The following is a 135,289-nucleotide window of genomic DNA, read 5'->3' on the forward strand; positions in this document are numbered from 1 at the left end:
AAGGCTATAGAAGGGAATAGCCCTAGACGGCCACTAATATTACATTAAACGAGTCACGACCTGATTGCTGCATTAAAAAAAAAATCAGGCTTATTCTGCAAGTGATAATCGTTTGTGTTTCAGAGACAGGGGAGCAGGAGAGCCACACCTTAAACAAATGTCTCGTTTCGGAATGACCGTGGACACCAACCCGACCACGGCCTCCCTCCCCCAAAAAAAAACACTGATGCCTCCAAACTCAGCTATGGTAGGGGAAGCAGGAGTCATCAATGGTGATCGCGAACGTGCTCTTTTTATACTCCGTCGTTACACCACGGTCATTTCTGAGCATCTGGCCTCATTTCTGTGAAACTGAACTAGTTCTATTTTCGTCATAACGTCATGACGAAACACGTCTAGTATGCTAATTCGCTGGGACTGGTTTCTTTATTTCTACTACAAGCTTACTTTACTTATTTTAGTCGGTTGCCCTTAATTATATCATGTATTAAAGTAAAAAAAGGATTGAGATGTAGGCGAACTGTATTTCATAACAGCTGCATTATAATGACCTGGGTAAAAAAATTCTTGAAGGGTGAAAAATAAGAAGCTCAAGAGGCTCAATCTCACGTTTCCATTCGTGTTCTTCAGAAAGAAAAAGCGAGAAAATGTATCCATAATAAAAAAATTAACTTTAATTTAGTTTTTTAAAAAATGTGGTATTAATGTACATATTATACATATACATATATATATAAATATATATATTTTTTTATCTGTTAGAGAAGAAAAATACTCCCTTAAGTATACTGAGATTTCGCGGAGGACCAATAAGGTTCGTTAGGTAATGCGCAAGAACATCTTCATCTCAAAGCTAGTTTGTTACTTTCGCATTACACTCGGCGTCAAGCAAAAATTTGTACGGCTCTGGCCGAATGTCTTGGAGACGTTGTGTCCGCCAATCGCAGACTTTTCCTTTGTATTTTATGAAACGAAAATTGTTCACTCACTTATTGCAGTTGAATCGGGAGTGTTGTGTTAAACTGGCGAGAAGTTTGGTGGTCTTCGAATTGAAATCAAGCGTGCGTACTTGGCGAAAGTTTGAATTGAAAATAAGGTACATTTTTCGATTTCCATGTCGTCTGAATCCAAGTGTGTATTCATTAACATAGTGGCAACCCTTTAAGCTGAAATGATGAATAATCAGTACTGGTATAATGCGTTCGCTGTGGCATTCAGTTTGGTTTGTGTTATCCGGTCACCAACTGAGGCTCGCCCTGAAAACAATTCGTTTATGGATATGGATGAACCTAGCACGAAATCATGTCAGCCCGATCGCCTAACCGTTTACCGAGTAACGCTCAACACATTTTGGAATCACAAGAATTTCCCAAAACATTATCCTCAGTGGCGACCTCCCGCCCAATGGTCTAAACTTGTAGGTGGGTCTGTCATGTATTGATAAGCCTAGCCATTATATCGGTGCCTATAAAAAAATGATAATAAAAAATAAATAAAAATAACAAGTCGTAAGATGCACATTTCATAAAAGAGCTGCTGAATCGTGAGGTAGAACACTATAAAACAACTTAATTGCATCTGCAAAAGGAGTACTCATAAATGATTGATAGATTGAAGATTCGAATAGAATAAATAGCATTTCATCTTAAACGACAAATAGTGAACAATTTCATCGCGAAACTCTATTTCTATCACTCGTTCAATCTGCCTCACAATCTGCGAGTACATCTATCGGTGAATTGCATTAGTTAAATACTAAAAGTACTAAGAAGACAAAGGAATTTCGTAAGATTTTTTATTTCTGTGAATTCTTTAGATAAAATGCTTTATCATGAACCGTTTAATCGAAATGTGCATTGTGAAGTACCGTACCACTATAACCGGTTCACCATCAACGTTCGAGAGATCTGGCGACTTTTTTCCTTTTAAATTTTTCGGTAGCGCTAGTTGGTATGGTCTTATGGAAATTATCATAACGACATTCATACGGTAAATCTGGAACGACGACAGTTCTTGGTATTCTACATGAGATCTTAACAATGAAAATTTTACAAAAATAGAAACTAGCTTTTCCTGAAGGCAAAGGTTTTTTTTTCCCCGTTTTTATTGTATTTGGCCGTTACACGATAAATGCAACAATCTAAGGGTACGTAGTACCAGATCAAATGTCGTAAACACAAAACGGGGTCATGAATTTTTAGTAATACCCGCAAGAGAGGACAAGAGAAGACGCACTAATAAGTTGCCAACGACAGTGTTCTATTATTAGAATTTCAAGCTAAAATCATCGCAACTCTAAGATCGCTATCACTTGGCTTCATTTTGAAATTGGCACGGTTAAATTTACAGTCGCAATCGTAACTGAGTTTAGAAGCAGCGTTAAAATAAGAAATTGGGATTTATGCAATCAATCGCCGTAGGCTTGAAAATAGTGACAAAAGTTAAAAGGGAAAAAATACGAGAACGCTTACTACTGGATGCATCTGAATTTTTGCAAAGAGAAGTCCGCTTATTGCGTATATCAAGGTAAAAGCTGTATCGTATTTTCATGTTTCAGTGCCTTGGGAGGAAACCCCTTATTTAAATATGGTAGTCATTTGCGACACGTCCCACAGGCAAACAGATACAAATGATCGGTGAAAGTTAACTGGTAAAGGTTATCTTGATTCTCGTCTCTTATCTAATAGTTAAATCTGTTTAATAGGCCACAAGGTCTTGAAAACATGTATGATTATAAATTACTAATATAAACGTTTTGTGTAATGCACCCCGGCTCTTCCTCTAGCTTTCAAACAACCCATCACTCTGTAAGGCTCAAAGCGTTGGGAACCGTTAAAGCAACTCTTTACTGTGTGTCATGTCCCATACATTATGCTAGCAATACTGGCATTATTTTATCCAGAAATAGAAATAAAAAAAAAAACAAAAAAATTTTACGGGTAAAAAATGAAAGGAAAATAAGTCACAATTAACTTGGGACGATTGCGACGAAAACAAGACGCCTTGCTGTGATTATCCAAAACTTTAAGACGGAAAAGGTCACCAAAATTTAAAACTATCCAAATAAAAATTATATCATTAGATTCTTTAAGGTGACTTGTATAAGGCTGATAGAATCATCCCAATAGCGCGCTGATATATAGTTTTCATTAAAATAGTGACCGTTCCTCCGGTTTTCCTACAAATACTCCCGTGATCGGAATTCTGGTTAGCAATCAACTAACCATTTGCGTTTAGTGCAGTGATAAGTCATGTAAATACTTGATGACTCATGGGAAAGGGATATGTACGGCAAATCGAAGGATAGGTTTCCGACCACGTTAGTTGACATGTTAACTATTCAAATGTCCTACAGTTGTAAAATAAAGATTGTTTTATAATTAATGTACCTTTTTAAATTTAAAGTTTAAATGCAAATATGTTTAACACGTTCAAAAGAGTTAAGTTTAGCCAATATGGAGGACAGGTAGCAATCCTAAAACCATCTGTCCCTGAGCCGTGATCTCAACCTCAGACTTACTTCGCCTTAAAGGCGCGTTCACACCAGAGGTTTTTCGGCTAGCCGAAAGATGAAAGATGAAAACCAAAAGACGACAAAATTTCGTTTTCATCTTCGACTATTCACACTACAAATTTGTTCATCTTGGTAGATGGCGCTTATTACTTTTTTCGCTACTTAATTATTTGTGTCGTCTGCAGATTTTCTGATTTTTGTGTGTGATTATTGTGAGTTCTCTTTTTTCTTAAAATTAAAATGGAAGTAGGAATAGAAGAGAGTAATTAAGCGACTAACTTAGGCATTTTTTTCCAGAAACTATGAACAACAACACGAAACAAATCACGAGGAACACACGACTTCTTGAAAGAATGACAGCAGACAGATTTGGCATTGATGATGTTGACCTAATATCAAAAATTAATTGCGCATCAAATGGAAAGCTGTGATTGGCTGTTCAGTTTTCAGCTTTCGTTTTTCGGCTAGCTGAAACTTTTCGGCGCCGAAAAGTTTAGAAAGTTTCGTCTTTGGAAAGATGAAATTTTTTTCGTTTCAGCTCGTTTTTCAGCTCGTTTTTTTCATCTTTCATCTTTCGGCTAGCCGAAAACCTCTGGTGTGAACGCGCCTTTATTTCGTCTGCTTTTAGTTCCTTTACGTCCGGAATATCCGGAATTTTCAGCCGTGCACGCAACCAAATAGGAAAATTACAACACAAATTTAATGAAGTTGTACTTTGATTAGACGGAAATGCCAAATTAAGAAACTTCCTGCTCCCTCAGGCTTAAGACCAGGGAAAAATAATAAAAGAGGATTTGCATTTCGATTAAATTTTAAAACGTCTGTTGATTAACGACAACCTTTTCCTGAAAGACTGGCCGCTACCTACTTCATGCGTCAACTTAAAATTTAAGTTAAAAGGTTTTTTTTCTTCATGTATACAATCACTATACCCTGCAAAACTCTCAATGAAAACGAAAATGCAACATACATATCGTACAAATAAGTTTGACGGAAAAAGTGAGAATAGATTTTTAGTACCTCACGTATTGTTTCGTCTTTTTTGCGTGGATTTGATTGAAAGAACAATAAATAAAACACAAATTACAGCTAAACAGTTGTTATAACTAATCTACATGATCGTAAAAAAACTTCAAAAGATATTTGAAAAGGATTTTTTTTTTCAAAAATCTCTGTCCAACGTTATCAGCATCAGCTATCCAAGATTCGTATTATCCCTGAGAGATTTAGTTTACTAAATTACCGAAGGTTTAGGGGCCTTAAACGCAGCACAACTTACAATAGGCTCCTCCTCCAGATAGGGACCCGAAAAGGTTTATTTGAATTTTTTTCCACCAATAGGAATGAAGGAAAGCGAAAAAACAGCATTAACGATATTTTTAAGCTGAAATTAGTAGATTTAAATTATGACAAAGGTAACAAATGATAATGCACGCCATTTTATTGTCTTAATTGTTAAACTATGTGACAACTAGAATCTTTTTCTCGTATATAACAAAGTCAACAATCGGCCATTTTGTACTGTATGGGGTGCTTCAACATTTGGAAAATAGATGGCACCTTTGTACTTTTTTCTAATTAAAAATTAAAAAACTAGATGTCACTATTTCTTATGTAAACAAAATTGGAAAACAGCAACTATAACAACTAAAACTAACCTTAAATCCCGAAGGCACCCAAGGGGCTTTATGCGATAGTGTTGTTCAGTTTCTGCTTTTTTCAGATTCACTTCGTTATTTCGTTCTGTTTTTTCCTGTTTTTTAGTTTCGTTTCGTCATTCGGTTAGTTAACTAAAACGAATCGCATTTTCGTTTTTGACGTATCGTTTTCGTATTTGTTGTTTTTTCCTTAAAAAAAAAAAAAAATCTGGTGAGGCAGTACATCTTTGGAAGTGGAAGGTTTATATAAGAAAAACCATTGCCGGAACAAGAGTTCGATTTTTCGCAAAATCAAATCGGCAAAAAAGTCAGTTTAAAGCTTCTGGCGCAATAGTAAAAAAAAAAAAAAAAAAACTACGTAGGTGTCCTATGTCGCGCAAGCACCTTCCGGTAGTAAGCCGCTCACGGGTTAACCGGGGCCGAGCCACAGCTGAAAACACGGCATAATAAAAAAAAAAAAAATTGACCTCCCCCACTCCCATCCGGGTTTTACAGGCAGTAACAATTCTTTTTATTATTTTACGGTCATAGGCCGTTCACACAACAAATCGTACATATTGTACCGTCTTAATCACAAGGCCACTAGAGGACTAAAGTTGTTTGCCGAAGATGGTCGGAGTGATTATCTAGATACCCAGTCTCAAGGAGAAGGAGGAATCTACGACGAGTTCAATGCACCAGCAATATTGTCTGGAGAAGGAAAAACAGAAACAGAGTTTTTTGTTGACGGGAACCATTCAAGAGTTAGTTCATTTTTGTCTAATCCTTGGTAACTGATCAGCATCCACTTTTCTTCCCTTAACGTTTCTTTTTGAACTGGCTAATAAAGGTGTCATTGATTTCCAAACTTGTTCCATCTCCTGATTGGTTCATTGGAATTGATAGTTTAGATCTTTGCGCTAACGGCAAATGGCTGAACGGTATCAGCATTGAGGTGAGATATGAACCAACTTTATCTTAGCGTTAAACTGTGCTTTCATATGCATTTTCCATTAAAGGTTGATGTAGTAGACGCTGGCACAGACAATGGCTTTTCTTTCACTTCCCCAAACTGGCCAAGTGAACCTCAAGAAAACATCCGTCATTTGAGTAGTAACTTTCCAAATCATCCCGCATCAGCTTTCTTCTATCCAGGGGTTCGTAAGCTTCCAACCATTGCCTTGTTTCAGTTTTTTAAGGTAAAAGTTAAACAAATAGAGGATCGCACTTCTATCCCTGAAAATTATATTAATAAACACACGTTCACGTTTCTAGATTAAAGAATATGAATTGAGTAAAGTATTCCACTACAGCGACGAAACAATTTCCCAAGAAACCAAAAAGATTGAGCAGGTTTCTTCCGTTACTGAAGATGGAAACACATCTGTTTTTCATGAAAATACGACGAATCTAGCTGTTTCTGTCGTTCGCGAATCGGAAAATTTTACACGTTATTCGATCGAAAATGACACAGCAAAATCAGAACAGGAAAAAAGTAAGCATTTCACAATTTTACTACCAGATCATTTCTAAAAGAATATTAATTTTGAAGATTTATCCGTGAACAATACATCTTTACAAGACATCTTTCGGACAAATACTACAGACGGCACCACGGAAAAAAGTGCAGATGAATTTAACGGACTTGTGTCGTTACCTCTTCATTTTCCTGATACAACAACTAAATCCAAGGCAAAACCCGTCAAGGCTACTAAAGCCTTTCTTCGAAACCGTACGCTTGTATTGCTCAAACCGAAAACCTTTATAATTATTTGACTATCATTAAGGTCTACCACGGGACTGTGACGTTGGAGTGTGGTCAGCGTGGTCCCCATGCTCTAAAACTTGTGATATAGGGGTCTCTGAGAGATACCGAAAGGTAATAAACCATGCTAGACGAGGAGGACGACCGTGCCCTTCCTTGGAAGAGAAAAAATGGTGTGGATCTGCTCGCTCATGCAATCGAAGCTATTTCAACTGGTCATAGAGACAATAGAAGCAGAATGCGCTGTCAAAATGATTTTTACATTATCATTCTCTTATTTTATTAATTTCAATCAAAAACCGCATGGAAGACAAAAGTATACATAGCGTATGTTATGCATTCGGAAAAAGCCCAGGCTCGTCACAGTTGGTGTATACAATGGCTTGTGTAGTTGCTTTACAAACGTATACAATAACAGATGGAGATTTGTGAGGCAAGGAATTTTTTAGAGATTTTTAACATTCCCTTCTCTTAAACAAAAGTTATGTCTCAACAGAAAATGCATAGTATGGTCTATGAAAAATGAGTTTATTTAGAAAATTATCACTATAGAGGAGGAGAAGTCGCGACTAGTGCAGCAATTATTGTTTTATGTGCAAGGCCTGGAATATGCCTCTTCATTTCTTTCAAAATTAAAATAATGTGAGTGATTAGCTGATTACAATATTTGAAGTTGGCTTGAAATATTCTACCCTAGCAGTATTGCCAAACAGACTCGAGTTACGAGCTTTTTCGCTAAAATGCGCAATAAGACATGGTATTCAAACGGCCTACTCCACATGTGAAACAACGCCACAATGTCAAGGGTAGGGACTCCGGTATTGGCATAATTATATTTATTAGTAAATTTAAGGTATGCACGCAAATTGCTTACCTTTGTGAATCTTAAGCCAAAATCTATCTTAAATTAATTAGGTGAATCCGAGTGAATCTAAGCAAAAATTTAGCATTTTGTACACTTTGCCAAGGAGTTGTCTCGTTTCTCGTTGTCTCGTTCAAAATTTCTGAAAATGGACGAATAGGGTGGAATGTTCCACGGTGGACATACAGAGCAGACTCTTTGCCTGCCCTACGCGCCTGCTATTACTTGCTAAAACGAAACTGGATGAAAAGAGTTGAGCAACTTTGTCCTTCGTCTCAAACGATTCTACGTCGTGGAAATCTAGTCTGCGGAAGCTTTTTCTTAGTGTGTGTGTCGTTTCTTGATTTTCTAATGCAGTAAATGCCAACTGCATTTTAACTAGCGCAGTCTTTTGTCATAGAAGCTATCGCTTCCATTTTTCCTATTGAAGTAAACAGTTGCGCAAGAGATTCAAACGAGCGGCGTTCAATTGCGGAAATGGAACGGTTTTTTTCAGTTGTTTTTTAAGTAATTTTTGGTCGGAATTCCAGATTGTTTGGCACGCGAGTCGACACAGTGGCGATGGTAGGTAGCCATCGTAGGTAGCCTAGTGCTGCCCTCTTGACCCGCTGGATTGCGGTTGCCTTGTCCTGGCCCGTCCAATTGCCCATACGTGCTTTGCAAGCTGGTGGAACCTCCAAGTAGCCCATCACTGGTAACTGAAGGCGTTTAGGGGGGGTGGGGGGGTTTACCTACAGTACAATCTTGTGGACATGAAAACCTTACGTTACGGAAACCGAACACCAAGAACGTCCATCGGTTATGTCCTAAATAGGCTATTTCTAGGCTGTTCGATTGGAAGAATCGTATCTGTCAATAAGCTCTAACTTGTAGCTGCTCATTGGTGAGGTGCACGACTTTCTCATACCTCACATGGAAAAACCTGCGTGGAATTTGCATTGCTGGTCATCCAACTGTAACAGTTAAGCATTTCCGAGCATTTCAAGGTCCTATACAACTCAACAAATGTATCGAGATTTCGCAATATTGTTAAATAACCCGGAAAGTTAATGAAGTGCAATCCAAGCGTACTATTGGTGGTCGCTTTAGGATTTTCCGTCTCGGTCGCTTTGGTTTCCCCTTTTACGTAGCGGATTGTCGTTGGAGTCCCTGTAGCAAGACCAAATTTGATCACGTTTATTGTGATGGCATGACTAAAGAAGCGCGTACGAGGGAGGTGGGTTGAAATGTGATACGCAGCTCGTGTAGAGGGTGAGGTTGCCATAAAGCTAAATGCCAGGAGGTGGGTAACGTAAATCTATGAGTGGTAGTGGGGAGGACAAGTACCTGGGATCAGTCCGTACTCCTAGATTACTGTGCCGTCTGTTGCTAGTACAGCCCCCGCAAGGCCGCAACTATCGGTCGTACTCCTTCAATACACTGCAACCTGGTGTCTTAGCTTCAAGGTACCCTCTTCTTCCGAACGAGTATCCTTCCACGGTTAGGGCTCAGCCCCGATCTCAATCAAATCAGGGAGACCGCAAACCCTCACCGAACAAAAAGAATCGGGGACGTTCGTTGCGGTGATTTTTTTTCCGGAGCTGTACGGTGCTAGAATCGGTGCTATACCGAAAACACCATTCCAGCCATGAGGGTTGTCTTATTAGTGACCTTATCTCCTGACAAGTCAACCGAAATTCCATGACTAAAGCCACACTTTGTTCATGTTAGCCCCAGGGTAACTCCCACTTTCCAAATTTAGATCACGGTAAAAAGGCAAACCCCATAAATTTTTATGGAATGAAAATATCCGTTTCAGTTTTTATTTATCCTCTTAACGTATACTAAAAAAAACCTAAATATAATTTAAGCAATAATATAATGTTAATAAGGGAGCGAGACTTTAGACCCCTTCGACATAAGATCCCGGAGGGCGTCGACCGTAGACCCCCCACCTTACGACGCAAGACCCCTAACATAAAAAAAAAAGTTCTAATTTTGAATAACTCGGCAATTTAAAACCCCTAGCCCCCGACACAAGACCGCTCTTTTTTAAAATGAAATATAATCCCGACTGAAGACCCCGGGCTTAAAAATAAGTTAGTAATTTACCGACTTTAAGTCCCTGTCCGCCGGCCGACGCAATGTCCCTTTGATTTTCTCAAGGAAATCTTATCTCGACCCAAGACCCCGTTTTCCAAAATAGGTCGACAAACATCGACTCCTAGTCCTAGGCAGGAATTTTGTCTTGGTCCAATGTTGTTGCCGATTCAGAATTGGTCATCAATTCAAGATCCGAATCGCACATCGGCCAGTGTCGTTTTCAACTTGAAATGTCATGCTTTACCCGTTTCTAATATGTCAATATTGTTAAATAAAGGATCGCCGATCTTCTACCAGAAAACAAATTTTAATGTTGGCACAGCAGACATGGACTAGGTTTGGCGAATGAAGTTGGAAATTACCCGAGCCGATAAGCGATTCGGATTTGAAGCCAATAACGGCGCAAAACAACATTGGGCCAACATTAAGAATTCCAACATCCAAAATTAAACAGTCTTAAACAAAACAATAGCTTTATTCATAATAAAATGAAGGAGTGAAATAGCTAGCCGGATTTGAAGGGCTTGAATCCTAGAACAATTTACGACAACTTTATCAGTCAGACGCTTTAACAACCTAGCGATTTCTATTCAATTCCATTAATATGTTTTCCGGAGTAATTCGGAAGCTCGGTTGAAAACTTGTATTGGCTTGCCAAAAGAAAACTTGTATTTTTGTGCATGAATTTCTAAGCTTGGCCCTTTGCTATAATAGTATTGGAATTGGAATACTGATTTGTCACGCACATTCTGCAATGTTTGACTATTGGATACCCGGTATTCAACGCATCAACATTGGTTTAATATTATGATATATACATTGTTCGAACTTGACTGTCCAAGCACGGCCCAGGTTAAGAATTTACTTGGTTTTCAACAACAAAATTCCAATATATTTTCTACCACGGTTCACTCTCATATATAATTTCTATCGAATTTCTGAATGAACATCGGATTGTTGCTTCGGTAGCAAAACGCCTACAGTGATTTGCTATTACCCTAGCTGCGTTGTCATTGCCAGTGCCTCTGTTTGTAACGAAACACCTTAATTTCGAAGACGAAAAGGAATAATACGAGCTCAATGTAACTAGTGGTAATTCTTGGTAGCCTGCACCATTATCGATAACAAACAAGACGGTCAAGGAGAAATGGAAGCTTTAGGGGGTAGAAGAGAGCGGGCGTGGTTGGAACACAAAAATGTTTTTTGTTTCTTCGAGTAAAATATTTGTTAAAGTTATATTTAAAATGTATGGTTTTGTAGGTAATTATCTAAGCTACACAATTTTTTTTGGTGGGGGGGGGGGTTGACACTTTTAAACAGACGTAATATGTAAAAAAACTGGACTTCAAAGGTTTCAATTGCCAAAAGTTCGGGGCAATTGAAGCGTGGGTTTTCCCGTAAGGAAAGTCTTGTTTCAAAATGACGCCATGTCAGTATGCGGGATACGTATTTTAATGAAATGTCTACTATTATCAGAGTCGGGCGGAGCGCGCTCTGAGCTTGAGCGAAAAAGGAGCGCGCTCGCGATTTTCACTGAGCGACGAGCGCGAGCCGCTCAATTAAAAAAAACGGGATAGGGACTTTTGGGCTAGTTGCCCAAAGGACTCCAGGTTTTCCGACACTTGGACTTCTGGCACTCGACACTTGGACGACCGGTTCGCGACAGGAGGACATCTGTCTAGCGACGTTAGGACTACTGGTTCCCGACGTTTGGGCACGACAATCAATGTTGCTGAACCCAGCAAGTCCTTTACGAGATTACGACAAGTGAACTCCCGGGCCAGCGACGTTTGGACTCTTTTTCTTTCGGTAAGTATTTTAAATTCGATTGGTCTTCATATTTCATTGTAATTATTGTCTAGCTTATATTTATCTTATATTTATAGCTTGGATTTATCGGCTAGATTATAGATTCTCGTATTACTGTAATATAAAAAAATTGAATACAATTACGTGAGTTTAGAGCCACTTGCAATAATTGTGTCATTGTTTTATTTACTTTTTGGACATGTCCTTTAACGAAAACCAAAGTGTTGTTTACGAATTAGTCGAGAATTTTGTGAAATCGCAAGAATGTCTGGCCAGCGAAGGCCTGGAGTTCGTGGACGGCAAGCAGTTGTTTAAGGGGCTTCCTTGCCTGTGTTATTTTTTAAGCCTTGTGTTATTTTTTAAGTTATTATTATTTTTTTTCCTTATGTCCTGCCGAAGTGTAACCAAGCACTGTTTAAATTTACGTTTGATCGTGATTGCCATATGTGAATCTACCCAGAAAAATTGTACAACCGTGAACGAAGAATTTTGTATTTATGTTGTTTAATACATTAACATTTGAACTACAATCTGTTTGTGTTCTGAAGTCTGACTGGAACAAACATGGTTACCCATGTTTGTTCCATTTCAGAATACAAGAAGGGTCAGAAGTCTGACTGGAACAAACATGGTTACCCATGTTCGTTCCATTTCAGAATACAAGAAGGGTCAAAAGTCTGACTGGAACAAACATGGTTACCCATGTTCGTTCCATTTAAAAATGCAAGAAGGGAAAGAAGTCTGACTGGAACAAACATGGTTACCCATGTTCGTTCCATTTCAGAGTACAATATTTACATAATTGTAATTAAACTTTTCTTCTATAATAAAAATAAATAAGTTATCCAGTCGATAAATGTAAGCACAAATATCTATACAATAATCATAGTCAATTAAAAATACCTATGTTCTTAACGATCCTTCAGCTGCAACAAATAAGCAAATCCGTGCGTCACTGGATTGGGAGTCCTTTTGTCGCTGGATGAGGAGTTCCTATGTCGTAAAGAACACTCGAAAAAAAAGAAAACAAAAACAAAAAGATTCCAAACGTCTATTACCCGGGAGTTCGAACGTCGATTGCCTGGGAGTCCACTCGTCGTTTAACTGGAAGTCTTTTCGTCGCTGAGTACTGGTCGAGTATTCTGCTAATTGGGTTCAGCAACATTTTGTTGTGTGTCCAAATGTCGGGAACCACTAGTCCTAAAGTCGATGGGCAGATGTCCTGGCGTCGTGTGCCAGATGTCCAAGTGTCGGAAACCTGCAACCAAAAGTCGTTTACCCTGGAGTCCTTTTGGTAACTCGCCCAAAAGAGTGCATGCCAAAAAAACGTGAGCTTGAGCTTGAGCGAAGACCTGCTGAGCGACTCGCTCGAACGCGAACGCCATCTATCAGTCAGCAATAAAAACATTTGGTCCAAACTTAGTGCACTATCTATGAACACAATTTTTTTTATGTGAAAAAGTACGCAACTGTACAGACGACACCCAAAATCGTCTTTTCAGCACTGCGGGACTCATTTTTGTTCCAAAACGTTCAAATTTATCTGACAGTAGTTTTGACAAACTTGTGTTTTTGAAACAAAATGGAATATCTTTTCGAAACTGGCAACTTTGCCCATCAAAAACTAGCTAATAGCTAGCAAGTTGAACTCTTTTAACTTTTTTAAGTGTAGGAATTAGGAAATTGTAATACGTATAACCTACTGTGATCGCTTTTAAGAGGAGTAAGAGGAGAAAATACGTTTTTGACAGAGATTTTTTTTTTGTGAAGATCGAGAGCGGAAAACGAGCGCGAGCACGCTCTTTTTTTTTTTTGCGAGCTAGAGCGAAAATCCGCTTACTTTGAGGCACTGAGCGGAAAACTCAGAGCGCGCTCGTGTTTCAGTGAGTGATGCCCGACTCTGACTATTATATAGAAAACTATATTCTACATTTCTAAGATACTTTAGAATTTCTGTTACTAGCTAAAAATTAAAAAATTATTTTTATGCTGCTCTAAATTAGCTTCAGAACACAGCACTTATGAAAGAAAACGGGTGCTAGTATTCAAGACTAAATTTTTATAATAACATTTTTTGCCTGTTCTGCTATGCTTCATAATTAATAGTTATTAATACCAGTAATTTTATTGTATTAATGAATTTGTTAAACCAACATTGTTAAGAAAACCACCAAAATTTTTGCAGACGATACGTAAAATCCAACAAACAGACGAAAATAGGAGATTTCGAAAGCAATATTATGCTGTTTTCAAAGGGCTGGAACACCGTTGTCAGATTGTAGGAAAGAGGACGCGCATACGAAAAGGGGGATAATTGGAACAGATTTATAGAGGAGAAGGTATGCTCACTCTGTAGGATTTGACCATAAGGCTTTGTCCGCAAGTGCTTCATATATACCGTAGAGGCGATTGGTGGTTATTTGGAGAAGTAAAACAAAACAATTTCGCGTGAGTTAAACCTTTGTATTGATGCTTACTTTTGGCAATATACGTATGGGAGACTGGAGTAAGCCGGGACGGTTCTCGTTTTCCTCTATATCCTCCCTATATCCTCTATATCTCCCAAACTAACCATTAAATTAATTTATTATTTTGTTTTTATGTATTCCATACTGTAATGTACCCCCCATATTTTTTATATAATTTAATAATAAACCATTTTCCCATATAAGACCTTTAAAGTTTTCTTAGATTTGTGGGAGGTGCCTATTTTGAGGGGTAAGTGAGGACACTAGGGTGGGTGGTGAGGGACGTCCTCCGTTTTCGCCTTAAAATTCATTAAAAAAATTTGTGAAAATTGAAATAGCGTCCCACTGCATAGACTCTATAAGTTAATAAATGTTTAAATTTGATTATTGCGTTAATACAAATTTTTTCTTATATGATAAAAAAAAACCTTATTACAAGATAGGTGGGGGTTGGGCTTATTGTAATCGATTAATATGCTGAATAATCGATTACTTGTTATCATTGTAAGGAACAGTAATGGCGTCATGAGCTCGGTGATGAGTGATGGGCTTGAAGGCCAAACCCGCCCACTAATGTCCCATTTTAGTCAAAAACAGCTGTCCCGATTTCCCGATAAAGACTATTTTTTTAAAACGTTAATATTATCTACAGTAATTGATCGAAAATTATAATTTTTGTTTTGAATGATAAAAAAATGATTAAGCTTCATTTCCATATTAAATTTACATGCCATTTGCGATTATTTTTTTCTAGAAACATTGAATGGCAGAGACAAAATTAACTAAAAAAAAACGTTTTTTTAGTTTTGTTAATAAATGATACAGTTATTGACAAAACTCAACCAAATTTCATGCCAAAGTAGATTGTATGTATCTAAATAACATACTAAAAAAAATTTAATTTTATTAAAATCTACTATTTTCCCCGCCACTGTCCCTCTTGACCCGGTGTCCCGGCATACTCCAGTCTCCCCTTCGTACTTTTGGCAATATACGTATGGGAGACTGGGTTCTTGACAGTTTTTTTCCTTATATCCCCTTATCCTCTTATTCCATCTTAATTACTATTACTATCGGGTCCTTTCTTTGGATAGGTGTACATTACGTCATATTGATTTCGTATGCAATATAATCAGAACATGTTGCAGTATTATATATGGTAGTGACTCTTCGTGTTCACAAAAAAACACATTCAAGAATTTCAATTTGCATAATTCTGACATTACAGTTTTGTAGCAATTAGATACGTAAAAAATTGCACATCTCATTTATTGGTTTCCATCACATACACATTGGTTGTTAATATAAGTTTTCTTTTTCTTTGCTTTCGTAAAAAATTAAATCTGCCATGGCATGATTTGCATTCTCTCTGACATGCAATTGCAATTGCAATTCGATTTTTCAGGTGTGTTCGTTTTTTCCATTCCAGTTGGTAATCGCATTCTGTTGAAAAACATCTAAATAACAAATTTCAAATTCCAGAATGTAATTCCATTTCTACTTTACGTCTGTGGGAAAGCACTAATTTCCAAAATGGCACATACTTCAATGGGATGTCCTTGACCTCTGTTACTATCCTCAATTTGGATTGATAATGGTTGAAGCACACGCTCTTTGATAGGTTTTACATTTTCACTTAACTTTAAATCAATTTTACTGCGAAAGGATTCATGACAAGTCCTTATATTTATTTATATATTTATATGTTATTTATATTATATTCTTGTAGTGCAAAGGAAACATAAGTTTTACTGCATGTTCATAATTTGAAATGAAGGCAATGATGGAGCTTAGAGAAGACGTAAAGGACCGGCTGGCCATGGTACAGCAACTTCAGAAGACGCAGTACGATGCCAGAGTCAGTGCAGCACCAGTGTACGAACCCGGAGACCTAGTGTTAATTTTTCAACCGCAGCGTAAGAAGGGGCTCGCGGAAAAAATACTGCATCAATACGTGGGGCCCTACCAAGTGATCAGGCAGGTCACTGAGTTGAGCTACGAACTTCGGAAACCAAGTGGGAAAAAAACTTTTGTGGTGCATGTGTCGCAAATGAAGAAATTGGTTGTGGAATCGGACGAGGAGTCCGATAGTGACGAAGAAGTTGAGAAACTAGAGCATGCCGACACCGACTTGGATGTCGAGCGTGCCGACAGAGACTCGGGTGTCGCGCGTGACGACACTGGCTCGGAAGAAGCACGTGACGAAACTGAACAGGGTGTGGCGTGTGCCGAAACCGACACGGGTGAGACGCCTGAGGCCGACACTGGGGTGACACCCGACACCAGCACTGCTGCGGCAGCTGTGGAGCCGCCAGCCAGGAGAAGAAAGGGGAGAATGAAGCGCCCGCCATTGAAGCCGATAGCCGAAATGGACGAAGGCCTACAAGACGGAAAGGATTCCGCGGTCCCAGCAGCAACGGAATCATCGGCGGGTCGTTCGACCAGGAAGAAACGGGCACCCGGTTGGACGAAGAACATGCTGTTCTCCACCTTGGTCTGTGTCGTAGGCCAAATGGTCCAAGCAAATGAAATGAGAGGGAAGTACGTCGCGACCGAAGGACTGGTGTTTCATCCCGAAAGTACTTTGGCCCTGGGTGACTCGGAATGGGTAGTCATCTATGATGTGCCCACTAAGCGAGCTGAACAAGTAATTATAACTTGTCATCGCTTGGGTATACGATATGGCGGGTGCGTTTGACAAAGCAATCACGGGAAATTTCCCTTCGAAAATCACCCCGTTTTTGGAAGGTCCAGCACGTGACTTGGCGGAAATCAAGGCAAGAGCGGAGCGCCGGAGGAAGCAGAATTTCGGGAGTTGGAACGAGCTTTGAAAGGCGAAGGAACCAGGTGGAAGCGCGGGCTGTTCGACGGAGGTGGTCAGCTGCTTAACTGGCTCTTCGGGACCACTACGACAAAGGACCTGGAATCAGTGCACTCGAGACTCGAGTCATTTGACAAGAAAGGTCTGGAGGTGGTACATCTTCTCCAGGAGCAGGCGACCCTGTTAAATGTGACCATGGGGCACCTGACGGAGCATGAGACCGAAATCAGTGCTCTCATGGTGGTGGTGGGTCAGATGCGCAGAGAGCAGGCGCAGCTGAAAAAAGTCTTCAATGACAGCTGGACCCATCTTGCCAGAGAATAACTTTTCCTACAAAAGGTAACGAGGTTTGTGGAACAGGCAAATAGGGCGCTGGATTGGACGGCTGACGTCTTGCACGGCTGGCAAACCGGCTTAGCAGATGCAGCTATAGGGAGACTATCACCACTCCTTTGTTTTATAAATGTACTGGCTAAAGCGCTGAATTCGGTTCGACAAGCCTTGCCCCAAGACTGGGGACTGACACCAGCATTGCAAGGAGGAAATCGCTGGAGAGCGTACCAGGAGGCCAGGATGGAGGCGGCGCTGGTGAACGGCAACGTTCGTTTGTTCATTCATCTGCCGGTATTTGAGTTTAATTATGCCTTGCAGATTTCAGTGTGTTTCCTATGCCGGTAGCCACCAGCAAAGAGGAGTCGGTATCCCACTCGTACGCTGAATTTGCTCCATAGCTGGGGGTATCGCCAGATCGGCAGCCGTTCGTCGAGTTCAACGTCGACGAAGTCCGGAAATACGCTCAATACATGGGCAGTGTATGCCCATTCTTGAAGCCCATTGACCGAAAAGGAAGGATGAAGAGCTGCGCGGCGGCTGTCTTTCTGCAGGAGCAGGAAGGAATCCAGAGGAACTGTCAACTAGACAGTAATGTAGCAGACGGCTAATCTACCCCCTTACCCCTTTTTATGTCTGTACCCCGAGGCCCGTATATAGACCGACTAGAGGGCGTAAGCGGCCCATGGAGAGAGAGTTGGCAGACGGGGGTGTGATTGTCGTGGTGTGCGTACTGACGTACTGCGTGAACGTCATCTCGTCGGTCCTAAGGGAGTGTTGTGCTGTTTGTGCTGGCTACCCCCGCGTAAGCGTTAAAAATATTTGTGTAAACCCTAGTCATTTGTAAGTCTTATATTACTCTAGTAATAAGTAATTAGTTTAAGTCCCCTTTTCATTCGGTTTGTTCGGCTGAAACCGCTCGCCGGCCGACGAACCACAACATTTTGTGTCAGAAGTCGGGCACGGGCTATTGAATAGTTCTCATTTTTTTTTTAAATTTATTCCTTTGTTAGAGCTGCCCATGCGATATTCACGTCGTTTTTCTTTTTTTTTTGGGTGTAAAGCCCGCATGTTCCTTTCATTGACAAGCATAGTTGAGTTTTTTTATTTATTTTTTTTGTGTGTCCTGTGTGGCATTTTCGTTTTGAATTTGGCGATCAGTAATCGTCACAATTTTTTTTGTCAACGTAATCAGCCCCTGATTTCAAATTTTTTGGGGGAGAAATACGCCACAACTTTCGCTTAAACTTTCGCCACTTACTTTTCGCGCGTAAAGCCTCGTGGCCAGTCGATGCTTTGGAATAATTCGTTTCCTTTTTGTGTATGTGGCTTATGGAATCTGCGTGATAGCCGCCATTTCGTTTTTCTTTCGCGTTAATGCGCTTTTGCTCCAGTATTGAGCAGAGTTGGTATTATTTGGTTTTTTTTTGCTCCGGTATAGAGCAGAATTATTAGTGTTTTTTTTATATATCTATCCTCCTACCTTTATAAAAGCCAAAGGGGTATTTGTGGGCGGGATTTGTTTGTGTATCTGTCTGTTTGTCCGAGAATTTCATGTGTGCGCACGCTGCCATTGGTTGCATGCGAGTCACGTGATTTTTGCTGTAGCCAATCCCAACCCTGCATTCCGCAAATTAATTTACACGTCTTTTCCAACATGGCCGTCATCATACTTACATTTTTCTAAGCCGTCAACTATTACAATTCACTAATTTTGAAGCAATTGCGTGTACAATAACCAACTGTAATGGACTGTTTTTTTGCTTCCCTCAACTAAAGCCACTAATTCATTGTCTTTTTATCAGTGCCGTTTACTGCATTTCAACAAATTTCAGAGGCTGTTCCCTTTTGCATCCCTCAAACAACCACATATTCTTTGTTTTTTTTACAGCTTCATTGACTGCATTCCAATTAATTTCATAAACGGTTGCCTTTTGCACCCCTCAAACACCCACCATTGCATTTTGTCATCAACTGCTCCACTGACTGTGTTCCAACACTTTTAAGAGACCGTTCCCTTTTCCATCCCTCAAATAACCCCCATTCATTTTGTTTTCCCCAGCTCCTTTGACTGTGTTCCAACAATCTTCAGAGACCGTTCCCTTTTTCATCCCTCAAACAGCCACCAATTCATTGTGTTGTTCACAGCTTCCTTGACTGCATTCCAACACCTTTGAGGGAGCGTTCCCTTTTGCATCACTCAACAATCACACATTCTTTATGTTCTCAACAGCTCCTTTGACTGCTTTCCAGCACCCTTAAGAGACCGTTCCCATTTGCATCCCTCAAACAAGCCTCAATTCATTGTGTTTTCACCACCTCCATTCACTGTATCCAACAATCTTCAGAGACCGTTCCCTTTTGCATCCCAGAAACAACCACCTATTCTTTGGGTTTTCAACAGTTGCATTGGCTGTGTTCCAACACTTTTTAGAGACCGTTCCCTTTTGCATCACTCAAACAACCACAATTGCTTACTGTTCTCAACAGTTCCACTGACTGTGTTCCAATACTTTTAAGAGAACGGTTCCTTTTGCAACCCTCAAACAACCATTACTGCAATTTTGTTCTCATCAGCTCCACTGACTGCGTTCCAAAACTTTTAAGTGACCGTTCCCTTTTGCACCCCTCAAACAACCATCACTGCAATTTTTTTCTCAACAGCTCCACTGACTGTGTTCCAACACTTTTCAGAGACGTTACCTTTTGCACCCCTCAAACAAACACATAATCTTTTGTGTTCTGGACAGCTCCCTTGACTGCGTTCCAACAAAATTAAGAGACCGTTCCCTTTTCTTCCCTCAAACAACCAACATTATAATGTATTCCTAACAGCTCCCTTGAATGCTTTTCACCACCCTTCATAGACTGTTCCCTTTTTCATCCCTCAAATAACCACCTATTCATTGTGTTCTCATTAGCTCCATTGACTGCTTTGCAACACTCTTTAAAGACCGTTCCCTTTTGCATCCCTCACACAAACACCAATTCATTGTATTCTGATTAGCTCCATTGCCTGCATTCAATCACCTTTGAGAGACCGTTGCCTTTTGCATCCCTCAAAAAAGCCCCAATTCCTTTTGTTTTCACCAGCTACCTTGACTGTGTTCCAACAATCTTCATAGACCGTTCCCTTTGCATCCTACAAACAACTACCTATTCTTTGAGTTTTCAAAGCCCTATTGACTGTGTTCCAGCATACTTGAGAGACCGTTCCTTTTTCAGCCCTCAAACAACCACCAGATCTAAGTGCTCATCGGCTCAATTGACTGCGTTCCAACACCATTGAGAGACCGTTCCCTTTTGTATCCCTCAAACAACAACCAATGCCTTGGGTTGTCAACAGCCCCATTGTCTGCGTTCCAGAACTTTTCAGGGACCGTTCCCTTTTGCATCCCTCAAACAAGCCCCCATTCATTTTGTTTTCACCAGCCCCTTGACTTTGTTCCAACAATCTTCAGAGACCGTTCCCTTTGGCATCACTCAAACAGCCACCAATTCATTGTGTTGTTCACAGCTTCCTTGACTGCATTCCAACACCTTTGAGGGACCGTTCCCTTTTGGATCACTTAACAATCACCCATTCTTTATGTTCTCAACAGCTCCTTTGACTGCTTTCCAGCACCCTTAAGAGACCGTTCCCATTTGCATCCCTCAAACAAGCCTCAATTCATTATGTGTTCACCAGCTCCATTGACTGTATCCATCACCTTTAGGAGACCGTTCCCTTTTGCTTCCCTCAAACAACCACCAATTCCTTGGTTTCTCAACAGCCCCTTTTGCTTCATTGCAGCCCATTTCAGAGACTCTTCCCTTTTGCACCCCTAAAACAACCAACCACTTTATTTCGTTCTCAACAGCTCCTCTGACTGTGTTCCAACACTTTTAAGAGACCGTTCCCTTTTGCACCCCTAAAACAGTCACCACTGCATACTGTATTCAACAGCTCCACTGACTGCGTTCCAACACTTTTAAGAGACCGTTCCCTTTTTCAGCACTCAAACAACAGCTTTTGGATACTGTTCTCAACAGCTCTCCTGACTGCGTTCCAACACTTTTAAGAGAACGTTCCCTTTTTCACCCCTCAAACAACCACCACTGCATTTTGTTCTCAACAGCTCCCTGACTGCGTTTCAACACTTTTAAGAGACTTTCCCATTTGCAGCCTTCCAACAACCACTATTGTATACTGTTCTCAACAGCTCCACTGACTGTGTTCCAACACTTTTAAGAGACCGTTCCCTTTTTCAGCCCTCAAACAACAGCTTTTGGATACTGTTCTCAACAGCTCCACTGACAGCGTTCCAACACTTTTAAGAGACCGTTACCTTTTTCACCCCTCAAACAACCACCACTGCATTTTGTTCTCAACAGCTCCCCTGACTGCGTTTCAACACTTTTAAGAGACCGTTCCCATTTGCAGCATTCCAACAACCACTATTGTATACTGTTCTCAACAGCTTAACTGACTGTGTTTCAACACTTTTAAGAGAACGTTCCCTTTTTCACCCCTCAAACAACCATCACTGCAATTTTGTTCTCAACAGCTCCACTGAAAGCGTTCCAACAATTTTAAGAGACCGTTCCCTTTTCCACCCCTCAAACAACCACATAATCTTTGTTTTCTTAATATCTCCATGGACTGCATTCCAACAAATTTCATAGTCCGTTCCTTTTGCATCCCTCAAACAACCACTATTAATTTGTGTTCTGGCGCTCCTTTGCCTGAGTTCCACAAATTAAGGACCGTTTCTTTGTTCCTCAAACAACCAACATTACATGTATTCCTAACAGCTCCCTTGAATGCTTTTCACCACCCTTCTAGACTGTTCTTTGCATCCTCAAACAACCACCATTCTTGTAATCTGATTAGCTCCATTGACTGCATTCCAACTCCTTTGAGAGACCGTTCTTTTGCATCCTGACAACCACAATTCTTTTGTTGTTGACAGCTTTGACTGCGTTTCACACCCTTCAGGACCGTTCCTTTGCATCCTCAAACAACCACATTTCTTTGGTTTTTAAACAGCTCCATTGACTGCCTTCCAACAACCTTGGGACTTTCCCTTTTTCTCCTAAAACAAGTCCATTCTTTGTTTTCACAGCTCAATTGACTGTGTTTCACCACCCTTCAGAGACTGTTCCTTTTGCATCCCTCACCAAGACCCATTTTGTTTTTCCCAGCTCCATTGACTGCGTCCAAGAAGCTTCGAGACCTTCCTTTTGCAGCCCTAAACTACCACCTTTCTTGTGTTCTCATTAGCTCCTTGACTGCTTTGCAACATCTTTAAGACCGTTCCCTTTTGCATCCCTCCCAAACACCATTCTTGTATTCTGATTAGCACCATTGACTGCATTCCATCACCTTTGAGAGACTCTTGCCTTTTGCATTCCTCAAAAGCCACTTCCTTTTGTTTTCCAGCTACCTTGACTGTGTTCCAACAATCTTCTAGCCGTCCCCTTTTGCTCCACAAACAACTACCTATTTTTTGTTTTCAAGCCCCATTGACTGTGTTCCAGCATACTTAGGACGTTCCCTTTTTCACCCTAAACAACCACCAGTTCTGTACTAACAGCTCAATTGATTGTTCTAACACCATTGAGAGACCGTTCTTTTTATCCCTCAACAACAACCGATGCCTTGGGTTGTCAACAGCCCCATTGTCTGCGTTCCGACTTTTCAGGACCATTCCCTTTGCCCCTCAAACAACTACCACTGCTTTTATTCTAAACAACTCCACTGACTGCTTCCACACTTTTAGAGACCGTCCCTTTCTGCTCACTCAAACAACTCTAATTGCTTACTGTTCTCAACACCTCCACTGACTGCTTCAACACTTTTAGAGACCATTCCCTTTGCCCCTCAAACAACCACCACTGTTTTGTTCTCACAGCTCCATTTACTGTGTTCCAGCACTTTTCATAGACTGTTCCTTTTGCATCCTCAAACAACCACCATTCATTGAGTTCTTCAACTTCTTAACAGACCGTTCCTCTTGCATCCCTCAACAAGCACCATTCTGTTTTCTTAACATGTCTATTGACTACGTTCCAACAACCTTTAGCACCTTTCTTTTTCGTCCTCAAAGAACACCTTGTTTTTTCTTAACAGCTCATTGACTGCGTTCCAACACCATTAAGGTTGTTCCTTTGTTCCAGTGCGCGCTTCCATCGTTCGAGGGTTCCTAACTTTTGTCTGCCTGGAAAAGGTTGACTATCTGGAAAAGGTTAACCCCTAAAGGATTTGAACTGCCGCCGGTTGGCTTCTTTTTCTTTGGAATTAGCGCGGACAGGGTGCGTAAAAGGACGGACGTGGAACGGCGGGCGGGCGAGACCAGCGGATGGCGGAAACAAATAACAGGTTTGAACGACGGGCGAGGACAGCATCGTCTACTACTTCTTTAATGCGAAAGGGTATTTGTGGGGGGATTTGTTTTGTATCTGTCTGTTTGTTTTTCCGGGAACTATTGTTGTCGCTACTATTGACATTTTTTTTGCGCTCAATTGACTGCGTTCCAACACCATTAAGTGTTCCTTTTTCAGTGCGCTTGCTTCCATTGGTTCGAGGGTTCCGTAACTTTTGCTGCCTGGAAAGGTCGACTACCTGGAAAAGGTCGACTACTTGAAAAGGGTTCGAACTGCCACCAGCTGGCTTAATCTTTTCTTTCCATTCCCGGACGTGCGGGTAAAAGACGAACTGGGGAAAACAGGGCGGATCCGCGGGCGGGCGAGATCCACGGGCAGGGCGGAAACAACGGACGGTTGGAAACGACGGGCGGGACGGGCATTAGTAAGCAGAAAACTGCAGTAAGGACCGTGCATGGCCTTGGGCTTCAGTGCGTCACTGTGTTTGTTTTTCCTCATGGTTTGTTACGTGTATGAGTGGTCGCTGACATGCGTGATTAAGGGGCTTAAAATGGATTTATAAATTGTAAGTGATTGCGGCTAACCATTAATTAAGGGTACGTGATCTTGTTGGTAGGATTAAGTTTCTTTACGTGGATTCAGCGGTTAACATGGATTAAAGGGCCTTTAGTGGATTAATGTTGAAGTGACTAAGGGGCTTTACGTGATTCACAGCTTTACTGGATTGGCTTTAGTGGATTAAGGGGCTTTAGTGATTAAGGGTTTCTGTGGACAAATGGGTTTGGGGTCCGACTAATACTGACTTCCCTTTACCGTCTCGTATCTAGTACTCTATCTATAAAAATCTAAGGAAAAATGTGGGAGGAGTTTTGAGACTTTTGCGATGCAGGCATCCTGTGATTGGCTGTAAGTTGCCGCCTACTGGCTAAGGTAAATGGCGGGATGAGGCTTTTGGAAGACTAGATGCGTAAAAGGTGAACGAAATCGTGGAAATTGACAATTTTTCAGTACATGGGCATTTAGTAGGACGGATGGACGAGACAGCATGTGAGCCGACGGACAGGGGCAATATATAGGTTGACGGCCAACTAAAACGGACATTTTGGTGGGCAGTAAGTGGGTTGAGGGGCAGCGACTGTGAGGAGGATGGTAAACAGAGGCAGCGATATGGTCGACGGGCCCCCTACAGTGGTTATTTTTGCTGATCGTTTGTTGATCGACGGGCAAAGAGGGGGCAGAGAAGGGGGTCGACGGGCAAAGACTGTTAGGGATTAGATAGCCAGAGGCAATATATAAGTTGACGGACAACTTCATCGGGCATTTTTGTGGGCAGCGAGTGGGAGGACGGGCAGAGACTGTGAGTGATTCGACGGGCAAATACAGCGGAAACTTTGACCGGCAGTGATTGGGTCAACGGGCAGAGACTGTGAGTGAGTCGACGGGCAGATACAGGGATTGGGTTGACGGGCACAGACTATGAGGGGTCGGACGGGCAAAGGCAACGATATTGTCGACGGGCAACTACAGCGGGCGTTTTGGTGGACAGAGAGTGTGTTGACGGGCAGAGAGGGTGTTGATAGAAAGAGGCTGAGAGTGATGTGACGGGCAAAGGCAGCAAGTGGATCGACGGGAAGAGGCAAAGAGTGGGTTGACGGACAACTACAGCGGGCAATTTGGCCGGCAGTAAGTGGATCAACGGGCAGATACTCAGAGGGGAGAAATGAACAGAGGCAACAAAAGGATTGAGGGGACACTATACTGGGCGTTTTTAGGGATTCATTGTTGATTAACAGACAGAGAGGAGCTTGACGGCCAGAGACTGTTAGGGAGCTAATGGGAAACTACAGCGGTTTTTTTGTGGGCAGCGAGTGGGTTGACGAGCAGAAACTGTGATGGAGAGGGCGGGCAGGGGCAAGGACAGGGCAGACGGTCCACTAAAGCGGGCGTTTTAGTGGACAGAGATTGGGCCGATGGGCAGAGACTGTGAATGATTAGACGGGCAGATACAGGTAGCGATTTGACGGGCTGAGACTGTGAGGGTTTAAACGGGCAGGGCCACCGATTGGGACGACGGGCACCTACAGCGGTCGTTTTGGCAGGCAAAATAGGTTGACGTGCAGACTATGAGGGAGAGGACGGGCAACTAGGCGGACATCTTGGCGGGTAGAGACAGTGAACGGGTCGGCGGGCAAAAAATGGGAACGCAGAAAGCTTTAAACGTAGACGGACAAAAATTAAACGTTAACAGTTTGGCAGAATTAAATGGCGAAAAAAGCGTTAAAAATACGCTAGCGCCACCTATCTCCCGGCCCTGGATGGGCCTAAAGTTACAAGTATACCTAAGTAAAATCGAGAAGGGCGTAATGTGTTGAGCCCTGTCGGAAGTTCTTATGTAATTATATGCCTCCTAAACGTGGAGATTCTTCAGTACCATTTCAAATAGCAACACGTTCAAAAACCAGATCCGTAGCCACACCACTGACATCCGCAAGGGTAGTACTGCCTACCACACCCGTAACGTCACCGTCCCTGCGTGGTGGCACGAGTAGGCTAACATTTAACTTACCAGTTTCAGCAACTGCAGTGTCAAGGGTACCAAACATGGCTCTGCCACAGGATCTAGTTGATGCCCTAAGGAAACTCACGACGGCAATGGACCAAGACCGACTAGCTGCCCAAACTCAAGCAGCGCAGCTCTTGAACGCCTTAGACCAGCAACGTGCACAATCGGCAAACTTGGTACAGCAGCTCACAAACAACGCCGCGGGTGCCCTAGCAGCAGCAGTACCAACGCCTCGTGTAGCAGCTGCAGCCGTCGAGTCTATTCCGTGTTTTGAGGGTAAATTAATGGATTTCCCCCAAGATTTTGTAGATTTTGTAGATAGAGTAGCAGTGGCAGAAGGATGGACAGACGCAGAGCGTATTCAAGTTGCAGCAAGGCGTCTGTTGAAAACAGCGTTGGATTGGCATATTCACACAGGCCAACGCATGCGACCTGGGATGATTGGTCTGGAGCATTCACTACAAATTTTTCACCACGGTTACACGTTGGTGAATGGCTCAGGTTGGTAAAAGAGAGACGACAGAAAGTCGATGAATCAGGTATCGAGTACGCTTTAAATAAGCAGAAATTATTGCGTGTTGCCCCTATTCCCCTTAACGACGAGAAGATGGTAGCTTTTCTTATAGATGGTCTCGCGAATTGTCAACATGGGGCCGCCATGACAGCGAACCGACCAGACAACGTCACGGAATTTATCCAGCGGATCCGTGCATTGGAGACCCTTGGTGTTGCATCACGTGTCTTCCCCCCACCAATAGCTCCACCAGTAGCTCCAACAACAGCTCTACCAGCAGGTACACATGGAACAACGAATACACCTCCTGTTCCGGATTTAAACACCACTCTAACAGCATTTGGCAACCAGCTATTTAACCAACTGACTGCTCAGTTCAACAAGATGGCGATCGGAAGTCGTGGCGCCGGGCGCGGAGGAGGCGGAGTAAGCGGAGGTGATCGTGGTGGAGTAAGTGGAGGTGATCGTGGCGGAGGAAGCGGAGGTGATCGCGGCGGAGGAGGGTGGGTCGACTCTAGCAAACGGAAATGCTACAACTGCGGAGTGGTTGGCCACATCTCCCGCCACTGTCCAACAAAATCGGGAAAAGGTACAGCCGGAAGCTAGAAGCAGGGGCAGTGCTCACCGGCTACGCCCATCTACCCTGTCAACCCCCACTCCCGTTCGTAAAGGTATTTGTTGAGAATATTGGTGAAGTTATTGCACTTGTTGATACCGGTGCAAGTATTTCTGCTATTAGAATAAGTACGGTAGGAAAATTGCTCCCCTCCAATAGAGTTAAGTCTTTGTTAAAATTAACGGATGTTGATAATAAGAAAGTGGTAGTGGATTCTTTTTTGGCTTTAAATGTTAAATGGGACAATCGTGTTGTAGAATTAAAACAAGTTGCAGTTGTAAAATCGTGCCCATTTGCGTTGATTCTTGGATTGGATTGGATCATTAAAAGTAAAACAAATTTAATTGTAGAAAATGATAAAATCGTGTTAAAACCCAGCGACGTGTGCAAGTCCAAAGTTAAAAAAGTTCCTTTTTCCGGGAATGAAGAGATTTATTTTTTTTTTATGAGGAAGAAAATCCCTTGTTTGGTTCTGATGAGCTAATTGAATCACTTCAAAAAGAGTCTCAACCGGGGAGGCGCTCAACAGGCAAAACAGTGAAAAAAGTTCAATCAACAGTTATACCTCCCGAATCACTTTTTTTTGTACGTGCCAATATGGCAAAAAATTGTTCAGGTGTCGTAATGATCAGGCCGAATTTGTGTGCCCAGCCTGGTAGTGAATGGGTTATCCCATGTTGTGTCGTTCAAGTAGAAGCAGGAAAGCTTAAAGTCCCTGTTCTTAATATGCAAACTTCTTCTTTCAATTTACGCCGTAAAGATTTGTTAGCGTTTGTAGACAGAATCGACGCCGATTCGTAGAAAACCACCATCATTCAAGAGAATCAGCCGGATATGCCAGCCTGTGCATTTTCTCACCCTGAGGAGGCGAATGTGTGGAAGGATGCTCGTGTGGGTGAAAACTTATCAGCAGCAGAGAGAGATGCGGTGTTTCGGCTTTTAACACGACGTCGACGGTGCTTCCTACCTGCGGATGGCAATTTAGGATCTACATTCATGACGGAGCATGCCATCGACACCAGCGACGCTCGTCCAATAAGCTGCGTGCCGTACCGTGTATCTGCTGCAGAAAGGAGAATCATCACAGAGAATATAGCTGAAATGCTCAAGCAAGGCATCATTCGTCCTTCTTTTAGCCCTTGGGCTGCTCCGGTGGTATTAGTTAAAAAGAAATCAGGTGACTACAGATTCTGTGTAGACTTTCGACGTCTAAACGCGATAACAAAGAGAGATGTTTACCCTCTACCTCGTATGGATGATGTATTTGATCGTATCGCCGGTGCAAAGTTCTTCTCAAGTAAATACTTAATGTCTGGGTACTGGCAAGTACTGGTTGCAGAGGCCGACACATCCAAGACAGCTTTTGTAACTCCAGATGGCCTGTACGAATTTGTCCGTTGGCCCTTTGGATTAAACAATGCACCATCTACCTTTCAAAGGCTAATGGATCGTATGCTGGGCCGTCTCAAATGGCAGATGTGCCTTGTGTATTTAGACGATGTTCTTGTATTTGGGAAATCTTTTGAGGAGCATCAAGAGCGATTAAATTGTGTGTTAGAGGCTTTAGAAAAAGCCGGATTAACTTTAAACGTGTCAAAATGTATCTTCGCGACTAATGTTATTTTTCATTTAGGTCACATCATTAACGAAAACGGCCTACGGCCGGACCCAGCGAAATAAATTCCCTTGTCAACTTTAAAGTTAACAACATCAAGTCGCTGAGAGCATTCCTTGGTCTCGCTTCATTCACCCGTCGTTTCGTCCCGGAATTCGCGTCGTTATCTCACCCATTGCACGTCCTATTGAAAAAGAACGCTGCATGGAAATTGACCGACGCTCAAGAGGCCGCCAAAGAAAAGCTCGTGAGAAGACTAGTTTCAGCGCAAGTGCTAGCTCATTTCGATGAAAACACTGATGTGATAGTGCAAATGGACGCAAGCCTGGTAGGCCTTGGAGCTATCGTGATGCAAGACGCATGAGACGGACGCCGACCAATTGCCTACGCCAGCCGGAAGCTGAACGATGCTGAAATGAAGTACCACGCAAACGACCTGGAGTGTCTAGCAATTGTTTGGGCCTTGAAAAAATTCAGATCGTATGTTTACGGACGCCGGTTTTCTGTGTTAACGGACAGCTCAGCTGCTCGGTGGTTGTGGTCTAAGAAAGAAGTGAGTGACAAATTTGCCAGATGGATTCTTGCTCTGCAAGAATTTGATTTCGGAATCCGCCACGTTAAAGGTGTAAATAATTTAGTGGCTGATGTCCTATCTCGTAATCCTGATGAATCCTGTATTGGACCCAGTGGCTCCGAGATCGGTCATGTAGTTTGTGTTCTTGACAGTAGAAAGCCTACGGGCATGAATAGCACTGAATTGGCTAAATATATATATATATATATATATAATATATATTAAAGAGCTAATTCTCTTCTACAAACCCAGTAAAAGATTTTTGGGAGGGGGAATTAGTTTTAAAGTTATTAGATTTTATATATAGCCCATATTTCCTGAAATTTTCTCTACTAATACGGCTATGAGAATTAGTTCTTTAATATAAGACAAAAACGGAAGAGGAGAGGATTATAGATAACTAACGGCAGCGATTTTCGCTAAAGCCGTTTCCCCGTAAGCTCTGTGTTAAACACGGAAGCGGTTTTTGGGTAGTAAAAAGGGAGACGGAACTCATTTTTCGTGTGGTGTTTCATCATTTTACAAGTTAGGGAAATAAAATTTGACATGCATGTAGACCAATTAGTATTAAACAAAGTTCATTTTTTAAAATTTTAATTTTTTTGTATTTCATTAGACTAAATTTCAATACAAAAATACACATATTTTATAAATGAAATTAATCATACTAAATATTAAAATTTCGAGGGAGGGTTTTAGGAGAACATAAACAAGATTAATATTAATAAAGCTCATGTAGAAAACAAAACTTTGCAATTTGTTTTAGGTTAGATAGGCATTTTGGGCTATTCCGACTGGACTACGAGCGAATGAACAGAACAATGGCTCAAGCTCTGGCAGCATACGTCAACACGGATCATGACGATTGGGATTGTCACCTGCCTGCAGCTGTATTCGCGATAAACACAGCCCGACAAAGTACTGTCAAAATTTAGCCGTTTCAGCTCGTGTATGGCCGACTTCCCTTCACAGCATTGGAAAATCAGTTTCCGTGGCCGAAAGAGCGTCCGAAACCTTTTGAAATTTTCTTGTCCGTGTCGGAAAGCTCAGAAAAGCTGCACGTCTCAACATTGTCAAAAAAACAGGAAAAGTCAAAACGCCTGGTTGACTTGCGGCGCCGAGTAGTTCGAGATCTCCGCCCTGGTGAGCTTGTGCTCGTTAGAAGAAAGTTGAAGAAGAAAACCAAAACGAAAAAGTTCCTGCTGAAGTATGTTGGCCCATTTCAAGTAGTGAAGAAAATCTGCCCAACAACGTATTTAGTTTAAAACCTGCCAGCAAAACGTCATAAGAAACGATTTCGTCGATTTAACGATCACGTCGTTCAGATCCGAAAATTCCACCCAAGAGAAGACGTCGAGTTGGACGATTGGCTGGACGAGCCGGATGAAAACGCAATTTAGCAACCAGCCGAAGACGAAAGCGTGATAGCTGCACCACCCTTCGGTCCCGTTATTCCACCAGTCGATCTGCCGGAAGCAGTAGAAACTCCTCCCCAACCAACAAGAACGAGATCTGGAACGACCGTAACCCTCCCCAAAAGATTAAGAGATTGATGTGTGTTATGTCTTTTTTTTCTTTTTTTTTCTTTCCGTCGTGTTCATCTTTGTGATTTACGCAAATTATTGTCGATAGTTCCCATTATTTTCGTTTTTGTTTTGTTGGTAGCTAGTTGACGTAAAGCCGTATGAAAGTGTGTTTATCGTATATTTATTTTATTTTATTTATTTTTTTTGTGTTTCGATTTGATGCATTTTCATGTTTGTTTATATTCAAATCGAGTCAAGAAGGGACGAATGTAGCAGACGGCTCATCTACCCCCTTACCCCTTTTTATGTCTGTACCCCGAGGCCCGTATGTAGACCGACTAGAGGGCGTAAGCGGCCCATGGAGAGAGAGTTGGCAGACGGGGGTGTGATTGTCGTGGTGTGCGTACTGACGTACTGTGTGAACGTCATCTCGTCTCACGTGTGTGAGACCGGTCCTAAGGGAGGGCTGTGATGTTTGTGCTGGCTACCCCCGCGTAAGTGTTAAATATATTTGTGTAAACCCTAGTCATTTGTAAGTCTTATATTACTCTAGTAATAAGTAATTAGTTTAAGTCCCCTATTCGGTTTGCTCGGCTGAAACCGCTCTCCGGCCGACGAACCACAACAGTAAGAAGTGGACAGGCATTGACCTGTTCTACATTGGAGGAAGGAAGTGGGGTTACGCTGGTTAAGACAACGTAACCATAGTGCTCCAGTGCCCTGGGAAAAGGATCGGCGGAATTAGCCTACCGCAGGTGCTGCCAGCAGAGGGGGTCATAAAAATCCCACGGTTGGGTTTGGCAACCTCGGACGAATGGGTTCTGCAAGCGAGCTTCCGACAGATGATACCAATGAATGTAACGAGCGTCATCAACGAGGAAGCTGCAGGGATGCTGAGTGGTCTATTGGCACCGGTGGTCGAGCAATGGCAACCGGTGACAAAGAGCCCCATCATGGAGAAAGCGCCAGCCGCCCTAAGAACACCTACGCGTATAGACCTAGCGGGGACGAGTTCACACCTGAAAGCGGTCGAACGCCTACAACGACAATGGGAAGAAGAGGAGAATGCCAAGCGGTATCCGTTTGAATGGTTGATCGGATGCTTGTTCCCGTTGCCAATGTTCGTGTACCTGTGGATCGAGTATCGGAGGCTGAGTAGTCACGTGGACACCCTAATGTTGGCTCGTCTTGTGGAGGTGCGAGAGCCAGGAGAAGAGGATCAAGGCCAGCCTGGCCTGAATGCTGTCGCGTGATTATCGTCGTTTAACCCGGATTTGTTTTACCAAATGTTAAAGTAGAAAACATGGGGGACTCTGTTATGCCTTGTGGGGTTTGTTATCCTGTTTAGGGAACCCATGTCAGTAGGTAGGAGGGGGGATGTAGCGCCAATGTACTTTGTCGCTTTACGCCGGATGCTAAGAGATGCAAATGTGCGATGTCAATGGACTTTGCCACTCTGGCCGGATGTCAGAGGACTCAAAAGCCTGTCTATGACCGACCAGAGGGGCAGTCCAATGTAGTTATTCAGACTAGTTGTTAGTGCTGTCAGTGCTGTTACTGTGTAATGCTGTGTGTGTGTGTCGTGTAAGCTGTCTATGACTGAATACATCCCTAAAACTCAGTGAATCTGTTACAGTATTGATGAAATAAATTTATTTTTCGCTGAGCTAACTTCGGAAAATTTAATATTTACTATTCAAAAGACACAACGCGATAATCAATAACATAAAACACACAATATATTCATTATCGATCAAGATCAAACTTTTTCAAGTAAGGCATTGAGACTCTATGATTTTCAACAACTTGAAATAAAAAAGCCTGTTGTTCCTCTGTTTAGCAAATATCTTTGAAATCGGAAATCAATTTTACTCCGCGTTCTGCACAATCATTTACTACTTCTAACTGTCGAACGAAAACCCTTATTTTCTGGTAATCAGTCATCCGCTCCCAATACTTAAGCGGTAGCTGCAACCAATCTGTTTGACTAGCATGAAGTTTCATAACTTAAAAAAGCAACCACGAATTTGGGCCTATGAGTGAGTGTAAAAGAGACATTTCGTCGACGGATTTAATCGGAAATTTTTGTTTTCCCACGGTGAATTTCTTTGGTCTGGGTGTTTCCCGCAGCTTTCGAGCTAGCATCGACCTAGTAAATTCTGATAAATTTTCGTTGAAAATTGCAACAAATACTTAAAAAAAATATTGTTTCGGGTAAAATTTAATGCGGCAAAAACACTTGTTGATGCTAAGACCCTAATGTTAAAGTTACGTAAATGTCGGCCCTTTCGACACTAGGCGCAATCATGTTGGTCACTTTAACCGTTGGACTACTCTAAACACACTAAAACTACTTCCAATGTTGCCCTAATGGATTAAACACAACTACGCTTAAGTAAATGCGATAAAAACCCAAACCGAAGAACATAGAATGTTTATCAGACAACGTACAGCCGAGAACTGGGTCTAGCTCTAGATTTAAAAGACATAGCTAGACAAAGCCATCTAGTGGTTATTAGTAGAAACATAATACTAAACACTACAGGTAAAAAGACATTTGTAGTAATATCTAAATAATAAAGATGTAATGAATCGATATCTCACATTGCAGATAACCGAGAGTTCAACTTTGTCAAAGTCACTCTTGTTATTTTCACAAAACCGCCCAGGGAGTTGACCGTGAGAAAGACTTCTACTCGTGACCCCTATCAGAAACCCATCCAGCTAGTCTAGAACATTCCTCGCATAAACTACCCTTACTTGTCCCTAGGGCAAGGCCAAGAGTAGACCCTATACCACTTTCTTTTCCGTCTTCTGTCGTAGCTCAACACAATGTATTGACCGGTAGCCTAACAATCTTAGATTACAACGTAGCCACCCCCTTGTTATTGAAAAGACGCAAAGTTGACCACAAACGCTTCGCATAACCTCTAAGAAAGATACGCTCAGCCAGAAAGCCGACCCCCAAAATCTAAGAAATAGGGCTAACAAAGGAGAAACCCGCAGGTTGTTTATTCTTATTCCACCGACTAGAGAGCTGTTTTGTTCCTCTTTTTTCCAACTTAAAGACTAGAGTCCTTGTTTTGTGCCGCGTTACCTCCCAGCGTGGAACTTAGGGCAACTTACAATATGCGGTAAATACAACAATTATATTCAACTTATTTCTTCGTTAATACTATCCGCAGTCACGCGCAGAAATCACTGCACCAAATCACCGCACAGAAAAAAATTATCCCCGCACCCAATCGATGAAGAAGTTCCCCGATCAACGCGGGGCCAAGCCCCACCCATGGGTGACAATTCACAATAATTCTAATGAAACTATTTTGAAAAATTGTGCCGTTTGCGGCGTTGCCTAGTTTTCAACATCATGTTTTGTATTGTTTGACTCGACCAGTGAGGCAGTGGCCGTGAGTTGGAGAGAGCGGGAGACAGACTCGGCCGATTGGACGTTTTTGGTACTGGCTGACACAATATACGGAATGTTTCTGCTTTGAAATAAAAAACAAAAAGAATTAGGCAACCCTGCAAACGGCGCAATTTTTCAAAATAGGGTAAATTTAAAACATAAATAAAAAAATTCCCAAATTGCACTGTCATTTTGATTTTGGTCCCAAAAAATCGGGAATGAAAAGGAGCCCTAGTGGATTTACTTTTCTAGCACAACAACGAACCGATAATAAAAAACTCTCAAAATGAAAAAAAGGTGTTTTGCCCTATCATCCCTGTAGACGACCGGCCTCCTAGGCTAGCGAACCTAGCAGGGAATCCTGGAACCACTTAGTAAACACCCCCGTTTTCACGTGCAGAGAGTGATACGGCGATCGTGTACCTTTTTATTATCATGAAGGAGGAAAGGAGGAGGCGCTACTCTCATAAGGCCCTACAGACCAAAGTGACCGTATGCTGTCTTTGCCATCGGCAATATTTTGGTTCCCGTTTCTGTCACTAGATGCGGTTGGGTAGCGTGTTTTAGAAAATTTTGAGGATCAAAATAAACAGCACGAGTTTGAACATGCCTATAATAAGTACGTCACAAAGGTATATTTAGATAAGTGAACTGTTCTATAAGTAACGAACAATTCACCTTCTTGTGGTGCTAGGTTGACTGAAGATATTGCTGTTGGCACAAGATAATTCCGTGAAAATAATAATGTGTCTACGATGTCATCTGCAATATTTCTGGCATCTTTGCGGAAATCACTTTCGATAAAATGACGTGCACAAACCCGCTTTTTCACGTTCACTTTCCAATTTTCTCCCCCACTGCAGCAATCCATTTATTCTTCAGTTCCATTTCTTTGGGAAAGGTAATCAAACTATGTTTTATGGAATTTTGGTGCTTTTTACTTGGCATATACCCTGTCCTACAGCCTAAAACACAACACGACATTTTCGCGTCATCCGTTTACTGTTTTTGTGTTTTCGCTGAAAGCATGAGCAACCAGACGACACCGTAGCTATGGAAACAGAAATTGGGACCTCGATTTTTCTAGACCTGTTTACATTTCCCCATCTAGTGGCAGGGAAAAGAATGACTACATTGCCTATGGCAAAAACAGCTAGGGATCGGCCCCGATTAGCCATAATCGGGTTAACAACCCCACCCTGCCCCTGGAAAAGGCAATCGGGGCGGATCGGGGCGCCATTTCTTCAGCCGGGGTGGGGTGGGGAAAAAATCAAGGTTAACCCGCTTGCCCTGACGCCATTTGCAAAAATGGTGCCTGAATTCAAACTACGAATCTGGGTCGGGTTTTATCGGGGCAACCGGGGTGAAGTCCCCGATTTTCATCATAATAATCGATTTCGACTCGATCGATTATGTTTTTACGTCGATCGATTGATTGCAATCGGGGTTGCATCCCCGATTTGGCACCCCGATACAACCCCGATTGAGATCGGGGTTCAAAAATTTTCACCCTGAGCCCCGAACACCGAGCGCCGAATTTCGAAACCCGATTGGCAAAATGTGCCCCGATTAGGGTCAGGGCCGATCCCTAAAGACAGCATACGGTTACTATTTAGCCAGAGTAGCGCCTCCTCCATTCTTCCTTCATGCTATTATATTGTGCTTCTACAATTAAAATCGAAATATAATATAACACGGTGTGGCCAGCCATGGACTACTCTAACTTAAGGACGGGATTCTTTCCCTATCTCGCCTTGTTAAAGGGTGTCGGGTGGGCTATTTTCATGAAAAAATTTTAAAAAAATCTTTAAATGCAGCTTTAAAAGGCAATAGAGCAGTAAAACATCCTACGTTGCACGTTCTCCACAAAGGCGAAAATCTCATTTGTGTCGAAGTTGGTCTGCTGCGGAACTGCGGCTGCAACGTCTTATGGAGAAACCAACTTCTTCATGTTAAAAATTCAGTTTTCATAAATATAATTAAGATTTTCCCCCTTTTCTTCCTAGCAGTGGGTACCCTATTCATTTTTTCATTTCCCAATTTTTTTTCTAGCCCTAGTTCTATCTGGTTTATTTTTATTTAGCTATTGTTTGTGAATAGACCAAGATCGGATTCTGAGTTGCCAAGGCTGAATTCCGACCTGGGGTATTTGTCCTCTCGGGCCCTATAGGAGGGAAATGAAAAATAATATATTTAATTAAGTTGTAGTTAGTTTTATTACAAAATCTTTTGGAATCGTGTACTATACCTCTGTGCTGATATAATACAAAAAATTTTATCTCCAAAAAAGCTGTTATTTTTCCAGGAAACTTTTTGAAAGGTACTTGTTTACCTTTCCACAACACCCCCCCCCTCCCCGTATTACAACTGTAGAACAAGAAGCAGACGTTTTTCTAAGTAAATTTCTTTTTCCTTATGAATAAGTCCTTTAGTATAATCAGATAACTTAAAAAGACTAATTGTGTCAAATAACTCATTACTGACATCACAAACTACACTACTCATGACATAAAAAACGAAAACAGTTTGACACTACAGTCACTAGTCACAGTCAATCACTTTACGTCTGCTACGGTACATTGGAAACAAGTACCTTTCAAAAAGTTTCCTGGAAAAATAACAGCTTTTTTGGAGATAAAATTTTTTGTATTATATCAGCACAGAGGTATAGCACACGATTCCCAAAGATTTTGTAATAAAACTAACTACAACTTAATTAAATATATTATTTTTCATTTCCCTCCTATAGGGCCCGAGAGGACAAATACCCCAGGTCGGAATTCAGCCTTGGCAACTCAGCATCCGATCTTGGTCTATGGTTTGTTGTTCATCCCCTTGTAGCAGACGAATTTCTGGCAGCAAACGAAATTCTTCGGCTAAAAGAGACGAGCGACTTACAAACAAAAATAAAATAAAAATAAAGTAGATAGAACTGGGGCTAGAAAAAAATTGGGAAATGAAAAGATGAATAGGGTACCCACTGCTAGGAAGAAAAGGGGGAAATCTAAATTATAGTTATGAAAACTAAATTTTTTATGTGAAGAAGATGGTTTCTCCATAAGACGCTGCAGCCATGCTGCAGCCGCGCAGACCAACTTGGACACAAATGAGATTTTCGCATTTGTGGAAAACGCGCAACGCAGGATGTTTTACTGCTCTATTGTAACCAATCATTTTTTCTTTATAAACGAATCATTTAAGAAGATATTGCGATTTTAATTTTGGTAGGAGGAAGAATTGGGCGGGCCGCCGGTGCCATCTATCAACCAAAAATCGCAAGTTCTTGCTGATTGACAACTGAACTCAAAATTGTCGGGTGCCATCTATCAACTAAAATCCCATGATCTTGCTGATTGACAACTAACTTGAAATTGTAGAAAGAAAACAAGCAATGAGTTAGGATTTTTGGCTCCCAGATGGCACCGGCGGTCCGCCCAATTTCCCTATTTTCTGATAGACAATATTTAATATCTCTTTAAAGGTTAATTTTCAATATAGGGACATTTGGTAAGTCAACAATTATTTTTTAAAACTGAATTTAATAAAAATTTAAAAAAATTACATGGGTGGCATAGGAAATGTCGAAGAGTCCCATGATATGGGCACGGAGTCCGCTTCATTTCATAATAGTATTTAACATTAAAATTTCATAATATATATAGCAGCAAAATTTGACTTGTTTTTACAGGACAAGACAGATCAACCTTATTTTTGTCATGCATTGGCTGTTGTTCGATAACTGTTGCTTTTTAAAAATATGTATGCATGCAACAATTCCAATGAATAAAAATAAAAATGCGCACAGCTCTTAGCAGCTGACTATTTTATTTATTTTTTTCCTATAGGCCAAATCCATTATATTCTATTTTCTTTTATGCACAACTAAGAATTTGAATTAGACAACCGTAGCGCAGTTAAGTCGTCCTTCAGAAGGCGGCAATGTGGTACCAAACTTTGCAAAGAATGGTACCACAAGGAATTTCTTCCAAAATAACAGCATTTTTCAGGAGTTTTTAAAAACCCCTTGGAAATACCCCAAATCCTTTTAAGTTTATTACATGTTTTATTTGCATTGTTGTACCAAGAGTTTACCTAGTTAAGAAGTAACCATGTTATATAAACTGTCCTTTACTTTCATATTTTGAATAATGCAATAATGCATATGTTGACTTTTAAATACTATTTTTAGTTTGAAATTTAATATCAGATATGGGCATGGAGTCCGCAGATACCAGTCCGCAGTTTATCCTGTCCGGTCCGCACTTTCAATCGCTCCATGTACGAAAGGGTCCGCATTTTATCCCTAAGTCCACGAAAAATCTGTCAAAAATTTTGGGCCAGTCCGCAGGTGAAAGTCCGCAGTTTCTCCTGTCCGCAGTCCGCGTCCGCATTTTATCCTGGCCCGGCAACAGTGTTTCCACTTTTAGGGTTTTTACCCCGTTTCAGGGTTTTTAGACTATTTTTTTACAACTTTAGGGTTAAAAAACATTTTGGGGTTTTCCAACATTTAAGGGTTTTTTATAGGGTTTTTTTAAAATACTCGTTAAAAAATGATTAGAGTTCGCTCCTCATCCGTTAAGGTCTCATTTTAATTGGCGGTTTATCCTTTACCACCCCAATAAATGATTTCCGGGAGCTAGTTTTACTTTTCAAGTTATTTCATGAAATATAAATCCAATTTTTCCCAAATTTTCTTACTACACGTTCTAGTTTCCGCCACTGGATGGCCACTGTTGGATACATGTAAACAATATATCTTGTCTGCAGAAATAGCTTAAAATATTTTTTTGAAGAGTTACCCGATTTACCATTTATGCTGGTACTTTAACGCTAAAAGCCGCGTTACCGCGCGTCGCTGAGACCTCTCGGGAAAATTGGCTTATGTATTTGTAAAATACCGTTTAAAATAAAATTCCGGAAAACACATTATGGCCGGGTGGAAACTAGACCGTGTAAACAGAAAATTTATTGGATGAGGACCAAAACTAGACCGGCAACGATTATTAATTGCAGATTTTTTCGACCGTAACACGATTTTCGTTTACCGGATTTTAAACAGATGTGATCAAAATTCGACAGCCGCGTCGTTTTAACGGATTTTAAGTGAGCAGCTAAAAGTGCCTGTGAATTTCACACTTTTAAGGTTATGTAAACAAAATTTAGCCTGAATATAAATGAGGGAATAACTAACAAAGTTCATTTTTTCAAATTTCTATTTTCTTGTATTTTAATAGTTTTAATCGAATCACAAAAACACGCATATTTTAAAAATTAAAATAAGTACACTAAATATTAATATTTTTCGGGAGCTTTTTAACAGGGCATAGATCAAAGGGATATAAACACAGCTCATGTAAAAAACAACTTATTACAATTTGTTTGGGGTTAAAACCTAGCCCGACCGGACTATTTACTACAACCTAATATGGTACCTAATATGGTTACCTATAAAGCTATTTTAATTTTGTGTACTGGGATAGAGGGATTACCCGAGACACGTTAAACCGCACCGGCCTACCTACCTGAAAAATAGCTGATGGGTCATTACTCGGGTAGGTGCTTATCAAGCGGTTTTCTTTCGTTTAAAATACCCACTTTAAAAGATATGGCCCAGCCTTAACTTAAAATGGGTGTGCAAGTAAAGGAAAATAAATAAAACTATGATGTATTGCAAAAAACAGTCAAATAGGGTACACAGTAATGATATCGGGTTTTGGAACCGGTTCCACTACCCGAATGCCCATGAGTGGAAATTCACAATAGAGGCAATTCACATCGCGGTTTCGCGTGTCAATTGTTTCGATGTCCGCCATTTTCTCTGGTTGTTTATGTCATGTTTTGCCTTGTTTGTATTGGCTGAAAGTGTTATTTCCCAATACAAAGTGGATTTTATGAATCAGTGTTTAATTTTTTTAAATTTTTTTTTGTGTCAGTTAATTGCTACGTATCTTGGTTAGTATGTGTAGCAATTTCTGTTTCCAGATCACATTTCTTGTATTTTTTAAAAAATCTTTTCTGTAGGGCTGTCATGGGTTTTCAATATTGTTGTGCCCCGGGTTGCAAAAACAAATAACATTAGAGTTTGTAATGCACATTTTGTTCTAGGTAAGTCTCAACAAATTTATTAATAGTGAATGTGTCTATCTAATTCTTCTATTTGAAATCACACAGGAAAACCTTTTTAGTACACTGGAGAAACACACCCAGACTGGGCCCCATCCCTGAATCTTGACAAAGTGTATGTTAACGCTAAGTCAGCCATGGATAGAGAGTCAAGAAGAGTAATTTTAAATGTTCAAGAGGTAATACAAATTATGAAGTATAATTTATTTATACGTTATGACATCAAAAAGTTATATGTTATAGTAATGTTACAAATAAACAAATGAAGAGTAATAACCTTCGCTTTCATCAACAAATTTTTGTTTAAAAGACTGATTGCACAAAATGATCCAATTCCCCCATCGATAAATCTCTTGTAGGTCTCAAGGCCCTTGTAAGCCTTTAAATCTTCATGCGTGTATGGAGACTTGGAACATAGCAGGTAATTTACCAAATCAAGATTGGTTACCAGTGGCATTTTTCCTGCGATGCTAAGTCCATTGCACCAATACTCTTCGTGAATTGTAAAGGGGCAATCACAACCTACTATTAATAGTTTTGCTGCATACTTACGTTTATCTTCTGACAGCCCTACAGAAAAGATTTTTTTAAAAATACAAGAAATGTGATCTGGAAACAGAAATTGTTATACATACTAACTAAGATACGTAGCAATTAACTGACAAAAAAAAATTGAAAAAAATTAAACACTGATTCACAAAATCCACTTTGTATTGGGAAATAACACTTTCAGCCAATACAGACAACGCAAAACATGACATAAACAACCAGAGAAAATGGCGGACATCGAAACAATTGACACGCGAAACCGCGATGTGAATTGCCTCTATTATTACAGTAATTTTAATGAAATTATATCGTTGCTTAATTAAGTAATATTCTAATAAAGGAAAAAAAAATTATAAAGTTAAAAGGCATTGTATTACGGAAAAGAAACAGAAAGAAAAATAAACAATAAACATAAATAATAACAAACACAAAACAAAAAAATAACGGCTCGGGGGTTTTGTGTTTTTGCCTGACAGGGTTCAGGTCCCTGAACGAGATGGAGTTGCCACTGAATGCGTAAGGCAAGTTGCGCTAGTATAGCGAATTGAGCTGCCTGTCTCTTGCTGCAAATTGAGGCCAGGGACCTGAACCCTAACAGGAGTTGTCGTCATGTTTTGCCTGACAGCGTTCAGGCCCCTGAACGAGATGGAGTTGTGAAAAAGTGGAAGCACTGCCCGGCAAGCGCTAGCCAAGTCAACTCTGTTGTCTGTACTTCAAACGCGTTAAATAACTCGATGATTTCCGGGTTTGCGTGTATATTATTTCGAAACAAAGTATTTACTTTTTCAATTAAGAAATCGGTAACTGTAGCTGGAAACCAGGTTTCTAAGACAAGAAATTGTTGTAATATGGAGGAAGTTCTCAATCAAGACTGTGTACAAAAGGATGCGAAATCCAACAAAAGATCGTTTGAATTGAGCCATGAAGTGGAACCTGCGCAAGTTGAAGAAACAGTCAAACGAGCACGTTCTCAAAAAAAAAAGAAATTTGCACTTCTCTTAAGTTATTGCGGTCAGGGATATCTTGGAATGCAATTCAATCATGGGTTCAAAACGATTGAAGGTGAATTGTTTCAAGCATTTTTAAAACTTGGAATAATGGATGATGACTCCCTTAACACACCACAATCTATACATTTCCAAAGAGCAGCACGAACAGATAAAGGAGTATAATCTTACTTGATTTGTTGTTAAAAACTTCTTTAAGTATTTTGTTTCACAGGTATCTGCCATCCGCCAAGTCGTTTCGCTCAAAATGAGTAAGTAATATTCATCCTTTTATCAATGTTCTGTTGTGTTATCAACTAATATTTCAGGTAACAATTGCTTTTTGAAATAATATGTGATGATCAACATGAAATTCATAATATTTTTTTAATGAAAATGATCAGTGATTAACATGGAAAATGTGATAAGGCAAAATTGCATGGTGATTTTCAATGCAATTACCAGGTTAGGTAATATTCTTTTTGCAGGGATACCAGATGAAGATCTATGTAAGGAGCTAAATTCACTCCTTCCTCACTGTGTACAAGTGCTTGCTACAAGGAAGGTTACAGCAGGTTTTAATAGCAAAACTGCATGTGATTCCCGATCCTACGTGAGTGTCCTTGATAGTTTTATGGAGAAGCAATAATTTTCTTTCTAATAATTTGTCGCGTTTCGGTTATATTAGGCTTATGTGATGCCTACATTTGCCTTTGCCTCTAAGGAAGTGCCTCCCTCCCATCAGTTTCGTCTGAAGTCGGAAACTCTTGATCAAGTGAACTCCTTGCTTTCGTTTTTTAAAGGGACACGCAATTACCATAACTTCACATCAGGCAGGCCTGCGCAGGATCCTAGCTGTAAACGTTACGTAACGCACTTTTCTTGCAGCCTGCCTTTCATAGTAAAAGATGTGGAATTTGTAAAAATCACAATCAAAGGTTGTAAGCTTTTTCTTTTGACTTTCAATAATACAGTATATTAAAATATTTATTTCTCTTAGGACAGAGTTTCATGTTGCATCAGATACGTAAAATGGTTTCTACACTTTCAGATTTATCCATCAGATGAAGGACGTAAAATAATTTTTGTTTTTCATAGATAGGACTTACAATCGCTATCATGCGTGGATTCACGTCAAAAGAAATACTAGAAAAAGCATTCAAAATGGAGCGGGTTAATATTCCTACAGCGCCCAGTTTAAATCTATTGTTGGAGGAGGTAAGAAGTGAAAAAATTTGCTTTGTTTTCTATTACTCAAATTTTAAAAAATCTTAGCCCCATTATGACAGCTATAATCGCCGTTATGGGAGCGACGGAGTACACGAAGCTTTAGACTGGAGTTCCTGCGCAGTAGATGTAGATCAGTTTTACAAAAACTCAATTCTGCCAGTTATCTATGAAGGAGAGATGGATTCTCCGGATGGTGGTTCAATGAAAAATTGGCTTTTAACATCATTGCCACTTCACACCTACGAATTCCCATTAAAGCCAGAGGAAAAGTTACCGGACCTCGTCTGTGATTGACATTTCCTTAATCAGTTGACTTCAAAACGAATTTGAATGTGTAATAAATGGAAAAGCCATTATTGCTCACTAAACTACTTTATTCAGCCTTTTCCGCTATTCCTTTTCAAATTCGATGCACCAATTACCTTGATCGTAATAGCTGCGGCGAATGGAAATATTAGATATTTTGGAACACAGGTTGTCCAACTCGCCTTCCTTAAACACGTGATAAAATCTAAAGTAGGTAGGTGTATCCGTTCCAGTACTCTCTTTCGAATTCAAACTCCAAGGAACTAGAACATCGGCATGTTTAAAGTCTGTCCGATTTACGTGGACGGGTAGCACGGCTTCAGAATACGTTTCCGGTGCAGGACATATTTCTGCTCTAGACACATTACTCTTCTTTTGCAGTAAATATGTTGATTTTCTTGTTCCTATTTCTTGCTCTTTGGCCCAGACATACACCAGAGCTCGACCACCCTTACGTAGAATGCCTGCAAATATGATTAGAATTTAGTATCGTAGTTATAAAGCTGGAGATAATAAGGAAGTACGGCTAATGTCCTGGAGTGTCTGCAAACGACGGTCTTCGGTAGCCAAATGATGAATTACAGCGATACATATAGCAGCGTCAGCTATATCATCACGAAAAGGAGAAGCACGACAATCAGCGTTGACAACTTGATAGCCACGTTTCCTACAGACTTTTGGAAGGAAAATTGCAAATTTACATATTGCGACTAAACAAACCTGAAGCAATATATATTACACTAAACCATTTAGTAGTTGCTTTGATCGATCGGTTCCAATGCTGAAAAGTGACTGCGAACACGTAAGGTATTTCCCATTTCCACAGCCAATGTCTAATAGCAATGATCCAACAGGAAAACTCTTAATAAATGCTTTAACGTTGGGCCATGGTGAATGTCTAACAAATAATTACTAGTTACTCTGCAGTATATGGAAGTAATTAATCCCCTTTATACCTGGTTTCACTGAAGTGCGAAGCAATTTCATCATAAACATGAAAAACATGTTTTCTTTCAATGTTGTCAGCGGTTTTTTCTGAGAGATCAGCAGAGTCTTCTAATTGTGAATCACACCATCTGGAGAATGTGCAATCACATTTGGATGTGCGGACTTTGCGAAAAGTCAAAGACGTCCGGTTTTCTCGTCGTATAACAGTTAATCCGTTATCGGCAGCTTGAGTTACATCATATTTCCGTGGCGTTATACCGTGACTCCAGGAGTATCTGCAAAATCAACAATATTCTCAATCCGAAATGAAGAAAAACTTTATACCTTTACCTTGATTCTTGGCTAATAATCAAGCACGACCGCCTTGGTAAAACGATGCTTACTCGCCGACCATCATCATTACTCATGAAGTCCATCACAATATCAGAACAAAGGGAGATGCTAATAATTCCATCCTCAAAAGAACTATGAGTGTCAGTATGAAGAGGTATTCCTTGCCCAGGTGCATAGTGATTAACTGTCAATTGATTTGGTCTGGTGATGCCAAGTTCCACAAATTTTTTTATGATTGGCTCCATTTCTTCAGGTATAGCATTAGGCAATGGGTTTCGATCAACTTTATTGCTACCATACTTGAATTCAAATCCATAATGCTTCACTGTTCTATGTTTGAGCTGCAATGTCTGTGGATCAGACACAGTTAAATCAAGTAATTTTTCTTCTTCTTCTTCAGATATAAAGTTTTCCTTTAATTTCAGCCCACTTGGCCATACCTTTGGACTCTCTTTCAAGTCAATCATGTTTGCTGAGATGCAAGAAAAATTAAGAGTAAAAAAGTAGGAAATAAAAAGCACAAAGTTACAGAAAATTTGTTTTAAAACCATCATGGAGACTTACTGGGAAATTTTTCAAGGTAGGACAGGTACAGTACTTTTGTTTCACCTTTCAGGCAAAAACTTCCATTTAGCTTCTCATAGCTTTCTGCTGCAGCACATTCATTCTTAAAGCTGAGAATGCAATATGATTTTCTTTCAATCATTACCAAATTTTCAATTTCCCCAAAACCAATAAAAATATCAAATATTTCTTCTCTCGTAAATCCATTCAATAAACCTGCATTAATCAAGCACAGAAAACGTGACGGTGAAGAATTCCCTATACCTATAAAAGTGTTTGATACATCATTTGACACATTCGCAAAAAACTTTGCCACTTTTCTAGCTACTTTCTTTTCAGTCACTTTCTTCATTTATTATTGATGTTAGTTGTTATAATTGTATTTATTTCTAAGGGGTGCAAGTATAACTGTATAACTAGTTATGTACTACCACATACAACGAAGTAGAAGACTACTATCTTTTTTTTTTTATGACTTGGGGCTAGGGCTGTGGCCCGGGTCATGAAAACCCGGGTCAGATCCCGGGTCAAGGAAAAAAAAACCGATAAAAGGCAACCCTTTAAGAATTTTTTTTTTCGGGACGGGTTTCGGTACGGTTCAAGGGGTTCTCGGGCTAACCCGAGATGTGGCGCCATCTAGTAGTAAGACAAAGAAGCTTTTAACTCTTACGCTAAGTTACGAGTCAACAAAGCAGAATAGCTTAAAAACATAGCAATCTACAGTAACGGCCAGGAATCGGGGTATCTCTCTGCGTATTTGGGAACTTGGGTCCTCCCACCAAGTCACCAACCCACAGGCGCCTCGGGAGTCGGGACGTTTGTCTCAATATAGTGCTGCGACTGGTGACCAATTTTCAAAACAATTTTTCCACTTTCCACAATTTCTACACAAGTTTTACACAATTCTATGCCAAACAAAATCCCATATAGTTTTGAACTGCTGGAGACTATGCTAAAATGCTATTCTTTCCTACTTCAAGTTCTAGCTCATAGACCAAGATCGGATGCTGAGTTGCCAAGGCTGAATTCCGACCTGCGGTATTTGTCCTCTCGGGCCCTATAGGAGGGAAATGAAAAATAATATATTTAATTAAGTTGTAGTTAGTTTTATTACAAAATCTTTTGGAATCGTGTACTATACCTCTGTGCTGATATAATACAAAAAATTTTATCTCCAAAAAAGCTGTTATTTTTCCAGGAAACTTTTTGAAAGGTACTTGTTTACAATGTACTGTAGCAGACGTTAAGTGATTGACTGTGACTAGTGACTGTAGTGTCAAACTGTTTTCGTTTTTTATGTCATGAGTAGTGTAGTTTGTGATGTCGGTAATGAGTTATTTGACACAATTAGTCTTTTTAAGTTATCTGATTATGCTAAAGGACTTATTCATAAGGAAACAGAAATTTACTTAGAAAAACGTCTGCTTCTTGTTCTACAGTTGTAATACGGGGAGGGGGTGTTGTGGAAAGGTAAACAAGTACCTTTCAAAAAGTTTCCTGGAAAAATAACAGCTTTTTTGGAGATCAAATTTTTTGTATTATATCAGCACAGAGGTATAGTACACGATTCCAAAAGATTTTGTAATAAAACTAACTACAACTTAATTAAATATATTATTTTTCATTTCCCTCCTATAGGGCCCGAGAGGACAAATACCGCAGGTCGGAATTCAGCCTTGGCAACTCAGCATCCGATCTTGGTCTATTGTAAAAAATGTAAAGATATTGTGGATAGTGGAAAAAATCGTTTTGAAAATTGGCCACCATTCGCAGAAAACGTCCAAATGTACCTAAATCCGGTCAATCAGGCGATGCTGCTGGCAAAAAAAGAAGTTTTCCAAATATAAACGTTGTAATGGTTGAGTCTGATGACGAGACTGAAAAGAAGAGAAGAAAAGTGCATTTGACCCGACAATTACGCGGGACATGACCCGACCCGGATTGTTTTTTCTGACCCACGGGTCAAGCGGGACGGGACATTTTTTTTGCATCGTCGACCCGGTTCAAAACCCTTTAAGGAAAAAAACCCGTTAATTTTAACCCCTTAAGAAAAAACCCGTCCCATTTGGTCCGGGCCACAGCCCTACTTGGGGCTCTAAAGATGACATCTGGTGGCCAGATTTGTCTTCAGAATGTGGGCAGAGGGTAGCCGTTTAGCCCCCACCTTCTTCTTGGTTCTTCTTTGTCCTTTGTCTGTTCTGTGCTTTCTGGGAGTTAAGTAGGGTGCATGGGAACCATTTGTTTGAGCATCGTACGGAGTGTTTTGGTTTTTTTTTTTTTTTTCAGACTTCTTCTAGCATTGTTTCTGGTGTTTGGGGATGCCTTAAGGTATGTAGTGGAATAGAATGTTTGTTTGTTGTTTGTTTCTTTGTTTTGATTGTTGTCTAGATTTAGATTCTGTTAATGACCCCTGTGTTCGTTAGGTATCTAACCAGGTGGTGTTGGATCTCAAATTGGATGCTGTGACTTAATTCGAGATTGAGACCCAACACGTTTGATAGGTTGAGGCTGAGTTCCTTTGTGGTGAAATACTGAGTGAGCTCTTATCTTTCCATCTCTAGGGCGGTGCAGTGTAGGAGGACATGTTCAGTTGTTTCTGGCTCTTTGCAGTCTTGGCAAGCTTGATTCTGTTGGGGGCTCAGCCTGGCTATCTGAGCTTTTAGTCTGTTGTATCCTGTATGTGGTAGTCTGAAGAGGATACGCGAGATTTTGCTTGATTTGTGTTGATGCCACTTCAAGGGTCCGGTTTGTATTCTTTTGTGGATATTTTCTTTCTCGTCGCCTTCTTTTAATTCATTTAAATTTGCTTTTTTTATATAGTGCTTGTAAATGGCTACTTGCTCAGACCCAGAAAGTTGGTTGTTGCATGTATTGGGTGTTTCGTTCAAGAAAAATTCTTGTGAGGCCAAGATGTCAGCTCTCTCGTTTCCTGGGATACCCACATGGCTTGGATCCAGCAGATCTTGGTTCTGGTACCTGAGCTTTTTAGATTGAGTGCTGTTTGTATTATGTCTATAAAAATTTGGTGTCTACCGTTTTCAGGTGATTCCAGCGTTTTGACCACTGATAAGGAGTCTGTGAAGACGATAAGTTCTCGAATGTCTTCAGATGGGTTGTAAATTATTTCCATGGCCCTGTGGATTCCGTAGGCTTCTGCTGTGAAAATTGACGTCCATTCAGCCAACCTGCCAGTTTCTTCAATGTTAAGTGCTGGAATCACTGCTGCATAGGTAGTATTTCTTGTCTGTTTGTTAAGTAGTCAGTCTGTTTAGATCTCAATTCCATTTTTATTTTGAGCTTTGTATTCGTAGAATAGCGCTCTGGCTCTTGTCTGGTTCGATGGGGCTTCTCTTTTGCTGATTTGTAGATAGTCGATGATTATTGGTATTTCTGACCATGGCGGGGGCTCGTTGCGTTGGGCGTTAAGACCTTCTCTAAATATAGCTCAAGACCTGCCATTATTTTGTGGGCTGTTGCCAGTTTAAGGGCGGGCGTGTTGTTATCTTTCCAGTTGGTCGGGTTCCGCCTTAGGTTGTAGCACGGTTGAAACATTGGATGATTTGGCTGCTTTTCGATTCTGATTAGATATCTCCCGGCGAGCCAGGTTTTTCTTGTTGATATTGGCTGTAGGGCTAGTTCTAGGAGCATTTCCTTAATGGGTGTAGATTGTGGAGTGCCTAGTATTATCCTCATTATTCCGTCCTGTATGGCTTCAAGTTTTCTTTGCCTATTTTGACTTGATGTTCCAGCCACCATGATGCAGACTACTATCTTCTTCTATTTTTCTATAACCCTTCATAGGACATGTCTTATGCCGTTTGGTGTCGCATCGTCGCGTTTCGGACCTTTTACTGTTTTTTTTCATTTCCCTACTGATCTAATGCTTCACACACTGCATTTCTTTTTGTAACTATTTCACTTTTTAACTATGTATTAAGATTTTAATTATGTTTAGCTATTTCCAAATTTGTGTAAATTATTTCAAAATTCTAGCGTTTTCTAACACTCAACTAAAAAATAGTTTATTAACCACACTTTTTTCCATTGCCAAGAAAGCAGAAAAAGGGGTTAATAAACGATTTTTTAGTTGAATGTTAGAAAACGCTAGAATTTTGAAATAATTTGCATAAACTAGAGAATAGCTAAAAATAATAAAAATCTTGATACATAGTTAAAAGGTTAAATCGTTAAAAGAAGAAATGCAGTATGTAAAGCATTAGATCAGAAGGGAAATGAACAAAAACAGTAAAAGTTCCAAAAAGCGACGATGCGCCACCAAACTGCATAGGACGCGCATGTCTTTGCCCAATCCTCTCAGCCTTATGGAGGCAATCATAGTCTTCTACTTCGTAGTCTGTGGTACTGCAATCGTTTGGACAGCTTTAAGAACCACGATGTAAAATCGTCTGCTCACTCGCACCTATGCATGGAGTCGGGGGGGGGGGTTCTCAACTCAAAAAAATATTCGTACACCCCAATATCTTTAAGAAAAAAATACAAAAAAAAAAAATATGAAAAAATATGAAAATATAAAAAAATCTAAATATTTATAAAAATTATAAATCCGGAATAGTTATACTTAGTATATTGAAATTCTCATAGGGCGCAGTTATGATCCTGACGGAAATAGGTAAAATAGAAGATCCATACCGTAAAATCAGATTTACGCCAAAAAATTTGTTTCTTTGACAGAATTTTGATGTGGACCCAACATATGCCTTCCAACTGTAACAGGTATCGATGGCACAGGTCAACAATAACATTACATCAAAGCTTATCTCGCATTCAAGAATTGATTTTTGAAAATTTTTTGTGGTTGGGTCAGGTTTTTGGGTAAACCAGGGCGCCCCACAATCATTTTTATTGACGAACCGTCAATGTCGGTTTAGGAGTCAAAAAATTTATATTTGAAATTTTTATTCGTTATTCTTTTTTTTTTTTGTTCTTTTTTTTATTTTTTTATTTGCATAATGATTAACATTTTCTGTTATCCCGCTATTACATTTTATCGAAAGTGGTAGCTATACTGCTAAGGCAATAAGGACATGGGATAGAGAATCTGGGGTTATGAAGTTCAAGCCCCGGCACTTATTTGCTTTTATTTTACAGTGAATTAAATTTTTGGCTTCATTTGCTGAAGAAAATGTACATTTTTAATTATTTAGGGTTAATAGAGTTAGTTTTTTGGTAAGAAAGCATGAAAAATATGCAAAAAAAAAATCTAAAAAAATCTCACAAAATTTAGCAAATCTGGAAAATATGAAAAAATGTAAAAAAATATGAAAAAATGTAAAACAAAACATGAAAAAATACAAAAAGGTATGAAAAAATAGAAAAAATATGAAAAAATAGATTTTTATTTTTAAATTCGTACACCCAAATGACGAGTCGACAATCCCCCGCATGGAGTCCATGGACTAACTTAACTAAAAGAACGGGACTTTTTCCCTATCTCACTGACGTCACCGTTTTAAAGTTTGGCGGGTAGGCTTATTTCATGAAAAAATAAAAATAATTATAATACTCATTGAATAGCTAGCTAGTCCGTAATACAAAAATTTTGATGCAATGAATAAATCTTGACAAGAGCTACCTATTTCTGTAAAATGTGTAAAGAAATTTCATAAACAAAAAGTTGAGAACAAAACTTTTTCGGAGTTTTTGCGCTCAAGAGATATGCTCGACCCAATTACCATGACGAAAAAATTCGTTATTTTTCAAAATGATTTGTTATAAAAATTCTTTTACAAATTTTGCAGAAATGGATAGCCCTCATTAAAGGCTCTTCATTGACCCTAAATTTGAATATTTTGGATTTATATCTTTCCCAATAATAATTATTTAAATTGCGTGTAGGGGAGAGTGGGGCTAGTTGGCAGGAGGGCAAGTTTGCAATTCCTAATTTAAAAGAATTGTGTGAAAGAGGTTTTATTGAAATAATTCATGGTCAAAGATGTTTATCGTGCGCACATTTGTGCAAAGTTTTATCAATTTATCCCAAATAGTTTAGGAAATAGAAAATAACGAAATTTTTTGCGTCAAATCCACAATAGTTGCGTGCTTGGTATTCATCAATTTTACCCTTTCTTGGCATGCATATAATTTTTAAAAAATAATAGTTTTATAGAAAATTGTGTCCTCTATTGAACTGTAGCAATGAATTTGTTTTAATCAATTATAAAGGAGTAATAAAAATTTTTATTTGAATAAACCCCGGGTTGGGGCAAGTTGATACATTGCAACATGGGGCATGTCGGCATAGGCATTATACATGCATATGTATAGTACATGGCCTGTCAAAATGTCAGGGAATTGTAAGTCGAATTTTTGCTAGATATGACTTATGGTGAACAGTGGTATGCATTAGAGGTCAAACTTTGGCACATTTTAGGTGTTTCACTTTATACGATGTTCATCTGTGAAATGTTTGCCTGAATTATGTATATTATTTTTTTATTTTTTGCATTTAAGGCTATTTATCTTTATGTAAGTTATCACAACTTATTTCTGAGTTTCCCACTCTAAAATAACTATAGGATTTTTGTTTATTGTAATGTTATTCTAGTTTGTTTACAACATCAAAATTTCACTGAAATCCGTATTTGAAATACATGGGGCCAACTTACCCCACTACCACTGCCAACTTACCCCGTTAGTGGGGCATGTAGGCAAATTTTTTTTAGCTTTTTGAACGATGATTTCGATATGAATTCTTCAACGTAGACCAAATAAAAAAATTGCACGAGAAAGCTGGTTATCTGAGCTTTCTTTTAAAATTTTTTGGGTGTCAAAATATGAAAAATTAAAGAAACCAGAGAAGAAATTAAAAAAATTGTACCAACTAGCCCCACCCTCCCCTACTAGTCGGAGGAAGGGAAAAAAAATCGAAAACTTTGAGCCCTTCGTTCGGGCATTTTCTTTTTTTTTTATATGCTTAAGATAATTTTAGACACTTCTTTAAATAAAAAATATCACAATGTAATTTTCATATATTAATGTAAAAATTTATGCCCATAACTGATTTTTGTTGGTTAAAAAATTTTCTAAGTTGTTTAGCGATTTTTATAACAATATGAAAAAGTAGTACGATTTGTGGTTTGCTGGAAAATGAAAACAACAGAAAATGCTTCTCATGCGTGACTGCAATAGTCAACACCAATTGGATCCCGATTAGAGTTTTATTTTAGTTAGAAACTAGCAAACCGAAAAAGCTATTTTTAAGAAAGCAAAATACTCATGAAATTTGAAAGTTATTTGCGGGTGATGAAGTGGTAGCCAACTCTGAATATGTTGAGTGCGACCGACTGCGACCCCTGCCAGCCTTTGCCGTCTTTCTCACTTTGTCACGGACTTGCCGCGCTGCTAATATTCCTTTTGCATAATACGTCTAAAGCATTTGTAAATCATTTTGGAACAAATTGACAGTAGCTTTCAGTAACCTGCTGTACATTAATGATACCAATACTTTACGAAAATGTATATCAATATTAGTCTTCTTATTTTGTTCTTTTTAAATTTCAGAAGTTGTAAAAGTTTGGTTGAACGTGATGGTTTTCTCAAACCTGTTTTTAAAGGAGGCTTTAAATATGACACAACCATTCCTTTTCATGTTTTGAAGGCTTTTCCTGTATCTAGGTCTCGTCTCAAAATGTCATTATAATTCAGGAACGGCGCGGTGATTTTTATGCAGAGCGATATACCAAGTAGTCTGCCTAGCCTTGTTGAAGAAGCCAGTTTTCTGGGGTAGAGCCAAGGAAAACGCTGAGGATATTTATAGAAAAGCAGAAATAAATTGAATTGTTACCACGTGTTGGCCTACTTTCATCATACTTGGAGTCAAGACAAAATTTGGTACTATTGAAACATTTGTGTGGCGTTGGATAACCCGGGCGTGATATGCGTAGGATTGGAACGTAGTCGTATGATTGTGGCCTTAGCTTCAAAAGTCATTCTAAAGTACGCATGGACGGATCAGGTTCTGCTGCTACAAATAGCACGAATGCACAAGACCCAATAGTGTGTTGGAGACGCACAAATTGAACTATAGCAGCAATTTCGTGAATTTACAGTATTTCAAGACTAAAAACGAAAACAAAAGTATAAAAAGTGTAAATAGACAAAAAATACAAACAAGATATAAAGCTCATGGACTAGAGAATTTGACGTGTCTTGCTCGTGAAATCGATTGTGAAGTGCTCAGTTTGCTTTAAACGGAAGCGAAGCTTAGTCGTCGGTTTACTATTGAAAGTGTCTTTGCAATAACAAAATATGATTCAGATTTTCAAAGCAAGTTTTTATGCGTATCTGTTGAAGTCTCTTTTAACATTCAGTGTAGCACTTGGTAATATATCGCATTTGGGGCACTTGCGCACCCAACAGGAAGATGTGAAATTTTCTTCAGACGGCGATTTTCAACAATCATCCACCAATTGTCGCATCAGTTCAAAGGAGCTCTTAGCTGCTGCTGAATCCACGGCTCGTTCAATTCTTCAGGGAATATGTAATCCACGTAAGCATATCACATTGTCTCATATTTACGGGCATCTCGATATAACAGCCACAATGTGGATAGAGAAGATGTTGAAAACGAAAAGCATGGTGTCTCACTAACGATTGCAGTTTGTGGTAAAAACTAATTCGCGGCCATCGTAAACCTTAAACTTTGGTCAAACGCCTAGGTAATTATAGTTTTGGGGTTTGCTGGCATTGCTTGTAACAAAATTTTTGCTCAGCATTTTTAATTGTTGTAAAGTAATGGTTAGATTTTGGTTTCATTATATTTATCGAAGTAAAAATGAAACAAGTATATGTAGTTATATTAAATAAAATGGTCCATTATTTGAAATTGTCATGGGCAATTCAGGAACAACCAATTCAGCACCGATAATTCTATGATTCTATCACGAATACGATTAACACCGATAAATAATCACCAATAATGGTGGCACGGTTAGTGGCTGCCTAAAACGAAGCAGGAAATTTGCTGTTCTGCCACCACTGGCGAAAACACGTCCAGTAGATCGATAGCATTAAGTCTAAACACAGAGAAAAATGGAGTATCACACACGAGCACCACTAACCGAAGAATCGAAAAACTAACTAACTTAGGTTACTGCTCTGAGTCCTACTAATGATCGAAAGGTAAATTCTGGGTATTCTTAATGGTTGACGGTTCTAGGTAAAAGTTAACATCAGAGTCACAGTAATGGATAGGTAAGTGGAATCTGGGTAAAATAAAAAAGGAAAACTACTTCAAGGCCTTCTGAGGAATGACCCTGGCCAGGTTTCGTTCTAGTCCAGTCGGAATAGCCCAAAATGCCTATCTAACCTAAAACAAATTGCAAAGTTTTGTTTTCTACATGAGCTTTATTAATATTAATCTTGGCAATGTTCTCCTAAAACCCTCCCTCGAAATTTTAATATTTAGTATGATTAATTTCAATTATAAAATATGTGTATTTTTGTATTGTAATTTAGTCTAATGAAATACAAAAAAATAGAAATTTTAAAAAATGAACTTTGTTTGATACTAATTGGTCTACATGCATGCCAAATTTTATTTCCCTAACTTGTAAAATGATGAAACACCACACGAAAAATGAGTTCCGTCTCCCTTTTTACTACCCAAAAACCGCTTCCGTGTTTAACACAGAGCTTACGGGGAAACGGCTTTAGCGAAAATCGCTGCCGTTAGTTATCTATAATCCCCTCCTCTTCCGTTTTTGTCTTATATTAAAGAGCTAATTCTCTTCTACAAACCCAGTAAAAGATTTTTGGGAGGGGGAATTAGTTTTAAAGTTATTAGATTTTATATACAGCCCATATTTCCTGAAATTTTCTCATAGCCGTATCCGTATAGAAGTCATTTTTTAAAATTTATATTTTTTTGTATTTCATTAGACTAAATTACAATACAAAAATACACATATTTTATAATTGAAATTAATCATACTAAATATTAAAATTTCGAGGGAGGGTTTTAGGAGAACATTGCCAAGATTAATATTAATAAAGCTCATGTAGAAAACAAAACTTTGCAATTTGTTTTGGGTTAAAATGCTATTCCGACTGGACTATTCCGCAAACGACAATCTTGGGTTATTCCCCGTAGGCTATACATGCGTCACCTCTACGTTATAATCGTTACAATATTAAGTCATCGTAAATAAACATGGAACCTTTATTACTTATGAGATTCTTATAAAAGCGCCATCTCCGTATTTTCACATGAATAATAAATTAGTTGTAGGGGAGAGTGGGGCTAGTTGGCAGGAGGGCAAGTTTGCAATTCCTAATTTAGAAGAATTGTGTGAAAGAGGTTTTATTGAAATAATTCGTAGTCAAAGATGTTTATTGTGCGCACATTTGTGCAAAGTTTTATAAATTTATCCCAAATAGTTTAGGAAATAGAAAATAACGAAATTTTTTGCGTCAAATCCACAATAGTTGCGTGCTTGGTATTCATCAATTTTATCTTTTCTTGGTATGCATATAATTTTTAAAAAATATTAGTTTTATAGAAAATTGTGTCCTCTATTGAACTGTAACAATGGATTTGTTTTAATCAATTATAAAGGAGTAATAAAAATTTGTATTTGAATAAACCCCGGGTTGGGGCAAGTTGATACATTGCAAGATGGGGCATGTCGGCATAGGGGTCATTCCACGCCAAAACATCCAGAGCTCGTTGCGACATCTCACGGATTTTGATAATTTTTGGTGGGTGGGTTCTTTATAGTTAGAAAATAAGGTATGCCAAAGGATTTTATCCAAATATTATTCGTTCGGATGATATAGGGGTCCAAAGTTTCGATTTTTTCAAAAAAGTCGAAAATTGGGTATTGAGCGCAATAATTTTTAAAACCAATTTAAACAAAAGAATCAATTTTTTTTATGATTAGAATATAAAAAGGGTATAGAAAACTTAATTTTAAGACCATTGCGACTTTTATTAGAAGTTATTATCCCCCCAATGTCATCAGTTAAAAAAAATGAGTTTTTGACAAATTTCATAAGCTTTTTGAGGGTCTTAAAATCGTTGTAGGTGTATGATTTTTCTACCAAGTATAGTTCATGGTAAAGACATTTGACTGTCAAAAAATAAATAGTTTATCTTTTATACAAAAAAAGATATTAATCTTTAAAGTTAGGAAAAACCCCAATTTTGACGAAAATTGGTCTTTTTCAAAAAATTTTATCTCGAAACTATAATTTTTGTTTTATATGAAACTTATAGATACTATTGCTTATAATGTCTTCTAAAACATATAAAAAAATTAGAATGGTATTATTTTTTGTTCTCAAGATATTTTTATTTTAGTCGGTGACATTTGAAAGCGATAGAAAATTGATATTCAGGTGGAGATTAGTGACATATACAATTCGAATTCTTTAGAAATCAATTTTTTTTCTACTCTATATATTCATATAGAGTATTCATAAGCCCATTTTTTTCAAATATTATTATTTTATTTTTCAATCGTGAAGCAACCATTATAACTATTGTGTATCGGTTTCCCACACCAAGAGTCTTTTTTTTTCTCAATAGAGCAGTAAAACATCCTACGTTGCACGTTCTCCACAAATGCGAAAATCTCATTTGTGTCCAAGTTGGTCTGCTGCGGCTGCAGCGTCTTATGGAGAAACCAACTTCTTCATGTTAAAAAATAAGTTTTCATAAATATAATTAAGATTTTCCCCCTTTTCTTCCTAGCAGAGGGTACCCTATTCATTTTTTCATTTCCCAATTTTTTTTCTAGCCCTAATTCTATCTGGTTTATTTTTATTTAGCTATTGTTTGTGAATGGTTTGTTGTTCATCCCCTTGTAGCAGACGAATTTCTGGCAGCAAACGAAATTCTTCGGCTAAAAGAGACGAGCAACTTACAAACAAAAATAAAATAAAAATAAAGTAGATAGAACTGGAGCTAGAAAAAAATATTGGAAAATTAAAAGATGAATAGGGTACCCAGTTACCCACTGCTAGGAAGAAAGGGGAGAAATCTAAATTATAGTTATAAAAACTTAATTTTTAACGTGAAGAAGATGGTTTCTCCATAAGACGCTGCAGTCGTATAAAAATGCATAAATATTGTGTAAGCCAAGTTAAACATTTTGTCATCTCATCAACTATGATTCTTTTCTGATTTAAATGTCAACATTAGTTGTTGCCAGATATTTAGAATACAAAGTCGAAATAAAATCACTTTCAAATGTCACCGACTAAAATAAAAATATCTTGAGAACAAAAAATAATACCTTTCGAATTTTTTGATATGTTTTAGAAGACATAATGAGCAATACTATCTATAAGTTTCATTTAAAAAAAAATTACAGTTTCGAGATATAATTTTTTGAAAAAGACCTATTTTCGTCAAAATTGGGGTTTTTCCTAACTTTAAAGATTAATATCTTTTTTTGTATAAAAGATAAACTATTTATTTTTTGACAGTCAAATGTCTTTACCATGAACTATACTTGGTAGAAAAATCATACACCTACAACGATTTTAAGACCCTCAAAAAGCTTATGAAAGTTGTCAAAAAATCATTTTTTTAAACTGATGACGTTGGGGGGATAATAACTTCTGATAAAGGTCGCAATGGTCTTAAAATTAAGCTTTCTATACCCTTTTTATATTCTAGTCATAAAAAAAATTGATTCTTTTGTTTAAATCGGTTTTAAAAATTATTGCGCTCAATACCCAATTTTCGACTTTTTTGAAAAAATCGAAACTTTGAACCCAAATATCATCCGAACGAATAATATTTGGGTAAAATCCTTTGGCATACCTTATTTTCTAACTATAAAGAACCCACCCACCAAAAATTATCAAAATCCGTGAGATGGTCGCAACGAGCTCTGGATGTTTTGGCGTGGAATGACCCATAGGCATTATACATGCATATGTATAGTACATGGCCTGTCCAAATGTCAGGGAATTGTAAGTCGAATTTTTGCTAGATATGACTTATGGTGAACAGTGGTATGCATTAGAGGCCAAAATTTGGCACATTTTAGGTGTTTCACTTTATACGATGTTCACCTGTGAAATGTTTGCCTGAATTATGTACATTATTTTTTATTTTTTGCATTTAAGGCTATTTAATCTTTATGTAAGTTATCACAACTTATCTCTGAGTTTCCCACTCTAAAATAACTATAGGATTTTTGTTTATTGTAATTTTATTCTAGTTTGTTTACAACATCAACATTTCACTGAAATCCGTATTTGAAATACATGGGGCCAACTTACCCCACTACCACTGCCAACTTACCCCGTTAGTGGGGCATGTAGGCAATTTTTTTTTAGCTTTTTGAACGTTGATTTCGATATAAATTCTTCAACGTAGATCAAATTAAAAAATAGCACGAGAAAGCTGGTTATCTGAGCTTTCTTTTACAATTTTTTGGGTGTCAAAATATGGAAAATAAGAGAAACCAGAGAAGAAATTAAAAAAATTGTACCAACTAGCCCCACCCTCCCCTATAGTCATATTTGGAAGCTTGGAAGCAAATTCGATCGTTTGCTCGAAATTTTGCGCAAAATATTAAGATTTGAATTTGAAGTGTGAAGAAATAAGAAGCATAATTGCATTTTTGCAACGTATTTCTTGTGTGATTCAGAAGGGATGACAGCCAACAACTGAATTCAGCTTCATTTTATTTCTCGGAGAAGGTTACGGATTCCGATGCAGTCACTGGATTTTCAGTATTTTTGCATTTTCTTGTGGGTATACTCATTAAATTAGACGACAGTTAGAGCGTTCATGCTGATATTGTAGTTGTGTTGTGGTTTATATTAGGGTTAATGATCATGATAATGATTATTTGATTTTAAAAATTATTTCTTACAAAAGGCCTTCCAGGTTTTCGTAACTGCTAAAGGTTTTGATACGCAATTATGGTAAATGCTTTTTAAAATTTTTTTGCGTTGATTTTTTCATTCCCAGATAAGGATTTGCGTGTAGATTATACTTATTTTGTTACTTCGAGCTGTTTAATTCGTTTCACTTAGCCTATGAGTAGTTTGGTCTACTGGACAAATAATGAAAATTTACATATGGAACGAAAATATGTTTCGAAACTTGTGGAGGTTTTATTGAGTGTCAGGATTTGCGTTGAAAAATAATTTTCAAAATACTTTCATGTCTAGGTTTGAACCCTGATCTATACACCTTGTCTGCACACTCCGAGGGTATTAAACTAAGGGGTTTTTTAGGAGTAGATATGGTTGTAGCAAATTGTTGCAAAAGCTAACGAGCAATATTTGACTTTCGAACACTTCATCTTGCAGCTGTCAAAACATCTGCTAATTTGATACATAGCAATTAAACAATTGCTAGATAAAACTCTCTCCACCTTCAGAATGGCTCTTCTGAAAACGGATACAGGAACTCGATGCTAAAGGCGAAGGTCGGAAGTTGTAATTTAAATATTCAATTAAATATCCATCTATATTGACCAAAAAGTTAACGCCAAGCAGTGAACTCCCTTACCTGAAGGGGCCATATGCATGAGAGTGGGGGTGGTTGGAGCAATAAAACCTTATTTTTGCACCCCCCGAGTAAAAAATTTGTCAAAGAAAGATAAAAAAAAAAAATCGTTTATTTGTAGATAGTTATCTAAGCTACACAAAAATAATTATTTTATGGGGGTTTGGCACAGCTAAATAGACGTAATATGTAAACAAAAACAAAAACAAACGGGTGCTTCAAAGGTTTCAATTGCAAAGAGTTCGGGGCAATTGAAACAGGGCGTCGAGTCAGTTGAAACGTGTGTTTTACCGTAAGAAAAGTCTCGTTGTCAAATCAAAATGACGATTTCTCAGTATTTGGGTTACGCATTTAAATGAAATTTTTACTAAAAAGTAGAAAACTATATTCTACATTTTTTGAGATACTTTAGAACTTCCGGTACTAACTAATAGTCATTTCATAAATTTTTCTTTTTTTCTATTGTTCTAAATTAGCTTCAGAACACAGTCACTAATAAAAGAAAACGATTGCTAGTTTAAAGATTAAATTCTTATAATAGAATTTCTTGCATCTTCAGCTATACATCACAATTGTTACTAATGTCAGTAATTTAATTTTACAAATTAATTCGTTTAATCATCGTTGTAAAGAAAAACCCAAACATTGTTGCAGACGACAAGTATAAGCTAACCAGCAGACGAAATGTGTCAAAATAGGCGATTTTAAATTCAAAAGCTATATTTTGGCAGGGTTGTTTACGGCTGCTAAACCGTAACCGTAACCGTAACCGTAACCGTAACCAGAGGTAGTCCCTTAAGAGGCTGTACCGAAATTAAATCCGATCTAAGAGCCACCACGCGGAAGTATCTGGGACTTCTTGAGCATTACAGATACACTTTTTAATACTCCTTCCAATTTTTTAATAAGAAAAGAAGCTTTTCAACATGTACAAGTTGCCGTGCACGGCTAGTCCCCCCAACTTTATTTTTCCTGGTGATGTGGTGAGGGGAACAAACAAAGAATAGCAGAAACACTTTAGATTTTAGCGCAAAGAGCGCCACCTACGTGTCTTGATTGGGAAAGGGCCACTTGTAACAAGAAGGAAAATAGGAATTTTTAAATATTAAACACTGGTGGCGCTGGCCCCCCAATAACTATCAGCTGATCCACGGAGGAAACGGGGCGATTTGCGAAATGTGGAGTGTGTGGCTTTATTTTCTGCTGTGTACACTGGATTTCAGTTTAGAAAAAGAAATATCAAGGTACCATTTTGATTCGAAATGGAAACGAATGAGACCATAATCAATGATCAAATGAAATGAGAATGGCTAAAGAGAAATAAGAGAATTAATGTAATACAATTAACATGGCAAAAACGCTTATAACTTACCAAGAAAGCATTTTGGAATTGAATATCATTCAAAAGTTCCTTTGATGATATCGTGCGGCTAAAAATGTTTGTCACACAACCTGTCCCAAACATTAAGAACTTGAACTTAACGCTTCCAAGATTCTCCATTTTTGTGAGTTAAACAAAATGTGTCACACTTCAATTTGAAAATTCAGCTGAAGTGAATTTAAAATACAAATTCACGCAAAAATGGGTTTTTTAATACTAAACTTCACTAACTGAATTTTTTGCGCAAAAATGCGCCTTAGAATTAGCGAAATACATTAAATCGAATTTTCTATCATTTGAAAATTTAAAATGAAAAGCGTATTTTAAAAAACCCTAGAATTCAGTCGTGGGTGAAAGTATCTTTCATAGTTGCTTTTCCATCATTCTTTTACGTGTTTGTTTACTACCATAACAAATCAGCATTGCTAAAATAAAGGAATGGAGGAATTTTTTTTAGCGCCAATTTTCAATAGAACTAGGGTATGGTAGTAGACAAACCACGCTAAAATAATTTTGAAAAAAAACCAGCTGTGAAAGATACTTTCACTCAAGACTGTATGTACAGTACCGGCCCACTTATACGACCACTTGGTGCGGCGGTCGTATAAGTGGATGATCGCATAACTGGTCAAATGAATTAGTAGTAAGTAGAAGGTGATAACTGAATCTTATTATCACTTGTGTTGAAGTAAATTTTTTTATATTTGTACTAAAAACCAGTGGGAAATATTAAAGTTGTAGAATAAAATAGAAATAAGACTATTAGAAACAATATAAAATGATAAAACAAACAGAGCAAAAGAAATTTAAACATTTAGAATATGGTCACGCTACTGTTTGGCAAGTTCAAGCAAAACAGGGTCATTAATAGGAATACTTATTGCTTCAGAAGCATATTTTAACAAATTAAAACGAAATTCTGTTTTGGGATCAGACATGACATCCATATCTCCCTGACTAATTAGATGACTATCACAATGGCGGATTGAAATGGAGGTTTCTGCAACGCATGCATTAAAAAATTCATCCACTTCCGAACCTAGTAGCAAATTATCACTTGCAGCGATTTCTGGGTCATCCCTCCCGCGAGTTTCACCTGAACGTAACGCACTAGCTTGAATATGTGCACGTGAAATGGACAATGGTTTGCCCCAAAAAACCAAGTATAAACTGCATCGTCAAGTTCCTTACTTTCGAACATATTCTTCGTAACCTTGACCTAAAATTTCAAATCACCACTATCGACGCCTTTCAAAATTTCCTCTTGGTCCTTTCCAATCTGTTGCACTTGGGACTTTGAAATGCCGAACTCGATTGCAATCTTATGTTGGGATTTACCACTCTTTAACATATCAATCACCTTAAGTTTATCCGTAACAGCTGGTGGAGATCTTACTTTTTAAAAAGCGTCAAACTGGCGCTTGAAAAGCGCCAGTTTGTTTCAACTAAGAGTGTTGTTACGAGGGTCTACATTTTCTTTTGTTTTTCCCATTTTTTACGAGCAAGAGATCTCTGGTGTTCAGAAAGAGACATCAGAAAAATGACTGACGTAATTCATTTTTGTTTACAACCCCTTTTTCACATTGAAGGTCAATGACGATAAAAAAACAAAAAACATCGAAAAAGGATTAAAATAATCCAAGTGGCTGTACATTTAGCGGAAGACGAGCATGAAGAAGGGGAAACTCGTGCCAGAAAATGGTGCAAGCAAAAAGGTGGTCGTATAACTGGATTGGTCGTATGAGCAGGCGGTCTGATGAGTGGACCGGCACTGTACCTTATTTCTTATTAAAACTTTTTCAGTATGCCTAATGTTGAGCCAGGTCCAGCTGTCAGATTGTTACCACAATTCATTGCAGTCTTATTGTTATGAAGATTAGTACGTATTTTTGATGAATGTTTTAGAAGGTAAGACATAGGGGAGGGTGGGGCTAGTTGGTACAATTTTTTTAATTTCTTCTCTGGTTTCTCTTATTTTCCATATTTTGACACCCAAAAAATTGTAAAAGAAAGCTCAGATAACCAGCTTTCTCGTGCTATTTTTTAATTTGATCAACGCTGAAGAATTTATATCGAAATCAACGTTCAAAAAGCTAAAAAAAAATTGCCTACATGCCCCACTAACGGGGTAAGTTGGCAGTGGTAGTGGGGTAAGTTGGCCCCATGTATTTCAAATACGGATTTCAGTGAAATGTTGATGTTGTAAACAAACTAGAATAAAATTACAATAAACAAAAATCCTATAGTTATTTTAGAGTGGGAAACTCAGAGATAAGTTGTGATAACTTACATAAAGATTAAATAGCCTTAAATGCAAAAAATAAAAAATAATGTACATAATTCAGGCAAACATTTCACAGGTGAACACTGAACATCGTATAAAGTGAAACACCTAAAATGTGCCAAATTTTGGCCTCTAATGCATACCACTGTTCACCATAAGTCATATCTAGCAAAAATTCGACTTACAATTCCCTGACATTTGGACAGGCCATGTACTATACATATGCATGTATAATGCCTATGCCGACATGCCCCATCTTGCAATGTATCAACTTGCCCCAACCCAGGGTTTATTCAAATACAAATTTTTATTACTCCTTTATAATTGATTAAAACAAATCCATTGTTACAGTTCAATAGAGGACACAATTTTCTATAAAACTAATATTTTTTAAAAATTATATGCATACCAAGAAAAGATAAAATTGATGAATACCAAGCACGCAACTATTGTGGATTTGACGCAAAAAATTTCGTTATTTTCTATTTCCTAAACTATTTGGGGATAAATTTATAAAACTTTGCACAAATGTGCGCACAATAAACATCTTTGACTATGAATTATTTCAATAAAACCTCTTTCACACAATTCTTCTAAATTAGGAATTGCAAACTTTCCCTCCTGCCAACTAGCCCCACTCTCCCCTATATAGTTGGAATGAAAATTATTTTAGCATTTATTTACTCGCCGCTGGTTAACTCCTTAGACAGAGTTTCTCAGTAACATGTTTTGAGAGAAAATCTAACAATTCATTTTTCCGTGACGATTTTAATCAAGTTTGAATGAAATAATATCACATGTATTGTAAAAAAGACACAATTAAACTTGAAAAGTTTTTAGTGAACCACTTGGTTGATGTCAGCAAAATTTTACATTTACTAATATACCAACAATAAAAAAAAATATATGCTTAAATTTTTATAAATTTTTTCTATATTTTTTTGCCTGACTTTCCAGTCGGTTTGAGAAGCGTAGCATTTTAAAATTTAGAATATCCCGATGTTTTGCTAAAATGAGTCATTAGCGTTTAGGATTACATTGTATGGTAAACATTTTGAGTCGGCTCTTACGATTTTCAGGGAACATGAGAACCTGTATCCTCAGCCTAGATTCTACGTTTGTATACAAAAGAGCAAGCCAAGGGCAGTTTTTTTTTCTGGTTCTCAGTCGTATACCACTTCCCTGCTATCAAGGATTGATGTAATTTATGAACGTGAGTCAACAAATTTTTATTGCACCTTGTGCTTTTCGCTCTCTCACTCAATTGGGTGTCAAATTTATTTCAGAGTTTTTGCCTGTTATCAATGACATCTCTTTCAAAATGAGTATTTTCGTCTTGAGTTCAGTAGTCTTGAAGTCGTTCCTAAACTTTGGGAAAGGACTTTGCAACTCCTTGACGTGAACGTTTCATAATACCTAGTCACAACATGTGTTAAAATTCCAGTTAAAAAATCTTTTATTATTATTCACCTACCATATTCACTTACGTTCAACCTTGTTGGGAAAATGAAATATTTAAATACAGAGGAAGATGTTTTTTTTATTACAAAAAATCTTTTGCAAAACATGATGAAATTATTTTTTTTTATTTTCTTTTTTTTAGGAGAAATTGAAGATCGGCTCCACAACATAGAATCACAAATGGCAGATCAACTTAATGTCATAAAAACCATGATACTTAACATTGAAGATAAGTTGGCTCAACAAGATAGCCAATACCGACGAGCTAACCGAAAACTGCACGGTGTAGTTGCAGAATTGAGTGAATCTGTGCAGGCTTGCACAAATCTGCAATTCTCGGGTTTCCTTTCAATCAATCTTTAAAATTTTTATTTCGCATGTCACTAAAAGTACATCACAGTGATGAATCATATTAAATTTACACTTATACTGTACCTAGCCTCACGTACTTTCAAAATTTAAACAGAAAATCTGACTTAGACGTTTGATTTATTGACCATTACGGTGTACTAGGGTGTACTAACTAAAATCGATATTTTTTTTATCAGGATTTTAAAGAACGAATGAATAATAGTTGAAAATTATAAATAGTAAAGAATTTTACTTCCCGCGCACAGGATTTGAAATTCTAGGTAGATTTGTTTTGTTATTTTTAGTAATCTATCCCAGAATTAATTTTTTTCGGCAACGGCCTTCTACCAGTTGATAACTTACTAATATAGAAAACTTTGTGCAAAATATAAATACCCTACATAGTTTTCTTAATATCGCGTAAAGGGATTTTTCTCCATTTTCAAATTGTGAAAGGTACTTCTTATCAATAGGCTTTACAGTACTGCACCAGTACACATGGTTTTGACAACATTTGCGTGATTCTTTGCTCAGATTTCACATACTAAACATTGAATAATGATTTTCAATTAATTGAGCAAAAGATTCTTTCTCTTTTTTTTTTATAGAAACTGCTAGACAAGCCTCAAATAATGCTAGCCCAACAAGCTTGTGTTAAGTAATCCACAAGTAAGTTAAAAGAATGAAGCGTTTTATTAGCTTTAAACGGAAAAATTGGAAAGTGATGTACAGGTATAATGGTATGTGATCGAAAACAGTTAAGAACATACCAGCTTTTGTCGATTGACGCGTATCGATGATAACGGCACCAGCGGCGGATCACTATCAGCTCACATAATTCTTTGTAGTCTTCTCTTGGTAAAACACCTTTTTTAAATCAATTTTCGGCCCATTCTTTTACTTCATTTGTCTGCGAGACAATGAATGGATCTTGGTTGTCACAGTTCAGTATTTTATACCCTCCAGTAATTAAAGGAGCGAAGTTGTTGCAGTCTTCTTCGAACCTAGAGAAAAGCTTGTATGTTGGTCCTGATATTGCTCTTCTTTTTTCTTTTTTCTTTTTTTGGGTGGGGGGGGTGTGTCCGCTTGATGTGGCATTCCGCAATGTGTCTGCGAAAAGGATACAACATAACAGGATGCTAAAGAGCTTCTTCTAGTACTGCAACTGCTCCCTTATGCTGTCCAGTATTACTGGAAGTTATGTCAAAAACGGGCGTGGCAATATGGTCCGTTAATGTCCTTTCACAGCTTGCATAAAAGCGTCTTTCTGCGCTTCACCGTAGATGCTGAAATTGATCAAATTGACAGAATCTTGGGCGTTGGACTGACAAGAATTGCAACCCGGTCTTCTTCAACTCCTCCTTTCATAAAAAAATTTTTGAGTCCCAATGGAGAGTGGAAAATTGTGGTGGAATAGGGCTTTCCCTAACTTCACGAACGATTCTTTTAATTTCTTTAGACCTTTTCCATTCTACACTTCGAAGAGATAAAGTGAACTCGGCGAGTGATGATCCCTTCCCAGCGTTTACTGTAGAAGCTAAGATTACTAGGTGTTGTCAGCTGGATACACAGCGGCGACAAAATACTTAATTTTTTATACTTAAAAAAGGCCAGCCTACTAGATTTTTTTTCGCACTTAATTTCTATAAGATACTTAATTCTTTAAGACTACTGAAAAATTCAGTAACTTGAGGTTAATTTTTGGAAAAACGAGTTAGTCGTCCTAGGATTTGAACCATGGACCTTTAGATTCGCTGTCTTATACTCTACCGCTGCGCGACATCAGCTATTAATTATCGAACTAATTTAGCAAAAAATTGTCATAAGATAGAAAAATTGATTGAAAATTTTCGGAAAATTTTTTGATACATTTACAAACATGTGATTTTGCAGCTAACCAGCTTAAGTTTTTAATACATTGAAAAGTAATGATCGTACAAAATGTATTTCATAAAATTTAAGTGGCATATATTTCAGAAATTAAAGAAAATTAACATAAAAAAATTTTAAGCGTGGTTCAATAACCCAGAAATCCCTTAGATTAAATAACTGATTTGTAGTTATAACTAGTAACTTAGTTCAGGTAACCTGTCATGAGATGGGCTTGTTTTTACCATAAAATAGTTAGCCTTATTGCTAAATTTAAGTTTGGTTCCTTAAGATTAACACATGGTTTTGAGAACGAATAAGTTTTAGTCACCGATACTTGTGAAAAGGTGATGTAACCAAATATAGGGTTTTTGTAAATTTTCATTTCATATTAGACCTAGTCTACCTAACAATAGAGGCCATTATTTAACAGTGCAGTCGATGAATTTCATATGATTAAAATGACTGATTGTATATGTTGACTTGAAATCAAAACCTGACCGATTGGGCACTTTAAAAGATTTGCCAGTTGTTAAACCAAGGTGACATCAGTTTGCCAAATTATTGTAATAATAAGTATTAATAGCCAAAGTCCTAATATTATTGTATAATATCATTTTAAAATATTAATTAATTCTAATTTAAAGATTGTTAGTTAATCCTAATAAGCATATATACATCAGTAATTCAGTATGCTACGCAGGATACTTTAATATTTTAAATATTAAAGGTACAATAAAAAGCGATACGAGCGTAACTAATGAAATCGATTTTGCCACACGTTGCGGAGAAACCAACAACATTTTACTTTTGTTCTACAGCCCAATTGTGCACTCAATTTTAAATAACATGGACAAAATTATTTTGCGTGATAATTAAACATTTATATTTTGCACAAGTTTTTCTCTATTCGTTATCAACTGATAGAAGACCGAGCTGCCGAAAAAAAAATTCTTGAATGAATTATTAAAAATAACTGAAACAAAAATCGGCCTAGAATTTCAAATCCTGTGCGAGGAAAGTAAAATTCATCTTGAAAATTATTAACTTTGGTTATAGTTGTTTTTTACTATTATTTATTCGCCCTTGAAAAGCCTGGTAAGAAAATGTCGATTTTATTTGGTACACCCTTCGGTGTACGTAAGCGTGTACAATACGTTAGTATAAAACTAAGGAAGAATATTTTTTGGGTAGTGAAACTAAGATAGCATGCTATTCTGTAAGTAGTAGGATTAATTTAGTTGGCTAGGATGTTCCAGGATAGGAGAATTGAATGGAGAGACATTTTTAAAATTCCAAGAGAAAAAATTATATTCAAAATTACAGAAAGTAGCTTCAAGACTTTGCCGGCAAAAATGAATTCCACTACTATCGGAAAACTTTTTGTTGTTGTTTCAAAGTAATATGTTTTTATAAATGTATGCCATTCTAACCAGTGTTCTATCGAATAAGGTTTTTTCTTATTCGAAGGAAGCAAGAATAAGGATCAATTTTCAGTTATTCGAAGGATCAAAATACATAGATAGAAATAGAATAGAATAGAAATTAGGGTTAATTCAAGTTTTCGAATAGATTAACGAAAAAGGAATACGAATAAAATTTCGAATAAATGCCAATATAAGATTTCAAAATAATAATTCTTGTTCCAATTTTTTAAAAGAAAACGTAATAATTCTACAAGTAACAAAAATAAATTCTTAACAACATCGTAAAATATACAATATATTCGAAATTTATTCAAAATGTTACATTCGACCAACCGAATAAAAAACGAACCATTTTTTCCCAAGAAGATCACGAATAACGAATAGAAATCAAGTCCATTTATTCGAGATATCAAATATCTAGAATAATTTTATCCTTGGTTTAAAATCAGACATTTGATTTGTAGGAAATTATTCGACAGATCACTGATTGTAACTGTCATTAAAATATTTAGCAAGCAACTCAAACCACGTCGAGTCCTCACATGCAACAAATCACGAGAAACAAGGGCCGGCATCTCCATCACTATACAGTTCACCTCTAAAGTAAGACCAAGCAAATTCTCTAATTTCGAAAAATCGTAAACTTGAAAGTTTAACACAATCTTTCTCTACTGCCTTATGTTTTAGATGTATTCTTCCTTATTCCTAAATGCTTTACCTGATGACAATTTTTTGCAGTAAACATTGATGTTACCAAACTAAGAAAAAACGACGTTTACAAAAAATATAAGAAAGCTGGCAAGAAAGGTTCAAGAGAAGGTTCACAAAAAAGAGATGAAGTATAGCTTTATAGTTCTAACAACCACAATCCACGTTGTACAGGATACCATAATGTAGAGAAGGATGGGGGTACACTGAACAATTAAAATGATTTTTGTTTAACCAAACTCAAGAATGCCTAAGTTCGGCTAAGAAGCAAATAGTTTTATAGCTTATTACGTCAGCTAGGACTGATTTTTTGGGATGAGTTGTGTAATGTTTAATACATGGAAACAGTAAAAAAGTAGGCCCAGCACTTAAAACGATTCCATTCCCAAAATGGGATTGAGTATTCTGCTTAAAATATCCTGGGCTGTGATACAATGGTGCATGTATTCGACAAGTACAAGAACCTACAAAGAGAAGAATTTTTGCAGAGACTATTACTTATCTTTAACATTATTTTTGCCAAAATAATGTACTTTTCCAAGAACTAGAGCTGACAAGTGTATAGTATATTAGTAGTGTGTGTACTAGTAGTGACAATATCACGGACTATTATAAGTTTTTGTTTAAAATCTTCTCCTTGGTATCACTTCCGGTGGTAGCCGGTGAAATAGGACGGAAACAAAAAACAAAAAACAAAAAAAAAAAAAACTGGAAAAATAGAACTGGGAATAAAAGGACTTATTTTTTAAAATATTTAGGACAGCCCTTTGTCTCCATGGAGTTAGACTCTTAAGAGTTATACTCTTATACCTATTAGGAGGATGAGCCTCCAAACTGATAGGCAAGATGGGAGGAAAAAGTTTGAAAAAGTGTGTCGGCTTATATATAGTTAAGTCCTTCAGCGTTGAAGAAATTTCAGCGTTGATCTGTTTCTTGCTTCTAAAAGAAATGTGCAATGCTTGAAAATGAAAAAGCGTGAATCGTCCTTGCCTCTTAATAAAATAAAATAATCATACCAAGATTTAGATTTTTTAGTAGTTTTCTAGCCAAGGCATGTAATGTACTAAATAATTTAATAAAATTAAAGGCTAGGTTATTTATATGTGAAGAAAAACTAATGTATTTGTGGGAATACTAAACTGTCACTTGATGATCAATAATTATTTACATTGGTGAAATTTGGTAAATTCAATGGACTATTAACAATTTTAATAATATAAGGCACCATTTTTGAACAAACTACTACTAGAGTGAAACTGCCAATTTTGTTTGTTGTTTCATCGAACACAAGAAAAAACTTGATGCTCATTGACGTACTTCTCTCTTTACTGTTTTCTTGATGTGACTTAATTAAGAAATAGTCTTGGATTGGACGTCCCCAAGATTTTTAAAACTTGAATTAAGATTTTTTAAAAAATAGTGATCAAACGAAAGTCGAGTCAAATCCAATTTTGACGCTGAGGGTCAGACAGCTCCATTACAGCCAATCGGGGTCGAACCCCAATTATACTCTCTAAGAAATATGTCGGGAAAAAATTCCGAGATTACATTTCGGTACATTTTTACCGATATACTTGTGGGTTTTTCACAGATTTTACCGCCAAAATCTCTACAATATGATTTTTGAAAGGCTAAGAAAAATATCCGATAATCATGATAGGTTCCCTCTTTTTTATAAATATAGGGATTAACCGAAATAGTCAGGTTTAAAAAAATCAGCTTACTCATCGACAAGTTTGCTGTTATGCGATATGCGTCGCACATTTTATAGAATTACTCTATGCGATATAAATAGGTTCAGATGTACACTATTCTTCCGTTTTCCCCGAATTACGATCTTATTTTTCGTAATTGTTCCTTATTATTCGCACTTTTTAGAAGTGTTATGATTTATGCGGTGGATCTTTTAAATGACCTATGGAATAATCGACGCTTATCGATTCGTAAAAAAAATGAAATATATAAAATATTAAGATGAGAAGTTTAAATAAAAAATATTTTTGATTGAACTTTTTTTTCATAGCAATTCGCCAATATCCAGTATAGAGTAAGCGAACAATTTTGTTCTTAAAAAACAGCTACAAATTTGTCATATTATTTGGTTTTTGATTTTTTGGTGTGGTAATTTTTATATATTTCAAAAGCTTTAGTAAATGCGGTCATTTTGCACTAAAATGAATTGGTTTTTGTTAGGTTGTTGAATTTTAAATAATTTTCCAATCTTTTCCCATGTCGTAATAGGGCAAACAAAATTTTTCCCTATTGCTTGTACAGTATCCTGCACAAAAATCCGAACACTGATTTAATTTTTTAAAGCCACCTATTGGCGGGGTAGCGGGTTTTTTGTTTTTTTTAAAGGGGGAGGGTAGACGGGGTAATGGACAGGACAGGGCAGGGTTGGGTAAGTCTAGACATTTAAAAAAATGCCTTAAGGTATTACGCTTTAAGGCAAGTTACAGGTCAGGACATTTTTGCAACCCCCAGGGTGGTGTGTCTTTTTAAACGACAGTTGGAAATTTAGGGCTTGGGCTTGGTAATGTTGCTTACCGAAACAATTTAGCTTATGTTCCAGCTGCCTGTGTATGTTTACGTCGTTGTCAATGGCGTAGTTGTATCCTTTCTGAATGTGATGCTGGAGGTCGGTGTTCGAATCCAGATGAGGTGATGAATTATTGTGGTGACCTTCCGAGAAATTCTCCTTCATATATAAAACAAGTTTTCATCGAGCAATATGTGCTTTTTTTGTTTATTAAATAACTTAAAAAATAATAATTCACTTCGTTCTAAAAAAATTAATATTCCCAGCACATTCGAATGAAGAATATTATAGAGATACGAAATATTTCGCAATTCATTATCGGAAATCGAACGCTGATTTACGGCATCGCATCCAGATGCTCTACACATATGCCATCGGTATCGACATAATTGTGCAAAGGCAGCTCTCTAATTTATTTTGGGTAAGGAATATTACACAACCTAAATCCAACATTTCCAACTGTCGTTTAAAAAAAACACATCCCCCTGGGGGTTGCAAAAATGTCCCGACTTGTTACTTGCCTTAAAGCGTAATACCTTAAGGCATACAAAAAAAAAATTCTAGACTTACCCAACCCTGCACTATGTGTCCATCACCTCGTCTACCCTCCCTCTTAAAGAAAAACAAACAAAAACCCTTTACCCCGCCAATAAGTGGCTTTAAAAAATTAAATCTCTGTTCGGATTTTTGTGCAGGATACTGTACCTTAGATCACCTTTAATGCTGCTCATTTTAAAGAAGGTTATAGACAATTTTACGGGCTATCTTTACCACTAAGTAGACTTTTTAAAAATATATAGTAATCCCCAGATTTCTTTAAAAGCCATCGTAATGGTGGGTGAAAGTCAGATGAATACACTTCAGGCTTTATGTTCGACTATTTCTGCTGGTAGATTATGGTTCATTTTTCAGTATGTTGAAACTAAAATACGGTTCAAGGTTGTCATCTATCTCTCATATTTTTATTCTTCATATTTAGAACTGATAAGGTCGTTGATAGAGAAAATAGCAGAGGCTTACCGACATTCTTTAAATAAGTACTCCTCGTCCCAATCAAGTATCCGCAAGCTACTTGATGAGCGTTACCATGGTTTCCTTGACTAGTCAGTAACAGTCGATTAGTTTATTACTAATGACTAGCTAAAGTATCGTTCACACGACAGCTCTTTTCTGCGTATTGCGTACAACGTATTACGTTTTTCGTTCACGTTTTTCCTATGTAAATTTCATTTCGTTTTTTACGAACCGAAATTTACGTTAAAATCTTCGTAGTCTGTTCACACTACAGCACTCTGCAGTCTGCACTTACGTAAGTCGGTTTTTAACATTAATTTAAACTTTCACTTTCTACTCATAGATGTAGTGTTTGTCAATTTGAGTACTTGTTAATAATATCAACATCAAAGAATAGAATAGAATAGCAGAATTTAAAAGTGAGATAACAGAAGTAAACAGTGGCGAGATTTAAGGTATAAGAACAGACTATAAACAGCAATAATACTAAAAAATACAAAAGAATGAAGACAAGCATGTTAGATTTTGACTACGTAGTGCGTAAAGCCACGTTCAGACTCGCCTTTTGGCGTTTTACGTACTACGTATAACGTTTTTCCCTTGAGTTCGTAGCTGGGAACGGAGGGTGTTCGCCAACGCTCTACGTAGTACGTAATACGTAAACTCAAACGTAGTCAAAACAGTTAAAACTGAGCGTACGTAAAAATGAGATTGATCTCATTTTTACATAAGTTTTGGGTTCTACGCACTACTGTTTTACGCTTGTTACATTCTTTTGTTTTTTCAGGTTTTCTCTCCTGTTTATTCATTCTGGGATATGTCAGGTGTAGAATTGTAAATTTAATAATAAATTTTTTTTTTTTTTTTTTTAAAAAAAAAATATTAAAAAAAAAAAAAAAAAAAAAAAAACTAACAAATTCAAGTCGCCCCACAAAAAACCCCAATAAAGAAAATCAAAAAGTAAATATTATTTCATGAAATCTTTTGCAACTATTTTGGTTTATTGCTTATTTATTTTAGGTCTTCAAGAAATTGGTCAGAAGAAGAACGTTTCGTCCTCAGAACTTTTATCAATAAATATAACAAAGAGCTACAACAGGTACAAAATTTACGCAGACGCTAGAATCTCCGCAGAATCTAGCCTACTCTACTAAATTTGACAGTGTAGTCTGAACAGTCTACGAACACATTTACGTAAATATGGCTCCGTAAAAAACGCAGCGAAATTTACGACGTACAAACGTAAACTTTTAACGTTATACGTTATACGTTATACTGTAGAAAAGATGTAGTCTGAACGATACTTAAAACGTTCAAAATTTTTAAAAAAAAAAACTACGTAGTTACGTTTTCACTTCGTTTTCACTCTGTTTTGGTTTTTTGATTTACGTACCAGGGTTGTGTGTGAACACTTTGCCGTTTCGACAAACGCAATTCGTAACGAAAAAAAAAAAAAAAAAAAAAAAAATATATGTCGACTTCTTCACACTAAACGTGGCCCAAACTAATCAAGTCTTGACTAGTCGATAACCATCGACTATTTCAAGCATCGACTGGTCTAGGATTAAAGACGAATCGATAAACGTTGATTATTTCATAGATTATTTCTGAGATACGTCGCATCATCTAGATCTTAAACATACATTTCTAAAAGATGCATTTTTATTGATGCTTATGAACCGCAAACGTTTTCCTATTTCCTTCTACACTGCAATATTTAGTGCGAATTATCGTTGCTTTAAAAAATTGGCTTTATTGTTGTCTGGATTTGCTAACTGCGATAGACTAGTCTATAATAGCCGACTTCACCCATTGAAAAAGCCGCAGGTTCGATTCATCTTCATGATAGACTAGTCATGCGCGGTTATGTTGTTAGAACTCAAATAAAGGTAGGCAGTCTCAAATCTCAATTTTATTCCACCAAAGGCAAATACAACATTCCCCCATACGCCTAAAACGCATGACAGTGGTGAAAATTGCAAGCGTCTCTGGTGGGATAAAATTCTGATTTGGGACTAACTACCACGATTTTAACCAAACTATTACGGTTAATCCATAAATAAAATTTCGGGAGGACGCATATAACCTCTCTCACTCTATATAAAATAGAGTGAGGGAGGGGGGAACGTGAAACCATGAAGTACAGTATGTTAAAAAAAAAATCCGATCACCCTTTTCAAATAAAAAAATATATTCCCTATTGTCAAATAGCACAATTGCATCGAGTTTTAGGCCAAATTGAAGCACATGGTAAAATGTGGAAAAACCATGTAAGAAATTGCCATGGAAACCAGACATCCATCAGTGAGCTCGCATCCTTACATCAGTGTGTGCTGGGAATACTTGCCGTTAGGCATAGTAAAGAATTTTACAAAGTTTTCCCATTTTTTTAACTCTACTTACAGTACCCACCAAACGATTAGGTACATCCCCGTTTTTTTTGTGCATTCTTATGGCGCTACGGGTCTCAGGAAAACTTAAATATCTTTTTACTGGTAAGGACAAAATTTTTTTTTCCTTTTTCCTCTATCAGAAGAGAAAGTGATCTAAAAGTTATCTTAACATGAAAAAATTGTAGGAGTTACACCCAGGGCGCTAAAGTATCGTTCACATGATTAGGTACAGTATCCTGCACAAAAATCCGAACACTGATTTAATTTTTTAAAGCCACCAATTGGCGGGGTAGCGGGTTTTTTGTTTTTTTTTAAAGGGGGAGGGTAGACGGGGTAATGGACAGGACAGGGCAGGGTTGGGTAAGTCTAGACATTTAAAAAAATGCCTTATGGTATTACGCTTTAAAGCAAGTTACAGGTCAGGACATTTTTGCAACCCCCAGGGTGGTGTGTTTTTTTTAACGACAGTTGGAAATTTAGGGCTTGGGCTTGGTAATGTTGCTTACCGAAACAATTTAGCTTATGTTCCAGCTGCCTTTGTATGTTTACGTCGTTGTCAATGGCGTAGTTGTATCCTTTCTGAATGTGATGCTGGAGGTCGGTGTTCGAATCCAGATGAGGTGATGAATTATTGTGGTGACCTTACGAGAAATTCTCCTTCATATATAAAACAAGTTTTCATGGAGCAATATGTGCTTTTTTTGTTTATTAAATAACTTAAAAAATAATAATTCACTTCGTTCTGAAAAAATTAATATTCCCAGCACATTCGAATGAAGAATATTATAGAGATACGAAATATTTCGCAATTCATTATCGGAAATCGAACACTGATTTACGGCATCGCATCCAGATGCTCTACACATATGACATCGGTATCGAAATAATTGTGCAAAGGCAGCTCTCTAATTTATTTTGGGAAAGGAATATTACACAACCTAAATCCAACATTTCCAACTGTCGTTTTAAAAAAACACATCACCCTGGGGGTTGCAAAAATGTCCCGACTTGTTACTTGACTTAAAGCGTAATACCTTAAGGCATACAAAAAAAAATTCTAGACTTACCCAACCCTGCACTATGTGTCCATCACCTCGTCTACCCTCCCTCTTAAAGAAAAACAAACAAAAACCCTTTACCCCGCCAATAAGTGGCTTTAAAAAATTAAATCCGTGTTCAGATTTTTGTGCAGGATACTGTACACCATTTTTCTCCCCATAAACGCCATGTTAATACCGGCGTTTCCAAAAATATAAATCAAATACTTCAAAACATCCTTAAATTAATTTTTTTATGCTGAACGACGCGTTTTTCTTTACTCTATAATAAGAATATGGTGCATGTTTTTGAATTATTTGAACTAAAAAGTGCTTCCCTATCCCCCAAAGTTGTTACACTGAAATGTTTTACAGAGAAAATTAAGATTTGTGCTTGCGCCACCAGGGGCACTGAAATCAATTTCAAGTGCTCAGATTTAGTTTTCTTTAAACACAGCTAGATTATTCGTATAAAAAAATTTAAAAAAAAATTAATTTTATCATAAGAAGAATGAATTTAATCTGTTTTGATTGTTGCTGTAATGTATAACAACAACTAAAAGAATGTCTGTGAATTTGTTGTTATACATTACGGCAACAATCAAAACAGATAAAATACTTTCTTCTTATGATAAAAAAATCAATTATTTTTAATTTTATTTTTTTTAATACAAAAAATCTAGCTGTGTTTAACGAAAAAAATCTGAGCACTTGAAATTGATCCCAGCCCCCCTGGTGGCGCAAGCACAAATCATTATTTTCTCTGTAAAACATTTCAGTGTAACAACTTTGGGGTATAGGGAAGGAGTTTTTTAGTTCAAATAATTCAAAAACATGCACTATATTCTAATAGAGTAAAGAAAAACGCGTCGTTTGGCATAAAAAAATTAATTTTAGGATGTTTTGAAGTATTTGATTTATATTTTTGGAAACGCCGGTATTAACATGGCGTTTATGGGGAGATAAGTGGTGTACCTAATCATGTAAACGATACTTTAGCGCCCTGGGTGTAACTTCTACAATTTTTTCATGTTAAGATAACTTTTAGAGCACTTTTTCTCCTGATAGAGGAAAAAAAGGAAAAAAATTTAGTCCTTATCAGTAAAAAGATATTCAAGTTTTCCTAAGACCCGTAGCGCCATAAGAATGCACTAAAAAAACGGGGGTGTACCTAATCGTTTGGTGGGTACTGTATCTACGCGAGACAGAGAGTTAATTAATGGAAATCTCGTTTCTATGGCATCCAGACATTTATTTTAGGCGGATCTGCTCAGCTCCCAAAACAAAAGAATACTTTAATTATATCATTATTAAATTATAATAATATAATTTAAATTACTATTTATTAAAAATTTTTTACTGAAATAAAATAATATATAATTTCTATTTGTGAATATTAGACTTATTTATTATAATAGTAAATTATTAGACAATTTTTTGTTTTGAAATGTTTTTATTAAAAGAATACTTAATAAGTCACTACTATAATTAATATATTTAATATACATTATTAATAGAGCAGTAAAACATCCTGCATTGCGCGTTTTCCACAAATGCGAAAATCTCATTTGTGTCCAAGTTGGTCTGCTGCGGCTGCAGCGTCTTATGGAGAAACCATCTTCTTCGCGTTAAAAATTAAGTTTTCATAACTATAATTTAGATTTCCCCCTTTTCTTCCTAGCAGTGGGTACCCTATTCATCTTTTCATTTCCCAATATTTTTTTCTAGCTCCAGTTCTATCTACTTTATTTTTATTTTATTTTTGTTTGTAAGTTGCTCGTCTCTTTTAGCCGAAGAATTTCGTTTGCTGCCAGAAATTCGTCTGCTACAAGGGGATGAACAACAAACCATTCACAAACAATAGCTAAATAAAAATAAACCAGATAGAACTAGGGCTAGAAAAAAAATTGGGAAATGAAAAAATGAATAGGGTACCCTCTGCTAGGAAGAAAAGGGGGAAAATCTTAATTATATTTATGAAAACTTATTTTTTAACATGAAGAAGTTGGTTTCTCCATAAGACGCTGCAGCCGCAGCAGACCAACTTGGACACAAATGAGATTTTCGCATTTGTGGAGAACGTGCAACGTAGGATGTTTTACTGCTCTATTCCAATTGTTATTTTTTAATAAATTGTGATATTATATAATATTATTTTAATTTAATAATGATATAATTAAAGTATTATCTCGTTTTTGTTGGTTAAGCAAATCCGCCTACAACAAATGTTTGGTTGCCATAGAAACGAAACTTCCATTCCTTTTAGTCTGTCTCGCGTTGACCAGTAGAGTAGAAAATGATAAAACTTTGTAAAATTCTTGGCTATGCCTAACGGCAAGTATTCCCAGCACACACTGATGTAAGGATGCGAGCTAACTAATAGTTGTCTCGTTTCCATGGTAATTTCTTACATGGTTTTTCTACATTTTACCATGTGCTTCAATTTCTCCTAAAATTCGATGCAATTGTGCTATTTGGCAATAGGGGGCATTTTTATTTGAAAAGGGTGGTCGGATTTTTTTGGAACATACTGTACATCAGGAGTCGTAACAGGGGTAATTTTTGCATTGGAGAGCTTTAAGCTGCGCATGTTAAGCTCCCTAGATGGCGTTGTGGCTGTTTGGTCTGGAATTTGAAGGAAGAAAATAGAGCAAGTGATTGACGCGTACCCCCTCCCTATTTGTGAACGCACTCTTGCGGATTTCGCCATGTTTGTTACGAGTCCGTTTTTCCTCTGAGGAATCCTTATAGGGAAAAAAGGGGATCGCAAAAAAAAAATTGTGAAACCTTCCCAATTTACCAAAGGATACTAGCAATAATTTTGTGTTAAAGGTAAATGAACTAGCTACATTTTAATATTAAATTAAGGGTATTTAATTCTAGAAAACAGCTAAATTTTAATGTTTAACGGTATTGTTTACAATTTTCATTGTCTTAGGCCCTGGGTATGATGACACCCTTTTACAACGCAGCTCATTTTTCCTTACACATAGTGTAAACAATACCGTTAAACATTAAAATTTAGCTGTTTTCTAGAATTAAATACCCTTAGTTTAATATTAAAATGTAGCTAGTTCATTTACCTTTAACACAAAATTATTGCTAGTATCCCTTGGTAAATTGGGAAGGTTTCACTAATTTTTTGTTGCGATCCCCTTTTTTCCCTATAAGGATTCCTCAGAGGAAAAACGGACTCGTAACAAACATGGCGAAATCCGCAAGAGTGCGTTCACAAATAGGGAGGGGGTACGCGTCAATCACTTGCTCTATAAAGGGAACAAAGGTAGTCATTTTGAATTTTGTCTGCTATGTTTTTGTTCGGTGACGAAGTTCAACATTGGTCTGCTTCCTGCTATTCCTTACCTGTAAATTCCAGACCGACAACCCGCCACGCCATCTAGGGAGCTTAACATGCAGAGCTTAAGTTGTTTTGCAGGCGTTACAACTCCTAATGTACACTCGTCTCCATAAACATCCGACGTAGGGCTCGGCCCCGTGTCCCATGGGTAGGTATTTGGGCGAATAAGTAGGTCTTTTCGGCAAAAAAATTGGATCCGGTGGGTAACGGTTCCTAAGACTTTGTGCCCGCTACCTACCCGGGTACCATGTGGGTAACACAATTTCGAAAACCGTTTCCATCACCCGGGTTCAAAACCCGGTTATCCCCGATTTCCTACCCGATTACCCGAGTTTTTCCATGAACTCAAGTGACGCCCTTTGAATTTCCCGCCACAAAAAATTTGTTTTTGCTACCCTCCCTTTTAATTTCACTTGGGGCTTTGCAAGCCGCCATTTTCCAAGATGGCGGTGGGTATACCCGGTTTCCCCATCAAATCCGCCCAGCCTACCCACTTTGGCAAATAGACTACCCGGATCGCTCATGGGCAACTTTTTTTGGCGACGAACCGCGGGTAAACCGGGTTTTTGAGAACCGGGGCCGAGCCCTAATCCGACGTTACCCAAACGGCGGGAAATATTTTAATACCGCTGCAATTATTCTTGACACTGAATATCATTGAAGCAGCATGTAAAAATTCCTTTTTTGGCTCTGCCACTGCAATGATATTCAGTGTCAAGAATAATTGCAGCGGTATTAAAATATTTCCCGCCGTTTGGGTACGTCGGATATTTATGGAGACGGGTGTACTTCATGGTCAAACTAACATTCTTTCTAGTGTGTACTGTATTGCCATATTGTGGCTTTACTAGGTCAAAAAAAAACCACCACGTGAAGAATACACTAAAAAAACGAATAAATCTTTCGGAGATTGTTTCATATATATTAATGCCTTTTATGTGTTGTCAGTGGTTTGTTGTTTTATAAATATAGGTGTTTCTATTAGTAAATTGCTTCTCGGATCAACAGGTAGGGGAGAGTGGGGCTAGTTGGCAGTAGGGCAAGTTTGCAATTCCTAATTTAGAAGAATTGTGTGAAAGAGGTTTTATTGAAATAATTCATAGTCAAAGATGTTTATCGTGCGCACATTTGTGCAAAGTTTTATAAATTTATCCCAAATAGTTTAGGAAATAGAAAATAATGAAATTTTTTGCGTCAAATCCACAATAGTTGCGTGCTTGGTATTCATCAATTTTATCTTTTCTTGGTATGCATATAATTTTTAAAAAATATTAGTTTTATAGAAAATTCTGTCCTCTATTGAACTGTAACAATGGATTTGCTTTAATCAATTATAAAGGAGTAATAAAAATTTTTTTTAAAACAAACCCCGGGTTGGGGCAAGTTGATACATTGCAACATGGGGCATGTCGGCATAGGCATTATACATGCATATGTATAGTACATGGCCTGTCAAAATGTCAGGGAATTGTAAGTCGAATGTTTGCTATAGATATGACTTATGGTGAACAGTGGTATGCATTAGAGGCCACAATTTGGCACATTTTAGGTGTTTCACTTGATACGATGTTCACCTGTGAAATGTTTGCCTGAATTATGTATATTATTTTTTATTTTTTGCATTTAAGGCTATTAATCTTTATGTAAGTTATCACAACTTATTTCTGAGTTTCCCACTCTAAAATAACTATAGGATTTTTGTTTATTGTAATGTTATTCTAGTTTGTTTACAACATCAACATTTCACTGAAATCCGTATTTGAAATACATGGGGCCAACTTACCCCACTACCACTGCCAACTTACCCCGTTAGTGGGGCATGTAGGCAAATTTTTTTTAGCTTTTTGAACGTTGATTTCGATATGAATTCTTCAACGTAGATCAAATTAAAAAATAGCACGAGAAAGCTGGTTATCTGAGCTTTCTTTTACAATTTTTTGGGTGTCAAAATATGAAAAATTTAAGAAACCAGAGAAGAAATTAAAAAAATTGTACCAACTAGCCCCACCCTCCCCTACTAGCGACTCTCAGGGCTTATTGCATTACCTGTTATTTTATACGAAAGATTACTGAAATATACTAATTTTTCAGAAATGATCAAAATCAATATAGGTTTATTTTAGTTTTTACAATAATGCATCTTTGACCTTCTGTCTGTGTAGAACAATGACCATTATAGGCTGCTTGTTTGTTGTTATGTTGTTGTTGTCTACTTCTATTCTTTTATTGCATTTTACTACTTTAAAAAGTTGAAACTCTATCAGCCAATTGATTTTCAAGACAACGTTTCATGAAAAAACGTATGTAGAAAAATTTACACATAAGAAAAAGGAAAAAAAAATGCCCGACTTATTTCTACAATATGTAATTTTTCACAAAATTCAGTACTACTCGATGCCTCTTCAGATTTTTATTGGAGTTGGCGGCCACTTTAGCAATGTAAATCTATGTGCGTAAAGCTGTGTGTTATACGTTGTTACCTGTGTCTACCTTGTCCTATAATTTCCATTGCACGTCATCAACGTAACGACAGCTGAGCTCCTTCTTATATAATCCACTTCTAAATTATCCTGACAATGGCCCCAGTCTTCATCAATGTTTACCATCTAACGTAGTTCATGCAAATTTGGCATTCGTTTGAATGACAGCTTTAAAAATAATCTTTTTATGCTCCCTATCTATGAACAATGACACGTGGATAAAAAAAGTCTTTTCCATGTCTATCCTTAAACCCTCATAGAGGTGCCAACCTGAGCAAAAAAAATGTGTAAAACGAGTAAAAGTCTAAGACATTAGAAATAGAACGATTGTTTCTACTCTCTTTAAGGAGCTGAATTGTAGAAAATTTTTCCGTCGCCCTTTAGGTCTTTCTTGAGAAACATTTAAAACACAATGTTTCAGCGAGATTGGCAACGCCACTCGTCATGAGAGCACTTGATGCAAAATATTCTGGAAATTTCAAATTGAGGTTTCAGGGTTGCTATAACGTCAGAAGGCTACAATGTCTACTATCCAAGAAAGTTTCAAAGAAAAGCAATATTTTGTGAATTTTTGGTGATTTTCTTGATATCACCAATCAAGTGGAGAAAACAGTAATGTTTCATAACTTTTACATTACTGTCTTGCCTTAGAAACTGTAATCATGTATGATTTCAAAAAATAAGAATGGGAGATTTTTTTTACTAAAAGAGTATTTTAAAATTTAAGATGCAATAGCCCAAACATCCATTATCACACAAAAAAACTGAAGCATGAAAGAAGATCACACGAATTCTAGACTGATGTGGGTGCCAAAAATAACAAAAAAAAAAAGCCTGCGGTCAATCAACCTAATGAATGCGCGAAGAAAAACAGATAGCATTTCTGTTTTTTACTGATATTTTGAACTTTCGGAATAAATTCACATTAAATAGTTTGAAAAATATATTTCAAATTTCTTTATTGATTTCAAATTTTCAAAAAATGTCTTTAAAAAATTTGTAATATTACTAGACGTTTTTAAAAAACGGTTTTAAAGAAGATGATTTTTTAAAGCAGAACTACTGGTAATGGGTTGTTCCTGAACGGTGGCGTGAAAAGCACGGGAGCCGATCCTGACGAAGAAGATGTACTGAACCCTAGGCAAGACGAAATAGATCGATTTAACAGTTCAATTCATGTTGAAAGTGGGAAACGAGTATTCAGCTATTTCTGGAAGGTATTTATTTAATTTTAGACTAATTTCTTTCGCTTTTAAATAGTTCATGATATAATTTCATCGAAATGCAATTTTGGTTTCATTAAAGATTTTTGAAATCAATTGTCAACGTTTAATTTTGTTTTCAACTAAAACGTCCAGTTTTTATACGGTGGCAGTCCATAAATCATGTAATGTAAATGTTGTAGGAACAGTTTGGCTTTGTAACAGGGGGAATGGAAGGGTTGGAAAGATGTGACGCTGTTATAAAATAGACTTGTATTTTTACTGCAATCTTCTGGCAAAAAAAATTCTAAAATTTAAAAAATTTTTACTAACTCGGTAAAACAATATACGACTATTCTCCTGAGTGGCAAGTCCCAATTGACCTTTAAAATAAAAGGAATTAGACTGGTGTTTCAAAGCATATCTTTCCAAATTTTATTGATTGCAAAATTCTTTTCTACTAACATCCCTAACAGATCATTTTTCTGAAAGACATGGAAGGAAGAAGCTGACAAAAACTGCCCTTAACTGCTCCAATTAGTTTTTTTTTTGCCTAAACACAGAGGGGGTACGTACAGTACCCTCCCAAAATAATATACACTTCGCCGTTTTTCGGCCGTTTTAACACGGCCTCTTATGACGCAACGTCTCCTCGTTTTTTTACAGAATTTCCATAAGAATTATGCAATAAAAAAAAATTGGCATACTCATCGAAGTCTTTGCTTTCGTGTTATGTTTTGCGCATACATAAGTGTTAAACCCTGAATGGTATTTGTGCATTCAGATTTCCCCCTTTTCCCCGTTTTGCGCCGCCATTACTTTAGTAGGGGTTAACAAAAAAATTGTCCTTTTTTATTTCACGCATAACTTTTTTATTTGAATCGCACGAAGTTCTAGTTTTTTTCTCGCATTAAGAATAATTACTTATTCTTAATGCGATTAAAAGGTTTATTAGTATAACTGAAAAAATCTTAGCATCATTTTGTCCCTAAAAATAATGCGTTGTAGGAACACAATTTGTTTTCTAAACTCTTACATCCCAAATTTTTATACACTTGACCGTTTTTTTAACGTGGGATCTTATGGCGCTACGTCCTCCCTGTTTTTTTCTTTGCGTGTCAACCGTAAGAGCTAATTTAAATTTTTTAAATCAAAACACTTATCGATGAGGTTTCTTTCACGTAAAATGTGGCGTCTGGATGTACCTATAAAATCGTGAACGTTGTATGTGCATTCCGGGGCATAAAATTTCACCGTTTCGTCCATTTCGCGCCGTCATTATTTTGTTAGCAAAACTCGCAAGAATGGCAATTTCTTTCGTTCAAAAGTTGTTTGTTATTGATCGCGGAAACTTCTAATAATTTAGTTATTTTATTTCTTAGTTAATATATTCCCTCTGGCTTTTACTGTTTTCCACTAGCCAAATTTTTTCTCAATCCATAGAAATTATTTCATGGTGGGTGTATTTTGAATTAGACAAAAATTGTAAACAATTTGAGGAGAGTGGAGATGCCACATGCACCTTTAGTGGTTTGAATAACATTTCTAGTACATTCACCATGATATAAAGTCTTTGGATTAATCTTGCGCTTTTATTTAATTTGACTTTGGTGTAGTTAACTAAACTATATCTCAGTTTATACGCTGATTTTCAATTCTCTGAATTATGTGTATTGTTAATATTTTACATACGATATAAATTAAGCGCAACTTGTTTTCTGACGCAGGTCACTGACATGGAATACAAATTAAAGAGTTGGGGACCTCGCCGTTCTCTGCGTTCACCAAGTTTCTACATTTTTGAGTACGGTTATATGATGTACATGAGATTGTTTCCCCGACAAAACGGCCAAAATGTTTACACTCATGTTGGCTTAACTAAGGTTTGTATTTTTCCTTTTTAAAAGTTTTTTTATCGCTTTACTTTTTTTGTACCTGATTCTTTTTTAACATTACACGTAAAAAAAATAATCTTCTAAAAATTCAATTTAGAAAGGTTTCACAAACTAAAAAATTTCAGTTTTCATCTTCTTTAACATCGAAAACATCAATGTCCTGTATTTGGTTTTAATACTTTTTTTCGTTTACCAGGGAGATTACGACGAGGCATTAGAATGGCCGTTTATTTTGAAACATCGTGTATCTATTCTTGACCAAGCATCTCCTCCTTTTCAAGACATTGTTTCAAGAGTTTGGGACCCAAAGGTAATTAGTAAATCATGCAAAGCTAACTACTTGGTTTTCAAGGGCAGCATTATAGCGCATAGGGAACTTCATGCATTTATTCATATCCCAACAGAAATATCATTCAGTTTGGCGCATTAAAAATATATTTCCCAGAAATTACAATTTTTTACAATGTGTCTCCGTTGTTAGAATTATGCCTAGGAAAAAAACGTTTCTTTTAGGAAATTCTATTATTTGCCAAGGAATTTGTTATTTAAATAGAAATTTTTCTTCCTCTTTTTAAAAAACATTAATAACAATTAACCTAATAATATGAAAATATGGAATACTTGCAACTAAAGTAATACGCCTATGAAAAAATGTAAATTTTGAGTTTCGGTTGGAGCTCCATTTGTTTTTATAATACGGTAACAGCAACAAATATTAGATCAAGTCAACAAAAAAGTATTGTTCTAGATTTTGTGTTCCGGGTGGAACTGGAAACGACCAGTAACCGGGGATAACCATGAATGTGTCGGATTGGGGTTTCCCACTGAAGATCTACGAGGCCAAAGCTTTCTTCGGGAAGATTCTGTGCTAATCAAATTAACTGTATTCCTCGATTGATTTCGAAGGATTCATTTACCAATGACCCCTTTGTGTTGTAGTCGGAGATCTTCAGCTCTGAATATTTAAGCAAATTTTCTGCTATTCTTAAGGTCTTCATATCAAATACATGTATTAAAAATTGAGAGAAATTTATCAAGAATTATAAGAAAAGGATTTTAAATTTTTATGATATCTTCCACGGTGAGGTAGCTTGTTATCTTTAAATCTGCTGTGAATTTCATTCACTACATCAGTATCCATGAAATTACACTGGTAAATTCATACTCATCCATATCGGTTTAGAATTCTTTGTATCTAGATCTTCCCAAAGCAGCGCTGTAAGTGCCACTTGTTTGGAAGTTCCCAATAGATGAACCCTCACCCTTTCAGGACTCTTTTAGCTCTCGTGTAATCAAGACATTATGTCTTCTCCTCCTTCCCCTAGTGATTCAGAATTGCGCCTTTGTCCCCTGCGCTTTGCTTCTGTGGCCCGTGATCGTGCTTGTCGTGTTGTAAGAGCACCGTCTATTGATTATCGATTCATTCACCATTTCGACAACTGTTGAGCATTCGGCGGGGACTTTTATTGTTGTGTCGGAGTCAACGACTCGTCTAATTCGCAAATTGATTGTGCAAGGTTTTGCCAAGAACAAATGCAAATCTCTTTGTTATGAGTATGCTGCTTCCTCTGATGGTAATGTTGAATTGTTATTGAAATGCGAAGAAATTTGCTGGATGCAGTGGTGGTCCTCTTCAAAAACGGTATGGGAACCGCAACTTTAACGGTGAAGGCAGTCATGTGTAACGAAACGCCAAGCAAAGCCCCTTCTTGCCCTATTTTTTTTTGTTTAATTAGACTAAGACCTTATTTCTTAAATTCTCTTCTTCTAGTTCTCAGACTTTCTAGAAAATATAACAAACGGGGAGAACAAGTCTCGGCACGCCCGTTATAAATTGAAACTTTTACGATTTGTCAAAAGCCGTCCAAAACGACCTTAACCTGCCATCGCTAAAAATAGATATATTTTTTTCTGTTGGGAATTGCCCGAAACGGCCCGAAACAGCCCGGCCTATTTTTTAAAATCGTCCAAATTCGTCCGATACCGCTCGAATTTGTCCACTTATACCTTAACATTGTCCTGTATGTCCCCCACGGGATGATGACTGACATATAAAAAGCCACCACAAACTCCCAAAGGAAAGTCAGATCTACTCTGCCTGTTCCGTGTGCCAACTTAGGCCTCTGCCGCTTTCCCGCCGAGCCTGCTACCGTAACTCTTGCAAACCACAGAATAAGTACCCCTTAGGTAATCACTAAGTAGCTGTTTGACTCTTACTTTATTACGTTTATGCCTTGAAGTTATTACCCATTGGTAACATTTAAGTCTCATGAATCTTCTTTCCTCAATGTATGAACTTGTTTAAGTATTTTGCGGGTACCTGTTGCAAGTTGGTTTATAATACACGGCTTTTTAATTTATTGCGTGCGTGTTGTTTTATGCTTGCTTAGTATACATGATATTGTAAGTAAAGACGCCGCATTAAATTTAACTTTTCCGTATTGGACACAACATAACAACGTCGTGTACTCCTTTACATCTGGTGGCAGCGGTTTTCGAGCTCACTTACACTGTCGTTGTGTACTGGTGTTAAGCCTAAGACAAGACGTATACCTTTTTTTTCAACAGCCAACTAAGACTGAAAATATGTCTATCGAGTCAATGGAAATATTACCAATCTCAGCTAATGTTGCTGAACATGGCTCCTTGTTGCCCGAAAGGAAAACGAGCTTTAAAAAAAGGCCATCTCATTTTACTTTGAACACTGTATCCTTGACTCAAGTGGATAGACCTAAGACTCTTTTATCTGACACGCAGTCAAACCTAACTAGAATAACCAAAACGTCATTTATAAAAAAAATTGCTATTTTTTCCCGTCTAGAAAACCGTAATGTAATGTAACGTAATGTATAACAACAAATTCACAGACATTCTTTTAGTTGTTGTTATACATTACAGCAACAATCAAAACAGATTGAATTCATTCTTCTTATGATAAATTAAATTTCTTTAAATTTTTTTTTATACGAATAATCTAGCTGTGTTCAAAGAAAAAAAATCTGAGCACTTGAAATTGATCCCAGTGGTGGCACAAGCACAAATCATAATTTTCTCTGTAAAACATTTCAGTGTAACAACTTTGGGGTATAGGGAAGTATTTTTTTACTTCAAATAATTCAAAAACATGCACTATATCCTAATAGAGTAAAAAAAAACGCGTCGTTCGGCATAAAAAAATTTATTTAAGGATGTTTTGAAGTATTTTATTTATATTCTTGGAAACGCCGGTATTAACATGGCGTTTATTGGGAGAAAAGTGGTGTACCTAATCATGTGAACGATACTTTAGACCCCTGGGTGTAACTTCTAAAATTTTTTCATGCTAAGAAAACTTTTAGAGCACTTTCTCTTCTGATAGAGGAAAAAAGAAAAAAAAAATGTCCTTATCAGTAAAAAGATATTCAAGTTTTACTAAGACCCGTAGCGCCATAAGAATGCACTAAAAAAACGGGGGTGTACCTAATCGTTTTGTGGGTACTGTATATATAGGCAATTTTGTAAATGCTAGGAACTAAAACAAAAAATATCAGATTGTTGTATAAAAGAATTATAATATGGCACACACTTTACCGAGAAATGGTCCCCTGGGTGGATTAGAATTCTCTTGTCAGCTTATAAGCTTAGTATCTACAAATCAAGAGTTTGTTTTCATGAAGTAAATGTCAGAAATCGAGTTTAAATCAGAAACAGATGTAGACCGCTAGTATAAAATAGTATCTACATGCCAAGAGTTTGTTTCCATGAAGTAAATTTCAGAGATTGAGTTTAATTCAGAAACAGATGTAGACCGCTAATATAAAACGAGCACAACATGGTTTAGTAGGTACCGTATCCTCCACAAAAAAGAGGCACCCCCCCAGTAGCCCAAAAATAAAAATTCCAAATGAGAGCTAGATGGCATAGTTTTTAATTGAAATACAAACAAAAAAAGCATGCACTTTTTTTGTTTGTTTTGACTGAAATTGCCATGATTTCGTATTTAGCAAATTTGGAAAACGGAGAAATTGAAAAAGTCGGGGAAGGCTAACCTTTTGTTACCTATCCCCCACCCGACTTTTTCCCAATTTTCCGTTTTTCATATTTTCTCGCGACATGAAAACTTATTGGAAACCATGGCAACCATTTGAAGCTGTGTGATTTCGACGGACGGGAAAGATTCCCGAAACAAAGAAGAAGATTTTGCCCATGCACAGACCGCTTGGCAACATCTTACTGAAAAAGACGCTTATCGTAAAAATTTAGCGAATGACAAAAAGACTTCAATTATGCTTTGAAGCTAACGGCTGGTGGAAGAAAAATTAAACATATTTCATTTGTCAGTTTGTTTAATTTAAATAAATCCTCTTTTCAAAAAAAATTGTTTTAATTTTTTCTTGGATTTATTTTCGAAATGCTATAATTTTTTTCGTCTTTTAAAATCGTCTGTCACCAATAAGTTTTCATTTTGCGAGAAAATATGGAAAACGGAAAACTTGAGAAAAAAGTCGGGATGGGGGAAAGGTAACAATTCAGAGGTTAGCCTTTCCCCGACTTTTTTCTCAATTTCTCCGTTTTCCAAATTTTGCTCGCAGCAAAAAATACTGAAATCATGGCAACCGCCTCGCTTTTGCAGTCAAAACAAACAAAAAAAAAGTTGCATGCTTTTTTTTGTTTGTATTTTGCAATTAAAAACTATGCCATCTAGCGCTCATTAGGAATTTTTATTTTTTGGGCTACTGGGGGGGTGCCTCTTTTTTGTGGAGGATACTGTACGTCTCCCAGGTTTTCTCAAATAGATGAGGTTGCAATACAAGAGCAAGGTGATAGTCTAGTCATCACCTCACGTTTCTGTATCTTCCCAGAGGGAGGATTCGCCCTAGGGTATACGATACATAATTCTTCGGTGCTAAAAACATAAAGTGAAAAATATATTTCTTTTTGTGATATATCTCTAAAGTATCTCCAGGTCAAGAATTCGTTTCCCTGGAGGAAATTTCAAAATTAATTTTTTTAACAGAAACGAATGTAAACGGCAAAAAAAAAACAATAAAAAAAAACAAATGCGCTTCAAAACAAAACTATCAAAATATTGCGACAGAATCTAAATTGGGACATTAAAGAAAAAAAAAAAGTGATTAGGAAAAAAAAAGAATAAAAAAAAAATTTACGAATTAAAATAAAAAGTTAACTTCTATCGACACCGAAAAGAAACAATCTTTTCAACTTTGACCTTATTACATGGGCTAAGGCCAATAAGAATTGAAACGATGGGTAAAAGAAATGTTGCATTCAAATGCAATGGCGTTCCACTGAATGGACATGGTAAATTTAGTTGTTAAAACAGAGAGCTTTGCTTCGAAGCAATCAAAGGATGCTCAATAATTTTTACGGAAAGAGTTTCATTTCCACTTTAAAGAATCGATGGAACTTTGGACAAGCTCTACGGAAAAACTTTTTATAACGTTTAATCTTACCACAGACAATAGAAAATTCAAGCTTGAAGAATAATCTAGAGCCCAACCTTGAGTACAGGAAAAAAATTTTTGAATTAGCTAAGAATACAATTAATTGGTGAACCATCCCAAAAGATGGATGAGTCACATTCAAAGAGTTGTCTGAAAACCAAAATGGAAACAATCATACACACACACAAAATGAGACAGAGCAAATAATAATACTAAAAAATAAATAAAACTAAAACCAAACCAAAACAAAACAAAAATCAATGAGAACAAACAAAACCAAACAAAACAAAACAAAAAAATTATAATAAAAAAATAAAATAATAATAACAATAATAATAATACCATGATAGATAGTTACAAAAGAAACCGATGGAAACCAATCTAAAAGTAAAAGTATAACTGTTGCGGTGTTTTCTGGGTACACCCTACTAATACTGCACATACTCCCGAGAGTCCGTACCCCCAATGATATAGGATGCACCCGATAATCGCTGATGATATTTGCATTAAAATTATAGTTGATACGCTAACCCTAAGCTCGTCTAGCGTCTTCCCCTTCTCCTTGCTCTATATCACCCTTACTCATTCTGCCTTTACCCAACTTCCACCCCGTAAGATTTTTGTAGTACACATATCCCGGAGAAACGACCCAGGCAGCAATATGGTGCGCCCTCTATGATATTTCCCCCCCTTCTATTCATAGAGCCATCTGGTACTCCCTGGTATTGCCTCTTCCCACTCCTACGATGAACGAAAAACCAGCCTGCCATATGTCCATAATAACCCTGCGTAACACGACTGTCACGTAGACTGTTCCTCACCCCTTCATACCATATGATGCTTCCGATAAAAACAGATAAGACTCCAACAGCCATACGATTCAATAGGCTACACTATCAGCCATTCGTATACTACAACCCACCCAGCCCCACTACTTACCCCTCTGCACGCTCCCGCAAAAGCGAAACGCTTTTCTTCGTGTATACCCCCCCGATAAACGAACTCCCACCACAATCACCTCCCTTCCCCCACAATAATAAAGCCGGATACAAACAGCGTATGCAAACGTACAGTATGTTGCAAAGAAATCTGTCAAATAAGGCCATAGGATTTTTATGTTTTATTTTCAGCACATTGGCCGCAAGATGGCTTGCTTTGACAGCGACGTTTTCCGCATAGCATAGTTCTGCAGAATCTTACCTACTGCAGCAGACGGTTTTAACCAAATGTCAATTGTCAAATTGAAAACGTAAAACGTCAAAAATAAATGTTGTCCCAAGGTGTTCTTGTTAAAAGAAATTGTTAGATAGCAATACACTGTGAATTTTACAAATGTGTAAAAACTTTGAAATTAAAATTTTTATCTTTATTTCCTTTTGTATTGTTTTAGGTAATAGGAGCTGTAAAAAATAGGGAATATAAAAACATCACAATCAAGCCTCCGTGTAGTTTGCGTTTTCTGATATCTTAACAAAAGGAAATGTCTATCCACAAAAAAATCCTCAAGAGTGTAAAGATATACTTGCTACAAGTTTAAATAATCCTTTTACAATTCATACACGCTAAGGCTAGATCTGCAGTGATGCAATAATATATACACCAGATAAAGCGGAGCGGTGCTATGATGTAACTACAACCTTCCCTGCTAGCTCGCTTACATCTCAACAACGCATTCTCGCTATCCATGTTGGACGATTGGATATACACTTTGGTCATCCATCGTACGTGGAGTATCCGTCTTAATGTCATATGTCTCTACGTCGAAATGCTACGTTTATAGGATATCCAAATTGATAAAATGTGGACGTATTTGAATATCAAAATTGACCGCAGTGGATGTCGTAAGCATAAAATCCGGATGTAGCTGAGACGCTGTTTGTCCATGTTTTGGACTGCCTCCCCTACATCCATTTTAGACAAAATTTGTACATTCAAAATTCATTGAAATTGAAATAAAGAATGCCAAGAATTTAATTTAATAACCTTGGTATTTTTCAGTTAGAAATAAATACATACATACAGTCGCGGCTGTAAGTTTCTTTACATGTAGCTCAAAAACCCGCCCTTTTACTGTGTATTGGCGGATGGTATATGCCTATGGCAGAGGTTTTCTTAGATTTGTGGGAGGAGCCTATTTTGAGGGGTAAGTGAGGACACTAGGGTGGGTGGTGAGGGACGTCCTCCGTTTTCGCCTTAAAATTCATTTTAAAAATTTGTAAAAATTGAAATAGCGTCCCACTGCATAGACTCTATAAGTTAATAAATGTTTCAATTTGATTATTGTGTTAATAAAAATTTTTTCTTATATGATAAAAAAACCCTTATTACAAGATAGGTGGGGTTTGGGCTTATTGTAATCGATTAATATGCTGAATAATCGATTGCTTGTTATCATTGTAAGGAACAGTAATGGCGTCATGAGCTCGGTGATGAGTGATGGGCTTGAAGACCAAACCCGCCCACTAATGTCCCATTTTAGTCAAAAACAGCTGTCCCGATTTCCCGATAAAGACTATTTTTTTAAAACGTTAATATTATCTACAGTAATTGATCGAAAATTATAATTTTTTAACGATAAAGAAATGATTAAGCTTCCTTTCCATATTAAATTTACATGCCATTTGCGATTATTTTTTTCTAGAAACATTAAATGGCGGAGACAAAATTAACTAAAAAAACCGTTTTTTTTAGTTTTGTTAATAACTGATACAGTTATTGACAAAACTCAACCAAATTTCATGCCAAAGTAGATTGTATGTATCTAAATAACATACTAAAAAAATTCTTAATTTTATTAAAATCTACTATTTTTCCCCCTACTGTCCCTCTTGACCCGGTGTCCCGGCATACTCCAGTCTCCCCTACCAAAGTTTTTAATAGTAGGTCTTCTTTTACGTTTAGGTCTACCCTCCTTATTCACAGCTGATGCCTCATCATCTTGTGAAACTTGAGTGTCGAAGTAAGATTTGGTTTCAGCCAACTTGGCCCTAGCTTCTGTGTACGTCTCTCCGATGTTAACAAATAATATTTTATTCATATTAAGAAACTTGATGTATGAAGTTTAGTTACCACAGGTTAATTTGATGGTTCCTTGATACTTGGTCCAAGTTTTTGTAATTGGTGCTCTTTTCATGACCAAAGGCAGAGCATTCTTGGAATTAGGGTAGTAGCAGAACCCATTTGACACCCAAATATCTGGTACAACTGCGACTTGTATTTATTTCACCTTCTTGTTAAGAACCGTGACATTCACGGTTAGGTCTACAAGGTGAAACTTGCCCTGTGACAAAAAAAAAAGACCAGTATTGATCCCATATAGCACATTTCTGCCGTCGGATGTCCGAATCATGGCCGAACATCCGTTAGATATCCATGTACTCAATGGGTAGTTCCAGGGATGTCCGTCGGCTAGTCACCTTGGAAGTGCAATGGATGTGCGGAAATTATATTCTACGGACCTCCTTTCAACAGCCAAGAAGATTTTCAATTGTTTCATTTAAGGATCGGCCTCGAGCAAATCGGGGCGCTTTTTTGCAAATCGGGTTTCTCATTTCGGGCCATCGAGGCGTGGCTCAGGGTGGAAAATTCTTCTCCCCGAATTCAATTGGGGTTTGCAAATCAATTGGATTGCAATCAATCGATTCATCAATGCAAAAAACATTATCGATTGACTGTTTCACCCGATCGATCCGATAACAACCCCGATAATAGCTCGTTCTACCCGCTTGCCCAGATTTTTACTCTGAAACCGAAAGAACAGCCTTTTTTTTAAATTGCGTCGGGACAACGGGTTAATCTCAAATTTTTCCCCGCACCGCCCCGGTTGAAAAAGTGGCACCTCAATTCAACCCTGAATGCACTTTATCGGTGCGGGGCGGTTAACTCGATTAGAACTAATTGGGACCGATCACTAAGTTTCATTATTAATTGTAAAAATTTCTTTGTTTCCAAAAGGGGAGAACTTAACCATGTTCCAATTTTTCCCTTGAACTCATTTTTATTTTAAGTCCAGCATTTAATACGAAAAATTAAAAAAATTAAGGAGTAATTATCTATTTGCCGGATGGTTTATTTAAAAATTTATTACAAAAAATGAATTAAATATATGTTAGTCGTGATTTTGTTTGCACAGGCTTTCCGTTTAGCTTACGGGAACCAAGCCATTGGAAATTAACTTACAGAAAATTAATATTTTTCGGCATTTAATAATATTCAAAGCAAGTATACTTATGATAGGATTTTAATTTCAAATAATAAAAAACTACTTTAAACTTAATAAATCATGCTGAAGTTTAAAATTCAAAAAATATTTAGCATAAATTGTTTAATTGCAATTTATACACTTCAGGTTTAACCTAAGTTCGACATCATCTAGACTTCTTAAAAATCCTGTATGTGATTTGTTATCGAAAAAAACTCAAGTGTTTTACAACAATTCGATTGTACTGTTTGAAAACGATATTTTACGTATCTGTAGATTGGAACAGTGGAATAATATTCGACTGTGTTGCGGGAGACCCACGTTCTAATCCTGATATAGCCTAATATTTTTTGAAGATTAGAGGTCCAATACATGTCATATTTATAGCCAAATGAAAGCCCGTTCGGATATCCTTAGAATGTCCGACGGCGTTGTTGAGGGCGGTCAAAACCAAAAAAAATACATCCATAGGACATCCAAATCGGATATCAGGCTGTCCGGAGGATATAAAAAAAATGTACTCAACATTCGACCCCGACATCTGTCGGACATCCGACGGACTGCATTGTGTTATGTAGGATACATATACAGGAATAATTGACAACAGATTTACGTTATAAATGTATGCGGCATATCATAAAAATTACTTACACTACTTTGAGAATCCATCTTTCGAAAAATTGTGGATAAGAATAACCAGTTCAAGAATTAAGAAGATTGTAGGAAGAGCAAATCTACGAGCGAAAATGAACACGCGACCACTCGACTACTTTGAAACAATTGTCTGCTAACGCGTCTAGACGCAAACAAGTGACGGCGGTGAAACTAAGAAGCTATTTTAAGCTTTACATTCCATTTAGTTCCAAAAAAATATATAATCTTTTAAATATCTGAAATTTAAAACAAATTGGGATAATTAATTAATAATAAGAACAAAAATTCGTGTAAATAAAGACTTAAGACTATTCTCGGTTAGAGCAGCCACAATGTCAATGGCATTTCGCTCGTTCATTTCTTTTTTACGACCAGACGAAAAACTGTCCATTGAATTTTCCACGCTGTCTGGAGTAACAATGGCTGATTGCAAAGGAGATGGTCGTACTGTTCGGACTAAGAAAACACAAGTAGGATACCGTCAAACACTGAAACGTACCAAAAAATACAGAAAATAATATATTGATGGATTGCTTTGTAAGTAATTTCGATCATAAAAAGAAAAAGAAAAATAGTAGGCTATATTTAAACAATATTATTTGTTCGTAATATAGAATGGCATTTCATGGCTGAACTAATGCTGTAATACTTATTTTATTTATCTCTTTAATTATAGGGATTCAAAATTTAGATAATTTTGAAACTCATCATGAGGCAACTGGCTTCACTGTAGTGATGTGACGTTAACTTTAACGGATAACGTGAAAATTACGTTAACGGACGTTTTTTGGGTCCGTTAATTTAACGCAATAACTTAACGTTTTGAAAATTAGTAGACGTTATTTTTGACGTTATTTCCTTTTTTTTAAGCTTAAAAATACAGTGTTGTCAAAAAAATTTTATTACTCTGCTTTAAAAAAGGCTGAGTTGTGTCATGTGTGTAGTCTGCTACAAATTAGAAAAACGTGGTTTAAAAAAAATTGATAGACGTACAAACAAGTAATTTTGTTCTCTTTTTTTGTAAGAAATGACTAAATGAGTGAAACAGAAATTTCAGAAGGCGAAGAAGGTCAATTTGCCCCATTCGTTCCTGCGAGTTTGCATAAAAGAAGTCCTATTCACCACGATATTTTGCGTCCCTTGTTTTTTTAATAATTTATCATCATCTAATTATAATATTTGATTTTTTTTTGGATTCACCAAATTAAATTTGAAAATTAAATATTCTTAACTGAGAACTGCAATAAAACTAATCAAGACCGTGGTTTACATTTTCTTATACTTTTATGAACTATTTAAAAAAAAATAACGTAAAAAATAACGTGAAATTCACGTTAACGGAGCGAAAAAGTTAACGCGTTAATTAACGCGTTAACTTTTTCGCTCTTCAAAAAGTGAAGCTCCGTTAACGTATTGGATAACGCTAACGTTTCGAAAATCCACTAACGTCACATCACTACTTCACTGCCAACACCAGCACTGAGCACTTTCCTCAATTTCTAGCAAGTGTTACACAGTGATGCGAACGTCAACGGTATTTTAGTGACGTATTGAAATACGTATAAGTCATACGTAATTTTAAACTGATACTTAAAACGCCAAAAAAATTACGTCAACGAACTCACTTATTCCAATAAGTCAAACGTATGACGTTACGTCAGCAATACATCAAAACTTTTATTGACAACAGATTTACTATGCACCGAGCAAAATACCCATAACTATACACCCAGGGCCGCAGAGAGCTATTTTGGCGCCCGGGGCAGGCGTCGTCCGGCGCCCTGCCACTTTCGAGTAATACAGTTCTAAAAAAAATTGGACGAAATTTGACGATGAACCAAATAGGCTTTCATTTATTTTAGTTTGCAGTTTTCTGGGTTATTACATTTCAAGATAGCACAGTAGTCTAGTTTAACTAGTCACTTCATCCGTGCAGTATTTAGTATTAGTAAAGCACGTAAAATCCAATATTCTATGCGCATAGATCGTTATTCAGTAGATAGATCCAACAGGCATTCAAGACATCACAAATCACAATCACATATTTATGCAAGGCATATTTTGCGAGCTTTCCTCGACGCGAAATTTGAAATTACTTCGTCATACGACACGGATCTGGCCAACTCGTTTTCAATAGATAACATCATAAGGCTCGAAAGCCTTTCCTGTCCCATGGTCGCTCTAAAATAGTTCTTGATGATTTTCATTTTGCTGAATGACCTTTCTCCCTCGGCGACAGAGACTGACATCGTATTGAAAATCCGCAGAAGGATGCAGATCGATGGAAACATGGGTTCTAGCCCCTTAGAAAAGATCTGATTGAGGAGTTTCAATGAGTTGCCAGGATTAAACAGGGCCCCTTTCACGCGATCATTCACGTCGGTAGAGTAGAACTTGGCAAGCTCACGGGCTTTTCGTTCTTGAGCAACAATATCATCAGTCAATGACCATATGAAATCAAATCTAGCATAAACCTCTTTAACGACTTTGAATCTTGATCGGATTTGTTGTATAAGATGATCCAATCCAACGTTGAAAACACTCACCTCGAACTTCTTCTCTGCGCCGTCATGGAAGTAGGCTGTATTCGGAGGTTCATCATGGTGCCTTTTTGTTTTCCTTGTTCGTTTGACTTCAAAGTCCTTTTCAAAACCGAGAGATTCGGCCACCAATTTTGCTTCTGACAAAAGTTCGTTCCATGACGAACGAATGCGGCCCAAATCATCTAATAGCTGATTGATGAGGATAATTTCGTCGTCAATTGCAATTGAATTAGATTGCAAGAGACGACTGACGTCGTCCACCGCTTGAAGCGTCTTGAGCCATACAGTAAGAAGGACCACCGTATCAAAAGATTTTAACCATTTCTTTAAGGATTTGGCTTGATTGACCATTTCGCCAGTGAGGTCGAGTTTATCGACACAATAGTCAAGTGCCGTGATGATTTCTCGCGGTCTCTTAGCCAAGGGTTTGACTGCGTCGATGCGCGCTGACCATCTAGTGTCAGATAGCTTGTGAAGGGATATTCCGGTTAATTCTAGCAATATTTTCCATCTAGCAGGACTGCAACTGAAGAACACGTAAAGCGCTTGAATATTTCCGAAGAAAGTCTTCATTTCTGCGGATGATTCAGCGGCATGAACTCCAGTTAGATTTAAGCTATGAGCGCTACAGGGAACATACACTGCCATCGAGTTTTTTTTTAGAACGAGAGCCTGCGCACCAATGTAGGTACCTGCCATATTAGAGCCATTGTCATAGCCTTGTCCTCTGCAGTTTTGCAGATCTATCTTCTCTCTGGCAAGGACGTCAAAAATCAGATTAGCAATGTCGACACCCTTCTTTTTCTCCATATCTTCGACTCCTAGAAAACGCTCCCTTATTTCCCACTTCTTCTCATCCGTTTTGAAGAAAACAAAGCGAAGGACAAAAGTGATTTGCTCAGTGTGGGATTCATCCGGCGTCCCGTCAGTGATGATCGTGTAGTAGATGGATGCTTTGATTTCTTTCAAGACGGATTCTTTGACGATAGAGGCGCACTCTTTTATAAACTCGTTCTGAGATTGCCAAGAGAGGTAATGAGCCTGCATTCTCGAACCCTCCTGCTGATGACGAGCAACGTTTTCGAGATGGTGTTTAATAACATGGTGGTGCTTTGAAATCATTTGAAGCGCTCCGATAAAGTTGCCGTTTCCTTGCTCGTCAATCACGGAACTGCTTTGGCCTGTTTAATTTATGAATGAACACAAACGTATTATCGAGTTGTTAATTACATATTGTTTTAGTAGTTTCTATATTTCGTCAGTCATCTGTTATTTTCTCACCTCTGAATGCTAAGTTGCGTGAAGCTAAAAACAGTGTTACGTCTAAAATCCCTCGGAGAATTTCACGCCATTTAGCTACTTCAGCAGTAATTGCTTTTTGCAAACTCGAATCAATCCCTGTGTGGTCTGCGAGACTTGCAAGACAAGTTTTCCAATCGAGGTAATACTTCTGATGTATTTGGCTGCCCTGATGAGAAGAGACGCGATCATACAGTTTTCTCCAGTTATCTTTGATGCCACCGTTCCAACGGAAAAGGAGAGAACTCTCTGAAGCTGCTCCTTGTTTGCCGAAAACCGAACAAGGGAAGCACAAAAGTGCGGCTGATGAGGAACTCCAAACCAAAAAATCTCTTGGAACGCTTTCGCCGTTAGGTAGTTTCTGAAAAAGAATATTCTTCGGGAATTCTCTCTTCTTGCTATCTCGCGGAAAGTTGGTTGGAAGAGCTGGAGGGCCTTTCATCACGATATCATCTCTATCACTTTGCTTCAAATCACGAGGCCAATGTATCGGATCAGTTGCTATCTGGATACCTATCACGCACCATAAAAATTTTAAATTTAAATATATAGATTGACCGTTGTCGTTTTTATCTTGGACGAAATTTAATTAGGAAGTTATTGATGAGCATAGCTCCATGGGGTTGTTATTGTTATTGAATTATAGACATATTTACCACTCTCTGCTTGAAGTGCGTCAGAAATAGTTTTGTCATCATTGTCAGAATCTAACGTGACCTCACTTTCACAACTTTCGTCAGAGCCTTTCGAGGCAACCGGCTGCAATAATTGAGGTGAATCTTGAATTGATTCCTCCGATACCTGATCTCTAGACCGTTCGAGGGGATCCTACATTAAAGATTTTTCCAGACATTCATCTACAAAGTGCCACACTCTATAACTTAATTGATTACCTCATGACTGCTGGATGTGCAAGTGGACGATCTGGTTGTACCTGTTTCAGTAAAAAACCCTAAATCTCTTAGCGTACGTTTATTTTTGTTAACTTCATCCACTTTTTTCTTTGCCTTAGCACGATTTTGCGCCCCGGAAAGCTTTTTATGGCCCATCGAAGCCATGAGGACTTATTGAATAAACAGTTCAACACTAGGAAAACAAGCATGGCCTGATGGCCACCTAGTGGGCTAGTTGAGTAGTGAAGTAATTGGAAAATCGTTTTCATATCGCTTTTTTTTTCGCGCCCCCCGCTTTTTGGCGCCCCCCGCTTCTTGGCGCCCAGGGCAGCTTGCCCCTCTAGCCCCCCCCTCTCGGCGGCCCTGTATACACCAAGGGAAATTATTAAAAGAATCAAAATTTCAAGAAAACTATCAGACAGTTTGTTCCGTCAAACAGTAAAAATTAAAGCAGCTTGACTGAAAAGACGCTCCACAGGAGCACTATTTTGTATGGCAGAATTGTGTTTAATAAAAATATTTTTCATTTGGGGATACCTTTTAAGCATCTCCATGCTCACATCTTTATCAGCTAAAAAATAATCTACCTCGTTTGGTTTAATTGTTGTGCTATTTTTGGCGAAGCTTAAAAAGTCTTCGGTGGAACTGGCACTTTTTTCAGAGAGTGGTGACTCAGCATCACTTAACAACAGCTTCATAAGTAAGATCAATTTACGTTGTCTCCTTTTACACTTTGTTCCCCTTTAGTTACCCGTATTCTTATGCGTGTAGTCTCCCTTATATTTTATGGCCTAGTCTAGTAATACACTGTCATCATTGTGGGTAAAGGCCTCCGAGTTCCGTGTTAATATATATTTGTCTTAATCCGTAAAGTCATTCACCCGAGAGGGAGGATGCTTTACACATACGTCGAATAGACGGATATTAGACCAGCTGTGCTAGCAGGGTCAGGTAATGAAATAAGATAGAATTAAAACTACGGTTGCTAATTATTTTTTGTTGGAAGTTTAATCGTTAAATGTTTTTCATCTACAAGAGTGTGGTCTAATACTTTTTTCTGTTGAAACGATTAATATTTTTTATTAAAAACAGGCTTTGAATGTGTATCGAATAGTTTAACTAATGCAAATACACCCAGTTGATTACCAGATTATGTGTTTATTATTGCCTACAGTACTACATACACATCTAATACTTAGTCCAGTCGCCATACACAGCTATAACAAGCTGCAGACGGGACACCATGGACTTTGCGAGAGTTTGCCAGTAAGATGGCCGTTGACTTAGATGGTTTCAGTTATTATTGACAGCATTCCAAAGTTCTTCGTGATTTTTGGCGTGGTGGGAATCCATTTCACGCACCATTTCACTCCACAACTTTTCGATGGGATTTAAATCTGCTCCTTTTGGTGGCCAAGGCAGAAGCTGAAAGGAGACACCTTCATCTTCAAACCAGTCCCGAACGAGGAAACTCCTGTGGATTGGGGATTGATCCTGAACAAATGGAATGAATTCATCCGTTCCCAACCTAACCATGCAGATGGTAAGAGATCGTTTTCCAATATTTCTATATATTTTATAGCCGTAAGACGGCCGCTGATGCGATTTTCCCGGCACCATCAGATGAAAACCAGGCCCAAACTGGAATTGGTTGTCTCCCGCTCCGTTTAATCATCTGAGTGTGGCTAGGGTTGAACCTCGTTCCGTTAGTTCGATAAACGAAGGAACGACTACACTCGTGGGAACTATTAAGCAAACATTAAATAATGAAAGAAAAATTTAAAAAATATCCCAAATACACTATTTACCCAAAAGTTTTTTCATCACTAAATAGGACTTTTGCCCACCAATCTGCATCATTATTGATGAATTCCGTTGCGAATGGTAATCTTGCATTTTTTTGGTTCTGCATAAGGAATTTTTTTTTGGCAGGAAATCTCCCGTGAATGCCATGCATTTTTTGCATCGAGAAATCGTTCCTCGATGAATGGGCAATTTACAAATATTGTAGCGAACGGTTTCTTGTTATGCCCAAGAAATACAAGGGGAGCGTGAGAGAGAGCTTCAACGTCCGTTCTCACCCTCCGTTATAGATGTAACGGAGAGACTCGCCATCCGTCGGAAATGGTCATCTTCCAGCTTCCAATCGCTTTAGCGTTGAATGGATGGAAGATGCGAACCATTAAATACCCGAGCAGAGAGTAGAGCGTGCGGTCAGTAGAGTCAGCAGTTGTGTGTTAGTCGTGTTAGCGTTTTGTTTAAACTTGTTCGTTCCTTTCCTTAGTGTAAGCAGTTTTCCTCTGTTTGGTGTTATTCTTTGAGTGTTGTGCCTTGTGTGGTTGACCGTGTGGATCAAAATCTGAAATAAACAAGTAACTCCTGGGATCACTCGTTACATGGTGGAGATGCAGGGTACACCTGCCTGCTAGAACAAGGTAAGACAAACCGGTTGTCTCCGTGAAAGTGAAAAGTGGAGTAAGGAGCTAAGAGGCGGGTTCTGTTGAGAGGTCCTTGGGAAGTGTGACCAGCGGGTACGGTTACCCTAAATTGCTTGGGCATAGGACCACAGTCCCAGCCGAACGTCTTGCCCCTCTGTTTGCTTTCACCACCGGAAGGATCTTGTTCTGTGTAGGTTAAAAATAGGTGTACGGGGAGTATCTTGAGACCGCAGAGTCGTTGAATTTTGGTTAAGGGGGTAGATGAATTTTGGTCAATTTAGGCAGAGTAAAAGGATAAGGGGGAATTCAGCGTCACCCGTAAGGGGATTTAGGGAAGGCGAAGAGCAAGTGAGGGATTTGGGGGTAAGGCCGAAGGTTCCGACGGGGGTTTTTGTAGACGCCGGAACTCAGACCTCATCCGGGGCCGGTCCTTCAATTTCGAGTCGTGGAGCCGAATCCTTTAACCCGGTTGTAAGAGCAGGGGCAAATACCAAGGTGGTGTGTAACTACCAACGGTGGCGAGCTCAGCAGAAACCACGGGATAGTGGGATCGGAGAGCAATCGGTAGTGGAGTCGGGGAGCACCTGTGAGGAAGTAGCTGGGAGAGAACGAGCGTCGACGTACCCACTTTCTCTAGACAGCAAGTCGGCCAGTAGAGGCGAATTAGTAGAGAGTGCAATAGATAGAACCGTCGCCGAATCCCTGCAGTGGGACTCGGGCGAATTTCGTGAGATTTTGGCGGATTCGAGACACTCAGAAGAAGAGACCAGCGAAGATTTAGGTTCAAACTTCCAGGGTTGGAGAGGTTATTCATCAGAAGATTCGCCCGTAGAGACTTCTAGTGACGACGAGAAGCCAAGCAGCGAATCTTCTAGTAGCAGTGTCCTTTCCCCCTTGCCACCGTTAGCAATGGCCCAGCGGGCACCGGCGACTCAGTTAAAGTATCGGTCTCCTCCAATTTTCTACGGGAAAAAGGAGGAGGATGCGGCCGATTGGTTGGAGCGTTACGAGAGTACCGCTCAGTACAACCGTTGGGGGCCCAACGAAAAATTGGAAAATTTTGGGATGCATTTGGATGGTGCCGCACGAAAATGGTTTCTCTGCTTAGGAGCGGTCGCCGATTGGCAGGACACGCCGGCCGTAGTAGCGTCACCGGGAGTGGCAGCTGTCCCGGCGGTGCCAGGGTTGCGAACAAGATTCCTCACGGAATTTCAGGCGCAACATTACAGTCGCTATCAAGAGGCTAGGCTACGGCAGAGAAAGCAGGGGATAGAGGAGTCGGGGATAGAATACTTTTACGACGTCATCGACTTATGTCGGAAAGTAGATCCTGGTATGACGGAGGAAGCGAAGGTGGTTTATCTTTTTAGGGGATTGAAACCCACCTTATTGGAGAAAATTTGGATTGTTAGTCCAAAAACGTCCACTGAATTTCTAGCAGCCCTAAAGCTACATACTGAAGCCGCGGAGTTAGCGATTTGACCGGACTGGGCCATCAGCGTCTTGGGCGCCGCGAAGGGTGGTACAGTGCCTAGGCAAGACACGAAAGACGAACTTCGAGAACTAGTTCTCGAATTAAAAGCTGAACTCGCTGAGCTGAAGCGAGTGTCCAAATTTTCCGGGTCATCCGGCAAACGAGATAAAGCGAGGTCGCCACAAAACTCAGTCTCGTTTGCATCGCGGACGGCGGATGGGAAACCCATTTGTCATAAGTGTGGAAAAGCTGGCCATATTGCTTGCTATTGTAAGGCTGAACAAGTAAATGATAAGAAAAAAGAGCAGGTGCGTCACAGGTCGGATGGGGGAAGAGGTGATCCGCCGAAAAGCAGGAGAGAGAGTCGAAGGGATGACCGGAAAGACGGAAGAAGAGATGGGTGGCGAGGAGATGAGGGGCGAGAGAAGAGGGACGACGGGCGAGGTAATAGTCGTGAGACCCGAGAAAATGACCAGATGAACGTCGGCATGGTCTCCACGGATGAAGACGAAACCGAAGAATCCGCGGTTCTTCTTATAGACTCTTCGCGCTTAATAACAGAGGTAGTGACCTGCCAGGGGATGAACATCCGAGCTGTGATCGACACGGGTGCGGTGGTGTCAGTAGCGTCTCCTGAGTTACAACGAAAGTTACAGGCGAAACGCTCAGAATGGACGGGCCATCGGTAGTGATGGTAAATGGGCAAAAGGCGCCTCCGCTAGGTGCTATTGAGTTAGAAATCGAATACCAGGGAAAGCGAACCAGCGGTCGGGTGATAGTACTTGAGATGAAAGGCATCGAGTTGTTGTTAGGGAATGATTTCCTTAGCCAATTTAGAAAGCTACAGATCAACTATGACGCGGAACGCCCTGAGTTTTTTCTGGGGAGTCTAGCTTGAGGAGTGGTCGAAGAGCTAGAAAGCAGCTCACATCCTAGGGTAGTGACCAAAACAGGTAGAATGCTCCCTCCGATGGCAATTGTTCCGGTGGAAATTGAACCTGCAAATTTGGGGGAGGCCACCTGGATGATCGAACCCTCTGAGCATCTATCGCGTGTTAAGGGAGTTACTACCGGGAAGGTGTTGGTGGCCGCTGATCCCTTACTAGACCGTGTACTCATCGTAAATCTGGCTAATCGTCAAACGTATTTGCGGGAGGGCACGGTGTTAGGCCAGATGGAAGTCATTGATTCCTCGGTGGTACCCATCGAGGAGGCGGACCAGCCAAGGGGGGCAAGTGGGGAAAGTTCAACAGTCTTGTTAACATCCGAAGGGGTGGCATCCCGCACTGAAGATGCTATCTCCCGCGAAGTATTTAAAAAACAAGTGTCCATAGACCTCCCTGCCGTCGACACTGAGAACTTAATACGAAGAATTCGGCAACTGTTTTACGTTGAGGGATGGTGAACTAGGGATGTGCCGAAAGGCTGAGCACCGCATTAACACGGGGGCCGCCGCACCAGTGCACCAACCACCCTACAAAAGTGCATGGAAAGAAAGGGCGATAGTCCAGGAGCAGGTCGATGAAATGGAAAAAAAGGGTGTGATCGAGCCCTCAAACAGCCCTTGGGCCTCGCCAGTAGTGCTGGGGAAGAAAAAGGATGAAAGCTGGCGTTTTTGCGTTGATTATCGTCGGCTGAACGCCATCTCAGTGAAGGACGTGTACCCTTTACCGAGAATAGAAGAGACACTATCGCGTATGGGATATGCCTGTATTTTTAGTACTATCGACCTGGAGAGCGGGTACTGGCAGGTACCCCTTCATGAAGCCGACAAAGAAAAGACCGCGTTCGTTACTCCCGATGGTCTTTACCAGTTCCTGGTGATGCCGTTTGGGTTGGCCCTCAGCCCCCGGAACCTTTCAACGGATGATATATTTAGTCCTGGCCGGACTTAGGTGGTCGATCTGCCTCGTCTACCTGGACGACATCATTATCTACTCTTCGGGAGTTAGAGAACATCTAAGCCGAGTCGTCAAGTGTTGACGGCCTTACAGAATGCGGGTTTAAAGATCAAGCTAGTCAAATGCCAGTTTGGGGCCAGTGAGATCAAAGCTCTTGGTCACGTAATCGGTGGATTAGGTATCCGCCCTGATCCGGATAAGATTAACGCTGTTGTTAATTTTCCCATCCCATCTGCTTTTAATAAAGCTGACGAAAAGTTGAAATGCGTACGTAGCTTCGTGGGACTATGTTCGTATTACCGGAGGTTTATCCCTCAGTTCGCCCAGTCCGCGAAGCCACTTACGGACTTGTTTAAAAAAGGAGGTTGTTTTGCGTGGGAAGCTCCCCAGGAAGCAAGTTTTTTTGCATTGAAACAGGCTTTGGCCCGAGCAGCAATTTTAGCCTACCCCGATTTCAGTAGGCCTTTTGAAATTCACCCTGACGCTTGTGACTACGGCCTAGGGGACGTATTGCTACAACGCGTTGACAATGTGGAGAGGCCATTGGCCGATGCAAGTCGACTGTTGTCCAAAAATGAAGGTAACTATTCGATTACGGAAAAGGAGTGTTTAGCCTTGGTATGGGCAGTGAAAAAGTTTCGCAGCTACATCTGGGGCATGGAAACTCTAGTGGTAACTGACCACCACGCCCTTTGTTGGTTGTTAACAAAAAAGGACTTAGCCGGGCGCCTAGCTCGTTGGAGTCTCCAGCTCCAAGAATTCTTACTACGTATCGCGCACCGGAATGGGAGATTACACTCAGACGCGGACGCTCTCTCTCGTTACCCATCCGACGCACCGCAGGAACTAGACGAGGAATTGCAGTGTATGTTTGCTGCCCTGAGCGTCGACCTGGAAAGCAAAAGTGATTTACAGTGTGCCCAGAAGACCGAGTGGAAGCTGGTATTTGCTGAATTGGAAAAGGGAAAACCTTACCCCCAATATCGTCTTAGGGATGGGTTGCTGTGTCGTACAAAAGGAATGGAGGATGGCCTCCTCTTACGACTGTGTTTGCCCCAGTCCTTCAGAGAAGAGGTGATGCGCGCTTGTCATCACGACATTACGGCTGGACATTGGGACATTTAATGTCAAAAGGTGGTAATACTAACATTGTTGTTGCCATTGACTATGTCACAAAGTGGGCAGAGACTAAGGCTCTGCCTAGAGCGGGGGCCACCGAGGTAGACTTTTTAGTGAAGTGTGTGCTGCTACGCCACGGTGCCCCTCGCCAATTGACAACTGACCAAGGGCGCTGTTTCATGGCAGAAGTGACGCAAAAAGTGTTGCAGGCGATGGAAACTAACCATACACCGACCACCGCATACCGTCCGCAGGGCAATGGTTTGGTCGAACGGTTAAACCATACTCTGGCCGACATGCTATCCATGTACGTTAGTGCGGACCATCGAAACTGGGATAAATCCTTACCCTTCGTGACATTTGCATACAATACTAGTCGGCAGGAGAGCACAGGGAGAACTCCTTTCCATCTCGTGTATGGCAGAGAGGCCATTCTCCCCGTCGACGGAGCTTTAAGTTCAGATCCGAATCTTTTTCCCCCTCGTGGCCAAGACCCTACTGAGTGGGCCTTGGAAAGGCTACAACGAGCACGCCACGAGGTGCAAAGGCTCAGCGTCGCTGTGCACAAAAAGCAAAAGATTCGGTACGACGAAGGGTGCCGGGAGGCCCCAACTTACCTGCCGGGCGAAGAAGTATTAATTTACAAACCCGTACGGAAGGTAGGGAAATCGGAAAAGCTCCTCCATCACTGGTTGGGGCCGTATACCATTGTACGCCAAACCACCCCCAGCAATTATGAGCTTCGACGAGGGCGGTCTCCAAAATCGGAAATCGTGCATGTGGAGCGGATAAAGCCGTTCGTTGACTGTATGAGCTCAAGGCCCCCAGCACCAGTCCCTACGACTACTGGCGGCCAGTTAGAGGAGTCATCCGGAGATCCCTCACCGCAGACTCACGCTGATAACCGGGAGCAGGAGCCACCGCCGGAGGCCGAGGTGACTACCCCACGCCCAGCTGAACCACTTGTCGAAGAGGGGGGTGGAGGGCCTCGGCGTTCAGCTAGGATCCGAGCGGCAAGAAAAACACTCTCGCTGACCTTCGCTCTATTCACGTTCCTAACAGTGATTGGTGAGTTGGACCTCACGTCAGCCAAGGAAGTGGTGGCTTATCAAGGTTTGATTTTTAAATCAGAGGGTGAAGTGGCTTTCTCTGACTCCGAATGGGTGGTGGCCACCGACCTTAAGTTCGACCACCTGAAAACCATGATGACGACCTTACGCGAGTGGCTTGAGGTGAAAGTTGATACTATGGCTAATCGTTATGATGGCCCTAGAGACAAATTCAAGCTAACGCTACAACAACATGTGAAAGGGAGAGCCCTAATCGAGTTAGGGAAGCTGCGGCGTTGTAACCAACGTTTCAGTAACCCGAAAGCAGCCATCAACCTGCCATCAGCGAGACGGAAGCGAGGATTAGTCGACGGAGGTGGCAAAGTCCTCAGTTGGCTTTTCGGGGTGTCCACCCAGGAGGACCTCGAACATGTACATGGTCGCCTTGACAAATTGTCCACGGAAACTACTTCCATAGTGCACGCCTTGGAGGTCCACGCATCTCTCATCAATGAGACATTGTGGGAATCGAAAGCAGTGGCTGATGCTGTGGGTGAGCTACAGACTGCTTTCGCGCAGATCGAGAGAGAAACCTGGAAGCTAGACCAAAAAATTGTAGGAGTCGCACGAGTAATGGAGACACATTGGATAGCAATTAAGAGGGTGGAGGATGCTTTTCGGCAGGTAGAGTCCGCCCTCGCCTGGCTTGATGATGCCCTAAACAATTTTTCGGTGGGTATCGCTACTATGTCCATGGGGCGGCTTCCTGTTACTCTTTTTCCTCCATTGCAAGTGCAAACAGTGCTGAAGGAAATCAAGGCGGTTCTACCTCCAGGATGGTCGCTTAGCCCCTCCATCCAGAACGGAGATATCTGAAAGGTTTACACGGAAGCGAAGGTGGTAGTAGCGACCGTAAGTGATTACCTACGCATTTTTATACACTTACCCGTGTTCGAGTTTCCATTTAGATTTACACTGTACGAAGTTATTAGCTTGCCACATCCCATCGGCAACGCCACGCTAGGTGCTCAGTTCGAGCCCCTTCCTCCATTTCTCGCCGTGGCCAGTGATAGCCAAGCTTTTGTGGAACTGACGGTGTCAGATTCTTCCCGCTGTGTGACTTCCACTACGTCTATCTGCCCAATCAGCCGAGCAGTCAATAGAAAACACTGAGAGCCGAGTTGTGCCATGGCCCTGTTTCTCAAAGACGAGGTGCGGAGCCGCGCTCAATGGAAAACTAGGCTGTCACTCTGGAGAGGCCAGCGAACTGTTTATCTAGGTCACCGAAGGTAGGGGTACTCCACAACATAAGAGACAACGATCGCGTTCACCTGTCCACACGAGCGCGGGAGAACGAATACTGTTGTTAAAAAGGAGGCGTTTGATGTTTTCGAAGTGCCTATGTCGTGTTCGGCACACACCGACGATTGGATTTTTCAAGCTAGCTTCAGGAAAGGCATCAAGCATCCGCTCCGCAACAACACCCTACCCTCTGTGACTCAGTTGGAAAATCTGGTTCAACTTCTGCCCGAGCCGGCTGAAGAAGAAACTCCATCTTCTTTGGAGAAAAAGGTTGCGACTGCCAACAAGCCCTTACTGTCGCGTCGCGCTAAATTTCAGGGTCGCATATCACTCATGGGTGAACATTTACGCATCATCGAAGAAGAGGAAAAAGCAAGGGCGGCTATGGAGGTCGACGGCACCGTCGGGCTCCGTTATCCCTATGAACTAGTTATTGCAATAGTCGGCTTATTGCTTGGCTTAGCAGCATCGTTAGTTTTCAGCTGGCGCCGATATCACTTGTTTATTGTCAGCGTTACCCAACGCATAGTCGAACTGGAAGGTCGACTATGCGATTTCGAACTGGAAGATGTAACGGAGAGACTCGCCATCCGCCGGAAATGGTCATCTTCCAGCTTCTAATCGCTTTAGCGTTGAATGGATGGAAGATGCGAACCATTAAAAACCCAAGCAGAGACTAGAACGGGCGGTCAGTAGAGTCAGCAGTTGTGTGTTAGTCGTGTTAGCGTTTTGTTTAAACTTGTTCGTTCCTTTCCTTAGTGTAAGCAGTTTTCCTCTTTTTTGTGTTATTCTTTGAGTGTTGTGCCTTGTGTGGTTGACCGTGTGGATCAAAATCTGAAATAAACAAGTAACTCCTGGGATCACTCGTTACAATATCTATCGATGCTTAAGCTTTAACAATATATAACATAAAATTTTTTATGTTGCTGTTACCTTTTAGTTCCTGCAGGGTTGTGATTGGTTTGGCACTTATGGCCTGCAACAACATTGCATCTTGCGCTGGCGTCGTTTTACGGGTTGCTCCGGATCCTATTTTGCCCTTAACGTCAAAAGTTTCTTGGTATCGACGGATCCACTTTTTCACCGTATTCGGGTGGCATTGAATTATTTCTGCGATTTCAGGTATGCTAGTATTTTGGTTAAAAAGCGCAACTATAGCTCCTTTATCTTGGAGACATATATGTTTGCCCGGCTCCCGAAAAAACATAGCGCTTAAGGACATTTAGAGGTGCGGCTGACCTTTACAATAATTTTTAGCACTGAGCCTTTCCTCCTCCAGTTAAAAACTATGTTGTTACAAAAGCTATACCTTTTTCAGCTTACGCAGTTCGACCTAGGTCAAGGATAAATCCCTCTACGTCATAGCTACAGACTTCATGTCCCACTTCAGCCTAGTTAGCTTTTTTTTACTTTCTGTCCCATTCCAACCTGTGTAATCTTTTCTTACCTTTTCCTCTCATGATTTCGGCACGCACAAAAGTCAAGGTCTCGTGTTTCATTTCTTGTCATTTTTTTTGAAGTGTAGACACGAATTTCTCTCTTGGCATGGCATCGTAATCATTCCCAAATATAGTATCTACCACACCAAGTGATCTTGCATCCCTGCGTGATAGGCAACAATGGAATAATACTTTTTTTACTGACTTTGCTACATTCAAGTAAGGCTCTTAATTTTAAGTATTATTTTTGCGCTGAAAAGTAGTAATTCTTTTTTTTTATGTCGTTTTTCTTTAGTATCCATCAAGCCGGTCACCTATTTTTTGACAATACCCCATGTAAGGTAAAAAACCCGAAGAATTCCATTCATGTGTAGCCTTGGTTCTTATCGACTGGCGGAGTAGGATCCATTTGTCGAGTGGACAATTTACCTGGCGAGATCATCGAAGTATTCAGCGACGAATTTGGTCCGGAATTGCTGACGGAATTCAAGATTGTGAATGTTACCTACGAGGGGGGGTCAACTCCAAAAAACATTTTATTTAAGGTGGGGGTTTTTGCTGTTTTTGTCTAGTTTTTCCGCGCTATTGGTCTAATTCAAAATAAGTCCAACCAAGACAAAGCTTTTTTTCTTGATGCGAAGGTAATTTTTTTTCTCGGTTTTTTGTGTTTTACCTTTTCTACCGAAATAAATTGTTTTTTGGATTTTTGTTTTGCCGAAGGTACGAAGAACACCCGAATCACCTAAAACTTGTTGTAAAGACTAAAATAGAGGTAATGCTAAGTAACAAAATAATAAGAGAAAGCCACAGTCCTTTTGCTGCATCCATAGTAATGGTACCTAAAAAAGATGGAGAGATGCGAATGTGCATCGACTACAGAGCTTTGAACAAAATTACTGTTAAGGATAAGTACCCTCTACCTAGGATAGATGACACAATTGACGCGTTGTGTGGATCTGTCTATTTTTCAACATTGGACTTACTAAGCGGCTACTGGCAGATAGAAATAGAAGAAAGTGATAAACACAAAACAGGTTTCATTTGAGAATTTGGCCAATACGAATTTAATCGAATGCCATTTGGTTTAACAAATGCCCCCAGCACTTTTCAAAGAGCAATGAATAACATCTTGAAAACGGTATTGTATAAATTCCCATTGGTTTACCTAGATGACATCATAGTGTTCAGTAATTCAATTACTGATCATGTGACACACTTTTTTAGACTACTTAAACAAGCGGGTTTAAAAAAACTGCCAACTTTAAGCAAACTGCCCAAACAATTGCGAAGGTTTTAGTTAACAAAATATTTACTAATATGGATCTCCAGAAGTAGTTCTAACAGACCAAGGTACTAACTTTCTATCCAGCTTGATACAAGAGGTGTGTAAACTATTCAAAGTCAAACAAATAAGGACTACGGCCTATCATCCACAAACCGATGGATTGGTTGAGAGGTTCAATCGAACTCTCTGTGACATGCTAGCTTGTTATGTCTCAGACCAACCTGCTAACTGGGACAAATATCTTCCGTTCGTGACTTTCGCTTACAACACAGCAAAACAAGCTTCAAATCAAGAAACACACCATTCTTTCTATTCTTCGGACGAGAACCAATAATGCCCAATGATATCAAGATTAACAGAAGATACGAGACCTATGAAGATACCAGTATGGTGTATTCACAGCAGTGGGAAAAAGCTCAAAAACTGGCAAGAGAACATCTCTTCAAATCCCAAACAAGACAGAAAAAATACTACGACGTAACAACGAAAATTACTAAATACAACATATGTGACTACGTATTACTGAAGGCGCCACCAGCAGCAGGAAAATACATAAATCGATGGAACGGATCATTTCAAATTTCAAGAAGCTTTTCGGATATCAACTACGAGATCCAGCACACTAAAAACAAAAAACTTAAATCTGTGGTACATACCAACCGTCTCAAACTTTACATACCAAGAAAAAAAGAAACAACTAAGAAAGAAGAAATACTACAAAACCTACCAGAAAATGTTGAAGCCCAACGACGACCACTAATTCACCAACGCCGACCAGGTCGACTAAGGAAGCAGCAGCTGATATATCCTGAACATCAAACCACGCAGGAACGAAAAGGAAACAAAAGAACAAACAAACAACACAATACCCAACCTTTACCGTAACCAAATCCGAAACGATCCTATAACGAATCACCAATACAACTTACGAAGACGACATCAAAGACCAGATTACTAAACATTTTCATTTTTCACAGATGCAGACATTACTTTTCCTTCTTTGCCTCCTTCATTCACTTAACCCTACTTACCCTATCTACGCATCCATCTGCGATGGTAACAATATGAAAATACGAGGAATCCTAGAATTCGAATTGCCTTACTACTGTGACAATGAAAAACCAGAAACACAACACTTACCAAGGATACCAACTACTTACACTTTAGTAACCAAGCAAAAACCAGCAGCCACTTGGAAAAGGATAGACATGTCGACAGTGGACTAAAACAAAGAAAATAACCGGAGCGTTCTGGATCGGATCCTTCGATACAGTTTACTCCCAAGAAACAATACTAATAACTCCTTTGGAATACTGGCGGATGGTCAACGATAAAAAATGTGGTGACAATAACATGCAAACTGGACCGACGGGACTCAGTTTCACAGCCACTCCTACAGGAGAAGGTAAATGGTACGCCCTCAAGGAATACCAAACACTCAACTGTATAGTGGAACATATCACGCTTCGTCAGAAACCAGATAGCCCAATCGAAAGCCCTTTCGGATTACTAAACACCACCCAACAGGAAGGACAATTCATCCAAAATCAAAATACGATCGTGTAGGGAGAAAGAACAACCAACAGTTCATACACTCAGACGCTACTAAAGGGAAAAGCATTCCTGGAAATTCTTCGAGAACCGAAGTCGGATAACTCCAGACGCCTCTACAACACCAGTCGGAAGATCGAAATATCGTTTCTTAACAAACCAGATAAGGACATCGTACCAATAGGACATAAAGTGGTTGGAATCCCTCTAACGTACTTGACGTTTCCTGCAGAAACCACAAAAATTTTATATGAAATGTTCAAGAACACAATCGCAACATGCCTTAAAAATACCAACCTTTGTACACCCTTGTATGTGAAGACTACAGAGAACTGTACAAATCCAGACCACAACGTTCTCTTCTTCAAGAAGTTCACTTTCTTTTCGACACCCAAGTCGAAGACGAACAACTTGGGTTTCGCCTCTACAGTACTTCATACGCCTGGGGAACTCTAAGATTGGCGCATAGAAGACCAAAAATAATCAAGGAAGATGGAAAAATTGTACAAAAGGATGCAACAATATACATTACTTACGAGTCTGGAATCAGAAATCCTTTAATAACGTACAGTCAACTTTAGAAGGACGACCCTCTCCCACCAGGATCGAAATTTGAGTAGATTGTCGACCAAACAATACGCGTACAAAACACTCATATCTGCATCACGGAAACAACAAACGACTACGTATTTGCTGCAGCCTGTCCAGAGGAATCAACGAGATGGATATTAGAAAAAGAGAACAGCTACCTAATTTCCCAAGAATCAGAAATGTGTCTTACCGTAGGGGTCGACGAAACCTTAAAACTGGAACAGTGTGCTTCGGATTGGGATACCAGAAAAAACCAGCAGTAGTTTTTTTCAAACAATAAATACCAACCCGGATGTTATAGAAAATTTTCCCGACGTAACATTGCAGGATATTCAAGAGGTCCGATTAGAACAACGAAGAGCAGTTACAACCACAATTAACTCATCCATATTTGGAGGTATCTTGAAAGCAAATCACGGCAGTGGAAATATCGACTGGGACATGATCGCCTAGGGGTTGTTGAAAAATGGACAATATCCAAACGGAAAATGTGTCACACAACATGGGTTTAACAAACAACTAACCATGGAAGATTGTGACACAGATTGGACAAAATGTCAAAATGAACTAAAAACATTTATCACAAGCAACGATCCCCTGGTGCAATCACAAGAATCCGTAGGAAATTGCAGCAAAGTAACTAACAAAGGCCAAGCTTTCGAGTATACGTCTGATTTCACTATAAGACCGTTCAACACTAATGCTTGCATCAAGGCAAACACAACGATGCTTAATCTACAGGAATGCGCCAACACCAGTTCAATTTAGGGAACTTTCGAACACACAGGACAGCTCATGGCAACAGACAGAACTGGCCTACATTCACCGGCGTCATACAGAAAATGTCTCACACTAAAAGTAGGACATCTGAGTTTAGGACATTGCCACGGTTCAAGTAGAAAACAACATTTTAGCTTCGAATACCGAAACCCGCACCAAATACGGACGCTTTCAGCAGCAGCCATTATAGCGCTTCACACTCAACAATCATTGGACGGAACACATCTCCCACTTATACCACCTCTTCTCAAAAGAGAAAGTAAAGCAAACAACGAAAACTTAACCACGCCCACCACACAAAAATCTATTTCATCTTCTTCAAGCACCACAACGACAGCAAAATCGACTACAAAATTAAGAACAACAACAATTAAAACAACAATCGCCACAACGGCCATAAAAACGACCGTTAAAAGCACACCACCGACAACTAGGCCTACAACAACTACAAAGCCTACGACTACAACTACTAAGCCTACGACTACCACAACTAAGCCTACAACTACCACAACTAAGCCTACAACTACAACAAATAAGCCTACTACTACAACTGCTACGCCTACAACTACAACAACAAAGCCTACGATTACAACTACTACGCCTACAACTACAACAACAAAGCCTACAACTACAACAAATAAGCCTACAGCTTCAACTACCCTGCCTACAACTACAACAACTACCAACCTACAACTACAACTACTACGCCTACAACTACAACTACTAAGCCAACAACTACAACCACTAGGCCTACTACTGCAAGTACTGAACCTACATTGCCCTCAACTACAACTGAAACCACGTCCACTACACTATCATCAACGACAACTATGGCGACAACAACAGCAACTGAATTAATAAGCCATTCAACAACACCCCCCACAACAACTGAAAAAATAGAAGATCCTCCAGTCACGAAAGATCACACCATTACAGAAGATGCAATAATGGAAATTATTGATGACACTAAACAAACAGCCTCAGCAAGAAATACCCGAGGCAGCATCTTTAACACTAGAACAAGTACCGGAGGTACCAAGAAAAGGTGAAACAGAAAGCGGTCTACCCCAAAATATAGAAGAATTTGGTGACAAAATTAAATTTGAAATTTCAAAAATGCATGAGAAATAAAAAATAAGTATAGAAACGGAACACGAAAACAAACTTACAAAAGAAATCCGCGATGTATATTGTCAACTTTCAACGATGAAGAAAACTCAAGCCGTTATTCTGGCTCAAAGTAACGGCATTCTTGCTGCTTCAGCACTTGGGTTACCCATCTGTACGAGACTGCAAGGCTTCGGAAAAGCGATGACACTTCAACAATGTGAAACAAAACGGATTTTCATCTCCGCAAAAGAATCCAAATGTGGATTTCAACCATTCTTTACCTATGAAGATAAAAACTGCACAATTGGAGTAGATGGATGGTCTATACATCCATATTCCGATTGCTTTTGGAAAACTCATTTGGTAAATTTAAATGGATTTCATCACACCTGGGAACATAATTCAACAGACGGAGAATGGGTAAAACAAAAAGCCAACATCCACATGCCGAACTTAGACCTTATCACAGAGTTCGAAGAGTTGCACTTGAATGATTTCGACTGCAGTTTGAAGAGCCATCCAGCGCACGAAACAATGGAAATGGAGCAATTGAATATCCTAAACGATTTAGTAGGCCTAATGCAGGAATGAAATTCAAAATCAGTTTCTGACATAGTGATGTCAGAAAAACAGGATAATCAGATAGGTACCATGTTTTCATGGTTCGACACATTGAAAATTTATATTCTATCTATTATCGGATTCATTGTATTCATCGTATGCTTACGCATATTCATCATTTGCGACCCTTTAACAAGAATCGTGGAAAAAATTCGCCAAACCAGAAGATTAAGAAGATACGGAATCAATATGGAAGAAGCACACGAATTAACTTCAATGATCGCAAATTCAAACATTCAACCACCAGAAGAAATAATGGAACAACCATTCACTAGGATGACGGCCCCTACACCTCTTACCATGGAAAGACCCTCACAATCACGCCCAGCTCAACCAAGCGCACCCAAACAACGTAGTATTTACCCTATTATGGAAGAAAACTGGGAATCAGATCAAGCTCGCAAATGCACAGGAAAACACACGACGTGCACTTACGTTGTGGGTTATGGAATGGTATGGGAAGACCTTTGTAGATGCTCAACGGAAGATGAATCTAAAAACAACTAACCACAAAAAAAAATTAAAAAAAATAAACACAACTAATCAAGTTCCCATTTTTAAGGAGCACGGGTGAAAGGGGGAAAGTAGTAAATGTATTAAAAATTCAAAATATGAAACATTAAAAAAAAAAAAAGTGAATTGTCTCCGCTATACCATTAGTGTTTAAACAGCCACCAAACAATCAAGTGTTAAGTAAAAATGGAAGTTTTTAATGTAGTGAAGAAAAACAACGAAGAAACCTTAGTGATGGACAGAACAGTGAAGACGCAGTACAACATAATGAAGCAAGCGATAGTGAAAGTCAACCAGAAACGAACTACATAGTGATCGAAAGTGACATTGAAACAGAAAGTGAAACACAACGAGATGGACTTTTCAGGGATTATGGTTTTTATCCACCAACGTTCAGATTCGATCCAAATGCTACACAAAAAACAGCTCTACCTAAATGTAGTAACTGTGCAATGAAAACGCACCCAACTTTATCCGCAGCGAGAGCAGATGTCATTCACAAACGAACACAAGCCATCACACGACTACGAGATTAAGAAATTTTGTTAGAAATGATAGACGCTCCAAGGGAAGAAATAAAAAGATGTATCATCCAGAAATTGGGTCCCGCTGCATGGGATTACCACCCGAAGGCAGAATTTCTAAACCAGAAATTTAACAACAAAACACTACTTCATACAAGCGTGAAAGCGGGAAAATTGGACATAACAGATTTTTTGTTAGACTACGGAGCTGACCCAGACATAGAAGAGGATGGCCAGACCATTGCACATAGAGTGGCAGCAGAAAATAACAAGCTCTTAATCAGGATATTACGATATCACAAATACAAGTTTTCATCTTGGAGGCCTTGGAGAAACACCACTAATGGTCGCCATCACCTACGGGCATGAAGAAGTGGCTAGTTATTTGTGGATAAGTTCCAACGTTGCCCAAATGGCAAAGGACAACAGCACCGTCCTACATTATGCCGCAAAACATGGTAATAATAGTCTCGCTAGGGCAGCATGTGAAAAGAAAATACACATTAACATCAATAAAAAAACTAGACCAGGGAACTATACGGCCCTACACCTAGCCACAATGTATAGGCAGGATCACAAAGTAAATATTTTATTGGAACACGGAGCAAATTCAAACATAACTGATGTCAATGGAAATATCCCGCGGGATTAAGCGTTTGACGAACAAAGGAGAAACGAATTCGGAACGTATCGGGACTATATAAGAAGCCGCAAGAAAAAAGCTTCTGACAGCGAATAAAACTAAATCTAATTAAATTGAAAAACAAAATTAAAGAGCCAACAAAAGTTTATTACGCAACCCGACAAAAAAACTACAATGAAGACACTAGAAAAACAAATTGCATTCACATCATTATCCTAGACAAAATCTTCAAATTCCTCCAGAAGACATTCAGGTAAAAACACAGCAGATCGAGAAGTTGAATAGAAAATATCCTCGCCTGACTCTAGCCACCATAAGAGCCTAGCGAAATGTTGAGGATAAAGATCTCGGTACCTCGCATAGCCAGGATATCGGCTAAAAACAAATAATGACAAAACATTGATAAAATTGGCAAAACAAAAAAAAATCAAGAAAAGAAGAAAAAGAAAGGAAAACCAACTCACACGTAGTAATAGTCGCCGATCCAAACTTCTTGAAAGCCGAAATCATAAGCAGAGGGAGGAGCACATGGATTGTTGAGTAGCGAAAACAATAACAACTGCACTACCAACTCCTTATCCTCGGGTCGAAATCGAGCGTAGAAACGGAACGCTGAAGAAAACAACAGCGCTCCCATAAGCTGCAACACGTCATCAAAATTGCCCCGTTGGCGTACCAAGAATTGAAAAGAGTCAACTTCCATTTCTTCAAACTAAAGAAACACAAAACGAACGAAGACAGGAAAACAAAGGACCGACGTAAAAGAGCGCCAAAAAAAACTAAAGGAAGAAAAGAGAAGAAAAGCATACAAGAAAAAATGATTGAAATCTGTCGTAGCATTCCAGTAAAAAGAAACGTAGACCATCATTAATTAACTAATAATCTTATTAGCCTAAAGGCAACGAAAAATGGTGAAGGAAAAATATCTTGTATTTTGTGTCTCCAACTACATACACATAGCACAGCAAACAAGGAAAACGGTAAGGAAAGAAAATAGATTAAGCTGGTGACAGGTAAAAACAAGTTTTCATCTAACCATTGTCACGCCACATGCCGAAAGGAAGTAAGGAGAAGAAGAAAATCAGATGACAAAGAGCAAAAATTGGAGGACTAATTTCTTCTTGCCAAAGGGGGGAAGGAATGTAATAGACCACAGCAACTCCTCCCAGCTACAGCAACCCCACCCAGCAAGAAGGTCATCACGAATGCAACCTTCCCTGAGGCTAACTGTTTATGATAAAAGTAAAAGTTATTGTAAACCCCTCCCTTCTTAACCTTCAATTTTTGGTATATAAGTGCATGGTTGTAACATCTTAAGTAGAGTTGTTTACTGGCAAATACACAGTCTAGAAACTATTACAGATGTTTGGCAATTTCGAAAGGTATGGTTGGATATTGAAAAAACAATTTACCTTAACGCGAAACAGCCAGGAAACCAAGAAGATCTATGGGTCCTCATCGAAAAATTCTGGAAAATAAAAAGCAGTTGTGACGTGTATTGAAAAGCGCTCTTTGATTCTTTTACACCGATGTGAACTTCATTCTTGAAAGCGAAGAATTTTTTTCTAATGGTTCCCTGTTTTAAGTTTTATGTTTCTGTCATTTATTGTGTTTCTAAAAAAGGATTCCGGTCAAGAAGATTTACCTTTCATTTGTTTTATTTTATTTCTTAAATAAACTAGCTTTCCTTGCAAGCTAATGAAATGAACACGATTTGGTTCATCTGGTTTTCCAGTTCACAACTATGCAAAAATTAACCACAAGAAAATATACAGGTGTCATGTATCAAAATATTTTATTTAAACAATATGTATACAACGATAAGTTACAAAATGTAAAGCATATAATAACAGATAAGTGATAAGGCTGTATTTGCATTAATTACACTATTTAAGTAATCTGTAGACACCTGTTAAATGCCAAAAATTTTAATGAAAGCCGGGTTTTAATAAATAATGTTAATCGTGCCAACAGAAAACAGTAGCAGACCACACTCTTGTAAGACTAAAATATTTTACGATTAAACTTCCTGTAACAATATAATTAGTAACTGTAGTTTTAATCCTATATCATTATCTTAGGTTGTAGTTACATCATAGCCTACCTCCGCTTTAACTGGTATATATTATTGCATCACTGTGGGTCTAGCCTTAGCCTGTATAAATTGTAATAGGATTATGCAAACTTGTAGCAAGTATACCTTTACACTCTTGAGGGAATCCCAAAAACAGATTTTGATGTTGATAGATATTTCCTTTTATTGAGAAACCAAAAAATACAAACAAAATAGAGACTTGGTTGTGATGTTTTATATTCCCTATTTTCCACAGCTCCTAATACCTAAAGCAATACAAAAAAGAAATAAAGATACAAATTTTAATTTAAAAGTTCTACACATTTACCTTTTCACAGTGTATTTCTATCTAACAATATCTTTTAACAAGAACGCTTTGGCACAACATTTATTTTTTACGTTTTACGTTTTCAATTTGACAATTGACATTCGGCCAAAGCCGTCTGCAGCAGTAGGTAGGATTCTGCAGAACTATGCTTGCGGAAAACGTCGCTGTCAAAACAAGTTATCTTGCGGCGAATATGCTAAAAATAAAACATAAAAATCCTATGGCCTTATTCGACAGATTTCTTTGCAACATACTGTACGTTGCGGCAGTCCATTTCGCAATCTCTCACTTCTCCCTCCATCTTCACCTTACTCACTTTCCCCCCAGTACCCCTCCCTCCCCGCGACAACGCCATATTTCTATCTGTAACTTCCCTTATTCGAACAGCAACCCCTAATACTAATAACCCCATGTAAGATAGGATGTTTAAGATATAGATAGATAAAAATATTAAGCCACTGAGTGGCATAGCAACGTATACGGCCCTATATGCTCTGTGTATGCATTGTTTTCCACGTATATATCCAACCCAACCCTATAAGTATTATGCCGACACTCGTCACGCTACTCCTACTACTCTTCTCGACAAACGCATTCCAGATCACGACATGCAACTGCAACAAGTCAAGTGGAGTCGGACTTCTCCAATTTTCCGATGGCTCCTGCGAACCAGCCACACGTACAGTATCCTGCACAAAAATCCGAACACCGATTTAATTTTTTAAAGCCACCTATTGGCGGGGTAGTGGGTTTTTTGTTTGTTTTTCTTTAAGGGGGAGGGTAGACGGGGTGATGGACACGACAGGGTAGGGTTGGGTAAGTCTAGACATTTTAAAAAGGTGCCTTAAGGTATTACGCTTTAAGGCAAGTTACAGGTCGGGACATTTTTGCAACCCCCAGTGTGGTGTGTTTTTTAAAACGACAGTTGGAAATTTAGGGCTTGGGCTTGGTAATGTTGCCGAAACAGTTTAGCTTATGTTCCAGCTGCCTGTAAATGTTTACGTTACTGTCAATGGCGTAGGTGTAGCGTGCCTGAATATGATGCTGGAGATCGGCGTTCGATTCCAGATGAGGTGCTGAGTTAATATGGTTAACTTACGGGAAATTCTCGTTTATATATAAAACAAATTTTCATCGAGCAATATGTGCTTTTTCTGTTTATTAAATAATTTAAAAAATAATAATCTCCTTCGTTCTAGAGAAATTAATATTTCCAGCAAATTCGAATGAAGAATATTATAACGATACCAAATATTTTGCAATTTCTTTTTGGGAATCGAACTCTGATCTACGGCGTCGCAATCAGAGGCTCTACACATATGCCATCGGTATCGAGATAATTGTGCACAGGCAGCTATCTAATTTATTTGGGTAAGGAGTATTACACAGCCTAAGTCCAACATTTCCAACTGTCGTTTAAAAAAAACACACCACCCTGGGGGTTGCAAAAATGTCCCGACCTGTTACTTGCCTTAAAGCGTAATACATTAAGGCATAAAAAAATGTCTAGACTTGCCCAACCCTGCCCTATGTGTCCATCACCCCGTCTACCCTCCCTCTTAAAGAAAAACAAACAAAAAACCCTTTACCCCGCCAATAGGTGGCTTTAAAAAATTAAATCGGTGTTCGGATTTTTGTGCAGGATACTGTACTTTGAAAATGAAAGTCGACTATCGAGTCATGATCGACAAGAAGGCAGCTTTTAACTTCCCGGGATACATCTGTGATCGATGAAAATCAATTAAACACATCACGATCAATTTCGTAGGACAAGTTATTACCGTCCCGGAAAGTATCGCCATGGAAACGACAGCAGTAGATGTTACTCACATTCACGTGCAATGGAACGTGATAACAGAGATGAGGGATGGAGGGTGCAATAATGACGATGAAGAAAATGACTTTAAGGAAAAAACGAACGGCTTTATTCTCCGTTGAAAAAAGGGGGGAACAAAAGAGAGAGAGAGAGAACTGGGAACTTAATTGAGACTGGATTAAGGGAGAGGTAAACGAGATGTCCTCGTTCACGACTGTTACAAAATACACACTGAACCCTGAACTGAAAAGGGGCAAGGGCCACTTCCAACGTAAACTCAAAAAAGAAGGCCCCTGCCACTAGGAAAAGCCAACGTATCCCATGAATCCCTATCCCATAACCATCTAACATTATTTTTGATTGACACCTACGGAAAACCAACTGAATGAGCAATCCGACAATTAAAGAAATGCGTGTGATTCTGGTACGGATCTTCAACGAACGGGACTTGGATTCTCCAAGACGACTCCAAACAGTTGAACTTCCACGTACGGTTGACGCTATGCTGTCACACAGTGAAATGCGACAAAAAAATTTACAGTTGGACCATGATCGGAGACAACCATTTGTTTATCATTAAATACCCATTGGCATCGTCCGCTGTACCAGCCATAATCAAGGATATTGTGACAAAAAGAAATGACTCCTTAGATATCAACATCCGACAAAATGCAAGAATCCAGTATCTGGAGGACGCCGCAATTCGTCCCGAAAATGAATCTAAACGACTCATCCACGTCATCCAGAGCAAGCAGTGCGACCAACGACGTGCTAAACACGCACAAGACGTGTCAACTGCCCAATATAATGGATGGCTGGCAGCCGCACAGCTGGGTCTTCGGCAATGCATCAAACTGATCACCGCCGGAAACATTGTCTCTGCCCTACAATACACCCCTACAACAGTAAATTTCACGACGGATAGAACCACTTGTGGACCTGAACCGCTGTTCAACAATTTCATTATTGGCCTTTCCGGTTGGGAACTCACTGCTTTCATGCCATGCTACTGGGCTGGAGGTATCGTGATTTTCAACGATAAACTCATGCTTATCGCAATAACACGTGGCAACCGGTCGAAGCATCCGTCGTCATCCCACAGCGCGATTTGGCTGACGCTTTCCGATACCAAGACGTCAATTTCATCGAATACCAACATCAAACTAATCCCGCTTATACGGAAGTCCTCATTGGCCCGTTGGATATCATGGCTTATTTCACAGCCTCCATGAACGAACTCCTCCACGATTCCTAGAATACACCGCTTTCTACCTCGATTACCCGATTTTTTACCTGAAATTTAAGCAGGTTCCCTCAGTCTCAGCCACAAAAACAAAAAAATCGGATTTCAGTAGTGTTGGGTCGTTAACGATAACGAATAACGAAATTTTTCATTAATATGACCAATTTTGGCCTAAATTAATATAACGAATAACGACAATGAAAGAAAATTTTTGTGGGCAAGATTATCGTTTTTTTCTCTCTCGTTATTTAACAAATTATTCTGCTCAGTGGCATTGTTGACTGCGAATCTGAAATAAAATTTTTTGTTTTACACCGGCATTTATGCTGGGCAGCTGGGGCCTATTCAGAAAACCACTGAAAATGGAAAAAGCAAAAGGAAGATTTATACAAAAATTATCTCGAAGTTTTGAAACTATATAACGAGAAAAATAACGAAAAAAATAATATATTAAATAACGTACTAAGTTAACGATAACATTTAAAAAATAATAATATTTAACGAATTACGACAACGATATAAAATAAATAACGATACAATACTGGATTTCAGCCTTGCTGTGCAATCATTTTTAAAAATGTGATTGGCAACCAAATCTTTTCAAATGATAATGCATTGATCGACATTGCGATTTTTTATTGCACTTGGCAAAAATTAAGATGCAATCACGGCAGCCCTTTTGCGTTTAAAAGAAACACTCAAATAGACGAACTAAACGCCAATTTTTTTCAAACATGAAAAATAGACCCAGACTAACCATCTTGGATTCCAGTCTTCCAAAACCAACCCATTCTACCCAAATCACCCGTGGTTGATTATTTTTGCCGACAATCCATGGATAAGCAGTTTTTTCACGAATTAAGTTCTCGTGGATCATAAATGGGGTCAATTATTATTTTTCATGGGGGGCATTAGTTAGGAGGCAACAGTTACGGAGGGTCATAGTTTTGGTGGGCCACTGTTGGGGGGGGGACTGTAACAAACACAAGGGGGTATTTGTCAAATAGGGTGATCGTCGCAATCCCCTGATGTTCCCTCGAGATCGCTTGGTTCATCTCACTCTACCATGTACGGTTCGGAGGGGGTGAGGGTTCACCCGGCACATACAAACAAATGGTGCTTACTGCGCTGCTTTGGAAGGAGCTAAATACACAAAGTTCTACACCGTTAAAGATTTCATACGACTTTACTCGCACAATTGTAATTACACAGCGATCGTTTAACGGCCTCAATTAAGTGAAGCCGAATGCCTTGGTGAGTGTGAAGTAAAGAAACAAATACAAATGAGTCAATACTGCGTATAAGTATAAAGTAGAGTGGTTTTATTTATCACTCAAAGAGAAATGTTGAAACAACGATATTTTAAAGAGATTATGACGCAAACCTTTTTTTGTTAAAATTGTAAAAATATTACGTAAAAGGTAACATAAATTGGCATTTTTTCAGTAAAAAGAAAATTCGTCCCTAATAACACTAGAAAGTTTTACTGGTATTACGAACAAAATTATTTGCTTGGAAAACATAGCTTCCCTGTTTTATATTTTTCTTATACAATTGTTAAATAAGTTGTTTAATGAAATGCACAAACCATTGCCTAATGCGTGCTTATTTCTCTTTCGATTAAGAAGAAATAATTTGAAATTTAAATGAGTGTTTGTCTACTGTTCCTAGTATTTGTCTCTATGCAAAGATAACAAATAACGCCACCAAAAGAAGCTACTAATAATAAATTTGTTTATCAGGTTAATTTATTTGATGTTCAAAGGCTAATCGAAATCAATTAGTGTGCTATAAAACGTATATCTGTCTTCAATACGAATAAAACTGGCCGCATTTTTTATGCCTTACCTGCAACAACCTATGTGAACAGATAGTAAAAACTGAAAAAAGATTAAAAGAATTTTGTAAATATTTGGGTACCAATGCTACTGGAGTATGGGCCAAAATGTATTATTCATTGCGCACACGGAAATAGCGATGACTGTACAGTATCCTGCACAAAAATCGGAACACCAATTTAAATATTGAAAGCCATCTATTGGCAGGGTAACGGGTTTATTGTTGTTTTTTTTTAATAGGTAGGGCAGACGGGGTGAGGAGACGACAGGGCAGGGTTGGGAAAGTCTACACCTTGCTTTTTTTCTTCAGGGCAAGTAACAGGTCAGGTCATTTAGAAAACCCTCAGGGGGTGTATTTTTTAAAGCGACAGTTGGAAATGTTGAGCTAAGGCTTTGAAACATTCCTTACTCAAAAAATTTAGCTTCACTTTGGGGCCACAAGTAGCATGTTTTTTAAGTCAAGACGACAAAGCGCGCATCCCGATAGGAATCACCGCCACTAACAAACAATCGCCCATGATAATGCATGTTGTGTACGGAGTTAGCCTGCCTGACCATGATTGGGTTGTGGCCGAGCAGCATAAACTAATCCCATCCGTATATTCTGGTACTGAAATTCAACCGAATGGATTAGGAAAACCAGAAGCTGTCGGATACTCCGGCCCAACTTACATGGCTATCCGTTCCGGAAAACATTGCTCGTCTACGGCATTTGCGCATGGGCTCGACTTTGGGCGTTTATTGAGTGTTCCAGAATTTGAGAAAATCATGAAATCTGGCCCTGAGAAGTCCGTCAAACTAGTTATTTTCATCACTGTAGATGGAGGCCCTGACGAGAATCCTCGTTATCAAAAAGTAATTGATGTTGCAGTTCATCATTTTTCGAGTCACAAATTGGATGGATTTTTTGTAGCCACCAATGCTCCCGGTCGAAGCGTATTTAACCATGTCGAAAGAAAAATGGCCCCTCTTAGTCGTGAACTCTCTGGCCTTATATTACCTTACGATCATTATGGAACGCACCTCGATGACCAACGTCGAACTGTAGAGCTTGTTCTAGAAAAAAGAAACTTTGCTTTTGCTGGGTCAACTCTTGCCGAGATCTGGTCAAAAGTTGTGGTTGATGAGTTCCCTGGCTGAATATATTGAACCTGACGCATCACAGCTGGAAGTTGATGATATGCTAACTAAGGATCAAAAATGGCTCAGTGAACATGTCCGAACGAGTCAGTATATGACTCAAATTGTCAAGTGTTTGGACAACACCTGCTGTTCGCCACCAAGAAGTTTATTTTTCTTTGTAAATCCAAGTAGATTTATTGCTCCTCCTATTCCTCTTATTCAAACATCCAATGGCCTCAAAGCTGCAGAGAGGACCGACACAGAAAATCGCTTTTTTTCGAGTTTATTTGTTTCAAAAATGTCGAAGATTGAGGAAATACTGCCGCGATCAACGAAAGTCTTTAAAGAACTTCCATACGATCTCTACTGTCCGTCAATTCAGTCTGTACTACTGGAAAGGATTTGCAAGATATGTAACATATACTTTGCGTCCAAAGTTATGTTTAAAAAACATAAAGAAGTTCACAAAAAAGATGCAGTACGCGAAGCTTTGACTATTACAAGAACTATGCCTGTTGAAATTGCCGCTGTCCGTCAACGTGAAATGATGGCAATCATTGCGAGAGAAGTAAACGGAAAACAAGTTTACTGAGTGGACAAAGATGAATTAGATTTGGCTGGAATTGAAGTCCCAAACAATCCTGATTCAGAAGAGCGAGCCTTTCCAATTTACTCCATGAAAGAACATTTATCGTCGCCATGGGAAAACGAAGATAGACCCGAACCGAAAAAATAATTTTAGTTTTTTTCTTTTATTTTCTTGTCATTTCACAATTTGCTTTATTGGATTTCGAGTTCGAATTCAATAAAAACCAGGAAGATTCAAAATTTGATGTTTTTAAATTAATGAATTATGGCCTTATATTTCAGGGGGTATAGCAATTTGTGACGTCATTTTGATGGGGGGGAGGTACATGTTTTGTGACAGCCTGTGACAGAAGGGGGGAGGGAGTAAAAAAACTGTAAAAACGAGTGACGTCATCTATGGACGGCCCCTAAACCACCATTCTTTCTTTTCATTCAGTTGAACTACTGCTCGAATCTTCTTTAATCCAACAGTCTATCGTCTTCTTTTTCTATATCCCGATTAGTTTTCAGGTTCTTATGTTGTTTTTAAATAGAAATAGTATTCCTACCTACCGTTTCTGTCTCTGATTACGGAGATTTGGTAGGTTTTCAAGAACTCTGGGTCCTTTAGTTGATGTGAAGTCATTCCCATGTATTAAAAAGATAAAAAAAAACTTTGAAATATGGTGCTGTTATTGCGTTGTTACTTTTCTTTAATCTAGCGTTGAGTACCGATATACCGTTCTGTGTTGGCTTGCTTGCAGGGATCCAAAACTCATCCATTCTAACCTAATTGCGCAGGCTATGGTTACATGCTGAATTTGTCTCGAGTGATGTTTTTTTAAGATTTCTTAAAAAATATTCGCATCCTACAATGAGATCGAACATACTTTTTTCCACTCGGTGCTGATTATTTGCCACCCTTTTGTTCTTTCGTTTTAGTGGTTTACTAACTCTGATTTAACTTCTGTTTTTGCTTTCACCATAAGCTTAGTTGCACAAGTACTTGAAAAAAATTTTTTGGATGCCATAACTGTTTGGTCAGCTTTGAGTTGTCAACAACTTCCATTGAGCTCCTTAGAATGCACACTGTGTCCTATTAATTTAAAGAAGTCTGCTGACTTGGCGTCTCAAGCTTGCCAAAATAATCTTACTCAGGAAAAAGTTGTAAGACAGCTACGTACTATGATCAGAAGCTTCATCGGAAGCCACCTAATTATAACGCTAAAAAAGACAATGTGCATTTGAAAAACACAAAAAAAATTTTTTGTTTTTTTACACTTTTATAATTCTTATTTAGCCAGCATCCTACTTAAACCAAACCAAGTGTAATTTTTACCCTAATTGGCTGAATAAATGTATGAGAAAGATAACACAATCATGTTTGAAATTTTATTTTACAGTCAAATTGGTCTTTGCAGTTTCATTTTGTTTTGACAGAAGAGATCGTAAGGTGCCTACCTATCCTATCGTAAGGTGACTACGATATCAAATTGTTGGTGAAAATCAATGTAGCGATGCGCATAGTTTACGTACAAATAATCTTTTTTGGGAAATCGAATTGTCTTGTTAAATGTTGAGCAAAGTCATCTCATACGTAAAGTCATACCCCAAAAGTAACGACGGAATCATGCACAGGCAGTTAGAAAATTAAGCTAAAATCTTAAAAGCATTATTAAACAACCCAAGTCCCAGGTTTCAACAATCGCTTTAAAAAACACATCACCCTAGGGGGTTGCAAAATGACCCGACCTGCTACTTGCCTTGAAGCGTAATACCTTAAGGGCAGGCTTGGGTTCGCTCACTAAAAAAGCGAGCGCGCTCGCGCGCAGCGCTCCCCAGCACATTTTTGAGCGCACTCTCGCTCGCGCTCGCCGTTTTTCGAAAAGAGCGGCGCTCTCGCTCGCGTTCGTTGGTTGCTTTAAAGCGTGCACGCCCATGGGCTTTTAAGTAACGCTCGCGTTCTTCCCCCGCACTCCATGAAATTTCTTATAGTAATAATTTGTAACATTTTTATCATTCATCTTCGTGTATTTTTTAATTCCAGTCGTTCGTCTTGAGAAACAGCAGGATTTCGAAATTTTTGTCATTTAAGCGACTCCTGGTGGGCCTGAATATCGACCCACCAACACTAAAGAGACGCTCTACCGACGCAGAAGATGGAAGGGCCGTATTGTATATTAAACAAATATTTTTTAAGAGCGGATATTTAAGGAGGGTCTCCACGGTTGAAGACATCTCCTAGAAATTCTTGAATCTCATCATAAGATTGCTCCGTCTGACGTAGGCATTTGAAGAAATCCTTTTTATGTTTCTTTCTTTGACTGTCTATATCGCTGTCATCGCTGCAAGTTTCGGCTCCAGTTGTAGTAAGGCTGTAAAGGTGAAACTGCTAAAGACAGAATTATATTTTTTAAAAAAGGTTAATGTACCTTTGCTGATAGCGCTCGAGTTCAAATTCCTCCCTCAGTAGTTTTTCGAAATACTCCATCTCATCGCTCGGGACCCATTTCAGTTTGAACATCGGGTGTACCATGGCAGCAATTTGCAATTATCTGTCTTCAAAATTGGGTTTGAACCGTAAATTCAGGCCGGAAAGGCCTGTTGTGCTTCAACATCAAAATATGCAAAGTTGGAAGTAAGAAGCCAGCTGAAACATTTTTTTCCCCTTGAAGGATATCCAGAGCTTCCGTGATAGGAGTATATATATATTGACGTATTCTCTTAGGAGCTCCTTCTCTGTTGGCCGCAAAGTGGGAACGTTGAATTCCGTAAAAACCTTTTGCAACGCATCAGGCTTTTTCGAAAGAAAACTCTTCGTTCGCTTCATGGCCTCAAAGAAAGAATTCCACCTGCAAAATCCAAAATTCAACATTAGCGAATTAAGTAATATTAGCAAAAATAACATACCTCGTTTCATTGGGAAGAACGAACAATCCCCCTAAAGTTTCTTTAATAAAATCTGAAGCTTTAGTGCTTCTAGCCTGCTTATTCCAGATGCCTTGCATCTTGCCTTCAAGACTTCCATAAAGTTTAACAAACGATCGGTCTTTGATGCCTCCTGGATCTTGGGTGGCAACAAGGTTAAGGGTGTGGCAGGCGCATCTACGTTGTTTGGGCAGACTATAGGTTTCCATCTCCAAAGCTTCGTCCTCATGTTCTTCCGGCATAGCCAAAAGATTGGTTATTGCAACGAAATCTAAATCTTCCTCGGTGTCATCCTTATTTCCCAAATTTTCCGATTGCAATTCCTCTTCATCCTCGACATCACTGTCTTCCGAGGAAGCTTGCTCTTCGTCGCAATCTAAGTCTTCTTTAATTAATAGAAAGGTGTTATTATGTTCATCTGAACTGTAGATCAGTATCATTCTGCTTACCTGAACATCCGGCACGGGAAGAAGATGGCACTGCATCAGATGCGCAAGGAGTATTTCCGAAAAGACGGAAAGCTTTTACGAAATTGCTTCCGCTATCAGTTACGGTCGCAGTAAGCTTTTGGGTGATTCCAAATTCATTGTGGGTTTCCTCCAACAACTTAGCAAGGACGTCGTAAGAGTGCTTTCCTCGGATCCGCCTAATTGCCAAACATCCACTCCGTCGTCCTAGATCAGCGGTAAGCCAATCGGCAGTCACGGCTAAAAATAACTTCCTTCTGCTGCTCCAACAGTCGGCAGTTGTGCTAACGAATAAGGGGTCTGCTAGCTCCTTCTTCAATTTAAATTTGCGCTCCATGAACCAGGAGCAAAGTTTTTTCCCAAAGAATTTCCACGTCCGGATTTTAATTTTGGGCGAAAAGAACACCATCAGTTTCCGGAATCCTTTCTTCTCAACAGTGTGCAAGGGAAGAACGTCCTCTACCAAATACTCCTTAAGAATACAAAGATTAATTAGTTAGATATCGACATTTTAATTTTTCTTCATTTGCTTTACCAATATAGCTTCGTCCGTGGCTTCTTGAGTGACCACTTTCCGCCCTGCATCACGAAAACTTATTTTTGTTTGATTCAGGCAAGGCTCTAAAGTTTTTGGTGTTGAAGGTGAATTTGAAGCTTTGCTGTCGTTAAGCAGGGAAACATTGCAATCAAATTCAGCCAATCGGAGAGGATGAAGGCTCTGTAAAGAGGCATATTAAATAAATAAAACAATTAAATTGCTTCAAAAATTTTAATTGGTTACCTTCACGTGTCGTCGTATGTTAAAACGTGAACAAGGAACAGCACGTATTATTGTGGGGGTAGATTTGCTTCCACATTTATGTAAAAAGCACTTGTACTCCAGCATTTTTGATGATCCTTTATTTCCTCGACCAACAAACTCAAACATTTCCTTGGGATATTTGAGATAGTTGCTGTCAGAGTTCGCAACGGTCATGTTCTTTGTTGGAGATCTAAAAAATGTGCAGGCCACATAATTCATTTAGCAAATATTCTTGCAATTTAACAATTTAGTTTACCTTCTAGCAGTATAAGTGGAAATAACTTCTAGATCATTGTCTTCAGCCACTTCAGGTGATATAGTTGAGGTGCTGGGACGCAGAGAATCATTGTCACATGAACTCTGCCCAGTGTTGGGGGACTTAGTTTGGCTAATAATTTCGTAATATGAATTAAACATTAAAACAAACTATAGGAACAATGTTTATAACAGTTTACTTACTTGTTTCTTGTTGGAGGCATTTTCAGATGATTCAAAACAAATCACTATTGTTTACTTTGATTCGCACTTGAATTGTTCTGCTTTTGCCATAAAAAGTGTAGATAATAAAGTCGGAAGTAGTTGTTAGTCTTTTAACTGATAGATGGCACGAATGAGCGCAAAAAAGAGCGTGAGGATCAACGTCTGCGCTCGCGTTCATGCTCGCAAACATTTTTTCCGAGCGCACTCCCGCTCGCGCTTTCGAGCGCGCTCCATTTTTGAGTGCACTCAACCCAACCCTGCTTAAGGCACATAAAAAACAAGGTCTAGACTCACCCACCCTGCCTGTTGTGTTCATCACCCCGTCTACCCTTCCTGTTAAAGAAAAACAGACAAAAAACTGCTGCCAATAAGTTGCTTTAAAAATTTTAATGGGTGTTGGGGTTTTTTTGCAGGATACTGTACAAATCCTTTCATACATGTATTCTCAATTTTTAATAGAAATGGTAAAATTATTATTCGTACCATGGTATAATAGTTTAGAGGTACGTCTACTGCTTAAAGATTTCCTATCTGCCAAAGTGTCGTCGTTTTCAGGAATGTAGGCGGCAGCACCTGTCCGCAGTAGTATGACCTAACACGGAAGGTATAGGGATAATGTGGGTTTTTTTACATTCTTAGGGAATATGTAACTAAGTTACAGCCATAAATATTTTTATTTCTATAGAAAACAATGTTAGAAGTATAGCTCATTTTTAAGAAATGTCTTAATCCTAAAAGAAAAAATTCTAGAACTTTTTGAAAATGCTAGAAAGGAAAGGAAATTTGGTGCTGTTTAGCAGTGTTTTTTTGTTCGTTTTATTTACCTTAAGTGTTTTGTTAAATTAAAATTAAATTACCTAAATCCTTCTGTTTGGGCGAAAGAGGATAAAAAAACACACCGGTGACAGGACAAAAAACTTGAAGAAAAAAACACTGCTAAACAGCATCCTTTTTTTATGGCAGAGAAGCAAAAAGAGCGCAGCCTAAGAAAAGTAAAACTTGTTTTTCTTTTACCTGTCACCAGTTTTAACCAATTTTCTTCCCTTAACTGTCTTTTGTTGTTACGAGCTATGTGTATACAATTGGTTACCTCCGTTTTCCTTTTTCATCGGGAATGTCGCAATAGATTTTAAGTTTCCATCACTCGCCTACTTTTCCTGGTTTTTCTTGATCCAATTCTTCTAGATGGGATTGTTTTAGTTTTTTCTGGACGATCTTTTGAATCGGTTCTCGTTGTTCCTATACTCTTGCCCTTGCTCGTTGTTGAAAATGGAAGTGGGTTATTTTGAGTTTCTACTTTCACCATGGCAACTTCAACGATGTGCTCGAACTCGTGGAAAAGTTGTTGCTTCCATACCCATATTGCTTGTTTTTGAGATTTCAGCCTGAGGACAAGGAGTTGATGGTGCAGCTCTTGCTTTTTTCGTTTTCGAATGCTCCATACGCTCCTCCCTTGTCTTATGATTTTGGATACAGAAGAGTATCTTATGATTTTGGATACAGAAGAGTATCTTATGATTTTGGACACAGAAGAGTCTGGATGAACGACCATTATTATATGTAAGATTGTTTTCTTTTATTTATTGCTTTTGTTTTTTAAGGTCTTTCCTTTGTTTAGCCGTTATCCTAGGTATGCGAAATACCGGAATATTTATCCTCAGCACCTCGCAAGACTCTTGTGGTGGCTAGAGTCAGGCGAGGATATATTTTATCCTACTTTGAGGTCGGCTGTCTTCCTGCCATAAAAGTTCCAGGAAGATTTTGAGCATCAGCTGGCTCATCGGCAAGAAATGGAAAGATTGTTTGATAATGATGACCGTTTTGATCCTTATTCTGGTTTGTGGTCTAAAAGCTAGTGATTTCCCGTCGGGTTTTTACTTGTTTTTGTTGTGTCTTTAGTGTTAGTAATAAATTCATTGGCCTTGAATATATTGTTGTTTTCGTCTTTCCCTTTTTTTTTTGTTAATTGGAGTATTCTTTACCGTATTCAGTCCGTCCGTCAGTCAGTCCGTGATGTCTGACGCATTTTTTGTTTGGTTCCTTTCCATTTTTCAATCACCCCCAGGCAATCATGTCCCAAAAAATATTTCCAATGCCGTAATTTATTTTAAGGATTTCTTTAGATGTAGGTTAGTTAATTGGACAATTGCTTTTTTTAAATAGGACAAATGATTACTTTTCGTTGTTCTTGTCGGACTTCCTGTATATCTTCTAGTGTTGCGTCTAGGAAATTTTCTATTATATCAGGGTTGGTGATAATTGTTTTAAAAATCCATTGATTTTCTTTGATGTCATCTTCTGTAGTGCATTGTTCTAGTTTTAAGGTCTGGTTAATTCATAACGTGAGACACATATGTCATTTTTGAGAGATTAAGTAACTGTTTTCTTTCTCCAGTATCCGTCTGGTTGAATCTTCCAAACAGATTGCTGCAAATATGCGGTCTTCCTCTGTCTCCGTGATGCAGATGTTTCTTTTTTATATTCGTATAGTCTGGTTGATAATGTATTCAAATTCTGACCTGGATGGTAGAGGGTCATCCTTTGAAAGTTGATTGTAAACTATTATGGGGTTGCTGCTTCCCGGTTCGTAAATATTATAGACGGTTGCATTCTTTTGTACTATTATCCTCCTTCCTTGATTACTACCGTTTTTCTATGCACCGATCTTGTAGTTCCCCAGGCGTATTAGATGCTGTATAGTCGGTTGTCAAATTGCTTACCTTCGAATGGGCTTTTCAATAGAAATTGGACTTCTTAGACAATCCAACGTTTTGGTCTAGACTGGTACAATTCCTTGTAGCCGTTGCATGCTGAAGAATCAAGGTTGTTATTTTGAAGGCATGTAGC

General features: G+C 38.6%; 5 protein-coding genes and 6 long non-coding RNA genes across 19 annotated transcripts; 6 read left to right on the forward strand and 5 right to left on the reverse strand.

Moving 5' to 3' along the window:
- Positions 1 to 965: 965 nt before the first annotated feature.
- Positions 966 to 7,353, forward strand: LOC116922110 (spondin-1). 2 transcript variants are annotated; one of them, XM_045173178.1, is made up of 7 exons: positions 966 to 1,421; positions 5,704 to 5,915; positions 6,002 to 6,106; positions 6,171 to 6,350; positions 6,427 to 6,646; positions 6,734 to 6,883; positions 6,939 to 7,353. In XM_045173178.1, the coding sequence occupies exons 1-7, from the start codon at positions 1,172 to 1,174 to the stop codon at positions 7,136 to 7,138; spliced, it is 1,317 nt and encodes a 438-aa protein (XP_045029113.1). In that variant the 5' UTR covers positions 966 to 1,171; the 3' UTR covers positions 7,139 to 7,353. The 2 variants fall into 2 exon arrangements, with proteins under 2 accessions (XP_045029113.1, XP_032784424.2); XM_032928533.2 differs by having other exon boundaries at positions 967 to 1,421; positions 6,704 to 6,883.
- LOC123471570 lies at positions 1,110 to 4,014 on the reverse strand. The gene is made up of 2 exons (XR_006646345.1): positions 3,794 to 4,014; positions 1,110 to 1,465 (listed from the first exon to the last, which is right to left on the reverse strand). It is a non-coding gene; the product is annotated as an uncharacterized LOC123471570 (long non-coding RNA).
- Positions 7,354 to 8,530: 1,177 nt separating the features above from the next.
- On the forward strand, positions 8,531 to 12,199 carry LOC116922144. The gene is made up of 2 exons (XR_006646346.1): positions 8,531 to 11,669; positions 11,892 to 12,199. It is a non-coding gene; the product is annotated as an uncharacterized LOC116922144 (long non-coding RNA).
- A 28,509-nt stretch (positions 12,200 to 40,708) lies between these two features.
- Positions 40,709 to 41,226, forward strand: LOC116923535. Its single transcript, XR_006644659.1, has 2 exons — positions 40,709 to 40,773; positions 40,954 to 41,226. It is a non-coding gene; the product is annotated as an uncharacterized LOC116923535 (long non-coding RNA).
- LOC116923563 lies at positions 40,778 to 41,284 on the reverse strand. Its single transcript, XR_004394568.2, has 2 exons — positions 41,230 to 41,284; positions 40,778 to 41,164 (listed from the first exon to the last, which is right to left on the reverse strand). It is a non-coding gene; the product is annotated as an uncharacterized LOC116923563 (long non-coding RNA).
- A 446-nt stretch (positions 41,285 to 41,730) lies between these two features.
- Positions 41,731 to 43,715, forward strand: LOC116922111 (tRNA pseudouridine synthase A). Of its 2 annotated transcripts, none has more exons than XM_032928534.2 (7): positions 41,731 to 42,309; positions 42,365 to 42,401; positions 42,600 to 42,742; positions 42,818 to 43,067; positions 43,130 to 43,164; positions 43,228 to 43,347; positions 43,405 to 43,715. In XM_032928534.2, exons 1-7 carry the CDS (start codon positions 41,878 to 41,880, stop codon positions 43,651 to 43,653), a joined length of 1,266 nt encoding a protein of 421 aa, XP_032784425.1. In that variant the 5' UTR covers positions 41,731 to 41,877; the 3' UTR covers positions 43,654 to 43,715. The 2 variants fall into 2 exon arrangements, with proteins under 2 accessions (XP_032784425.1, XP_032784426.1); XM_032928535.2 differs by having other exon boundaries at positions 41,734 to 42,309; positions 42,618 to 42,742.
- On the reverse strand, positions 43,713 to 45,990 carry LOC116922104 (alkylated DNA repair protein alkB homolog 8). 4 transcript variants are annotated; one of them, XM_032928524.2, is made up of 7 exons: positions 45,794 to 45,943; positions 45,511 to 45,726; positions 44,944 to 45,418; positions 44,622 to 44,888; positions 44,412 to 44,563; positions 44,190 to 44,339; positions 43,713 to 44,129 (listed from the first exon to the last, which is right to left on the reverse strand). In XM_032928524.2, exons 2-7 carry the CDS (start codon positions 45,650 to 45,652, stop codon positions 43,750 to 43,752), a joined length of 1,566 nt encoding a protein of 521 aa, XP_032784415.1. In that variant the 5' UTR covers positions 45,653 to 45,726; positions 45,794 to 45,943; the 3' UTR covers positions 43,713 to 43,749. The 4 variants fall into 4 exon arrangements, 3 of the variants coding, with proteins under 3 accessions (XP_032784415.1, XP_032784414.1, XP_032784416.1); XM_032928523.2 differs by having other exon boundaries at positions 45,511 to 45,988; XR_004393887.2 differs by having other exon boundaries at positions 44,044 to 44,129; positions 44,405 to 44,498; positions 45,511 to 45,990.
- A 7,788-nt stretch (positions 45,991 to 53,778) lies between these two features.
- Positions 53,779 to 92,826, forward strand: LOC116922116. Of its 4 annotated transcripts, XM_045173219.1 has the most exons (8): positions 53,887 to 54,019; positions 64,749 to 64,882; positions 65,273 to 65,470; positions 69,290 to 69,380; positions 83,361 to 83,523; positions 85,236 to 85,391; positions 85,600 to 85,713; positions 86,152 to 86,426. In XM_045173219.1, the coding sequence occupies exons 3-8, from the start codon at positions 65,311 to 65,313 to the stop codon at positions 86,299 to 86,301; spliced, it is 834 nt and encodes a 277-aa protein (XP_045029154.1). In that variant the 5' UTR covers positions 53,887 to 54,019; positions 64,749 to 64,882; positions 65,273 to 65,310; the 3' UTR covers positions 86,302 to 86,426. The 4 variants fall into 4 exon arrangements, with proteins under 4 accessions (XP_045029153.1, XP_045029151.1, XP_045029152.1 ...); XM_045173218.1 differs by lacking the exons at positions 64,749 to 64,882; positions 86,152 to 86,426 and adding an exon at positions 92,238 to 92,826 and having other exon boundaries at positions 53,779 to 54,019; XM_045173216.1 differs by lacking the exon at positions 64,749 to 64,882 and having other exon boundaries at positions 53,779 to 54,019.
- LOC123471590 lies at positions 81,722 to 83,165 on the forward strand. The gene is made up of 2 exons (XR_006646396.1): positions 81,722 to 82,970; positions 83,034 to 83,165. It is a non-coding gene; the product is annotated as an uncharacterized LOC123471590 (long non-coding RNA).
- A 4,921-nt stretch (positions 92,827 to 97,747) lies between the features above and the next one.
- Positions 97,748 to 100,639, reverse strand: LOC116920641 (zinc finger MYM-type protein 1). Its single transcript, XM_045172052.1, has 4 exons — positions 100,438 to 100,639; positions 100,201 to 100,372; positions 99,527 to 100,057; positions 97,748 to 99,426 (listed from the first exon to the last, which is right to left on the reverse strand). The coding sequence occupies exons 1-4, from the start codon at positions 100,600 to 100,602 to the stop codon at positions 97,748 to 97,750; spliced, it is 2,547 nt and encodes an 848-aa protein (XP_045027987.1). The 5' UTR covers positions 100,603 to 100,639.
- Positions 100,640 to 120,555: 19,916 nt separating this feature from the next.
- On the reverse strand, positions 120,556 to 121,369 carry LOC116922147. The gene is made up of 2 exons (XR_004393904.2): positions 121,180 to 121,369; positions 120,556 to 121,117 (listed from the first exon to the last, which is right to left on the reverse strand). It is a non-coding gene; the product is annotated as an uncharacterized LOC116922147 (long non-coding RNA).
- Positions 121,370 to 135,289: the final 13,920 nt, after the last annotated feature.

Source organism: Daphnia magna, linkage group LG4 (assembly GCF_020631705.1).
Source record: "Daphnia magna isolate NIES linkage group LG4, ASM2063170v1.1, whole genome shotgun sequence".
Classification (NCBI taxonomy): domain Eukaryota; kingdom Metazoa; phylum Arthropoda; class Branchiopoda; order Diplostraca; family Daphniidae; genus Daphnia; species Daphnia magna.

What these genes read in the sequence shown, in the direction of transcription:
- LOC116922110 (XM_032928533.2), top strand. Translation starts at nt 1,172, where the DNA reads ATGATGAATAATCAGTACTGGTATAATGCGTTCGCTGTGGCATTCAGT. An exon ending in TTGACGGGAACCATTCAAGA is followed by an intron (nt 5,916 to 6,001) that starts GTTAGTTCATTT and finishes TGGCTAATAAAG; the next exon opens with GTGTCATTGATTTCCAAACT. An exon ending in TGAACGGTATCAGCATTGAG is followed by an intron (nt 6,107 to 6,170) that starts GTGAGATATGAA and finishes TTTCCATTAAAG; the next exon opens with GTTGATGTAGTAGACGCTGG.
- LOC116922111 (XM_032928534.2), top strand. Translation starts at nt 41,878, where the DNA reads ATGATTTCCGGGTTTGCGTGTATATTATTTCGAAACAAAGTATTTACT. An exon ending in TGCATCAGATACGTAAAATG is followed by an intron (nt 43,165 to 43,227) that starts GTTTCTACACTT and finishes TGTTTTTCATAG; the next exon opens with ATAGGACTTACAATCGCTAT. An exon ending in TAAATCTATTGTTGGAGGAG is followed by an intron (nt 43,348 to 43,404) that starts GTAAGAAGTGAA and finishes AAAAAATCTTAG; the next exon opens with CCCCATTATGACAGCTATAA.
- LOC116922104 (XM_032928523.2), bottom strand. Translation starts at nt 45,862, where the DNA reads ATGAAGAAAGTGACTGAAAAGAAAGTAGCTAGAAAAGTGGCAAAGTTT. An exon ending in CTACCTTGAAAAATTTCCCA is followed by an intron (nt 45,419 to 45,510) that starts GTAAGTCTCCAT and finishes CTTGCATCTCAG; the next exon opens with CAAACATGATTGACTTGAAA. An exon ending in ATCAAAGCAACTACTAAATG is followed by an intron (nt 44,340 to 44,411) that starts GTTTAGTGTAAT and finishes TCCTTCCAAAAG; the next exon opens with TCTGTAGGAAACGTGGCTAT.
- LOC116922116 (XM_045173216.1), top strand. Translation starts at nt 53,779, where the DNA reads ATGATTCAGATTTTCAAAGCAAGTTTTTATGCGTATCTGTTGAAGTCT. An exon ending in CACAAATCTGCAATTCTCGG is followed by an intron (nt 65,471 to 69,289) that starts GTTTCCTTTCAA and finishes TAAAATATTTAG; the next exon opens with CAAGCAACTCAAACCACGTC. An exon ending in CTCATGTTGGCTTAACTAAG is followed by an intron (nt 85,392 to 85,599) that starts GTTTGTATTTTT and finishes TTCGTTTACCAG; the next exon opens with GGAGATTACGACGAGGCATT.
- LOC116920641 (XM_045172052.1), bottom strand. Translation starts at nt 100,602, where the DNA reads ATGGCTTCGATGGGCCATAAAAAGCTTTCCGGGGCGCAAAATCGTGCT. An exon ending in CGCACTTCAAGCAGAGAGTG is followed by an intron (nt 100,058 to 100,200) that starts GTAAATATGTCT and finishes GGTGCGTGATAG; the next exon opens with GTATCCAGATAGCAACTGAT. An exon ending in ACGCAACTTAGCATTCAGAG is followed by an intron (nt 99,427 to 99,526) that starts GTGAGAAAATAA and finishes TAAATTAAACAG; the next exon opens with GCCAAAGCAGTTCCGTGATT.